Below are 144179 nucleotides of genomic sequence, written 5' to 3' on the forward strand. Positions count from 1 at the left end.
TGAGGTTTGTAATATGCCTTGATATACTAAAATGCACTTTTATAACGGTTAGTATACTATAAGGGCGTAAGAAGCTTATAAAAACTTGAAAAATATTATCCTCCCTAAAGAACTACAGGAAAGCGCCTCAGCAAATAGCTTTTAATAGTATTACGTCTTGAGATTACAAACTTGCAGCTCAGCACTGCTAGCTCCTGAGTATCTGACGCCTTGTAACAGGAGAGCAGAGCTCTCCTGGTCGCCCACGCTGCCCCTTTTGAGCAGTCCCAGCATCCCTAATCTGGCTTGTTAACATTTTCTTTCAAAGTTAGCCAAGGATATGTTGAGCTTTCCAAAAAGAATTACATGTTAAGTAGAACAATGCTCTCTGCAGGGAATCATTTACAATCCTGTGGTTTCCAACAGGATTTTAAATTAGAAGTGCTGATTTAAATCCCTCTGTACTCTATTGTATAATATATATCCAGTTTGTTTTTCCTATCGCGTGTCCTTCTAAACTCAAACGGGAGGCAATAAGGACGTACAGTGCCTTGCATAAGTATTCACCCCCCTTGGACTTTTCCACATTCTGTAGTGTTACAACCTGGAATTAAAATGGATTTAATTAGGATTTTTTTGTCACTGATCTACACTAAATAGTCCATAATGTCGAAGTGGGGAAAAAAATCTACATATTTTTCAAAAGTATTTACAAATAAAAAACTGAAAAGTCTTGATTGCATAAGTATTCACCCCCTTTGCTGTGACACCCCTAAATAAACTCTGGTGCAACCAATTGCCTTCAGAAGTCACATAATTAGTTGAATGGAGTCCACCTGTGTGCAATTAAAGTGTCACATGATCTCAGATTAAATACACCTGTTTCTGGAAGGCCCCAGAGTTTGTTAGAGAGCATATCTAAACAAACAGCATCATGAAGACCAAGGAGCTATCAAAACAAGTCCCGGATAAAGTTTTGGAGAAACACCAATCAGGGTTGGGTTATAAAAAAATGTCCATACTTTGAACATCCCCCGGAGCACCGTTAAATCCATTATTAAAAAATGGAAAGAATATAGCACAACCGCGACTCTGCCTAGAGAAGGCTGTCCACCAAAACTCAGTGACCAGGTAAGGAGGGCATTAGTCAGAGAAGCAACCAAGAGGCCAATGGTAACTCTGAAGGAGCTGGAGAGATCCACTGCTGAGATGGGAGAAACCGTCCATAGGACAACTATAATCCGGACGCTCCACAAAGCTGTTCTTTATGGAAGAGTGGTGAGAAGAAAGCCATTGCTGAAAAAAACCCATATCAAATCCCGTTTGGATTTTGCCAAAAGGCATGTGGGAGACGCAGCAAACATGTGGAAAAAGGTTCTCTGGTCTGATGAGACCAAAATTGAACTTTTTGGCCTTAGCGCAAAATGCTATGTGTGGCGCAAAGCCAACACTGCTCATCACCCTGAGAACACCATCCCCACGGTGAAGCATGGTGGTGGCAGCATCATGTTATGGGGATGCTTTTCATCGGCAGAGACTGGGAAACTGGTCAGGATTGAGGGCAAGATGGATGGAGCCAAAAATACAGGGAAATTCTAGAGTAAAACCTGTTTCAGTCTACAAGAGACCTGGGACTGGGGCGGAGGTTCACCTTTCAGCAGGACAATGACCCTAAACACACAGCCAAAGCTACACTGGAGTGATTTAAAAACAAGAACCTGAATGTCCCAGTAATAGTAAGAATATATGTTTTTAGCTGTCTTACTTGGTTGACGCATTCAGATCATGTTATATCATGCACTCTAAAATTGGAAAGTGGTGTTATTTATTTTAAGTTAGTTAATTTGTCACAGACTGTTTTTAGCATCTATCCATAAAGCAAAAATTATGTTTTGTTCTAAAATGAGTAAATTGGGGATACCAATTTAACATTGGAGAGGATCTGAACCAACCGTAAAATTGTTAATGATTTTCCTATTCAAGAAACTTCAATAAATAGCTACAATACAACCACTATGTGTAGAATTTAACATCACTGTCAAGATCAGAAATAGCCACACTGTGACAACAGGGGCAAGAGATCATTCTACCCAACAGGGCAGGGTATTAGGGGGTTGTTCAGATAACAGCACTCGTAAAGTTAAAGTCTGAATATTTAAAGAGCATATAGCTTTTATTTAGATGGGTCACCCTTCCCCTGTCTGATGTGTTTCTGCTTCAATACACAGTTATTTGTGTATTGAAGCAGAAACACTGCTTCAATAATCTAATGAAGAAGTATGTGCAGATTTCTCCAGACATGCTTACAGACAGGTAAAGACTAATAGAATAATAAACAGACAGGATACAGGCAAACAAACGAATACTTGCATTTGAAGCTACTTTCTTTAAGATAATGTCAGGGTTTCCTCTATCTATACTGTTCATTCCAGGTAAGTATACATTTTTATAATTGTCTTTAACCCACAGGTTATTTTGGATTTCAAACTGACCACCCGGATCTTCCCAATGAGTGTACAGGAACCACACAAACAAGTAAAATAATGATTTATTTATTACAGGAAATTTAGACAATCAAATACAACTTATTTTGTCAGACAATTTCAACCACCTTGCACATTATCTCCATACAAAACCTATTCTAAAATATTTTAACATGTTACTTGTGACTTTAGGGGGCTTTTAGTATTACAATTATTCCACCACACAATATTATCACAACACAGTCCCGAATATAAGCAGCTGTTTGGTGAAACAATAGTTCCAGTATATTCACCTGGGCCTCGAAAGGCCTAGAAAACTCAGTTTGTAGGTCCTGTACTTAATCCAAATCACCAACCACTGTCCCGGTAGAAACGCCAACAAGGAAAGGTAAAGTTGAAGGTGACCGATCCAAGAACCTCCTAATCTGTTGGTTTGTCCCGGTGTAAGGCTTGTATTTAGCTCCCTTCAGGCTCTGTCCCCCCCTCTCCAGCACCACGACACAGGATCCTGCAATGGAAGAACAAACAGCACTTGATTGCCACACTCCCTCTGTGTACCTGGTCATTCACAACATACACCCCTATCGCGGCCCTCCCTACTTAGGTTTGGTCTTCCGACCTGGCAACTGGTCATGTAGGGCGATTCCTTGAACGGAAGCAATACAACACCTTGTCATAAACCACCATTAATAAAGTGATGTGACAGAGAGCTAATGAATCCTAGTTAACAATCTCCCTCCCGATCTGTGAGAGTGATGTATAACAGGAACAGAGTGCCTCGTATTGGATGGTCTGGCAGTTCATTCCAGGGTCAGTCGAATGCCAGCCATCCAGGAAGGGGGCGGAGTCACAATGCCCGAAGTCATCGCCCTAAAGTGGTACGCGATGTGTCAGTCATGGATTGGAGGAGACGTGATTGAACTAGCTATCGCAGGGGGCATGACTAAGGATATAATTGGGGATGTGATGATGTAATCTGTTCCTTTGATGTGGTTACTGAAAGGACCCATTTAGGAAATGGACGTAATTAATTAATGTTTTGTGTTTTGTTTGTTTGTTTGATTGTGCTAACGGTTTGTCGGTTTGTCACTGTTAGACGGCTAACACAAACCAGGAGCTGTTGCTATTAGCCAGCACCAAAACCCGGACTACACTGCACCCCTGTTTCACAAACTGTTGTATTTCACCCCACCTGCACTCGAGCACTCACTGTCTGAAGAAGTGATCGTGTCTGTGTTTGGTGTAGTTATAAAGTTTCATATTATTTTGGTACAGTAACCCTTGTTTTGCACAGAGCGATACACATGGCTATGTAGAGCCTGTGCTTATTATTTAAGTGTTGTTGACACGCAACCCAGTCAAATAAAGGGGATGTTTTATTGAACTTTCAGTGTGTTGTGTGTGTTATTCCTGAGCACTGCACCAACTACACCTGCGCATGGCAAGCCACTTTGCCACAGGTGACCATATGGCTCAGTGTTCGCTGGGACAGTTTAGGACAGTTCAGGCTTTTCAACTCACAGCCCAATGCATTCTGGTAAGCGCAACCCTGCTTCTCGTAAATGAAATAATGTTACCTGAGACAGGTAAAACGTACCAGAATGCATTGGGTTGTGAGTTGAAAAGCCTGAACTATGCCAAATTGTCCCACTGAACACGGAGCCATATGATCACCTTAACCATTGATACTGGTAATATAAATATTTCTGCCAAGTGCCTTTACTTCTGAAGCATTTGTCAAATGCCACACAGCCCTCTGCGTAATAACATTAACAGCCCTCTTGGGCTGCCATGTCTTTATCTTTCTGTATTCCCTTTAAAGTTCCAAACGATCCTTGTTGTTTACCATCCAGGTCTGTCTGTCAAAATGGCCAACTTCTTGTGTCCGCCATTCAGTTCCCCCTGGAACCACGCACTCCCCTTCCTGTACTTTTGGTTCCCTTTTTATAATGGACTGTCAATGATAGTTAATCGGTGCAAATGGAAAACACCTGGCTGCATTTGGAATTGGGGAATGGAACTAATTTCTCCTTCTATTTACCCGTGCTGTTGTACAAATAATAACACACACTTAACAAATAAATACATAACACAAAAATACAAAATAAGCAACAAAAGTCCCTCCATTTGGGGAATGAACAAAAATAAATTTGTGAAACATAACAAGTGCAAATGAAACCAAATTAAATATAATAAATACGAAAGCAAAACATAATGTGCACAACCCCAACTAATAATCACTCATGACAATAACACTGTACTATAAATATTCATGTCATTATAAAGGTTTTCCTGCAGGATACGATGGGAAAACCAAGACAAACAAGGTAATACACAATGTTGTGTTGGTAATAATACACAGAAAAGTTTGGTAAAGCAGGATAAAAGCGTATTATAAGTACAACAGACTACAAAATGACTGTATTTATTTACCACGGTACTGTAAATGTGTACTGTATATTGTTTAAGACGAACTGTAGAACAGTTCAATACTTTTAAAAATGTGCTCTCTGGTAATATGTACAACCCAGAATGGGACTTGCCATGGAAGGTCTTACAGTAGCTGTGTGATTCCAAACACTCACCTTTTTCTCTCTTCAACAATGATTCATAATGAAAGGTGTGTTTATGTCCTATTACGAATGCTAACTTGTGGTATCTATGTAGTGTAGTATTTACTTGGCAAGTGGCCACATGTTCTAGAGCATAGTAAATGAGGCATTCTTTTACACTCAAAGAGACACACAGGTTTGACGAGTTCTCCACACATACCACTCCTAGCCTGGTGAGAAAGTTGTTAAAGACACAGTCCCACATTACCCCACAAAGAGCACAGAAAGACAGAGTTGAAATAGCATACAAGATAACATTTTCCAGTTATAAGCCTGTGTCCAAGCCAAGTCCTCTTCTGTTCCTTGTGGAGCAATTCTGAACACCCTCGGGCTTGGCAGAAACTCACACAGAGCAGAGTCAGAAAGAATTTAACCCCACAGTACTGTGTAAAACATTACATTCTAGCAGTTTTTACATTTAATAAGGTGATATTTCAATATTTTTAACCCCAATGTTGCATTCCTGAAAACCGAAACAGCAAACCTGAATCAAACGAATCAACCCCCTAAAAAATATTGTCAAAAAATGAATAAATAGGGGTCCTTTTAACCTCATCTCACTGACAGATGTCAGAATCCGTAACTGCATTGCAATACATGAACACTGCCCATAACACATACAATAAGATGGTCAGCATTCACTCTGAAATAAAAATGTCTGAATGCATTAAATGATTGCCCAGTATTTATTTGGGGTACCACTATGATAAATTGCTCATTATAATCTTTGCATACAATTGGCAGTTATCTTTTCTGAGGTCTCCAATTATTTAATAAGGGGTAAAATGGGCAACAAATGCCCTAATTATTCTGCATTCCTAGCAAAGGGGTATCTTTGGGGGGTTATATGACTTGCTCATTAAAAGCTGTTTCATTAATTTCAAGAGGAGCCCATTATCTATTCAGGAATACCAAGGGGTCTGATATCTGTTCCAATGTTAGTATAATAGTATAATTCATGTATTTGTCCAGTCTCCAAAAGGATAATGACCTTTAGATGACTCACACCATGCATCTTAGGCATATCTCTGTAACCAAGCTCAAAAGTAAAGTCAACAAAACAAAAACACCCTGTATTATTTTTCCAAGTAATTTACATATTGTTCTTTATCAAAGATACATGACTAAATCATGACAAACACTGCTTACAGTCAGCATTGTGGTTTTTTTTGTATGAATAAAGGTTTTCATGAAATACACACGGGCCAGTGATTGTGGGTACCATTGCATATTATCTATCTATCTATCTATCTATCTATCTATCTATCTATCTATCTATCTATCTATCTATCTATCTATCTATCACTGTAGCTGTATGAATGGCTCTTGAGTATTCTTTCTGTTTCTTCATTGCTCATCTGGACATTTTTTTCATGATGTTTCAGGCTATTACCTCAATCCTTCCTCAACTGGAAGCTGCTTTTCTAACTGCTAGTTCCAGTCAGGTTCCCCTAATTTGCTTATGTGCTTTGTGTTTAGTGTGTGCTAAGACCTTAAAGGGTTTTTTTTTGTTGTCACTTTTGATTTAGATTTGTTTCTGTGCATTTGCATTTACATGTGCGCTAAGTGGGAATATGTATATAAGACAATGAGCTGTCATCTTTCAGATGCAAAGAGTTAAAGGACATTAGCTGACTAAATAATTCTATTAAATCTTACACAATATGTATTTTATAGCTCCCTAGCTTCCCATATAAAACATAATGGTATGTTTTATTATATTGTATTAAAACATTTGTTAAAGTGGCGACTATTAGTACCTCAGATATTCATCTTAGTAGCTGCAAGTTACAACAAAGTACTGAAAGGGTCCGGGTGTATTTTTCTTGTTTTGTGGACATTCTCTTTACAGAATAAATATACTGTGCCTGACAGGAGCTTGACAAGTCTATTTTACCAATATTACAAAACAGTTTAAAAAGTCTCTAAACAAAACTTGACCATTGAAACATTTATTAAACAGAAAACCTCTAAACCGTCAATGGCTTTTAAAAGTGGCACACATTCTTGCCCAGATCACACACCGTGGAAGAGGAAACCACATAGCACATACAGTTTGCATGCTGTTAATGAATCCAAAACTTTAAACCTGCTATCAAACTGTACATTTGCAGGTAAGTCTATAAAAAACATTCAGCGTTATTAATGCAGTGTGATCCCACAGACCTAGTCTTCAATGATTCCTTTCTATTGTTTAGGCTATATATTTATAGCAGCACAATCAAGTATCTCAAATGGGAATTGACCAGCTGATCTATCACCACTCCCCTCTTTACTGTAGATGACCTCAGAGGAGGTTTTACTGGTCAATAAGGTGCAGCTAGCAACCATCTGAACAATACCCAGCTACCTGCATCCCAATCTTAGAGTTACTGAACAGGCTGTATGGTTTAAAACACAACTCATTACTTTCCCCAACTTTCTGCTTTGTTGTACATATTCCTGCAATATCTTTTTCAACAGAATCACGATTCTTTTGATATTTTCATTAACACATGCCTGGTCATAAATCCGTTTTTAGTTGTTATTTTCGTTTTACATCGGTTTTGCATTGGGTCTTCCTGTCAAAATAACTTCTGAATTCACAATATTGTCTGTTTGAATCCAACTTGTTCAGTCAGAAATATTTTATTAGTTACTGGCTCCTCTCACAAAGCTCAGCATTTTGATTCATTTGTCCGTCATCTTTGCCAGGATCCTACCTGCTCGCTCTGGCACAGGTTCAGAGAGGTTTATGAATATGCAGCCCCATATAATGGCAATAAACAAATAAATAAATTATTTTGGTGGGTTAACGTGGAATAAGAACTGGTAATAAAATGAAAGAAAACATGATTCAAAGTGGCAGATCACTAGGCGGTATTGGCTCTTACTTCAATAAAGGCACTTTGGCTATTTATAGCAGGCCATTATAACTGAAGAACAGTTTCTGAATTCAGAGGGAAGCATCTTAAAACAGAAGGAAAACACAGCATTTGACTATAAAACCACTGAGAATGGCTGCAACATTATAAAACAGGGTAGTAAAAAATGAAATGAATACATTTTAAGCTACTTACTCTTTTATAATCTACAAGTTCTGAGTAAGATTTGGGCACTTCTAAAACTGGCCAAATACTTCTCAGTAAAGACGTTTTTTTTTTTGTTTGTTTGTTTGTTTCATAACCACACAAAAGAGCCTTTAAACAGTTCAGTCAAGTGCATCCTTTTCAGATCAGTCGCTGCCTTTGTCCGAGCAATATATTCTTGTTCATATTCATCAATTAGCAAGGCTGAATGTTGCCACGCCTTCATTTTTTATGATCTAGTCTAAGTGTATGCTGTAAAAATAACTTTAGCCCCAGGCCCTAAAAATTCAATGGCCAGGAATGCAAAACATGTGGACTGCAGCATATGAAACACACATATCTTATATTTTGCCTTATTCACTACAAACTCACAGGGACTTTTCACAGGTATTGTTTTACAATCCTAGTTCTTCCCAGTCCAGCATTTTAACCATTGCAAAAAGAACCAGGCTTTTGTACACAAGTCATATTTTATACCAGGAGTACTGGTACTCCTGCCCTATAGAGGGCCAAAAACACTCATTAAGAGATGAAGGTACAATACAGTATATCTGCTCCATATGGAAGGCAGTACATGTATGATGCTGTGTGAAAGAGATGGCTGTGTGGTGACGTCAGACCAGGGAAACAGAAACCACAACAAGGCAGTACTGGTGGGGCAAACTGAGACGCTACGGCGCTCAGTGCTTTATTAAATAATAAAATAAAACATTTAAACAAAACAAAACACTCAGACACAAAAGGGCACATTGGTCAAACAAATAAACAATAAACAATAACAAATAAGTATCGTGCTGGTGTAGACCCAGCACGCTTAGCAGTTGTCACTTCTCTTATAATTTTACCTCCTTACTCCACATTCGTTCTCCACTCTCTAACACACTCAACCCGTTGCAGCCAAAGCTGCAGGTTCTTATAGTGGTGACCGAGGAATTAGCTAGCTATTAATTATCTTGTTAACCCCTCTGTCACATTCTGCACGGGTTTACTGAAGATGCGTGACTGCCAATTCAACAATTACAAAACGATGGCGGACAGCTCGCCCTGCCAAACAATAATACAAAACAACATATATATATATATATATATATATATATATATATATATATATTGTAGCGTGCACGGGGGAAGGCTGCAGCAGGGCTGGTAAGTGATGTAATCACACACTGAGACATAAGCCCCATATACGCTCCTTGTAAAGGAGCCTGCTCTTTTGTACAGCGGTATCGGTGCTATGCTTTAGTGTGAGAGGTCCCGTGTTCGCGCCCACCCTCCGCATGTGAGTGGATTGCCTTGCCCTGTGTGATGCGCCTGCCTGTGTTAACCAAGATCGCTACATTGGTGTCAGGAAGTGGGATGCAGGTGCCCCAGCACTCACTCGTCGGACTGTAGCCTGGTGACTGTAGCCTGGTGACCAGAGGAGAGTGTAGCGTGCATGGGGGAAGGCAGCAGCAGGGCTGGTAGGTGACGTAATCACACACAAAGACATAAGCCCGATATATGCTCCTTGCAAAGGAGACGGCTCTTTTGTACAGCAGTATCGGCGCTATGCTTTAGCGCAAGAGGTCCCTGGTTCACGCCCGCCCTCCACCTGTGTGTGGATTGCCTCGCCCTGTGCGATGCGCCTGCCTGCGTTAACTGAGGTTCGCTATAAATCACAATAATAATACAAATAATAAACAAAGGGGCGGGCCACTCGACCACACGCTGAAAGCTGTCTAAATGTAAAAGACTGAACACAGCTCTTCTATGTTTCTGCTATCACAGCACACATGTTATTTATGTAATGCAAAATATATTTCTAATTAAATGGAGATATATTTTGACATGTACTGTGATATACTGTTACAAAATAAAAGTATTTTTAAGCATGCATTCTAATTTGAATATACAGTATTGTGATAACATTCAGGAATATATTTTGTAAATACATTGTATGCTTGAAGGAATACATACATATAATGAAAGGATGCACGCTGTAATATAATACAATATATTGCTCTTATCTGAACTCTCTCCTGCAATGGTCATTTCCATTTCCGGTATCAGGTCCATTTTTTAAAGTGCATCTAAAAGTAAATCCAGATTTATTTCAGATACAATATAATCCGTTACCACATTTTGTTACCTGTCTGAAAAAAGGAATCATTACAGTTACAAGTTACTGAAAAATGTAATCAGATTACAGTAACGCCTCACATGTAAAGCGTTACTCTCCAACACTGTTCACCAGGGCACTGTAGTGTACAATGCCTACCTTTATTTATACTTCACACTTTTTACTGTGTAACAAAGTGTGCAGCAGTCTGGCCCTGGGTGAAATATAAAAGTGGCTCTTTGGATTTGGGGTTTGATTTGCAATATCTCTACAAGCAATATGGTGCCCCTCCCACAGTCCCCCCCCCCCCCCCCCCCCAAAAAAAAAGATACACAACTTTTAAATTAAAATTTTTTGACATTCAAATAAGGTGTCTAGCTATAAAAAAAAAAATAAAAAAGTTCACTCATTAAGCAGAATATTTCACCTGACAGGTGTTAAGCGATGTATTTGCAGGACACTTAACATAGCATTTTAATGGGTTACTGTGCGGTTTACCTACAAGGCAAACACCATTATACTGACTAAATTGTCACATGACTGGCCCAGCCTTTGTTAGCAGTGTTGGCAGGCAGTTGTAGATGCTATTGGAGTCACTGTTTACCGGTATGCAAAACGTCCTTGTGGGGAATTATAAACAGAGCTCTGTGACACGATAAGATTTGGTAATGCTTTACTTTGCGTGCCATAAATAAGTATAAAATAGCAATTAGTCGTTGATTAAAGTTACACAAACAATAAATATATGCAATATAGGGAGATTTAACAGATAGCAGTATTATAAGACATCATTATTTTTTTAACAGTTCATCTTTGAGTTCAGGAGCTGCTCTTCAGTTCTTGTTACCTGCCATAGACATATACAATGTAGGGTATATCATCAAAAGTGTCTTTATATTATTAAGCGCCATCACCGTCATTTAGTTATTCCAGAACTTAATAACCCATGTTTTACATAGATGTCTTTTTCAGCTTTATATATTTGACGGAGCAGGAGCCTGCCAATATAAATCTTAATAAACATATTCAATAAACGCTTGTCAATCTAAAGCAAGCACCCTATTATATAACTTTTGCCTGTTTATTAACATGTAACTGAACTTCATTAAAATGGTAAATACAATTCCAATTTTATACTTATTTGTAACAAGCAGCAAAATAAAGAGTTACTAGATTATCTGTAAGAAAATGCAGTCAAAATAAAGTATGACTACAGACAGGTCTGAACAAAACAAGTTGGACTAAAGCTTTAGCAACACATTACCAGTAACTTGTATTGTTATAGCAGGACAAATTGGGGTCTTGCTTTATTTTAATGTTCTTTTAAAGTTTATTAACTTAACAGCCAGCTTGCCAACACATTCAAAATGTTGTTCTTTTTTTAACATATAAAGTAATAAATATATATATATATATATATATATATATATATATATATATATATATATATATATATAATAAAATAACACCTGGTCTCATTTGCTAAACATTACTACAGTAACCACTTTCAACGTACCTTTAGACATATGCAGCTCTTTCGATGATATAATCGAGTAGGGATATGATGTTTGCTGAACAGTTTTAGCTTGCCTTTTTTATAGTTTAACTAACCAGTAACAAAATTACATTTGTGAACATGTTAGTAAGCTAGTTGTAAGCAGTTAATACACTTAAAAATATGTGTCCGTTAAAATAAAGTGTGACAGTAATTTGCTTTTGTTTTATTTATCAGATCGTCACGGGTAGTGACTAGTGTTGATCGATAACAGGACACAGTACAGTTTCAATAAACAAACGTCACAAAGGCTCCCATTAATCCATAGCACAGACTAAGCCAACAACATCCTAGAACACCATAACCGTATTTGATACAAACAAGGCCCGTTGGGTTTCAATTCTGCTGTTCTAGAATGGCGTCGTTTTGATCAAAGCAGTGGCATAGTAGTTAGTTGTCCTATCATATATAATATAAAAATTATACGCCTTGCAATTAAGTAACAATATAAAAGCTGATTTCAATACAACGCCTCTATTTATCCTGTACATAGTTTATGCCCCATTTATGTAACAAATGCATTAATTAGCAGTTCGACAGCTGTCCAAGTTATGCATACCAAAGTCTAAAGTCTAAACTCTTCAAGTAGTATTTATCCAAGCAAGCTTTTATAAACAAAGTGTATAATAGCACGTTTGCACCAAGATTCTTTTACAGTCGGGTTACTGATCAACTTTTAAAGATCCACAATGTGACTGCCTCCAGGTTGTTTGTAGAAGGATTGTAGTATTTTCAAATCGTGCTGATAGTAAATATTTTTTAAATGCAGCATTGAAGAATTGGTTAAATTCTGATAAAAGAATTATCTGAAACCAAATCTCAATCATACAAAGTCTACCAGAAGAACCAATCCTGTAACAACTTTACAGCGTTTGCTGAACCCGTTTGGAAATACTTTTGCTGTTTTGTCCAAAGGGTGGGGGAATATGGAAAACCTCCAAGTACATTTTAATAGCTACCCCAGCTAAGGAAAGAAACGGACACAAAGAAAAGAGTAAAACTAATTTCCGTAAGTTTAATGACAAATCAAAACCAGGCCTGTCCCGGCTATCCAGCTGTACTGCCATGATAATCTAGTGTTTCTACTGTAAACAAGAATGCCACTGATGGCAGACATTCCTAGTACACTGTGATTAGTGCATGCTTATCATGCCAAAGAATCCACAGAAATGCTCTCTAGCTGTGAACCCAAAATACAGGCTTACAGTGTGGGGTAGTGGTTAGGACTCTGGACACTTGACCGGAGGGTCGTGGGTTCAATCCCAGGTGGGGGACACTGCTGCTGTACCCTTGAGCAAGGTACTTTACCTAGATTGCTTCAGTAAAAACCCAACTGTATAAATGGGTAACTGTATGTAAAAATAATGTGGTATCTTGTAACAATTGTAAGTCGCCCTGGATAAGGGTGTCTGCTAAGAAATAAATAATAATAACTTGTAACGGATACCTAAACTAAAGTGATACCCATGTTTTAACAGCTGCTAATAGTCCATAAAATAGACTTTGTATTACATCTTAAAAGAAACAAAAATACTGGAGAAGCGTCTAAAGTTAGTATTTACTATTTAGTCAAAGGTTATGGACATCTTTGCAGTAGTAGTGTAAAGAAGAACTAAGTGCACAAAGGATAACACTTGTGAAATCAACCACAATCAGGAACAAACCTCAAACCAGGGGGCAATTAAGCTAAAAAAAAAATAATAATAATTAAAAAAAAATCTGACTGTCAAGCAAAAACAGTCGCTATTTCAGTCAAGGATTCGTTTTACATTGTTGGTTTTGATGACACACCAAGGCATCAAGTTTTTTTTTTACAGAAAATAAATATATAATTTCCACATTTTCTTTCCAAAAGAGATACATTTAAGTTACAACAGTTGTTCCAAATGGTTAATTTAAGGAAGTTAAGGGATCTGAAAAGTGCTAGGTAACCCAACCTGTAGTTGGTTTTCATCACACTATTAGAGATATTTTGGAATATGAAATAAAATGCCATATTTTAAATAACAATTCAATACAAAATGAATGAATTACATGAAGTAATTTTTTTTAAGTATTATTCTAAAAGGCAGTACGTGCGAAGATGCGTTTCAATGAATGTTTTTGCAGTTGGAAAAACATTTTTTACTTCCATTTACATGGTTCTGGGATCATTCTGAGAAAAATAAAGTTATAGTTGATCATTACATCTTTGATTGGTTAAGAAGCATAAATGTTTTTCAATACAAAACTTAAAACATTAAAAGAAAACTATTTGCTACAGATAACAGACGTATCAATCTTAAAACCTGCTGATTTCACTTTAAATTAACCAGATTCGAGATAACAATGCTGCTTTTTATATAGCATGCATGATGATCAATTTAAATTCTGAAAACAAAATAACTGTTTTGTTCTATAAAGTGACAGTCCATAAGGTTTATTGAACTTGAACTGTTATTCAATATGCCAGAGTTCCAAAACAATTCCAATACATATCACTACTTATTCCAATACTTATCAGCTAACAATATTATATAAAATCACCTGCTCCAATTAAGCAACACATGGCAAACTTAATCACAGAAGATTCTAAACAGGTGATAGATGTTTAATTGAACCACTAATTTCAAAGGTAAGTCTGTTGTAGTAAACAAGAGACTTTTTAATATGTATATTTTGTATATATTCTTTATGTCAAACAGCATCTGTGTTAAAAAAAGAATAATTTTCATTTTTGTGTTATATATAATAACTCAATATATATTAATGTCAAATATTATTGATTATCGATTAATTATTGATTATGTATCACGTATTCTTTCAATTCCTATTATCATATATTATGTTTTTTTTCCAGTTGGTGTATTAAGTTCAGTGCAAATACAGTAGCTGCACACCAGCTGCCTGTATCTGGCTGGTGTGGTCATTAACTGTAACTCTGGTTGCATCTTGTAACCATACAAGATGAAAGATAAGAGGAGGAAGTCCAGCAGCCTGAAGATGCTATCATTCTGCCACAGCTGTCCTAAAAACAGGAAGTAGGCTGTAAGAAAGGCAGAAGGGGCGGGATGGCAGGAGAACACATCTTCAAGACAAGCACAGTAAACACCACAATGCGTGAGTGACTCTTTAGGGGGATCGATACTGTTGCTCTAGCAATACTGCACTATACCACTCATTTTCACACTGAACAGAATCAGATATACCTATATTGCTGTATCTGAAAAGATGGAATTTAGTGATAGAGATTTTTTATAATCTGGATCTTGGTTATTTATGTCAATAACGGTTCAGGATGGTGTTGAGAGTAATTTGAACTGGGGACCTCCTGGTTAAAAGGCCTTTTCTTTAACCAGTGGACCACATGAATATATAGTTAGTTACCAAAGCCATACACAATAAACAACCACCAAAATAATCACTTACGTATACAAAAATAAATAATTACATTAAAACTTTAGTTTACTAAAAAGCTGACTACATAGTAGCAACTACACTTAGATAATACAGCAGTAGTTTTCTGCTCTTTGGTTTAAATATTAATTCTGCTTTTGGACATTACTTGCTTTTACCAAGGTCTACACATTATCATTGCAGTCTTTTCAAACCCACTACAAATCTTGTTAAAAGGGAATACAGGAGGCTGTGTGGTCTGGAGGTTAAAGAAAAGGACTTGTAACCAGGAGGTCCCCGGTTCAAATCCCAGCTCACTCACTGACTCACTGTGTGACCTCAAGCAAGTCACTTAACCTCCTTGTGCTCTCTCTTTTGAGTGAGATGTTGTAAGTGACTCTGCAGCTGATGCATAGTTCTCACACCCTAGTCTCATAGGGTCAATTGCAATGAACTGAAAGCAGCGTACTAACTGGGGATGATACCGTGGTTAGTACGCAGCTCCGTACTAAACTAGTACGCAAGTTAAATACCAATTGCAACGAACTTGGCGGCTGAAGTTAGTCCCCAGTTGCGTACTAAAAAAGGTCTCAATTGCAACAAACACAAAAATAACTGCTGCTGCCCTCTAGAGGATACTAAGTACGGGACTAACTTAGTCTAACTCTTGCTATGGACTAAGAATTTTAGTATCTTACTAAGTGGAGTAGTGGAAGACAAGTGAAAGTCCCAGAATGTACTGGCAGTTTATTTTTGCTGAAATAATAACGTGTGCATATAATATACAGTATATATATATATATATATATATATATATATATATATATATATATATATATATATATATATATATATCTGTCATCACTATATTTGAAGCATCTGCTGCCTGTACGGATATTGTAATAGTAAAATAAAATTACATTATGACTACAATACTGTTAACTACTAATAATGAAGGAAGATGTCTCGGCAGCATTACAGTCATGCATGTAGAGCCTGTAGTATGCGATAGTAGGTTTCACATTTGAGAGACGTATTTATTTATTTTTTGGGGGGGGGGCAGCAAGTCTTTTCATTCCCTTTAATTTGAGGGTACTCGACACTGGTGGTTCTTAGGGGCGAGCAGGGATATTGAGGAGGGATACAGTGGGTAGAATGTGAGTTAAGTGTTATTTTACGTAGTAGGACCTGGGGGCACATTGAAAAATAAAATAAACAGTGCTCTTCTCAGGGTGTTTTTAGAAGTTATCTATGATACTTCTTCAGAATACCACCCCTTCCCTGTTTGTACTTGTTGTGGTCCAATGAGAACGGTGTCGAAACAGCCCGTGTATGTTGACCACGGTTATCCTTTACCCCCTTTAAAACAGCCTGGGCCCCACCGCACGAGCTGCAACTGTCTGTATCATGTATAAAGCTAATGTTGTAATCAAAAACAGAATTCAAAATTAAACCATCTTTGCTAGTTTATTTCATGGCATTGCACTTGGTTGAGTATTGAGTGTGCCTTGATATGGAGGATTTTACCATGCATATATATCTTAAATAAAAAAAAAAAATTATTACGTGCACACATATAAATATATGTTGGAGACAAATTAATATTTATGTATAAATGTCGGCCTATTTGTAACATTGTAAAAATGATTATTAGCTCATAATATCGTAAAATACATACATTACTGTTACAAATATTTCAAATGTTCTGATTCAGAGCCATCCTGCCTTGCACCGTGTCTGGCTCCCTGTAAAAGGATGAAGAAGCGGTTCTGATAATGAATGAAAGAATGATTTAGAGCCCCCTTCAGTTCCTGTTTGGTAACAACAACAATGCTTGATCCTTAGTACCGTACTAAATCTGGGGATCAGCTAGTCTCCAACTTTGTTCCGCTTGTTTTTTCGATGCAATTGGTACTAACTTAGTACGCAGCTGGGGATGATCCCGAGATAGTACCGTACTAGCTAGTACGCAATTTAGTACGCAGCTCCGTACTAACTGTGTAAGTTTGTTGCAATTGACCCATTAAGTCCCCTTGAATAAAGGCCTCTGCTAAATATACAAATAATAATACTCTACAGACACCACACTATAACATTGCTTCACTACTCCATTGGGTTGCACAGTGATTTGGGTCATTAATCCTATCAATAATACTTTAAAACAAATCATAATACAGGAATCCAAGCTTTGATATGTCTCTATTATATTAGCATTTACACCTAACTAAGTGCAGAGGTTTTACATAAATGCAGAAGGAGAAGGTGAAAGTGAGTCTGCCTGAATGCTGAATGCAGTTGCTTAGACTGCTTTACCACTCAAATGTAGCACTATACCTTTTAATATTTAAGGGCTAATACTGTATACACAGCAATGCTTTTATTATTACTGTCTTGAATAAATAGTTACCAGGTAGTTTCTGAAAATGTGTGTTGTTAATGTTATTTGGCAGACATATACTGTGGTAAATTATTATTATTTATTTCTTAGCAGACACCCTTATCCAGGGCGACTTTTGTTACAAGATACCACATTATTTTTACATACAATTAATATAGATATATATATATATATATATATATATATATATATATATATATATATATATATATATATATATATATATATATATATATATATATATATATATTTGACACATTATTTTTACCTACAATTACACATTTATACAGTTGGGTTTTTACTGGAGCAATCTAGGTAAAGAACCTTGCGCAAGGGTACAGCAGCAGTGTCCCCCACCTGGGATTGAACCCACGACCCTCCGGTCAAGAGTCCAGAGCCCTAACCACTACTCCACATTAAAAATACACACTGTTTTCAAGAATCAATGAATGATGTTTTAGCTAACTGCCGTAGCCTTCCTTTTTCCCCCACCTCACAAAGCCAGGGCATAACCTCAAGGTCACCCACACATGTTGGCAAACACTCTTTATCTCTACTTCCTAATAATGTTGTATTGGGTCCAGCATTTTGTAACTCAAAAATACTATGCTCACATAGATTAATATTACTCACCTTCAGTGATGAAGAAGTGCTGCTTAAGATACTTGTGTTCACTGTAAATAAGCATAACTATGCATGTTACAATGTTATGACATAATTTTATCTAAGGTCCAAAGAAGCAGAGCAGTTCACACTGCTGCAATAATAATATACACGACAGAATGCTTAGAATCTTTCATACAAACAGAGTGTACCTATCACCTTCTGTATTCCATGACACATCACAGAGAAACCATTATGAAATCACAATGCCACTTTCAGTTTTTACCATGCTGCATACTCCATATTAGCAAGGTTGACGTCACCTGCTTTAAAAAAAATAATACCTAAGGCACCTCTCAGAATTCCTTCATTAAACTTTTCCCTCTCTTCAATTAAATTGAAAGTGTACTACATAAAGGTCGGTAATGATCATAAAAAAATGAGCTGAATTACTTGGGTATTTGTAATAAAGCAGTACATAATAGAGTTAATGGAAAGTGAACATCTGTGTATACGTTATATCGACACTGTGGCAATGTGCCCCGTCCCTGTGTGCATTTGTGTGTTTTGTGTTGCGTGCGTGTGTTAATGTTGGTGTATAGTCGTTGGTACACGGGATATAAACGGGTCTGTGTTTCACATGTATTTAAAAAGTGTAGATTTGTATTTAGGCACGGGATTGCACATCACGCACGTGCATTTAAAATATAATATGTGAACACGGGGTTTCACGTAATGAATTCACGTGCTGGGATTCAAGTGAATAATTAATTAGTAATTGAATCCCAGCACAAACAGTATAAATAGATGCACGTTTAGTCACTCGTGGTTGGTGTTCGGTGAGTGGAGAACGGGAGAGAGAGAAGGAGAAAAGAAAGTCTAAAGTAAAGTAATTAGTGTTATCTGCTCACCGTGTTTGTCCGTTTGTCTGTTCACTGTTTAGTCCGTTTTGTTTATATGTTTCTTTTGGCGTCAAGTGCCGTGTCCTGTTTTTTGTACTGTTAAACCCTTTTATTTGTTAAATAAACGCTGAGTGCAGCCATTGCACTCAGCTCCTCATCACCACCGTCTCTGTCTGTGTATTCCTGTCTGGTCTGACGCCACCCACTCTGGCCGTCTTTGTGACACGTGGTGTCATCGTGGGATAACAGCGCCTCCAAGCGTCAGACCAGGAGAGGGGGTTTTGTGTTTAAAAAAAAAAAAAAAAAAAAAAAAAAACCACAGGACTGGTTTCAAAAAAAAAAAAAGTGAAAATGGAAGGCTGGAGAGACGGCTGCCGGGACCTGGAGGACCTCCTCGGGGGCCTCGAGGACCAAGGCTGGTGCATGGCCTGTGGAGTCTACGGACACACGGTGGCGATCTGCCCCTTCCAAGGTGAGGAGGAGGAGGAACCGGATAAAGAGGTGAAGGACAGGGAGGAGGAGTGCCGCCTAAGGGCCAGGCATCCACGGCGATGTAACAAGCCATCGCCGGGGTGCCTCCTCTGCGACCAGGATCACCTGTTCGCCCACTGTCCCTTCCGCAGCTATGGGGAGGAGCCTGAGCGTCCACAGACCAAGCGGGAGGAGCCTGAGCGTCCACAGCCCAAATGGGAGGAGCCTGAACGTCCTACGCCTGAGTGGGAGGAGCCCGAACGTCCTACGCCTGAGTGGGAGGAGCCCGAACGTCCTACGCCTGAGTGGGAGGAGCCCGAACGTCCTACGCCTGAGTGGGAGGAGCCCGAACGTCCTACGCCTGAGTGGGGGGAGCCCGAACGTCCACAGCCCAAGAGGGGGGAGTCGGTGCGTCCACAGCCCAAAAGGGAGGAGTCGGTGCGTCCACAGCCCAAAAGGGAGGAGTCGGTGCGTCCACAGCCCAAAAGGGAGGAGTCGGTGCGTCCACAGCCCAAAGGGAGGCAAGTCGGGGCTTCCACAGCCCTGGGACCCAAGCCACCAGCAGAGGGAAAATGCCTGCTGGTTCAGCCCCAAGGGCCGGAAGGGGAGGAGTTACAGGCCCAACCCCCTGGAAATTTTTGGGGGGGAGAGGGGCAGGAGGCTGGTGTCCCCCAGCAGCCTCTATTCATGCTGCTGAAGGCAGCACGGCGCGCACCAGCCCAGCCGCCACAGCGGAGGGAGCCAGCGCCGCCAGGAGCAGAGGAGCTGCCTCTGCCTCCGCCACCTCCACCGCTTCCTCCACTAGGAGCAGAGGAGCAGGAGCTGCCTCTGCCTCCACCACCGCCAGGAGCAGAGGAGCAGGAGCTGCCTCTGCCTCCACCACTTCCAGGAGCAGAGGAGCAGGAGCTGCCTCTGCCTCCACCACCTCCAGGAGCAGAGGAGCAGGAGCTGCCTCTGCCTCCACCACCTCCAGGAGCAGAGGAGCAGGAGCTGCCTCTGCCTCCACCACCTCCAGGAGCAGAGGAGCTGGAGCTGCCTCTGCCTCCACCACCGCCAGGAGCAGAGGAGCTGGAGCTGCCTCTGCCTCCACCACCGCCAGGAGCAGAGGAGCTGGAGCTGCCTCTGCCTCCACCACCTCCAGGAGCAGAGGAGCTGGAGCTGCCTCTGCCTCCGCCACCGCCCGGAGCAGAGGAGCAGGAGCTGCCTCTGCTGCCCGTACCTCCGCAGGGAGTACGGTGGCCGGAGCCCCAGAAAGGGGAGCTGCCGGCCACGAAGAAGGGGGACGAGGTCTGGAGACCACTTTCCCCAGCAGCAGTTTCGCTGCAGGAGTTCTTGTGGCCGGAGCCCCACAGGAGGGAGCTGCCGGCTACGAAGAAGGGGGAGGTCGGGGGACCACCTGCCCCCGCAGCTTTTTCGCTGCAGGATGGGACCAACAGGCTGTCAGCCGTGCCACTACCGGCAGGGGTGCTGACAGCATTGCCAGCCAAGGGCCCACTGAAGCCTCCCTTCCCAGCCCGAGACTTTGTCCTGGACTGCTGGATTTTTAAGGGGGGAGGTGGCCGTTGAGGCCATGTGTGCTGCGCACAAGGGGGGGTATATGTGGCAATGTGCCCCGTCCCTGTGTGCATTTGTGTGTTTTGTGTTGCGTGCGTGTGTTAATGTTGGTGTATAGTCGTTGGTACACGGGATATAAACGGGTCTGTGTTTCACATGTATTTAAAAAGTGTAGATTTGTATTTAGGCACGGGATTGCACATCACGCACGTGCATTTAAAATATAATATGTGAACACGGGGTTTCACGTAATGAATTCACGTGCTGGGATTCAAGTGAATAATTAATTAGTAATTGAATCCCAGCACAAACAGTATAAATAGATGCACGTTTAGTCACTCGTGGTTGGTGTTCGGTGAGTGGAGAACGGGAGAGAGAGAAGGAGAAAAGAAAGTCTAAAGTAAAGTAATTAGTGTTATCTGCTCACCGTGTTTGTCCGTTTGTCTGTTCACTGTTTAGTCCGTTTTGTTTATATGTTTCTTTTGGCGTCAAGTGCCGTGTCCTGTTTTTTGTACTGTTAAACCCTTTTATTTGTTAAATAAACGCTGAGTGCAGCCATTGCACTCAGCTCCTCATCACCACCGTCTCTGTCTGTGTATTCCTGTCTGGTCTGACGCCACCCACTCTGGCCGTCTTTGTGACAACACTCATAGCACCTAAACCGACCTCTGCTCAGTCTGTTCACTTCAGATACACTTGAGAATTTTCTTTAGAATATATATATATATATATATATATATATATATATATATATATATATATATATATATATATATATATATACACACACAGTGGCTCTCAAAAGTATCCACCCCCCTTGGACTTTTCCACATTTTATTGTGTTACAGTTTTTGCCACTGGTCCATAATGTCAAAGTAAAAAATGAAATCTACAAATTGTTCTAAATTAATTACAAATATAAAACAGAAATAATTGATTGCATAAGTATTCACCCCCTTTGCTAAGACACACCTAAATAAGCTCTGGTGCAACCAGTTGTCTTTAGAAGTCACATAATTAGTTGAATGGAGTCCACCTGTGTGCAATTAAGGTGTTTCACATGATTTCAGGTTAAATACACCTGTCTCTGGGAGGTCCCACAGTTGGTTAGTACATTTCCTAACATCATGAAGACGAAGGAACATTCAAAGCAAATCCGGAATAAGATTCTTCAAGAGCACCAATCAGGGGTAGGATATAAGAACATTTCCAAGGCATTGAATATCCCCCGGAGCACAGTAAAGTCCATGATTAAGAAATGGAGAGAATATGGCACAACTGTGAATCTGTCTAGAACAGGCCGTCCTCAAAAACTGAGTATCCGGGCAAGAAGGGCACTAGTCAGGGAGGCCACCAAGAGGCCTATAGCAACTCTAAAGGAGTTACAGTCTTCCACTGCTGAGCTGGGGGACACTTTGCATATGGCAACAATAGCCCGGGTGCTTCACAAAACTCCCCTTTATGGGAGTGGCAAAAAGAAAGCCATTGTTGAAAAAAATTCACATCAAATCTTGGCTAGAGTTTGCCAGAAGGCATGTGGGAGACTGAGACCAAGTGGAAGAAGATTCTATGGTCTGATGAGACCAAAATAGAGCTTTTTGGCCTCAACGCTAAGCGCTATGTTTGGCACAAGCCTAACACCGCACACCATCCCTACCGTGAAGCATGGTGGTGGCAGCATCATGCTATGGGGATGCTTCTCTGCGTCAGGGCCTGGAAAGCTTGTGAAGATAGAGGGCAAAATGAATGCAGCAAAGTACAGAGAAATCCTGGAGGAAAACCTGCTTAAGTCTGCAAGAGACCTGGGACTTGGGAGAAGATTCATCTTCCAGCAGGACAATGACCCCAAACATACAGCCAAAGCCAGACTGGAGTTGCTTAAAAACGAAAAGTTCAATGTCCTGGTGTGCCCCAGTCAAAGCCCAGACCTCAATCCAATTGAGAATATGTGGAAAGAGTTGAAAATTGCTGTTCACCAAAGGTCCCCATCCAACTTGACGGAGCTTGAGCAATTTTGCAAAGAAGAATGGGCAAAAATTGTAGAGACTTATTCAAATAGACTCATGGCTGTAATTGCTGCCAAAGGTGCCTCTACCAAATATTGACTCAAGGGGGTGAATAATGCAATCAATTATTTTCTGTTTTGTATTCGTAATTAATTTAGAACAATTTGTAGATTTTATTTTTCACTTTGACATTATGGACTTTTTTGTGTTGATCAGTGGCAAAAACTCCTAATTAAATCCATTTTGATTCCATGTTGTAACACAATAAAATGTGGAAAAGTCCAAGGGGGGTGAATAATTTTGAGAGCCAAATATATATATTTGTAACGTCCAGTGCTATAGAAATAATGTTGATAGTGATAAATAATGATAATTATTGTCTGTTTTGCATCACCCTATAAAATATACTCATTTGACTTCATAAAGTCAAATGAAACCTGAATGAATAATGCTACGTTAACATATTGAATTACATACTGCTTTGTAGTTTTCCACATACTTAACATAACAAAAACTGACAAAAAATGAAAAATGTGACATTTCAAAATCTAAAATGAAATACTTGTGTACTACTATTCTGGCTATTCTAGCTGTAGTATCACAATTGGATGAGCTGTTCTCTAGATACTCGTGTGACATATTTCCCCCCTCCTCCCCCTACCTCTGGAATATTAATGTGCAGGGCCCTAATCCCAAGACACTTTGTGTTGCATCCGTCAGAAGAAAGACAGAAAAACCCTGCACAACAAGACCCAACATAAACACAGAGCACAAAAGGAAGACAGTGCAAGCCGTAATGACAATGAGCCTAAAATCTTTCATTTCTTTTAAAGATGACGTAGTGGAAAGAATTTAACTGCGCAGCTTTGGTTTCTGAGACCAATCACGGTGAAAATCAGTGTCTTGAACTGGAGGTGTGTATAAAGGAAGGAAGGACAGGTACAGCAGGCTTGTACTGTATTATTAAGCAAGGCACAGCATAGGTAAACATTGTAAAAACAGGGTAAATGCTTGGGAAAAGCATGTGAAAGACCATAGTACACTTGTATAAGAGTTCGTAGGAGCTGATATATTTCTCCTGCTATAACACCTTTTGCTGGTGCTTATGGCTCATAACTTAAAACCCACAATTAAACATATTCAGTAGTGTTAGTAGTATTAAAAATACACATTTAAAAAATATCTAAATGTTTATCTTCTTGGTCAGGCACATTTCAAACTCTGTAGCGCTTTTAATGTTTTGCTGTTTGTCAATCTACAGTCCTCAACCGTGCAATACACAGAAAATTATTTTTGGCAGCTTTATTGTGCAACTAAAACCCACACAAACTGGCAATTTTCTTTGTCACTGTGGGTTTGTGTCGGATAACCCACAAAGTAAATAAGAAGTGTATTTTTTTCAAGACAAATGAAAGGGGTAGTATATTTTTCGTTTAAACTCATTTTATATATATATATATATATATATATATATATATATATATATATATATATATATGCACGGTGAGTATCTTTGGCCAATTTAGACTAATAATACAACATTTATAGAGAGCTGGTGGAGTGTCCAAGCTACATTTATCCAACGTTTAGTAATGCAGTTTGGCTGCATTCTTGACTGATGACATACATACCAAACGATAAACATACTCTGTCATTTCTGAAATGTCAGGTATAGTGAGACATCACGCTACTTATTTCCTCCCTTTTTTGAATATGGCATCAGCAAACAACAGTTATACAGTACATTTTTAGGCAATTAGCCAACCCTTTCAAAATGTTTCTTACCAGTAGTTGTGGTACGATTGGCCATTCAGTTATATTTCATTTGTTTAATTAGTATTAGTACAGTAAGTGGGCAGCAGTGTGGAGTAGTGGTTAGGGTTCTGGACTCTTGACCGGAGGGTTGTGGGTTCAATCCCAGGTGGGGGGCACTGCTGCTGTACCATTGAGCAAGGTACTAGATTGCTCCAGTAAAAAACCCAACTGTATAAATGGATAATTGTATGTAAAAATAACGTGATATCTTGTAACAATTGTAAGTCGCCCTGGATAAGGGCGTCTGCTAAGAAATAAATAATAATAAGTAAGAAGGCTATAGTCTGCTACTGCTTAATTGCATTATTTTAGTAGTACTTTTTTGTAAGGGAAGTGATATGGGTTTACTCATTTTATTTAATTGAAACACTACAGAGTGTCTTTGGATCACTTGTAAGGTAGGGAGTGGCCATTTTTAAAGTATTTTATCCCGTACAAAGTTAGCAAAAAACATACACTCATTCTGACAATACTAGAAATAAACATCACAGAAGGTTCATTTCAGTGCAACTAAGTTTTTTATTTTTGAGTTTTCTCCTTTCAGAAAATACAACTAAAATAGACCACATTGCCACATACACAATACTATTCTGTGTTAGTGAAATCCCAGGACCCACTAACTAGCTAGTAACAATGCTTTAGAGCAGCCATTGTCAGCATGTTGGTCCGCACGTATGAGTCTCCCAACGCTATTGGTGCTGGCGAGTGTCCCACTTAAAGGTAATATTTAACTCACTCAATGATTCAAGGTCACAAACTGTTCCTTTTATCTTTAATCCTTTCTCTTTTATAGACACTTATTTGGCCTGCTATTTTAAGCCACTGGACCATGTAACAAGGTCAGTATTCAGTGTCCACATGTGTGTATTTTGCTTACTTGTGTAACTACCGGTAGTAATTGTTATGTCAAAATCTGTGGAAGGAGTATGTATGTCTTATAAATATGTGCGTTTTTGTAGCCATCAGGGTAGAAACAGATCCATTATCTCTCAACGTCATGAGAAAATGAAGGCCCACCCAGCAAAAAAAAAAAAAAAAAAAACACCACATATATTAAGAAATACACACACACACACACACACACACACACACACACACACACACACAAATGCAATTTTCTGGCATGACATTTCTTTTGTAGATGATGATTCAGTCTGATTCATTGCAGTTAGAAACTAATCAGAACCACAAATGAATCCACGTTATAACACATCCACGGGACAAACAGCATAACTGGTCAATGTTTTATGTAATTTATAATGTCTACAAGAATGATACTCATTGTTCAATAAAACTGTGATTCTTTCAGCCTTGTCCATAGGATAAGAGGTCTTTTCATATTTTTACGAACTTAAGGACAATCCCATTTTATAAAACAATACCTGATCAAAGTTCAATAACAAATAACCTGAAATAGATTGTAGGAGCATTAGAAACCTGTTTGTTGAGTAAATCAGCAACAATATGTCCCTGTAGAATTGTCAATAAAGGACCAAAGAGTGTTTAAGGCATGTATCATAGCTAGACAGACAGTGTCTTATCCTTGTAAATACAGGATAATCATTCACCTTACTGAAGGATTAGTCTCTGTGTTGAAAACAGCAAGTGCTTATCACTTAGTTCCCACCCTTTTGATTAGAGAATTAGCAGCGCCCTGCTTTATTAATTTGTTTCATTTCTAAAAGCGGATCAAAACATGATGAGCAAGGAAGTGTCATTAAAGAGCAACTTGATAGGGCTCTCAAATATCAGTTATCTTAAGTAATGCATTCTTCTCCGTGTTTAGTTTCATGTTGTCATCCTCAGCTATTAAACACACATTAGTGCTAAATTTAGAAATAATAAAAGAAACTTAATTCATTTAATGACAAATGTCTGCACTGGAAGTCTTTCTCAATGTCTTCAAAAGGGCTCTGAAACATCTCTTTTCACCAAGTAGCCAGTACACCCACCCCCTGAAACACTGCCCCTAGTGGCTGTAAGAAACACATCAGTAGGAAAGACCACAAATAATAATGAAATTCAAATTACTGTATAATCTATACATAACACAGGTATTAGAGCCCGCTGTTTTTATTTATTCATTTTAAATTTGCCCAGTTCAAATTAGGACTGAAGTCCAACACGCTCTGCAAGGCAATTGTCTTATTTACTGTCTTTATTTATTTACTGAATTTATAAACCTGGAAGGGATGGTAAAAGCTTTCTTGACCTCCCGAATCTAACCAACAAATGTTACAAAGCTATCAAACTCTAGAGGCAAGGGCCCAATCTGGGAAATATCTGCGAATGTGAGTATCATGAATATTACAACTACAGCCTCCCACCTAGGGTGTACTTCTAGCACTACTGCAAAGACTTTTTAAATAGGGGTAATTATCCTGAACCACTAAATACAATATGTCTATACTTGGAGATAGCTTGGTTACTCAAACTTTAACTTATATCTCAGAGGAACCAGTGAAATTGTGGGAAATAATACACCACTAACTCTATCTTTAGCAAGCATAAGTTGTAACATGAAGTCCAACCCTGAAATTGGTTTGTTCGCAGCTTCTTATCAATGCTTCTTTTGTTTTATTGTATTGCTGGCTGCCAGAAATGCTTATTCAGTAAGGACAACTCTTGCAATTTAAAACTGCATTTTGATAAGAGAATAAAAACAGCTGAGAGGAGAATGTATCACAGTATTATGACTTGGTCTTTGCACTCTGCCTCTCCCTTAAAATTTTGATGGATATCACACAGCAGGCATTTTGACTCAAAGTCGTAAATGAGGTTGGGGATTGGGGAAGAGGAGGTAAACTCAAAGCATGCCACTAACTGGAAAGAGAGCTAGGTTTACATGTACCTGGATTGATTACTATCGGTAGAGAAGACGGTTTGAGGGTTGACATAAAGCTCTTACAAGTAAAACTTTTTACTCACTTGCATAACACTCATCTCAAATCCCTCGTCATATTTTTGTAATAAGGTCATGCATATTTATCCATGTACCACACTATCCATTCAGTTCATGTGTAGCATGAATTGGTTCAGTGAGTGTAAGCCCTGTTGGGGTCCAGATACCTGCTGCACAGTGAATCTATAGTGTAGTGGATACATTGACTCATTGATGTTGCCAATAGAAACATCTACAAAATCCCATAGCAACTCTGTTTTGGTTTTTTAAACCATAAAATGAATATCTGGACTGAATAAATGAATGGGATTATTCCCAAACTCAGGAGTTATTTAAAGCTTTTTTTTCTCATTTGATGGTTTAAAGACTGTTGTTGGTTTGTTTTACAACAACTCAGAACATATTATTCACGGATACCAAACCTTTTTCATAACAGTCTCAACTCAAGAGTTAAAGCTGTGTGAAAGGGGCACAACTTTTGTAATGCCATGAGCACATTGTTAATAACGGGAAACTATACAAGTGAATAGGTTTCTCAGAACACAACTGTAAACAGTCATTTAATGGCAAGCCAGTCACATACACATTGTTTGGAGGTGACAAGAGTAGCAGCTTCAGACACAGGTGTTTCTCCTAACAAGCTTTACACAATCACTGTTCTTATCTCTTCTATCTCGCAAAGTCAATAACAAAACGGAATACCTTCCCGTTAGGAAACCGGCATGTACAGTTTCTGTTCTTTTAATTTATTTCTTATAAGTGCCAATATTGGACTAACCTGAGTTCACACAAAACAGAGTGCTATTTATATATTGCATCTTCAGTGTGAGACTACATCTGTCTATTGTTATGTGTGGAATGTCAGTCTAGCTGTGAGAGAACAATAATTATTAAAAAAAAATGTTAAGCCTTAGAAATGGCACTGAGACAATACCCCATCCAAATATTTCTGTTATCTAATTTTCTAATATGCATCACTTCTCCCAAAAAAATTTAATTCTCCCCCTCAGCTGTAGTGCTTGGCGTTTAGTTCAGCATCCTCTGCCTTCACCCTCCAATCTAGTCAGACTGGAGCCATGTTGGTTCAACACACCATTCAATTGCTTCAAAGGACAAGGGTCTGTAAGATGGGAATGTTAACAGTCAAAAATACAATACAATACAATACAATACAATACCACTCACATTTCTATAGCACCTGTCATCACAAGGATCCCAAAGCACTTCACACAAAAAATGAACAATTAAACAATTCACTTCAAAGCAGTCTAATACAAAATTGAATACAATTGAAATTTACAAGAAAAGGCCTTTCCTCCCATGTTTTTTTTTTTTAATAACCCTGGAATAACACCCTAGAAACATTTACTGTGGAAGGTATTTCACCTTTAGTGGAACTACCATTTGCAGAAATGAACTTGTCTAGTGTCTCATTCTCATTTTTGTCCATGTGTATCCTATGTAAGTAACTCTTCCATCTTAAAACAACTTTAATCCTCAGTATCTTATAAAGCATAATGTTTTAAATATTAAAAATGATATTGTTTAAAGATAGCGCTTTAAAAGGGAAAAATTACCTTAAAATGAGGACCTTTTTACAAGTCTGCCTACTGAACTGGATTGGGTACAGTTAAACAAAACAAATATTACAATTTATTAATTTCTGCAAATATACCCTGATGGCTGTTCCATTAAAGGTGAACAACTTATATAATACATAAAAATTACTGAAAAGAAAGGCCAGCATTTCAGACCTGAGTAAGTTTCTCAGAGCTGATAGAGGTCTGTGGGTAGTTAGTGGTTCTTTAAATGTAGGCAGAAAAGTTCCATGAGCATTGAGTGTTCAGGTTACTCACCCACTGTAGGCATGTGAAAATCCCTAACTAGTTTCTGATAATTGGGAAGGGTAGTTTTTAAAACCTGATATAGTGTAGGCTCTTTATGGTGTATTTTTTTAAAAAGGCTTGACTTAAAGTTTCATTAAAGGACAAGTGGTTCTGTAGATATCTGCAAAACTGTGTGGATGTGAATACCGGTATACATCTCTAGCAGGGGATAATAAGTAAGAAAAGTAAAACAATGGGCTATTTTCTCAAAGCTATTTACTCCAAATTATCATTAGCGCAATTGTTTCAGAAAACTAAAACACTCCCAATAAAGGTACATTACTAGGAATACTGACACTGTCTCTTAATCTTTTTAAAACACCCAAAACACCAAATAAAATTCTAAAAAGAACAAGAGTCAGTGTCAGACTAGGTCCCTAAATGAAATGTAGGGGCATAGTCTGACATTGTCTCTTATTCATTTCAGAATTTTAATTTGTGTTTTTTCCTCTCAGAAAGCAGTTGGTTTTGACTAAATATCTATCAGAATCTAGCCACATGTATTTTAAAGCACTGGTTATCGATTCTTTAACTCATAAAAGAAAATAATTAAAAAACTAAAGTGAGTAAAATCGTAGTATTTTGACAAGGTTGGTGTGGCATCTCTTTGTGCACACCGGAGATAGTGTGTCCACTGTGTAAGGAACTGCTGGAAAGCTATAGAGTCTTTAATACAGTTTCAAAGGTACTGCTGTGACCGATGATTGAACCAATGTGATGCTGCCGCGCGTCACAAGAGACATGCTGCATTTGTTGAGCAGACAGACATGACTTTCTAAACTAACAGCTGCAGCATCACCATTTTTAAACATTTTTCCACAACATGCACTTATTGCAGTCTAATCTATTTATCTATCAACAGTGACAGATATAAATACCACTGGCATTTAAACCATTAAAGTAATAACCTTCCTGGCACTTTCCTTCTTACAAATACACTGTATTGTAAGAAGTTTGATTGTCATATTCTTGGTACACACAAATCCCTGTTTAATTATCAACACAGTGGTGAGGGGATCCAACACATTTTAGATTGATTGAATAGACCGTTCTATTTTCTGCTGAAACCTAGTTTATTGAATCGGACTTCTTCAGGAAAGGAATAATTTAGGGATAAGAGTACCGCCACAATTTGAGAAAACGCACGACACACTATTGTTTAATTGTGGATAGGATTAGATGCTGGCAGCTGATAACAAACAGGATATAAGAACCAAATAGAATATTTTTAAGTACAGGATCTAACTTCTAAAGGAAGTCTGGCAGCATTCATTCTAGCTGGAATTAGTTATCTATCTTGATATATTTCTCTGTCATTCGCCAAGATTGACAATAAGAGTGTGTAAGTGTTGAGTCTTAACTTTCAATTTATTTCTATTATACTTGTGTTATTACAAATAAATACCATTTACTAAGTATTTCAATATTTTGAACATAAACAAAACATGTACACTATGTAAAATCTCATAATAAGATTTACCAATGAAAAGTTTTACTACAAGTAAAACAGATAAGGTATAGTATGTGTTAAAAGAAATGGTACCCAAGGTTTTAAAATACATTTTATTAACACTATCAATGTATCAGTTGTGGCAATGTATTTTGTTTTGAAAATCAACACATAATACTTCATGCAAGTGTCTTCAACACCGGAGAGCGTCCTAACTTAATGATTAAAATGATGGTGGTGTTTAGAAACTGCTGGCGTTTACTGTAGATCAATTTAATTGACCCCAATATTAAAAAAGCAGCAAAGAAAAAAATATATATTGTTATTTATCGAAAAGAAACTAGATTATGTTACAACCACATAACAAACGCACACTATTTATTCTTGCCTGACCCCCGGTTGTCTCACTTAGTTTCTCCCACCACTTCCCCCTTCTTTACCTCACAGGAGGTTTCATCTCTCAGAGGGGTTATTTACACAAATTAAATTAACACTATCACTAATCAATAAAGAATAGCCATATATTTAAAAAACCTCACTAACAGGAGTAACTAAGAGTCTATTCTGAAATAAGTAAGTTGTTATGAATCACTTATTTGTAATCAGTGCTAATAAGCGGTATGGTAATTTTTTTGATGCCTTCGTTAATTCACCTTTGACAAGCTTGTCATTACACTTTGAAAATCCAGTTTGTAAGTGAAAAAGCAAGGGTAAGCTCAATGTACCTTGCCTGCTAACAAGTCTTTCCAAATCAATTTACCAAGCAACCCTCAAGTCTTTATTTTTAGAATGTTTCAGTGCAGACTGCCCCTGCTTTGTTTTGTGTGCTCTCACTTCCTCCTTTCTTTGACAGCACTAACAAGTAAAATTTATATGGTTCCCTTTGAATGCCAAATATTGCCACTTTCTAGGATTTAATTATTCTTATCATCTCAAGTAACTGGATCTGGAAAACCTTGATTGTAGTAGCAAACTGAACCTTTGTTCTTGATATTATAATTAAGTAAACACATAGGATAGTTTAGGAAGTTAAACTGTTTCAGTCAATAAGCCTGAAAAGCTTTCATTTCTGCTTTAGTTCGGTAATTTTGCACCTATTTTAAGCATTGCATATACCATATTGAAAAATAAATATATCTGAAATAAACCACAAACGATATAGTCTGCTATATATGAAATATACATTACTGTATGTGAATAACATATCTTTACAACGTGCAGGTTACAAGAAGGTCAACATGGACGTTAATCCTGTCAGTGTCACATTTGGTCACAAGGGGCACCACCGGTGTGGTGTTTCCCTAGTGTTGGGGTGAATTTCTCATACGGTCAAAGGCATTATAATATTTCTTCTTCAGACCATAATGTTAACAGATGAAAAGTGTAATTTAACAGCAAATCCACCTTAAATCACTGTTTACAAAAGAATAACTTTTTTGTATGGTTTTGCAGACCCTGATAAGCACTAATCTTGTACTGCCTAATGTTACCTTAAGTAAGTTAGTCCATGATTATGGCTAACCAGGGTCTTTGAAACCAGCCATTTCAGCACGAAATGACAGAAAGAATATCCTATGATAAATGCCAGTTTTAGTGTCTTAGACTGAAAAATGAAATAACAAAGATGTTCTGCAGAGTTCAGCTGAATGCCTGTTTTAGTTGAATTACTTTTTTCAAATTCAGCAACTTTATGTGTTTGCAAACTTAATATAAATGCATATTTACATTCAAATATGTTTCTTAACTGTAATATCTAAACAAACAAATTACTGCTTTCACCTTTTTACCATAGTCTTTTCCCCCCTACCATTTCAAGAAAATATACTGGATATGTCTTCAATGAAGCTAGCTTAAAAATAAAAACCTATGACTGATACATAAGAGACAAGTGTGTTTTGTTTAAACTGTCTTTATACTTTGGATTAGAACATTGGACTGATGGGACTTTCAAACAAGCATCATTTAGAACAAAGGCTTTCTGAACACATTTTTGGACTCATGTAACCCAACTAGTGTGACCAAGCCCATATATAAGAGAAGACAAATGCCCCATCCTCCCCTAGTGATTCAAGCATTGTACATCTGTCCCAATACATGAGCATATTTGGTTCTTGGAACTCAGTTGTAAATACAGTATTCCAGAACACCACAGAGACATTGTCAAACATGCTGCGGCTTGCTGCAAAAACATACGCAAACTTCTAGTTGAAACATGAGGATTATTCGTTTGGCCAATAAGATGCAATAATTACAGGGTTTTATGTTATTGTGGTATAAACAAAATATGTAATGGTCTGTTGTAGAGAAGTCCAGTAACCATCTCATAACAACAGAGATCATCAGTCTAATTTGATCCTTCTAACCCCTTTGGATAAACTTCTGAAAGACTGGCATATTCGGGAGTGTGTACAGCTATGGCCAAACATTTTGCATCCACCTATAGATTTAACAAATTTTGCTTCATAAAGTCAAATGAAACCTGCTGAATAATGTTAAGTTAGCATATTGGATTACATACCGCTTTGTAGTTTTCCATATACTTAACAAAAAACTGATAAAACAATTAACAAGTTGTACTACTGTACTACTATTATGGCTTCTGGTAGACTTTTGCGATATCATTTTGTACTTTCTTTGATAACATGATGTTAAATAAAAGATCAAAATTATGTTCATATGTATATGGGCAGCTGGCTCTTTGAGCTAATATATATACAGACGTGCTCAAATTTGTTGGTACCCTTGCAGCTCATTGAAATAATGCTTCATTCCTCCTGAAAAGTGATGAAATTAAAAGCTATTTTATCATGTATACTTGCATGCCTTTGGTATGTCATAGAATAAAGCAAAGAAGCTGTGAAAAGAGATGAATTATTGCTTATTCTACAAAGATATTCTAAAATGGCCTGGACACATTTGTTGGTACCCCTTAGAAAAGATAATAGATAATTGGATTATAGTGATATTTCAAACTAATTAGTTTCTTTAATTAGTATCACACATGTCTCCAATCTTGTAATCAGTTATTCAGCCTATTTAAATGGAGAAAAGTAGTCACTGTGCTGTTTGGTATCATTGTGTGCACCAAACTGAACATGGACCAGAGAAAGCAAAGGAGAGAGTTGTCTGGGGGGGACACAGCATGAAACACAAAAGACAGAAACAAAAAAAGCAAACCTTAAGAAATAACTGTTGTTAACAGTTGCATCCCTTAAACAAATACAGTACAGTAAAACCACAGAAAAGCATAGTGAAGCACTGTGACGCTTAGGCAATCATTGAACACTTGGTGAAGCATAGTAATAACTTATAGCAAATGCATTCAAAACTTTCGAAATACTGCAAGTTTACCTTCATTTTAATAAGGCAAAATACATTTTGGTGAAGGGTGTATATTATTATAAACATGCAACGTTTTGGAAACTCAAACTGTGCGAAATTACAACTGTTATCATGGTAAAATAAGCCATACACACAATGTATTAACTCATTATCAAAGAACTTGCTATTTAACATAAAAAGTGTTGTGTTTTTCTTTGCGTGTGAGCATATTCTATGCACGGGATCTGTATACAGAGGTACTGTATTGAAATTTGAGTCCATATTGTGACTGGTTGTGATTAAACGTGATGTATAATTTATTGTTAGAAGATCATTTTCTTAATGTATTTATCTACAGTATAAATTTGACATACATTGTAATGATCCAGCAAACAAAGTAAAAGGAAGGTTTATGAAAGAACAGGTTCATATATTTTATGGCAACTGTATTTGGATTTGCCACTGGTTAGATTAGATGTAGGCAAAGTTGTTACTTCCAGTCAAGTCTTTGTTCTGACTGTCTCCTCAATTAATAAACTGAATCAATTAAACCCCTGGCCAAGCACGTAATCATTTCATCATTAATATGAAACCTGTAATGGAGGGTTTTTGGGGTTTTTTTTTTTGGACACAAGCACATTTCCTCTTGTGACTTTTTTTTTTTTTTTTTTTTTTTTAATTTAGTCGTCGCCAAATATTTTTACCCCGGTTTTCACCCCAATTTAGCATGCCCAATTATTATCTGTTTCCCCGGCTCACCGCTCGCAACCCCCCCGCCGACTCAGGAAACGGAGGCTGAAACACGCGTCCTCCGAAACGTGCTCCTTCCAAGCCGTCATTTTTCGCACTGCAGATCCACAGCAATGCTGCCAGACCTATAGTGCCGGAGGACAACACAGATCTGGCGGCTCCGCTGCAGAGCCACAGGCGCCCTATCGGCCACAGGGGTCGCTGATGCGCGGTGAGCCGTGGATTCCCCTGCCGACCTAAGCCCTCCCTACCCGGGCAGCGCTCAGCCAATTGTGCGCCGCCCCCTAGGAACTCTCGGTCACGGTCAGCTGTGACATAGCCTGGATTCGAACCAGCGATCTCCAGGCTATAGGGCACATCCTGCGAGGAGCGCCTTTACTGGATGCGCCACTCGGGAGCCCACCTCCTCTTGTGACATTTAACTAACTTCTTATTCCAAAATGTAAGATACAATTACATTACAATTCAGAGTTATCAATAGACATAAGAGACTCTGAGAGCAGTATGTAAAAGGTTATTCTATTATTTTCTCCCAGACTGTCATTGACTTTCTTTCTGTCATGTAACAGACCAATTGGTTCAACCTGAACAAAATGAAAACTTTCTACCTAGTTTCGAAAGTAGTATATGGAAAACCAGCTGCAGTTTAAATCTGGGTAATACTGCTAAATCGTGGTGGTAGAGCATACATCACAAAAAAAGAAAAGCTGCTGGAGATTCCTATTCTTTAAGGATAAGATTAGCAGATGTGAAGCGAGATAATCAGGTGGACATGGTGGTGGGCTCTGTTATTTAACCCCGGCTACTTCTAATTAAGTAACGAGATAAGGGGCGACAGGAGTGGGTTTCATAATAAATTGTCATTTTTGTTTCCTCTTGTCACAGGCTTGTGTTTTGTTTTGCTGATAGGTACAAAACGACCACAGAGCCGCGGCTAACCATTTGTTTCTACTGCAGATCTGGCCACAGGAAACTTAGGGCTTGGGGATCGAGCAAGATAAACAGACACAACTTCCTCTTTTTTTGTGAAATCACCTTCCAGCAGCACGTTGTAGGAAAATAGTCTTCCCATCTTACATAACGCTCCTGCAGCTACAGCACAGCGGTGGCAAAGTGGTTTGGTCCTGAAGCTTTCTGGGCAGGTTACAAACTCTGAGAGCGCTCCTGAGCAAAGCATCAGTTACTTAGCATAACAGGAAAGATGAGACAGGTGATATTTCCTTACTCATCTGCTGCTCAAAAAAAGCCAACTAGCTTTAACTTCTCCATTGCATGTTTGTTGTTCAACATTCACACTTTCAATTTGTGCCTGCAGTGAAGACCCTCTTTAGCTGGTGGCTGCTTTCTTTGGCACTCAACTGCAAATCTGTGTTACAGGAATCACTACATACTGTTACACAGCAGTAATACACGTTTCAATGTTTGTTTTGAATCTGCTCTCACTGTGTTAGCATTGGGCTTTTTTTATATACTGTAATACTATTATATTAGGTATATTGAAAACAAACATGGGCCAACATGCTTTTGCAACCCATGCCTTTGTGTTTGTATTTAATTTATATATATATATATATATATATATATATATATATATATATATATATATATATATATATATATATATACACTGAACAAAAATATAAATGCAACATGCAACAATTTCAAAGATTTTACTGAGTTACAGTTCATATTAGGAAATCAGTCAATTGAAATAAATTCATTAGGCCCTAATCTATGGATTTCACATGACTGGGAATACAGATATGCATCTGTTGGTCACAGATATCTTAAAAACGACACCGAACTGCAGTCAGGTCAAGACCCTGGTGAGGACGACGAGCACGCAGATGAGCTTCCCTGAGACGGTTTCTGACAGTTTGTGCAGAAATTCTTCGGTTGTGCAAACCCACATCAGCTGTCCGAGTGGCTGGTCTCAGACGATCCCGCAGGTGAAGAAGCCGGATGTGGAGGTCCTGGGCTGGCGTGGTTACACGTGGTCTGCGGTTGTGAGGCCGGTTTGACGTCCTGCCAAATTCTCTAAAACGACATTGGCGGCGGCTTATGGTAGAGAAATGAACATTCAATTCTCTGGCAACAGCTCTGGTGGACATTCCTGCAGTCAGCATGCCAATTGCACGCTCCCTCAAAACTTATAAAATTATGAAAATAGGAGACCTGATAAAAGCGGAGGAGCAGTCAACTGCTGCACAAAAAGAGGCCAACCGGGAAATGAGACAAGAGTTGGTGTTGCCAGAACCAGAAATACCAGAACTTGAGTTGGTGTTGGTGAGAATGGAGTGGCCTGCACCACAGCAAGAATTGCGTGCACCGGAGCAAGAGTTGCTGTCGTTGGATCAAGAACTGCAGCTACTGTCTCCACCACAGCCTCAACCACCAACCCTGAGCACCAGTCTGGTGCCGGTGGGTGTGGTCCCTTGCTCCTAGACACCCTGCCGCAGTGTCTGGACCTCCAGCCGCTGGGCATAGATCCCAGTTTGATGCACCACCAGGCACAGTTGTTCACCTGGTCCTCTACTCCGCTCCCCTGAAACCCCAGACGTTAATACACGGTCAGCAGACATCACTGGCGTTCCCCCTGCCTTTTACTTTGTTCCTGCTGGAGGATCAGAAGATCAGAAGTCGCTGCGCCGGCTCCTGGGCTCTCATCTCTACCAGCTGTTGCAGCCTCCTGGTCATCGTCCTGTGCTCTAGTCGCCCCTCCACCCCATTTGGGTCCCCCATCGCCAGTTCTCATCTCTTCCTGGAGGCGCTGGAAGATGGATCGTCCCACCTGCAAGCCCACCCACAACAACGGGTGAAAGTGGACAATGTAGGACTTGAGGGAGGGTTGTTGAATTTTAAAGGTGGGGGAAGCAGTGGCCATGGAATGGCTGGTGTTCTGCACACAAGGGGGAGGATATGTGGCAGGGCAAAATCCCTGCCTGGAAAAAATGTGTTGGTGGTTGGCAGGGATAGGGTTAATTTCTGTCCCTGCCAGGTAATTGTGGGTGTGGCTGTGTTTGCACAGCCACAGGTGTAATTATTTGATTTAATTTAATTGATGTCACCTGCCTGTAATCAGCAGGCAGGTATTTAAACAGTAACCACATTTTTGTACTGGGCAGTCTGTGTGAAGGTAAGAGGCTGTCAGTAAAAGTACAAGATACTGTGTAAATCTTTGTGTGTGCTGTAACGTGTAAAAAAGTGTTTAGTATAGGCTTCGTCTTCCAATATAGTGACTAATAAAAGTGCACAACCGCGTTAAACTTTAATTTCTGTGTCTGGGTCTGCTTAAAAGGGTCAAACGAACCTGAAAACAAGTGAGAAACACTCCCTTCACTTGCCAACACACTTTAAAAGGTTTGTTGCCCATTTAAAACACTGACCAGACACAAGGAATGAAAGTTCAGCGCTGCCGCACACTTTTATTTTACAAAAATAAACAAAACGAAAAACAAAACCTAGCTCTATTCAAGCACTAACTAAAACACACAGGAACACCCTTCCTAGCATGGGACGGATATGCCATTTACCCATTAGAAACAAAACACACGGTTTACAAAAACAAACACAGCACAGTACTTACAAATGCGACTACTCGGACACAGGGTACCACTTTCTGTCTCCTTCTACTCAGCAGTCCTGCGTAGACTGACTGCTGCCTTTTTATTTCTGTCAGCTGGCTTCAATTTACAATAATTGGCAGTTGAAATTAATTAACAGCTAATAAAACAATTAACAAATTTAGCAGGGAGGATTTTTAACCCCATCCCTGCTGTGCTACAGTATATATATAACAGATACATTATTTCTTGATAAATGTTTTTTTTTTTTCAAACTGTGTGGGTTTGTGGGTCTTTTTTTCTTCATCCATTCAAACATTAAAAATAAACAATTTCAATCATTTTTGGAAGTCTAGTTAATGCACAACATTGCCCACTATTATTGTTGTTCAGATTGTCTACTACTTGTGTTTTCTGTAAATTGTTAATGATACTGTAACTGATTTCTTTACTGCCTACAAATGGTAATCTTATCTGAGTTGATTGCTTCAGCTGCTTGCTCTTTTTTAACTAATCTTTAAATACATCTGCCACCATCATGCCACCATCATGCCACCCCATTGCAACTAAGATGCCTATCACAAAGCCCCTTACTAATTATACAAATTCAAATTTAAAAATACATGAAGGTAAATAAACAAGGGAACTACATGAATAAATGGGTTGAATTAATGGAAGCTGGTTCAGGGTCAATACAATAAAACAAGGAAAGATTATAGTAAACCAAATGTGGTGATTCCTCCCCTTACATTCACAGTGTAACCACACATTATTCTAGCATTAAAGATCTGCTTTAAAAAGAGCAACACTAACTGCTATTAGGATGATATCTGCACATAGTTAGATTTGCTTCACAATTGCACAGGATGGACTTTTAAGGTGGTGCAAGGTTCCTAATTAAACAAAATTGAAAATGCGTGAGTAGTTGCTATCATGCCTCCTTAAAAATCTTGATGTTATTCCCAGCATGTGCAGCAGTTTTAAAACAGTGGGGCGAGACTGTGCTCTCTTATTCTGGTCAATTGTTAAAGCTGTAAATGCACTTGGGGTATTTTTGCACAACTTTGGCCATTTGATGGTTGCACAACCATCACAAACATCATTAACGTACTTGGATTGAGTTGTATGAAGCAGGAGTAACCACATTACAAAACCCAGTTGTGTAAAAGTTTAGGGGTCTTGCACCCCACTCCAACAAATTCATGCATCTCCACAACTGCTATGTGAGAATTACTGCACACTGCAATGAAATGCCATGCGTTTCACTCTACGATTGCAATTGATGTTAAAATGTCAAATGTTATCAGGGGCCGTTCATATAAAAGAAAAATGTCTCTGTTACAAAATGTAACCAGTTATTATAAAATTGCCTGTGCGTTTCCTTTCCCAAAAGGTCTTTACAATGTTTTTTGTGAATGGAAAATAGAACTTTGTTACTAGTTTAACATAACAGTTAAGTTTCCTTTGACAAAAAAATGATGTAAGCCAATGAAATGACCATAATTGTACCACAAAGTCTTGCGATTAAACAAATATGTAATATAGATGTATGACAGGATGTCGCAAGTGAAGTGCATTTCATAAATCGTGCTTGTTTTCACTTACAAATATGCATAAAATAAACAATATTGTAGAAAAGATCATTTCTGTAATGTGTTAACGTCAAGTTATCCTTCTGCAGTTTTTAACTGCCGGTTTATTTCTGTTGAATTAGTCTTATCATAACACTATGTTCATACAATAAAATGTACTTTCCAGTCCAGGTTGTACTTGTTGATCAGAATATACTTGTTTGGGATTTTTCGAGCAACCTCACTAAGAGGTCATGGGGCACTACAGGTAGCCAAGGAAATACACTAGAACATGGGGAAGTGAAGAGAAAATAGGAGTTCAGGCAACTTCAATAAGTTGCTGGGCTTTTGAAAACAGTTCAAAGCACTTTCCCATACATATTTTAGAAACAACAATCAGATACAATGCCAAACGATGGCAAATATAATAAAAAGGCAGGGGGGGGGGGGGGGGGGGGGGGGGGGACAATGTTAATAATGTAATTTTCAGGATGGAGAATCTGCAATGTTGATGATTTAAATTGCAATTGAACAGACGATTTAATAACTGATGATGAATTTGGCCAGAGACCTTGTCCATGGGTGCTGACAGCTATCCACAATGCTAGCCGACTAGCGAATACACGATGACATCATGTAGTCTAGTGCCACAGATAGGAAGTGACTTGTAGGGCCACCTCCCCCCAAAAGACAAAGCCGCCAAACCATGACTGGATAAAATGAAGATGATGAATGGTTAATGCAATAACTGCAGTGGCGCAATGCCACCTACCCCCAAAAAATAGAAAAATAATGAATGAAAAGTAAGCAGATGAAACACAGGCCTCTCCAGCCTGCCACGCACCCTGCAAAAACTAAATACGAACCGCTCGGGACTCAGGTAAGGAAAAAAACCCTACTCGCTGGTAGGAAGAAACTTAAAGAGAATCCATGGCTGAGAGTAGCCCTCCCTCCAGGCTCTAAAGATGACCGTCTCCCTGTTTGGCCTCGCAGCATGTGACTGAGAGGCCAAACAAAAAAAGTGACATTAATGAAAGCAATACAACGTTGGATATGACGTGTTGATTAGTGGACGGATTCTCCTTACAGAAATACAGCTCCAGTTTTCCATGAAGCTACTTTTTAAATATTTGTAGTGTTCTCCTGTGCTCCTCAATGGTTTTGTTGCTTTTTAGTGAGAACCACTGATTTCTAACAAGAGTGATGCTGAAGGAACACTTGGCCAACTATACATTCCCCAATGGTCCCCCCTCCCTTGAAAAAAAATCAACATTTTGATTCTCCTTACCTGTACGATGTTTCACTGTATACTGGAAGGGTTGCCATGCAGAAAGAACATCCCAACAAGTAATAGCGAAGAGCATGAGTAGCTCATTTGATGGCTGAACACTCCTTCTCAATGACGGAGTAGTTAATCTCCCTAGGAGCCATTTGTTTTGCTCAGGTAAATGACAGGGTGTTCTACTCCATCAACCTGTTGAGACAGGACCGCCCCCGAGACCAATTTGGGAGGCATCAGTCTGGAGGATGAACCCTTACCTAAAATCTGGTTAAATCAGAGCGGGAGCTTGACAGAGGCACTTCTTAATCATATCAAATGCCCCCTGCCACTTAGCATGACTCCGAAGTAGGAAGTAGCAACAGTACCTTATCTCCTGGCTGAAAAGTCAGAATCCATGGTTGTTTATTGTACTGCTGCTCCTGGCAATCCTGATCTAGTTTTAAATTCTCAATTTCAATTACCAATTACAGGCGGTCTCTCAACATGATTGACTATGTTTTTGGAATTCTTTGTTTGCTCCTCCCACCCTTCTTTCACAAGATTAAAGAATTCCTCGGGTTTGCCTCCCCTACAGCAGCTCAAAGGGAGAGAACCCAGTCGAGCTCTGAGGCACCTCTCTCACTGTAAACATCAGGTAGGGGAGGAGTTTAGCCCAATGTTTCTGTTCTTGGTTGACAAACCGCTTTGGCATCTGTTTTAAAGTCTGATTAAAACGTTTCACCAAACCGTCCGTCTGCGGATGATAAACAGAGGTTTGAATGGACTTAATATGCAATAATTTATACAACTCCAAATATTGTGTGTGGCAAAGTGCCCCGCCCCTGTGTGCATTTGTGTGTTCTGTGTTGTATGTTGCGTGCGTGTGTGTGTTAATGTTGGTGTATAGATTGGTACACGGGATATAAACGGGTCTGTGTTTCACGTGTGTTTAAAGTGTATAATTATATTTAGGCACGAGGATGGCACATCACTTCACGTGCAGATAAAATGTGTATAATGTGTGGCACGGGGTTGCACGTAATGAATTCACGTGCTGGGATTCAAGTGAGTAATTAATTAGTAATTGAATCCCAGCACAACAGTATATATAGATGCACAGTTTCACTCAGTCGTGGTTGGGTGTTCGGAAGAGGAGAACGGGTGAGAGAGAGAGGAGAGTTAAAAGAAGTAAAGATCATAAATATAAGTGTTTGTTCTCACCGTGTTTGTTTGTCTGTCCGTGCACCGTTTGTTTAGTGTTAGTCCGTTTTGTATGTCTGTTTATTTTGGCGTCAAGTGCCGTGTCCTGTGTTTTTGTTGTTTCAAACCTTTTATTTTCTGTCTGTTTATTAAATGCTGAGCGCGATCACGCGCTCAGCCTAACCAAAATCCAAGCCTCTGTGTTTGTATTCCTTCCTGCTTCTGGTCTGACGCCACCCACTCTGGCCGTCTTTGTGACACGTGGTGTCTTCGTGGGATAGCCGCGCCTCCAAGCGTCAGACCAGGAGGGGTATGGATTAAAAAAAAAAAAAAAAAAAAAAAAAATAATTACAAATATTGTTTTGGGGGAAAAAAACAAAACAAAACAAAAAATCAATGGCAGAAGACGCCATCAAACTGCGGGGCTGGTTCCTGGAGAATGCTGGGCTGGAGGCCCAGTCTCTGCCCATGGTCGTCCGGGCCCTGTGGATGATGGACAGTGAGAGATGGGAGGCCTTTCAGGAGGAACACACCCCAAACACCTTGGAGGAAGGTGTGGAGTTTGTCCTCAGCTACCTGGAGGCAACCATCAACGGAACAGCAGCCCAGGTAGCAGGACCACCAGCAGAGGGTGAGTACCTGCTGTCCCCATCTCCACCAGCAGAGGGTGAGTACCTGCTGTCCCCATCTCCACCAGCAGAGGGTGAATGTCTGCTGGTTTTGCCTCCACAGCCCAAGTGGGAGGAGCCTGAGCGTCCACAGCCCAAGCGGGAGGAGCCCGAACGTCCTACGCCTGAGTGGGAGGAGCCCGAACGTCCTACGCCTGAGTGGGAGGAGCCCGAACGTCCTACGCCTGAGTGGGAGGAGCCCGAACGTCCTACGCCTGAGTGGGAGGAGCCCGAACGTCCTACGCCTGAGTGGGAGGAGCCCGAACGTCCTACGCCTGAGTGGGAGGAGCCCGAACGTCCTACGCCTGAGTGGGAGGAGCCCGAACGTCCACAGCCCAACAGGGAGGAGTCGGGGCGTCCACAGCCCAACAGGGAGGAGTCGGGGCGTCCACAGCCCAACATGGAGGAGTCGGGGCGTCCACAGCCCAAAAGGGAGGAGTCGGTGCGTCCACAGCCCAAAGGGAGGCAAGTCGGGGCTTCCACAGCCCTGGGACCCAAGCCACCAGCAGAGGGAAAATGCCTGCTGGTTCAGTCCCAAGAGCCAGAAGGGGAGGAGTTACAGGCTCAACCCCCTGAAAATTTTTGGGGGGGAGAAGGGCAGGATGCTGGTGTCCCCCAGCAGCCTCTCGCTATGCTGCTGAAGGCAGCACGGCGCGCACATGCCCAGCCGCCACAGCAGAGGGAGCCAGCACCGCCAGGAGCAGAGGAGCAGGAGCTGCCTCTGCCTCCGCCACCACCACCGCAAGGAGCAGAGGAGCAGGAGCTGCCTCTGCCTCCGCCACCACCACCGCAAGGAGCAGAGGAGCAGGAGCTGCCTCTGCCTCCGCCACCACCACCGCAAGGAGCAGAGGAGCAGGAGCTGCCTCTGCCTCCGCCACCACCACCGCAAGGAGCAGAGGAGCTGGAGCTGCCTCTGCCTCCACCACCGCCAGGAGCAGAGGAGCTGGAGCTGCCTCTGCCTCCACCACCGCCAGGAGCAGAGGAGCTGGAGCTGCCTCTGCTGCCCGTACCTCCGCAGGGAGTACGGTGGCCGGAGCCCCAGAAAGGGGAGCTGCCGGCCACGAAGAAGGGGGATGAGGTCTGGAGACCACTTTCCCCAGCAGCAGTTTCGCTGCAGGAGTTCTTGTGGCCGGAGCCCCACAGGAGGGAGCTGCCGGCTATGAAGAAGGGGGAGGTCGGGGGACCACCTGCCCCCGCAGCTTTTTCGCTGCAGGACGGGACCAGCATGCTGTCAGCCGTGCCACTACCGGCAGGGGAGCTGACAGCATGTCCAGCCATGGGCCCACTAAAGCCTCCCTTCCCAGCCCGAGACTTTGGCCTGGACTGCTGGGTATTTAAGGGGGGAGGTGGCCGTTGAGGCCATGTGTGCTGCGCACAAGGGGGGGTATATGTGGCAAAGTGCCCCGCCCCTGTGTGCATTTGTGTGTTCTGTGTTGTATGTTGCGTGCGTGTGTGTGTTAATGTTGGTGTATAGATTGGTACACGGGATATAAACGGGTCTGTGTTTCACGTGTGTTTAAAGTGTATAATTATATTTAGGCACGAGGATGGCACATCACTTCACGTGCAGATAAAATGTGTATAATGTGTGGCACGGGGTTGCACGTAATGAATTCACGTGCTGGGATTCAAGTGAGTAATTAATTAGTAATTGAATCCCAGCACAACAGTATATATAGATGCACAGTTTCACTCAGTCGTGGTTGGGTGTTCGGAAGAGGAGAACGGGTGAGAGAGAGAGGAGAGTTAAAAGAAGTAAAGATCATAAATATAAGTGTTTGTTCTCACCGTGTTTGTTTGTCTGTCCGTGCACCGTTTGTTTAGTGTTAGTCCGTTTTGTATGTCTGTTTATTTTGGCGTCAAGTGCCGTGTCCTGTTTTTGTACTGTTTACAACCCTTTTATTTGTTATTAAACGCTGAGTGCAGCCATTGCACTCAGCTCATCACAACCACTGTCTCTGTATTCTTTCCTGCTTCCGGTCTGACGCCACCCACTCTGGCCGTCTTTGTGACATGTGACACAAAGTTCGTTCCATGATCAGTTAGAATTTATTTTGGAATCACTACTCTCGCTATAATCTGTACTAACTCTCGAGCAATTGCTGCGGCACTAGTGGATCTCAATGGTACTGTATCTGGATATCTGGTCGCGTAGTCCACCACTACCAAAATGTGCATATATCCAGAGTCAGACTGGCTCAATGGACCCACTATAGCAATGCTTTCAAAGGGAACTGAGATCAGGGGCAGTGGGACCAGCGGGGCCGGGCGGACCCGCAGGTGCTACTTGCTGGCATTCCGGACACTCCGCTACATATCTTGTCACCTCACTACAAACTCCCATCCAATAAAATCAAGCCAATATTCGTTCCCGAGTCTTGTCGTTCCTTAAATGGCCCGAACATGTGACATTGTGAGCCAACCGCATGATCTCACGCCGAAAAGAATGTGGAACGAGTAATTGTGTTACAATCTGACTTGTGCTCATGGCTTGGGATACTCTATACAGTAAGTGCCCGACAATAATGTGATGAGGATATGCAAGCAGCCAACTGCCCTCTACTTCCTTCCCCTCGATAGACCGAACCTGCCCCCAGATGTGTGCCAGCGAAGGATCATTCTTTTGTTCCAACACTAGGTCCACATTTCGGTCCCAGAATTTCGTGATATCGAGTGGAGCTAATGTAACCGCCCCCACAGGTCACACTGGGTCCTGATCCCCTTCCCTTGCATTTGATAGACTGAGAAGATTCCCCCAACAAACCCCAGCCTTGTTTCGCTGACATTCCTTCCCATTTTTCAGCCCTTCACTCTCTTTTTGTTTTTTCCGGGCAAAATCTGGAAAGAAACAAATCAGCATGCAGCGGAATTTTTTTTCCTATAGTTTCCCCCAGTGTTCGCAAAGCTGGAGACTGGCTTTACCGTTTAGTTAATCATTGTGTCAAAATGAGGCCAGTCTCAACCTAAAATAACTGGAAAGGGCAGCTTTGCAGCCACCGCCACGATTACGCAGCGGGTATGACATCCAACAGTCAACAGAGCTTCTTCAATCAAAGTCTGACCCCACATCCTGAGTCCACTAATGCATGGGTGCTCACCTCACCAACCCATACATCAACAATGCAAGGCCCCTCCCAATCATTACCCTGAGACTCACCTGGTGCTGATGACAAGTAGTGGGAGGCCGCACCACACTCCATTGCTGCGGGGCAATTCCTAGCAAGATGGCCGACCTCGTGGCACTGGAAGCATGCCGGGGCCAAGGGCGCCCACGGAGCCTGCGTGTCCCACTGCCGGTCAGGTGGCAGGGAGGGGTCCCCTGATCTCACCCAGTGAGGGTTGGGCCTCGGTCTCCATGGTTGAGGAGGGAGGCCACCCCTTGGGTGTGAAGGGGCTGCCGATCCGTGAGGGGAGGGGGTGTAGAGCAGCATCCAGAGTGGTGGGTCAGTGTCGGGTGACCTTAGACCCAGCTTTGTGTGCCCGCCTCCAGCACCTGCACAAATCGCTCGATTGCAATTAACCCTGTAATTTCCTCTGCAGTGTGGGTGCCAGGGCAGAGCCACTGGGTCACCTGATCCACCAGGTGTTGCGCTACCATGCAGGGCCATACTCCTGCGGGTCTCTGGTATTCCCAGAACTGGTGGCAATGTGTTTCCTCTGTAATGCTGAGTCGCTGGAGGATGGCCCGCTTCACGATGTTGTAATCTAACGCTTCTTCATGCGTTAGGGCCTGGTAGGCTGCCTGGGCCTCCCCGATGAGTTTGGGGCCGAACTGAGTAGCCTGGGGATCATCCTCCCACGACATTTTCACTACCCTCACCTTGGGTAGGGACACTGCTGGTTCGGCTGCCGGTTCCCTCCTCGGATTGGCTACCAAGAACATTGCGTGCATCTCTTCCATTATCGTTGCCATCCCCTCCTGATGTTGGTGCTCCTGCTTCTGCAATATTGCTTTTAATGCGGCCTGGTCCATTTTTAAATCCCTCTGTGACAGGATGAGCAAAGTGGTGTAATAATACAAGGTCCTGACCAAAGGTTTCGCTCCCAAAAACTGTTCATGTTTATTACATTTACAACAAAAAGAATGTTTAAAAAAGAATGCAGGTCGCCCCTATACCAGCAATGGTATAGGGGAAGCAAAAACACGGCTGGTTTCAGTGCCAAACAAAAACAAATGAAACAAACAAGACACTCCTTTATCCACAATTCCTCCGTGCATGAGACTGTGCTCTTTCCTGTGCGAGTGTCTGTGAACTGGCTGGTGGTTTGCTGTGCAGTGGAATGGTGATGCAGGTGAATGCTGGCTCAGTGGCTGCAGCTTTGATCACCAGCGTACTCCTCTGCTACTGCAACACACAAAAACAAAACAAACGCAGGCTCTGGCTCTGGCTGCATAGTAAAACATTCAGTGTAAGGGGATGTACTAATGTAGCTGCGTCCCCTTTGTACTATCTAACTCCTCCCTGCAATCAGCCCGGCGCCCCAGTGTAACCAATCACTGCCTGGCCCACAGCTGATCACATGGGAATCGTTTCAAGTACACGCAACTACGCACCTCCTCCGAGATGGCAAACATCCTGCTTCCGCCTACTGTCGAGTCGACCCGTCTACGAGGAAGTGTACTACCAACCTCACACGGCAACCTTTCTGGTTGGGAGGGAGATTTACAGCATTGATTCTTTCTCTCCTAATCACAGGCAGTCATTTATAAGTAGGGTTTCTGATTTTCAGTTTTAACTGATAAAACCCGATAAAACACCCCCGATACACAAAAAATGAAATCGATGGACAGCCAATAAACACCTGAAAACACTGGAAAAACTGTGCAAATGGTTAATCAATTCACTTTGACTTTACCATTTTCCCATTCAAAAATAAAACCTACCACAAAAATAATAATAAATACATTTCCCAGTGCTGCTGGGCAATGTCCCGCCTTCCTGACTTGTATCTATCATTGATTCATTCTGAATTATTGAAACCCGCCCCAACTACTGAGTGACAGCACATACATACATTTCTAATGGAGACTCCGCTTGCGAGATTTAAAATGAGATTACAATCAGGAATGGAGGCTTGTTAGCGGGATTTAAAACTGTATTACAGTTAAGATACAGAGGATTTAAAACAGAATTGTGGCGAAATGTAAAAAAATGCCTACACACAAAAACCCCAGAAGAATGTGCCCATGACCATAGGGAATTCGTTGTGGAAGACAAAGCAAAAGAAAAAAGGTACAACTTAAATGTGCAAGTACTGCCGAGTTACTATACATATTTTAACAGAAAAAAAACGCTCAAGCATTTTGGAAAGTAACCGAAAACAGTATATCAAAAACGAAAGCCCCCCCCAAAAAAACGATTTACATAAAACTCGAAAATAGCTAAAAAAAAAAAAAAAAAAAAGCACCAAAAAATACAATTAATAAAAACCAAAAAACAGAAGCCCTATTTATAAGGTAGTTTACTTTAACTTGAAGTACAAACAAATGATTTGTTTTTATGTACAAATGATGGATCAGGAGTCCATCCAGTACTATTTTCTGCTTTTTGATTACTGCCTCCTAATAATAATGTTGAGGAAACTTAAAACTAAAATAAACTTACTTAATTCAATTGAAGACATTGAGAAGGACTTCTAGTCTAAATGTTTGCCATTGAATTTGTTACATTTCTTTTAGTAATTCTAAATTCAGCACTACTGAGTGTTTAATAGATATTAGTGACCTGCAGACGAATGTACAGAGAGACACCTCCATATATTCCACAGTATCATACTCACATGCTACATAATGCTAATATCAAGTTCAATACATTTATTAAGCAGTTTTCTAGACATATGAAAAGTTTTACATATCTGTGTTCGGCCACATATATATATATATCAGTCGAGGGCAATTTCAATTCCTGTGAGATACGTATGTGTGTAAACACAGACAGACAAGAACCCAGTTATAGAGATTTTGATAGTCTCAATAACTGGTGCTAAAAAATGTCCAAAGCAAGTTTCATCACAAGTTCTCTAGATATATGTATAACTATTGACACCCCCACTATATTCCTGTCATTTTCATGGATAATATATTATTGATTCGTTCATTTAACTTACATTCTGCTCATGGTGCTGTGAAGTGTGGTCTAGACACTACTGTATAGACATTGGTTTTCAAACTGCAGGGAATCTGATTCTGGTCGTCGTTCTATTAACTGATGATATTGCATAAGACTGTGTCTCTCTGTACTAGTGTAGACAGCAGATAAGTAATATGAAGTAGTAAAGCAAATAAAAACATCGGGGTGTCAGAGCCCCCACCCCCACCCCCAAGTTTTAAAGGGTTATTGATAGCATGGTGTGACAGAGAGTGAATGAATCCGTCAACAATCTCCCTCCCAATCTGTGAGGGTGCTGTATAACAGGAACAGAGTATTGCCTCGTACTGGATGGTCTGGCAGTTCATTCCAGGGTCAGTCGGAAGCCAGCCATCCAGGAAGGGGGCGGAGTCACAATGCCCAAAGTCATCGCCCTTATGCGGTATGCAATGTGTCAGTCATGGATTGGAGGAGATGTGATTGAACCAGCTATCGCAGGGAGTGTGACTAAGGGTACAATAGGGGATGTGTCAATGTAATCTGTTCCTTTGTTATGGTTACTGAAAGGACCCGTTTGGGAAACTGAAGTAATTAATTACTGTGAGTGTTAAGTGTTTTGTTTGTTGCTAACTGTCTGTGCTTGTCATTATAGAAGGCTAACCTCCTGGAGCTGTAGCAAACCCACCAGCAATTAAACCCAGACTACACTTCATCATTGCACACGAATAAACCTGTAAATCACCACTTTCACTAAGAGCACAACTAGACTTGTTGTGTTTGCGTGTGCAATACACACCGTTGTGTAAATCCAGGTATTATTATTTGTCAGCAAATAAGAGCTGCTTTTTCACCGTGAACTGTCTTGTGTCTATCATTCCTGAGCACCACATCACCACTGCATCTGTGCACTACAAACCACTTTGCCACACATGGTGTGATGTTTAAAACATGTGTGACTTGTGTACAGCATAACACACTATAAGGAAACAAACAAATTACGTTTTTTATAAATCATGAACTTGCTCAATGTCAACCAAACTGACAGTGATTGATAGGTACAAAACCCCTCACAAACACTAAAAGTTAAAGAGGCTTATCTGGCTTTTTAAGATTCATTATAAATGTATAACATACCCACTTGCTGTGCATGCCTTTACTTGTTATAGTTACCCACATGCTCTTACATTGCAAAACCTGTACGACAGCTAGAGCTGTGACCAAGCCAATGTGTTTTATCTAATTTAGTTCTCATGGATTCAGATGGTGTCAAACCCAGAATCACATTTTTTAAATGGTTCTGCAGCTATGTGGGGATCCAATGCCATTATAGCCTATGGCATGAGCTCGATTTGAACATCTCACTACTGCGGGGCTCTAAAACAGCAATAATTAATTAGAGCCATATGTGTACACAAGCTGAAAATGCCAAGGGTGTACTAAGACAGCAAAAAGTCTACAATTCAGGTAAGATAAATACAATTCACAGGAGAATCCTAGACAGTTGTAAGGATGAAGCTTTTGACATTCAATGTATTGTTCTCCAGTTCAAGAGTTGCTAATAGCTTATGCAAGAGTGTATCTGTTTAATACCACAGTTGATAAATGACCTAGGGTTTGTGGAAAGTAAATATCAAATGTGTTCAGTAATGCTTTAAGAGAATGGCATTTGTAGCTGTTCTTGTTTTTAATTTCCAAAAGATTTTTCATATGTCAGTATTTAAATGTACACTATCCCAGAGGGACAATGCAACATGTTTTTTGAGTTGATTTCCTAATATCCTAATACAATACTGAGTGTTGCTGTCTCTCTTTATTCAACTGGTTCCTCTTCGAGTTGTTCCAGTCTTTGAAAACATCTGCCTAGAGGTATGAATCAGTTTTATATCACGATTGAGAAATCTCACTGTTTAAAAAAAAGTTGTATACATTTCTGTATTTCTATCCAAAAATTATAATCCAAAACAAGGTTTCAACATAAAAATGTTTGTGGAACTGGGTTAACTGATCTTGAACTGCTGTTGCCTGGTAGTGAATGAATCCTGCTTACAAATAAGTCAAGAGCAGAAAATCCCATTGGAACAATCTACTTGTTATACAGTATGTAAAAGCATGGCTTTGTATAAAGAAGTCTACATCTGTTACACAAAGATTGCGGAACTCTTAGACAAAACAGTCAGGCCTACTATACATGATTGGTTGGAAATGTATTATTATTATTATTATTATTATTATTATTATTACTACGGTGATGATTATTATTGTTAGCAGTAGTTGAATCTGTATAATTATTGGTAATTAATGTATGATATACACTGCCTGGTTGCTTTATTAGGACCTGTCTACCAGTTGGATTTGGCTGAATTAGAGATGCAAATCATGTTGATCATGTAATGTAGTTTACTAAAGCATCGTAGTGGATCAAGTCCCTCCAACTATTATGCACTTGTTCCACGATGGCAATGGCTATCAATAATGCATCCATCCACTGTGCCAGAATTGTGTGTGACTGGTTGGAGGAGCGTGATGGGCATCTTCCACAATTGCCTCTCTGCAACATCTCCAGGAAATATTAATGATTAATATTAATATTAATTAATATTGAATCTTTAATATTAATATTAAAGATTAAAATCCCTTGAGACACCGTCCAGCACCTTGTAGTCTATGCCAAGTCATGTCAGGGCAAACAGTGGCCCAACCCAGTATTAGGTACAGATCCTAATAAAATTGCCTGGCAATGTAGATGTATCTAATACACAATGGCCTTCTGATTCTCTATGTTAATTACACTGTATTATAACCTAATATTGTTCCAAATGCATAATGTGTAATAAGTGTTTCTTGTCATCCTTGTCAGACAATTCTACAGTACATTGTGCAATTCTATTCTTATTGAGTCTTTTATGGGTGACCAACTGTCCCTTGAATTCAGTCCTGGGATGTTAAAACTCCACAAGCTTTTGGACATCTATTGAAGGCAGGATAACCAACCTCAGTTCTTGGTATTGAATTACTCGTTTTGTAACATTAACAGTTTGAATATTCTGTAACACTCTAATTAGTATGATAAGCACCTGTAATTACAATGTAATTACATATGAACAAGTGTATGTTTTACAATTAAATGGACCCTATTTGCAAAACGTTAAGGACTGTTTTGTTGAGGACAAGTTATCAGTCATTGAAACCTTTTTTTGCAACTGTTTAGAGGTTTTATTGGTTTATTGTTGTAAAAAAAGTAAGAGAATGTTTGTAAACACTTCAATAAACAGTTCTTAACAATTTACATGTCTTAAAACTTTACATGAACATTAATTAATTATGAAATACCACCAATAAGAGAAAAGAATAGTAATATATATATATATATATATATATATATATATATATATATATATATATATATATATATATAGAAAAAAATTAAATTCAGAAGGACCTTAGACAAATGTAGTTCATGTAGGTCCATTATCAACCATTAATTAACCCAGAGCTATTTCAAATGTGTGTTACATAGGTCAGTGGAGTTCAATCAAATTCACCTCTGTGATTTAATATAGCTGATCCTTTGCTAAGAATAGCACAGTTAGATGAAACAGCATTCACAAATTGAGCCTCAGCAGGGTCATCTGTTACCCATAGCAGAATACATTATCCTAGCTGTGAATTGGTTTTGATGTGTCACATTTTTCATGCCATGAATTTGGCTCTGTGGAAGGGTTTGTGCAAGCCTGACCATTCCAAGGGAATATCTGTGCCCCTTTTGTGTGTTTGTTTATATCTTTAGTAACTAAGTGCTTAATCTGTCTGACCCCAAGCTTGGCTTGTATTCTTCGTTCACTTTACAAGGCTGTTACTTTGTGCAATCAGATTAGTAACGGACCTGCACTTTGACACACTTTATGATCCCAAACTGAAGTAATCTCCATCCCAATATTCTCAATCTAGTTGCAAAATGACTGACTATTTAATTTTATTTTTTAAACGTATCTAGAGGTAAGCCTGAACAAAAAAACCTTAAAGGAGTGCTTTCTTTTTACAAAGCAATATTATCTCTGCCCTGCCCGTTCTTGTGCTTAAGATATGTAATATCTTTCCTTTCTTTGACATAAATACAAATAAAGTCAAACATGCTAGTAGAAATGAAGCAAAGCGGTGGTTCAGGCAGGGAACTCACTTTTAATCAGTCAATCAAATCAAGCTTATTAAGTGTCAATAACCAGACAATTGTCAAATCGAAATAGCAGTACCTTATCGCTAACAACGTAATTACTTGTGTAATGATTGTAAAGGAAAGGATTCAAATCTTATCCTCCCTGTTGCAAGTTAGTTAAGTTTGAGTGTATGAGTGATTTATAAATAATAGATTAGGAGGGTAGAAATCTGGACCTCATCAATTCCTGTGTTAGTTTGGCAGTCCTACGCAGGTGATCCAGCTGCAATCAGACCACATGACATACAAAAAAACACACAAAAAACAAGAATAAACTGAAATATCTTTGCAACTACATTGGTGTACATGCACATAAGAAGTAAATAGAGTATGCTGATTACAAAGCCTTGGTTAAACAAATGCCTGGTCCCTCTGGTGACTGGTTAATTCATTTTTCACAATCTGTCATATCAGATTGAAACCATTCAAATAAATACCATTAGCAGAGTTTATTTTTCACATACAACTCTGTCTCTCTTGGGAGCCAACCATTTCTATTTGTTTTTTTTATTCACATTTTTTTCATGAAAAGTAAGGACAAGGGCACTGGCTACAGTAAATTGTTGAAAACATTTAAAAAAGTCTCCCCTGTACTCCCCCTTCAAAATATTAAAATGTATTTTAAATAAATCTACATAAATCTACCGTTGGAAATTATGTTTTGAAAAATTCATCTTCCCTCTCTTAAAATGTTTCTTTCCCTTGACGTAGAGCAGGTTACTAGGAAGACAGCAAATAATTAATCACCTTGCCTATTCCAACAAAATACCCCGCCCCCAAAACAAATATTCCCACAACCTGACAAGGGTACAGCAGCGGTGTTCCCCCACCTGGGATTGAATTCACGACCCACTAGTCAAGAGTCCCGAGAGCTAACCACTACTCCACACTGCTGCCCTATTAAAATGTATCACCAAATATCACAAACAAACCCACAAAAAAAGCCTACTTAAAAATCATAAATCTAAAGACAATTTCATTATCCTAAAAAAGAAAATATCCTAAAAAGACCATATTTTATAAAAAAACCCACATTAGAAAGGGGGGTATTTAGTGTGGGAGGGGAATTTATTTTAAGGGGAAATTTCATAAACAATTTGTATTTTGTAACATCAGCTCCTCACTGCACATGCAACTCAATGACCCGAGGAACTCCATGCCATTCACTCCCCCAAGTTAGAGACTGCTGACTGTGCCAGAGTGTCTGGTGGCTTTGTGATGTATACTGCGCACCAATCTGAGACTCCCTTTCTCTTTTGCTCTGAGCCAGATTCAGTCTTTGGTACCTGTTAGAAGAACGGATATTGGTTGAAATGGGGACCAACTATAGCCTTATAATTGGAAGAGTAGCCTTATAGTGAACAGTATTGTGTCTACAGAGAGCAGGTAACACAAGTAAGACTTTTCTGTGCTTCTAGATTATGGACTGGTATGCTGATAAACCTTATCTGGTTTACAGAAACAAACGCAGGCCAGTCAGGTTGCGTAATAATAATGTTTTGTATAAGTGCTTTAGTTATGTGAAATTAAACCTGTTGTCAGTTTATTGATACCTATAATATTATGATACAATTATGACATTTTGCAAATTGCCACACTGTAAATAAATTACCTCATTCAAACACAAGTCTCATTGGAGGATAACCAAAAACATCCTTAACTTTAAACACATAAATTCTGAAGTAAAGCTATATTATACAACAGTAGAACCGACCGATCAATTTTCAAAAAACCAACACAGAAAAAGGCAACTTGTCAAAAAATGGATCTACTTCTTTAATCCAAACCAAACAACACACAAAATGTGTGTCACTAACACGTCCGCACAACAATTTGATACAAGGAAACACAAAATAACATCGGCCACAACACAACAAACGAGCTAACACCATTTTTTTCTTTTTTTGTTTTTTTTACTGCGCACTTGGCACAAATAAATGAAGAAGATAATAAGAGAAGTGGCAGACTCTTATCTCCTCGATCTGAAGCGTGTCTCTGGAAGCAGGACTCTACAGGGCCTGTGACTGATAATCGCACACTGGGATCAGCTGCACCTGTTCGGCAGCAGCATCCGTCCCTGTGGTCAGCCGGATGTCAGGGTGTTGAGAGATAGTCAGTGTTTGGCCCTGACAAATCAACGCTCTCTGTCCCACATAGCAGAAGTGGTAGCAACAGCGGTTTCGATTTGATCACCAAAATAACAACATTTGGGAACAAGGCTCTTGCTCTCAGAGTAAATGCTGCCAGCGTTTTTTGATTTTTATTTTTTAACATTTTAGCCAGTCCAAAAAAATCTAAAGATGTATTACTGTATACAGTCTCATTGGTGGTCTCCCTCCTGATCTGTAAAACGCACATAATGGTGGAAAATGAAAAAGAAAAAAAGACTGGACTGATTATTGCAATATACAGCGCAATAAATAAAAAGCTGGATTAAAAAGAAAGGCTTGTAGTTTTTACACAATTATTGCTACAAATTCATTGGTACATTTCCTTTTAATTTTTTACTATTACTATTTTATGGTGCTTGCAATCATTCTCAGTGGGTTTCGGTTATATTGCTCCAATATTGAGTTACTATAATTCCTCTCTAAATCTGCCTGTACCTGGCTTGGAGGTGCTTTGAGGTTGTCTGGAGAACCCTTGTGGCAATCGCCACACAATGTGGTGCAAGAAGCGCAGCACCTGCACATTCTTAAATGAATGCCAGTAAGCCGCCAGGCAATCTAGTTCACTGTCAATGCATCTTTTTTAGCTCAATATACTTTCTGTTGTTGCCTAGTTTTTTAAAACTCCTTTGGCATCTGGTATAATTCATTTCTTGGAACCCTTTTATATTAGGGTTATTGTGGTAATTTTCTGACTATGCACGGGTGTATGTGGCCCCGTCTGCTATCCGTAGTTGGGGGCGGAGCTTCCTTTGTTTTGGGAGCTTGTTACTGGTAAGGTATAAAAGCACAAAAAAGCCAGGTATGATGACTGGCTGTTCCTTCTATGGGTGAAGAACGAAAACGTAGTTAGTTTCCAAAACCTTATAAAAGTGTTTGCATGAAGCTAGTTTTTTGTTTAGTCAGACGCATTTACTTTTGTTCCCTACCGGTTTCAGTATGTGTTGGGACTAAGAATAGCGCTACTAACATAGAGGTTATACTAACACGCAGCACTTTTGTTTTTGAAAAGTTTCACATGCAGTTCTAACAATTCATCAGTTTGATTGATTTATTTTGCTACTTTGGATCACTGTTAAATTGCTACGGACCAAGAATAAGTTTCAACCTTACGAGATTTCCAGCGGGATATGAACTGGAGGAGCTACACAGCGGATTCACTATGACCAGGTGAGATCAATCTTTTTTTATTTATTTTTTTATTTCTGCTGGATAGTGGTTGTCAAATATATATTTTTGAATGGTCATTCAGTTTTTGTTGAAGAGCGTTTTTTTTTTTGTTTGTTTGTTTTATTGGATCTCTGTTATTTTTTTGGGAACTGTATTGAATAGATTTTTTTTTTTGTAGTTTTGTTATGGTTGCTATGAGATCGGGACTGAAACATTCTTGTGCAAATATTGCTATAGATGTAATGTGCAGCCATTTAGACCTTTGAATAAGCAGTCTAATTATTTAGAGGCATATCTTTTTAGTTTGTTTCCTTTTCTCTTTTTAAATTTATTCAGCAATGTTATGTAGTAATGGTTTGCAATTAATGGTCCTTCTAAACAGTATTATGCATGTAGCTATTAAAACGCACGATATATAAATTTCTCTTTTCTACCAGCTGCAATGGTTGGTTTATTAACATTGAAAGGGTGGTTTGTACTTGAAAGTTTTCTGACACTGTTTAAGTCCTACTACACTGATTTCTCCATGTACACCCATTTCATTACTACTATATTTGCTAATGGTAGTATATAATAAACAGATCCTGTTAAAGTTTACTCTCTTGGTTCCCATGAAATCCTTGTTTTATGCTGTCTGATTTACTTGCTGGGGCTGCAGTACTTGATGTTTTATTCTTGGTGTCAGTATACACACCTATGACCTAGGTGTTTAGTTATTTTATACTAGGTAAGTTTGTTACACCCTAAACCATGATGCAAGAACAGTGACGTAACCAGGGAGGGGTTTAGCATGGGCATTGGTACTGGCTTAACACCTGTGACAACCATAGTCAATCTAGAGGAGATTCAACAAGAGACTCAGATTGCTGCTGGGACAGTCCTCATCACTTCAATAGCCCTGCTCAACAATTCTATTAACCAGGGCTGGGTTTTCTCAGGAATGATTGCACCTGATATTCCATATTTTGTCTGTGCTGTACTAAACATTGCTATGCTATGCTATTACAATGTTATACCATGGTTAGAAGGTTTGAGGGAGATTCTGTCATGATGCCAAGAAGAATAATTTCTATTGTAGTTTGGAGCCCTGGGGCCCGATCTTCCACTGCGGGCAAATTGGCCATTTTATACATTTCTATAGAATGGGTAATTTGCCTGCAAGTTGCCCATAGTGGAAAATACAGGGCTTAATGTTTACTAGCACTTACAACATGCAACATTAATAATATGCATTGACACACAAGGGCACAATAATGCTTAAAATTATCTGTATTATTCAGAGAAGTGTGTTTGTAGTACAGTTGTGTGGGGAAAAAAATACAAAATTTATTTTTAACCTTTTGGATCCTACTCAATGCCTTTGTAGATTGTAGAATGTAGATTCCTGGAATGTATAACAGTTAAATACACATCATGGGGCCCCTGCAAAGGCAGAAAGGAATGGAGTGCTTGTGGGACTTGGGCGAGTGTTAATGACAAAGTCAAACAGACAGGACAGGTACCCTACTGCTTGGAGGTCCGCTAGCTGCTTGAGCGGTTGTGGAGAATAGGGGACAAGTGGTCTCCGCTATGGTTGGAGACTGAAAACATGGATAGAGGAAATCTCCCCCCCCCCCCCCCCCCCCCCCGTGGGGGACCCGTCCCGGCAGCTTGCCTGGTGGTAGGGAGACCCGGCTACCTAGGGGGAACAGAAAGGTACCCGGACCTGGAAAAGGAAAGATCTAGACAGGTCCCGTCCGTAGAACCACCGACCTCCATCAGGCGTGAGCCCCGAAGTGAGGGCCAGGCACCCGCTGGATGCCCGCGGGACCTGGAGGAAAGGGGAAGAGAGTTAAGATAAGAAAAGGCGTATAGATTAGCCTCGCTGAGGCTAAAGCGCACGAGCTGCGAAAGAACAGGTGTGGCCGGGGGTCCCCCATGACCTACGAGGAACCTGGGCGGCGAAGCCAGGCCCGGTGGAGGGAGTGAGACTCGCATCCCCCTCAAAGGATGGACCCCCGGCTCCCCGCAGAAATGCACCCGTGGGACAGGAAAAAGAAAAAACCACACGCCACACACATAAACGCAAGCTGGAAAACAAAAAGGACATGGAGAGGTTAGTAGGGACAGGCTATGGATTGACAGCCTGTTGAGAGGAACCGCCCCCCCCCCCTAGCGGGAGGAAACTTCTGGTGGAGAGGACGCCCCCACTCCGGGCATGCTAACCAAGGATTGTTGGGAAGCTGCAATGTCCAGTGAAGAAGATCTGATGTAGGTCTCTACAGCAGAAGAAGACCAATGACCCAGGGATTTAATAGCATGTTGATCAACCCCTGCTCGAGCAGCTGAGGTGGCAGCTCCAATCTGGAAGGAATGAGAAGAATAGGACTGAGAAGGAAGTCCAGCTCTTGACAGGAGAGGTGGGAAGAGAACCAGTATCTGGAGACAATAGTCCCTGAGTGGTCCGAAAAGAGAGGATCTGAGGGAAGAAGAAAGCTCTTGGCAGTGAGCTATCTGGTTAAAGCTGAGCTGGGGCTGGGGAATCTTTGACAGCTAGATGAACTGACCTCTATGGAATTGATCTGTCTTGGAGGACCTCAGGAGAAGGACGAAGTGACCACCGGGAAGCTGGGATAGATTCGAGAGTCGCAAGCCAAACACTGGAAAGCTTGTTGGAGAAGGAACAGAGAACTCAGAACAGCGGAGGAACCCGAAGAAAGCACATAGGCACAGTACCTCCATTGTGAGGTCATCCGACGGCTTGAAGCAGCCGTTCCTGAGCGTGGAGATCAGAAGTCGAAGGATGTCCGAGAATATTGGTAGCCTGGAAAGCGCTGCTGCAGGGAGAGCTCATCTCATGCCGCGGAGATTCAGGTGGATAGCCGGGACGGACAGGAGCTGTGGTGCAGGGGTAGACAGAAGACAGAACTGATGTTGAATGCCGGAGACATAGAATGTGATAGATGAAGGAAGGAGGTTCAAGGAGACCCGCAGGTAGGTAATGAATGCAAGGAAGTGGTCCAAGTTGAAGAATGAATATGAGATCTGGTTCTGGATGCAGAATAGGAGGAATGTTGGAGGAGACCGGAGAGAGTAGGGTTCAGACGAACGTCAGGTCCTTGAAGGAGGGGACTGGGTGGGGAAAGGAGTCCGTGTTGGGAACCAGGCTCCAGAACTTGAAGACCTGCAGGTGGGGGAGAGAATCAGCGGCATTATTGAACATACCTGGAATATGACGAGCTTGAATCAGGAAGTCGAAAGAGACAGAAATCCAAAGTAGGTGGCTGAGCAACTGCATAACTATAGGAGAAGAGGAACGTCCTTTGTTGATAATTTGGACCGTAGCTGTATTATTGCAGATGAACAAGATAGACTTCCTGGGCCACAGATGACCCCACAGAGAAGCGGCTACTACAACAGGGTACAGCTCGAGGAGAGGAGAGGACTTTTGTTGGGCAGGTAGGGACTGGATTTTCTGAGGCCAAGTGTCAAAGAACCAATGAGAACCGAAGAGGCCGCCGAAGCCCAGGTGGGAGGCGTCCGTGAACAAAAGGAGGTCGGGAGCAGAGATGGTGTCATCGTAGAATAAGGAGAGCCCATTACTATGTTGAAGTAAAGTAATCCACATTTTTATATCCTTTCTGGCCTCCTTGGGAATGGGTATCGAGGAGTTCAGGCTCTTGACTGAAGAGGAAAGGGCAAGAAGGTGGGAGATGAAAGAGCGGCATTGAGGAATGATCCAGATGGCATAGTTAAGATGGCCCAGCAGGGAGAGGAGGTTGCGCTTGGAAATGGACTGTGATTCCTGAAAGGAGGACAGCAGCTGGTGAATGCAGTTGAGATTGAGGGGTGGAAGACTTGAGTGAATCCAGCGTCATCCTGAGAAATTCGATGCAGGTGGAAGGGCCGCTGGTTTTCACATCAGACAGTGGAACTCCCAAGGAGAGAAATAGAGATCGAAGCTGAGATATGGCCTGGGCTGGAGGGTGCGAAGCAGGAGAAACTAGGAGGAAATCATTGAGGAGGTGAAGCAGAAACGGGACGTGATGAGTGTTGAGCAGAATCCAGCACAGAGCCTCAGAGAGAGTATCAAATATCTTCGGGCTGCTGCAGCAGCCAAACGTCAATTGTGTTGCAAAATAAAAAGAGTCTTGCCAGGAGATGCCAAACAGGTGGCGGAGGGAAGGGTGGATAGGCATCACCTTAAAGGCATCGGAGATGTCCGTTTTGGAAAGCCAGGCCCCATGTCCTGCTTTCTTGATGTAGGTGATGGCGTCCGAGAGGGTGAGGTAATGTAAAGAAAACTTGATGCTGCTGGTGCTGCTTTCTCGAGTAGCCGATGGGGTTGATGCGGAATTGGAGGGGGGGGGGGGGGCGGGGGCAGGGATGGGTCCAGCCATGAATCCCTTGTTGACCTCGGCCTTGATAACAGAAGAGACCGTATGAGGGTCTGATGTGGCGGAGCGGAGATTGCTGCATATGAAGGAGGAAGCCGGGAGGCAGGAGAGGCCGGTGGAGAAGCCGTGCTGGAGGCCGTCCAGGAGACGGTTGACGAAGTGCCGAACCGGATGAAGGTGGAGAGCATCGGTAATGGCGTGGATGTTAATGGGAGTGAACGTTGAAAGAGCAGATTGTCATTTCTTTTTGCGTTGCAAGGGACAAATGGATTTTGAGTGTGAGTCCCCACAGAAAGAACAGACATGGAGAAAACGGCAGGGGCCGGAGCAAACCAGCAGATGCGCAAATTCTGCATGAGTGGGCACAAAGGCCGCCGAAGGTCCAGTTACACAGGTCTTGATCTGGAGTAGCCCATTTGACTAGAAGGTTCTCTGGCTAGCAGTGCAGCCGCCTTAGCGTAAAAACTATTGTGGTACTCAAAGAACATAGTTCCCCCGTACCTCACTGCGAGCTCCACGACGTAGGACAGACAGTGGTCCAGCTCTTCATGGCGATGGGAAAAGGCAGAGCAGAGGATATCACGATAGGATATCACGAGAATGCAAGGACGAATTCACCCAAAGTAAGGCTCTTCAGTAACCGTGGGTCACTGGACTTTAGGGTGACCAGAACATCCCACAACTGATAGTGCGGTGGTCTACAATGTCGGAAGCAGAAATCAAGACAGAGATCAGACTGACATCCTTACCGTCAATTATTTGATGTCGGAGTTGCGGTGATATGGCCAGGCGTCGGGAGGTGGTGCTTGGTTGTGAACCTGCAGGTACTGAGGAAAGCAGATTGTAAGTAGTAACAGGTTCAGGATCCGAAGGAAGCACCGAAGCAGCTGTTGTGCAGACAAGGGGGAGAGATGAGTTGCTACAGCAGGCCTCCAGGGCGCCAACTCAGGAACTCAGAGCAGCTACAGAGTCAGAGACTGGCTGGAAAAGAAGCTTAATGTCCTGCAGGAGCCCTTGATGGATTGCTTTGGGATTGTTGGTGGAAGGAGCAGGAGACAGAGGAGGAGGGGAGGCAGGGTAGAGTGAGACGAGCCTGGTGAGGAGGAGACAGAGGCAGCTGCCTTAGGCTGGGAAAACAGGAGCGGGAAAGCCTCAGTAGAAGAAGGCTGAGCAGGAGGAGAGACCGGACGAGAGGCCGTAGCAAAGACCGACTTGTTTGAAGTGCGGGGGCGCTTAGGAGAAGGGAAGCAGGCCTCTGCAGACACAGAGTTGCAATAGATGGAAGAGAGCCGCTCGATCCGCCTCCCTAGGAATTTGTATGCCTGCATCAAACATGGCCTTAAGAAGAGACCAGTCCTTATAATGGAGAACCTTGGCTCAATGGCGCTTGGAGCTAGCTGGAGCAGGAGTGTAGGAAGGGCGTCCGCTGGAGTAGAGGTGGTGGGCCCCCGAGCTGCCCTGCGCAACAACTGACCGGGCAGGAAATCAGCATTGTCCTCAGAAGAAAGACTACAGTTGAACTACAGTTTTCCTTTTTTTTAACATTTATTCTTTAAAACAATCCTTTTCCTTTTCCTTTTTTTTTTAACCCTTTGCGGTCCATTTATTAATCGCACGTCAGGTCTAATTAATTTTCACACGCGCAGTTAATTTTAGACGTGCTGTTTAAAAGTATTTTTTTCCACAGTCAAACGGGTTTAAATGGCCCTGCATATCAACAAAGCACTCACTAGGCATCTCCAGCCCCGCCCCACCCTTTCGTTTGCTATAGCGTTCACCTATGTAAGAAATAAATAATAATAATAATAATAATAGTCATACATACCGATCGATCATCTCCGGATCACTCGTTTTACCACCAAACTCCTCAGTAATGCGATCCAAGTCATTATTTTATTACTATAACATCTCAAAAAAGCTCTGCAAATGTCCGTGTTTTCTGTGCGCTGATTCAGTCAGCCAACTTGTTTACTTACGACCCGCCCCGTTATCTGATACCAGATACCATGTATGACTATTCATGAGATATGGGTTTTTTTTTTGTTTTTTTTTCGACTTGTCTCGGCTCTTGTCGCTCCCACTCGGCAATTGAATGGTTTTCTCGGCTTTTTCCGGAGAAAAAACGACTAGAAACCCGTTTTTTGCGTTGCTATAATGATGTCGGACCCAGTCCGACAAAGGACCTGTGAGGAATAATTGCAATGTCGGACCCAGTCCGACAATGGACCGGAAAGGGTTAAACGTTAAATGCAGCAAACAAACACACACGAGTCTGTAGATCATTTGTACAAACAAACAAAAGACAAGAGCAGGAAGTAGTGCACAGCTTAAATAGAGAAGAGAGAGATTTACAGATGGAACAGCCAGAGGGGATCCCCGGCTTGCGCAAACCCTGCCCAGAAACCGGCGAGGCGTGCAAAACGACAGCTATAGGGAGCAGCTCGGATGACAGAGCTGCTGAGTCATCCCCCACCCGGAAGAGGATATTAAAATGCGGCCGCTTCCTTCCCCGGCCGAATGCAACCAGAAAAGACAGGATGGCACGGTTTCAGGATAACTGGCTGAGAAAGATAGAGAGGACAGCAGGGGAGTGCCTTCTACGGCGCCCCGAACTACGCCATAAGGCTACATTTAACAAATAAAACAGAACTGAAAGGTACATACAATAATATTCATACTGTAGCTTTTGTAGTATAAAATATATAGTCAACCTCGTGCTTATACTATAATAGTAAGAGATGTTTTTTGAGTTACACAAAACCAGCATTAAAGAGTTACTGCTATTATGCAAAAATGTGCTTTCAATATAAAAAGTAAATTTTGTTGATGTGATTTATGTCGATGTAAAACGCCAAGGATTTTTCTTTCCCCTAACAAGCGTAGCTCAATGTCAAATCTTTTATTTTTTATTATTATTATTATTATTATTATTATTATTATTATTATTTGAAACGTATATAGAGACCTATGTGCAGATGTTTAATCAAAATGGTAGAAAGTAAATTCAAAAGTACATGTCAGTTTCATTCAGTGGCACCAGGCTAGGCTGAGGTTTAAAAAATAAAGCCTTTATAATGTTGGGTTTATTGCAGGATATATTCTGTCTATCATAGGAAGTGGGGCAGTCAATTCCACTGTTGTATAATTCAACACAGTGCTGTTAATTCATTTAAATGACTGTTTTTTTTCTGAATATAGCAGTGTTGAGGAGTAATGCCTTCCTTCCTTTTTCAGACAGGTAATGTGGTAACATAATGTATGTGTGAAGCATACTTGCTTTTAGTTACATTTAAAAAACAAGGACTATGACTACTGCAATGCAGAAGGTGATTTCCATTACATGAGAGTAGGTGTTAAAACTGATATTGGTGCTGATATTGGACTTGGGTCTCGCCAAGATAAGCACCAGCTAAGATATAGCTGCTTTTACTGTAAACTAATGTGATTCATCATAGTTTCCTTCCATCTCATGTAGATATATTTGCCTGGTGTTGATGGCTGAAGTGTAATGCTGGCTCCAGGGATCAGCCTATTTTGCCTCCCTGGCGCATCAGCACACACAGTGGCTACAATGCTGGCTCCAGGGATCAACCACAGTGCGGCCTCCCTAGCGCATCAGCATAACAACCGTCTGGAATGAGCTGAGTAGGGTACTTCTCTGGGATCTTCAAGTGGGCAATTTCCATCATTGGTGCTTCGTTGACTGGCCCACACCTTAAGAGGGCTCGACAGTGATTCTCGTGTCCCAGCATCACCCCCCTCCTCCGTCTCCCACTCAGCTAAGCCCAGCTTACTTACCTTCCTTTCCACCAACGTTGCTTTCTTTCTACTGTGTCTGAGGTCCCCAATCAGAATCTTTTCGTCTCAACAAGAGCCAGTTGCTGCTCTCCTCTGCTGCTTCAGATAAGTTCTTCACTATGCGTCGCAAATCAAAAAAGGAAAACTTTACATGACAAAACGTGAAAATCAGCAAGGCAAACTTTACATGTCACATGAATGCACTTTTTTTCATATCACCTTGCTAGAAAATGGCATCAGAGGAGGGAACAACTGGGTTTGACAGCTGGATCTTCAAAGAATATTTTCAGATGCAGCCTGACTAAACAGAAAAGATATAATAATCTATTTGTAACTGTAACTATAGTTACAATTTTGTTCAAGTTTCTTGTACTGTAGCTGTAACGGATTACTTTTAAAAAGTAACTTCCCCTCCCTTATAAAGTTTACCATAGTACAAGCATACTGTAGCAAAGTGAAGTAAAGTATAGTGAAAGCATGGTAAAGCATAGGTAAGCATTGTAAAGAATAGTGAGGTATGGTACAGCAAATAAGGCAAACTATGGTAAATACACAGTATAAACATGGGAAAAGCCTGGTAAAACTGCAAAAATACCATGCACAAATACTGTGGTAAAATGTAAAAGGGCTACACTGCTATTCAGTAACTACTTTTACAATTGTACCCATTTAGACATCAGATATCTTGAACTATATTTTTTCTTTTGTTCAAAATGTTTTTATATTTGGTTTAAAATGAAAATACTGGCTTATATCCAATTGTGACAGGATGGCATGGTGGGTGATGTCAGACCAGGAAATACAGAGGCGAAGTGCTACACAGTGAGTCGCCAATGCACTCGTATTTATTAAATCAAACAAAACACAAAACAAAAGGCACATTGGCCAAAACAAATATCAACCGGAATGCAGCCAGCCGGATACCAATTGTTTTTTAACTTACTTTGTTCTCTCTTTCTTTCTCTCTCTCTCTCTGAACAACCAACCCTATCAGCAAAAGCAATACAGTGCCGAGAAAAAGTTTGTGAACCCCAAGGATAATTATGGAAATTCCAGTTTTTTCTTCAATATCCAATAGGGTTTATATTAACCAATTCCATGTCTCTTGAAACAAAATGATGTATGAATTAGACAAACAATGAGTAATTAAGATTCAGGGTATGTGAAAAAGTAAGTGAACCCCTGGTTTTATCAGCTCAATTAAGGGGATAATTAGAATTAGGTGTTTAAATAATTAGGTAGATCTTCAGGGGTGAGTTTGGGAGGCCCCACCCTATATAAAGATCAGAAACTTTGTGAGTTTGGTCTTCACCATACAGGTGTGTGGAAACACGTCATGCCACAATCAAAATAAATCTCTGAGGACCTCGGAACAACAGTTATTGATGCTCATTAGTCTTGAAAGGGTTACAAAACCATTTCTAAGGATTTGGGGCTCCACCAATCCACTGTCAGACAGATAGTCTGCAAATGGAGAAAGTTCAAGACCACAGTCACTCTACCCAGGTGCGGTCATCCTACCAAAATCTCTCCAAGAACAAACCGGAAAATCATCAAGGAAGTCACAAAGAACCCCAGAATAACATCCAAGGATCTGCAGGCCACTCTCGCCTTGGCTAATGTGAGTGTTCATGACTCAACTATCCAAAAAAGACTGAACAAGAATGGTGTTCATGGAAGGATAGCCAGGAGGAAACCACTGCTCTCTAAAAAGACTATTGCTGCCTGTCTGAAGATCACCAAAGAGCACATAGATGATCCACAAGACTTCTGGAACAATGTTCTCCTGACAGACGAGTCAAAGGTAGAACTTTTTGGCCTCAATGAGAAACGTTATGTTTGGCGAAAACCAAACACTGCGTTCGAACAGAAGAACCTCATCCCAACCGTCAAGCATGGTGGTGGGAGTGTGATGGTTTGGGGCTGCTTTGCTGCCTCAGGACCTGGACGGCTTGCCATCATTGACACAACCATGAATTCTGCATTGTATCAGAAGATTCTAGAGGAGAATGTCAGGCCATCCGTCCGTGAGCTGAAGCTGAACCGAAAGTGGGTCATGCAGCAAGACAATGATCCTAAACATACAAGCAGATCTACAAAAGAATGGCTAGTCAAAGTCCCAACCTAAACCCCATCGAAATGTTGTGGCAGGAACTGAAGCAACCTGTCCATGCAAGTAAACTCTCCAATGTCACCGAGTTGAAGCAGTTCTGTAAGGAGGAATGGGCCAAAATTCCTCAAAACTGATGTGAGAGACCGACCAACAGTTACAGGAAACGCTTAGTTGAAGTCATTGCTGCTCAAGTGGGTGCCACCAGTTACTGAATCTAAAGGTTCACATACTTTTTCACACATGGATATTGAATGTTGAATCATTTGTGGATGAATAAATGTTGAAAAAGTATCATGTTTTTGTGTCATTTGTTTAATCAGGTTATCTTTATCTATTATTAGGACTTAGATTAACCCTTAGCGGTCCATTTATTCAGCGTGTCAGGTCCAATTTATTTTCACACGCGCAGTTTATTTTAGACGCGCTGTTTAAGTATTTTATTTCACAGTAAAACAGGTTTAAAAGGCACTGCATACCAACAGGACACTCACTGCATCTCCAGCTCCGCCCCACCCTTTGTTCGCTGTTTTTCACATACCTCTACATAGTAGTGCATAAATCATCTCCTGATCACTCGTTTTATCACCAAACTCCTCAATAATGTGATCCAAGTCATTATTTTATTACTATAACATTTAAAAAAAGCTCTGCAAATGTCTGTGATATTCTTTGAGTGCTGGATGCAGAAGCAGCTATCTTGTTTGTTTATGTCCGTGTTACCTACGTGATGCCGGGGCTATCTGTATTCATGAGAGACGCCCTTTTTTTTCGGCTCGTATCGGTCTCACTCGGCCATTGAATTGTTTTCTCTGCCTTTTCCGGCGAAAAAACGACTAGAGACTTTTTGATGATGTCGGAAAGCGAAAATTGCAATGTTGGACCAGGTCTGACATAGGACCACAAAGGGTAAGGATCTAATAAAATTTTAGGTTTGAAATATGTGAAATATATGAAAATCCTAAGGGGTTCACAAACGTTTTCTCGGCACTGTATAGCGGTTGAGGGATTAACTGGTTGTCAATTACCTAGTTTTTCCTTCAACCACATTCCGCACAGGTTTTCTAATGAGTGTGGTCGACACCCAATTCGTCAATAAATTATTAGCTGCAGACCATGCATTCTCACAGGATGTTTTTGGCAGAGACGAGAGGCAACCATCGTCCCTGCCAACTACATTTAACTTCAGTCAAGCGCCGCTTTATCGGGATACCTCGGGAGAGGAAAGATATCCAGAATAAGTGTCTGTTCCAATTAAACGAGAGGCAGTTGAGACTACCTTAGTCACACACTTTTTAGTTTATTAATGAAAAGAAAAAGAATGAAATCACATCACATTGATTTAAATGTTAAATACATATTTTAAAAAACAAGCCAATTTTTTTATTTTTTATTCTTAAACAAAATTAAATCGCTGTTTTTCATTTCTACATGAATCACATCTTATCATAAGGCGAGGCAACTGTGATGTTGACACGCCAACTTTCTTTGCAACAGCAGTCTGAGAAACCACAGGAGACCACCTCCTTCAAGAGTTCAACGTGGTTTACGCAAGTTACAGCGGAATCACCTACTCACTTCACTGCACTACGCGACCTGTCTTGCTCTGAAAAGCGATCTCTGTTCATCATTTGAAAATACTGTATCCCAATTAAACAAAGTGACATCCCAGTTAAATGACATAAATAGCATTGGAAATAATTGTCTCCCACAGCTGTATCCCATTGAAGCAGAAATCCAGATTAGTATCCTGAGGCAGTGCCGACTGTAATAACGAAACACAATTTACTTTGAATAACCAAAATAATAACACAAATATTTAATAAACAATAATAATATTACAACAATAATACAAATAAACATAGGGCCGGGCATACCCCATCACACCAATAAACACCAGAAAAACACTGGAAATGGTTACTCAATTCACGTTGACTTGACCCCTTTCCCTGTGAAAACAATAACCTGCAAAAAAATAAAAAATGTTGTGCAGTGCATTTGGGCAATACTTATACCCACCCCAACTACTGAGTGGCAGCAAATTCCTATATTTCTATTGCAGGATTGTAACACGCTTGCGAGATTTAAAACCATGATTACAAGAAACGGAGGTTGTTTTTGCTTGCAAGATTTAAAGCTACACTCCAGTTCGATAGGGAGTATTTACACACTCGTGGAATTTAAAACAAAATTGCAAATGGTGGCAAAATGTATAAGGATTCTGTTGAGGAAGACAGCTAAGGAAATAAGGTACAATTGAGAAAGTGTGCAAGTACTGTCACGTTACTTTATTATAATTATTATTATTTATTTCTTAGCAGACGCCCTTATCCAGGGCGACTTACAATTGTTACAAGATATCACATTATTTTTACATACAATTACCCATATATACAGTTGGGTTTTTACTGGAGCAATCTAGGTAAAGTACCTTGCTCAAGGGTACAGAGGCAGTGTCCCCCACCTGGGATTGAACCCACAACTCTGTGGTCAAGAGTCCAGAGCCCTAACCACTACTCCACACTGCTAAACATATTGTGACAGAAAAAAAGCCAAAAGTAACCAAAAACAATATTTTAATACAGTATATAAAAAAATGTATAACTCAAATATCTAAAAATAAGTACCGAAAAAAGTAAATGAATAAAAACTGCGAAACAGAAGCCCTACTTGTACTACACAAATGAGAGATGACAGAAATGGTGACAATTACATAAAACCTGAATGTATCTGTGACAGACAGCGAATTAATCCTAGTTAACAATCTCCCTCCCGATCTGTGAGGGTGCTGTATAACAGGAACAGAGTGCCTCGTACTGGATGGTCTGGCAGTTCATTCCAGGGTCAGTCAAAAGCCAGCCATCCAGGAAGGGGGCGGAGTCACAATGCCCGAAATCATCGCCCTAATGTGGTACGCAATGTGTCAGTCATGGATTGGAGGAGACGTGATTGAACTAGCTATCGCAGGGGGCATGACTAAGGGTATAACAGGGGGTGTGACAATGTAATCTGTTCCTTCGTTATGGTTACTGAGAGTACCCGTTTTACTTAAGTAATTAATTATCATGAGTGTTTCGTGTTTTGTTTGTGCTAACTGTTTGTCTTTTGTCACTGTTAGACGGCTAGCACAAACTGCGAGCTGTCGCTATTAGTCAGCACCAAAGCTCGGACTACATTGCACCATTGTTTCATGAACTGTTGTCTTTCACCCCACATGCACTCAAGCACTCACTGTCTGGAGAAGTGACTGTGTCTGTGTTTGGTGTTGTTATAAAGTGTTGTTACACACTGCAAGCCACTTTATTATTATTATTATTATTATTATTATTATTATTATTATTATTATTATTATTAGTCATTTAGCAGACTGTTTTATCCAAAGAGACTTACAGAGAAAACTCTAATAACTGAATCCAGGTCCTTACTTTGTCAATTTATCTTGTGGTGCTTGGAATGAAGACTGTGTTATTACAAATAACAATCAAGTTAGTTTCCTTAGTTATCTTTCATGTGGATCATTTGATGTTCTTGATAGCATCATTAAACTCTCAAACATAACACCTGAGAAATACAAAGGAACCATTTAAGAAGACAGCTTGTCAAATGTTTGTCTATGAAAAGATTTGCATTATGCTGTCTAGATTTGGCAAGGGAATGATTTGTCCTGAGATATGTGTCCAAGCCCCCATAAGTCCTGGGACACCAGCACTTGAATTTAAAAAATCTTTAACATTAAAAATGTACTGTGTACCAACCACACACTCCCTATTGAGCAACTAACAAAAGTACTGTTGCATCTTAGTAAAGGAAGTGTGCATTAAACAAATACAATTTTTTTTTTTTTGTTGTTTGTTGCACTAATCAGCATTTAACAGATGCACCGGAATGATCATCCACTCCAAACCAGCAGTACATTGTGGTCACAGGCTCTGTCACCTACACATGCGCAACTTCCCAGCAGAACAGAGGCTCCTGGTGCAGCATTTCTGGTAAATTTCCTCTTTAGCTTGTCAATCAAACAGGACAAGCAATCACAAACCAGGGACTGGCTGGGCTCTTTGTCACTTAGCATCTGCTGCAACTTTTGTCAGTTTTACCTAACTAACCACAGTGACATAAGAGCAGGGAAGAGTACAATCTGTCCTAGGGTGATGCAGTTCAAGATATTTCGGCTTAACCTCACCACAAAACTCTTGATTCACACTTGTATCCAGTAAATGTAATTGGTGCCTACACCAATGTAAAAGCTGAAATGTAATTTTACCCTTCTAGATAGGATTTAGTGTATGTATTCTGTAATGCATTCTTTACACATACATGTATCCCTCATATTTAGGCCATCATTTATGTTTAAGTGTTTTACTTTGGAAAACTTTCAGTAATTGCTACTATCTCCCTAGTTAGTTTTTTCCTGTCTAATTTCACTTGTTACCTTAATAAATTAAAGTTAAACTGTTGTCAGTCCAACAGTAGCGCAGGGGACTGAATTAAAGTCATTTTCTTTTATTAGCATATCTTTTATTATTACCATTTAGGAAATGTGGCTATGTATTTGCGGCAGTGGTTTATTGTGTACAGGTGCAGTAGTGCTGCGGTGCGTAATCAACAGCCAGAGAGGTTCATAATCCAGTTGGAAAACTTTTTTTTTTGTTTAATCCAGGTCTTGTGACCAAATAATAATTCCCAGCAACACACAACAATGTGTATTGCACGGGTTAGATAATAACGGGATTACAGTCCCAAATAATAAACAGCGTATCTGTCCCCACAATGCCAGTCCTAGGTGCGTGCAGTAGTGCTTGTGGTGGGTGATACAAGTTTAATTGTGACAATAGTGCAGTCTTGTTCCGGGTGTTGTGCTGGCCCCGACAGCTCTGGAACGTGTTTAGCCATCTACTAACAATAACAATTAGTGACAAAAACAAACACTCATGATACGTTATCACAGGTTATCTCGCACGTCCTTCCGGGTTCTATTCGTAAACCGAAGCGAAGGAACAGATTGCGTCTCTCCGTCCTCTTTTATGCCATCACACATAACCCCTTGGTAAACGAGTACAGCCTCCCCTCCAGCCAATTTTTTTTTTTCTTTTTTTTTTTTCTCCCCAATTTAATAGTGTCCAATTATTTTTGTTTCGCTCAGCTCACTGCTACCACCCTGGTGCTGACTCGGGAGTGGCAAAGACAAGCACACGCTGTCCTCCGAAGCGTGTGCCGTTTGCTGACCGCTTTTTTTCACACAGCAGACTCACCATGCAGCCACCCAGAGCTACAGCGTAGGACAACGCAGCTCTTGGCATTTAATAATGCCAAGAACAAATTGGTAAATTATGAAACCAAACATGAAAAATGAAAAATATATATATATATTTCAGATTGGAAAATAATTCCATTATACCTTATAAAAAAAATACTGCATACAGAAAGGAATGAGTAGTTACTTTTTTATTATATGTATATCCTCATTTACTAACTTCTAATGATAGCAATCACTGAACTGGAGAATTGTGCAGTGAAAATATAGGAAGCACCACATGTAAAAAAGGGAAGCTATTTCATGTGTACAGCACAATAGCTGATAAATAATGCGCAGCCATTTTATTTGTCTGTACTTTCACTCTTTGGAAATAATCATTTTCATCACAGAGATTCAAAGGCTAAATTGAGACTCGTACATATTGTAATTTTAAAAGGTACATTCCCACTTCTGTTCCTGAAACGAAAAGGTTTGCCTTCTTCCAGTAATATCTGGTAAAGCCAGGGTGACTCATGTCAGATAGTACACAGTGTGCCTGTAGAAGCTGCGCACCAGCAACAGGACGGATCCGTGTCTCCTGGTAAAGACTATAAAAGAGGAAATGAAAATGGCTGACAGCAGAGAGATGCTTCTCACTGTTCTTCCTGTTCATATTTAAATAAAAAGTTATCACGCATTGTTAGTCAAATTTATGAGCTCTGGTCTTTTTAGAAATACGATTCTCACGCCATAAAAAGCACATTTATTCTTGGTTAAAACCATGCATTAGGCAAGTCAAATATATTATTGAGTGCTTCCTCTAGTCAGCATTGCTCCAGCACTCATTTGCTGTGCATTTCTTTACAGCCAATGCAAACTGTTAGAAGTGGAACACAACAATTGAAATTGCATAAAGCTAGCAAGAAACAGTTTAGTTGAAGGAAGGAGCAGTTCTGAGTAGTTTCTTGCTAGTTTTATACCATTAAAATTGTCATCTTTAGTTTTGTCCAACCATTCTAGCTAAAAAAGCCATACCAATTCTTACAGATATATATATATATATATATATATATATATATATATATATATATATATATATATATATATATATATATATATAATGTAAAAAAGTAACAGAACATGTTACTTTATTAAAACTAAAAAGCTGAGATATTGAAAAAGGGATACAGTGTTTGTATGCTCATTAATATGTTGCATGTTTAATTCTAACAAACTCATCCTCTTTCAGGGTATGCATTTTCAATACAAGAAACCCATCTTTCATATTTCAAAAGCATCCTACTTTCTCCAATCAAGAAATGTTTTGCTTGCTCCGTATATACTTTGGTATTATAGCAATTACATGAAGAAGATTATTTAAATTGGTCAGAAGTTCAAACATGCAGTACCTCTGATTCACATTCTGTATTATTATTGCTACACAGATGAGCTTTTAGAAAATGTTACATCATGCAAGTGCTGAATTATCATAGTTGTATTGCATACATTAATAAAAAAAATTACACACAGGGTGACCACCAGTCCTGCTTTGAACAGGCCCGTCCTGAAATTGCAGGTCAAGGTCCCTGTCTCCGACCCCACATGTAGTGCTACAGTAGTTTATACACTATCTACAATGATAAATGGCTTGAAAGTTCCTTCCTGTGTTTCATATTCTAATGTTACGTTTATAATTGTAACAGTGTCTCTGGTAATGTATTTGAGAACAAGCAACAGGGGTAAATGGGCACAGATATATGAAACAACTTGGAACTGTACACAATATTCCTGAATAAAATTAAAGGTAAAAACTTTTAATACAGGTTATTGAGGGTAATGCTGCTAAAATATTTTGATTTGCCACTATTTGTGTTCTTACTATTTGTTTTATTTTACTGAGTTTCTTTGAAATAGTCACTATTAGCGTTTGCAAGATTCAGATCAATTTAGATTGACCGAGATATTAATTCCACAGGCATTTCTACATTTTAGTTACTGGTCTAAACCAAAAACTATTAAAGTTATAAGTTACTGATGCATTACATGTAAAACATTATTCCCCAACACTGTATTGCTTAACTTATGTACCTACCATGTCTGCAAAATGATAAGTATACAGTCATTGTTGTTGTGTAACTACTTTTACATTTCTTTTTTTATTACTACAATTTTACCAGTCTCAGATTTATCTTTAATTGTTGTGTCCAGTACTTTTGGACAAATATAGTTAATCACATATAATCTCACATATACATTAGTGGTGAGAGAAAAGCCTTGTGTTATTCACAGACCATATGTTGTACATAAACATCTGCTTGAATTTGGGGTTTTTCTCTGACTTTATTATACAAAAGTGGTCTTTAATTCTTGTGGTGAGTGACAGGCTTCAGGAAACTTACAGATTTAATTTATACTTAAACAGTTACAGTCACTGCAGTAAAGTTTACCTTTCTTTATTTGCAATTTGCCTTTCCTCAGTTTTCTGTTTTTCAAATGTGGACCCCCAAAACAAAACTAACAACGTCTGCAATGTTAAAACTGTGCAGTATAAAAACTGTAATGACGTAATGACTGATTTTAAACTTGAAAATGCAGATTTATAAATGTACAGCATATGTTTATAAATGCAGCTTTTTAAAATAGAGCGACCTTTGAATACCACTAATTTACTACACCCACTCTTAAATGTATATACATTTTTAAGTTCAGTAAACATGCTATTTTATTTGCCAGTGTTTTGCTAAATTCACTTCTGGCAGAAAGTTTCACCTATCAGAATACATACAACAATAAAAAAAATTAAAAAATTTACAGCAATATCAGATTGCTATTTTAAGATGGAAAAAATACCAGTTGATTCTGAAGTAGTTGATTGTATTTGTGTAACCCATGCTGGATTGTCATGCATTCGGTTTATCTTGGTCAAAAATCAATACCTAGTTTGATCTGATCTGGCCCTATTTCAAGGGGTATGCCCGGTTACATTATCCCTACTTTACCGCCTCGTCCGATAACTGCCGCTAACAGGAAAAAATGTATCAGTTCCTGTAGTGTGTGTGTGTGTGTGTGTGTGTGTTTTTCTAACTTAAGTGAGTATGTTGTGTTGTTGTTTTTAACTAAGGGAAGTTACTATTCTTAATATCTAAATCTGAGAAGCGCTGGAGGAAAAAAGAGATTCCACTTGTGATAATAAAAACACCAGTCAGCTCTAAATAAATATGTTACTGTAAATGGTAAATGCTGAATTAAGGTATTCTGTGTGCTCCTTAACAATAAGCACTGAAAATGAATAACCTTATTTATAGGTTACTTGTTTATTGAAAGAGGGTGTACTGGAGTGCTAGCTACGGTTTTAGAATACATCTGTTTTCATTACCTTGATTAAAATATAAATAGGGCAGCAGTGTGGAGTAGTGGTTAGGGCTCTGGACTCTTGACCGGAGAGTCGTGGGTTCAGTCCCAGGTGGGGGACAATGCTGCTGTACCCTTGAGAAAGGTACTTTACCTAGATTGCTCCAGTAAAAACCCAACTGTATAAATGGGTAATTGTATGTAAAAATAATGTGTAAAAAATAATGTCATTTTATGTAAAAATAATGTGATATCTTGTAACAATTGTAAGTCGCCCTGGATAAGGGTGTCTGCTAAGAAATAAATAATAATAATAATAATAATAAATGTGTAAATAATGATCCTCTTGATTGAAATAGCAGCATTATCATTGGGGAGGAGGTGGTAATTCAACTGAGTTTGCAAAATAGGTTTATATACCTATAGGTTAATTGGAACTTGCTGGTAATAGGCTTATAGATTAACCAATGAATGTACCAGGCACTTGTACTATAGATGTCCTGATTGAAAACCTCACAGCTTTATAATCATGGCGCCTCCATAGAGTTGATTTAATCTAGGCCCTGGTACCTGATCAATTCTGATGTAGCCCAGTTTCACTCTGATGGTCTCAATCAGTATGTGATGCACAACAAAAATTGATTTTAAAGCCTCATTCCTTTTAAATGTGTATTTTTAAATCTCCGTTTCGTCTCTGCAATGGCATGCAGTCTAAATGTGGAATCAAAACTGGGGTCTAAAACAAATGTGCCGGATCATACATATATTATATATAATACAGTATTACCCTATATTTAGGTTTTAAACGATTCTATAAAAGCTATATTAAAACAAGGCTTTAGTAACTCCTTCCTCAATGTATTTTTGTGCAGCCACAATATTGAAACATCTCCTTATCAATTTATACTATTTGAGTTATATTTTGCCTTATTTTAGTGTTATGCATCTCTCAGGAAATTGATTCACGCATACATTAAAAATGTGGGAGGTCAAAGTGGTTATTATTTAATTTAAAGTTAAACTCCCTTAGAAATGACTTGCTTTTAAATAAAACTGTTCCACTTTTTACTCCTATTATAAGCAAAAATACTTTTAAAAATGTTTGTTTGGGAGAACAAAACCCACATTGGTCTTTTACTCTGTTAAAAGTTATGTACTGAACAAACTTTATTGACAAAATAGCGATTACAAAAGAGCAATGACTACTTTATTAAACATTTATACAAAAGCTTTGGCAACTAGAAGAGATTTCAAAAGGAATACAGAAATTTTTATTTAAAAAATAATATCTGGGTCTTTATCTTTAAACTAACCTTTGCATTGGCCTACAGTATTCATTAAAATAGACCCCAGTTTAGGCCCAAGGACTGTAGTAGCCCACATTACAGAAGCTACTGTGTTACTTTTTAAAATTAGGCAAACAAGTTGAGTCTGACTATTGGGGGAAAACAGTAGTATACGTCACATTTAGTAGTAAGTGGTACATTAAAAAATAATTCAGTAATAATATAAAGCTTGTGAGGTTTTCAGGCAGAAAATCTATATTATCATTAATACAACTGACTAGTACATTCATTGGTCAATCTATAAGCCAATCACCGACAAGTTCCCATCAACCTACAAGGTATATAAACCTACTTCGCAAACTCAGTCTTGCCGTACTTTCGAATTACCACCTCCTCCCCAGCCACCACCACCTCACTCCTAGCCTTGTCCGGAGGTGGGGAGTATATGATGCTACTGTGCCTAATATTTTTTTCACCGGGATGAACACGTCGCATGGATTCATTATTTTATTGTTTGTTTTTTAGCAGGTGGTAGCGGGATGCTCTGAAGGATGATGCTGTGCTCCAACTTTTTTACTCTACTTGTTTTTCTTCAACCATTGTTTGGATTCAATGTTTTGGAAATCCTATAAGATTGTGTATTGTAAATAAGGTGGTAACTTAATGCAAGATTGTACTGACTGAAAAAGTTAAAAGCTAAACCAGTTAAGGAAGTTTGCATAGGGTTGCCATCTCTAAGTTAAAAGCAATGGGACATCCAAACAGAAGGGGGTTGTTAAGTTTAAACCCTCTTTAGAAATCCTATAGTCATCCAAAATCTACAGAAATCCTATATTCATCCATAATATTACTACAATACTATTGACAACCAATTAATGCTGTGCGTTTATTACAGTAATATTGCATATGTATCTAACCTGTGCTCCACGTACAGGACTGGCATTGTGGTATTGCTGTAGTTATCTACATGGATGTAAAGCACAAGCTTAAACAACATGATCTTTTAGTATCCTGGGAAGGCATATTGAAATCCAGGGGCACCTTCCTCAAAACTGTGATGACCCATGGAAAACAGGGATAGGTGGAAACCCTAATATAACCCAATGTTAAACACACACCAACAGCATCTTTCCCTTTCATCAATACTTCCTAACAGCAGAATGAGGCCGTCCTGGAAAAGGTAAATTTCACAAGCAAATTAATGTTGACAAGTATATCTGTCTTCAATACATTATACAGTATTGGTTGCAGTTTCTTAAGAGACTTGCATGGTACGAAAAGGTGAAGACAAGTAGAGACAATCTTTGTGCGAAACAAAACAAGGATGTTTATCAATGGATCGGAATGTCACTGAGTTAGTGTACAATCGCAATGCAAAAACAAACCAGAGATAAACAATACAGACCAGTCGGCTTCTCAATGCTAATTTATAGGGGTTTTTTTTAATTTATTTTGTAAATGTTTAGTTTACTATTAATAAACAGTGTGGCAGGCTTAAAAATTGTATATAAAAACTTCAAGCCATCTTTTGAATCGCTTGTTCGAAAACTTTATATTCATCAAAGCTGTTTACTCATTTTGCATTTTTGTGAAAGGAAAACACACTAGAAAATTAACCAAGCAAAAACATGCAGTAGCAAACACCAGCCCCAGACACCAAGTAAGCAATGTCTATAGGCCCTACTGTATAAAACTGGCAAGTTACTTCTCAGAACAATTATTTATTTACCCCATTCTGCAAGTTGTTACTAGGTTTATATCATTATTTGTTCTATTCCTCTCAGAAAATCGTCTTTTGCTGTTGGACTTCAGAACAGGGCTCTGCTAGGGTTACCATATGACTCCAGGTACACTGGGACAGTTTGGGACAGTTCAGGCTTTTCAACTCACGTCGCAATGCATTCTGGTAAGTTTGACCTGTGCCGGGTACCTTTCACAGCAGGACTGCACTTGTCTGAACGGATTGCGGTGTGAACTGATCCACTGTCCTAGTGTACACGGAGTCATATGGTAATCCTAATTCTGCTAGGCTTCCAAGTACTTGTGTCACATACAGTCACCAACACAAATTACATTTTGCATTATATTGGGTACCACAACATTTAAACACAACCCATTCCTTTCAGGTGAACAATTGCTCATGAGATTATTGCCAGTTTAGTGATACAATTTCAGTCAACCACATTGTGGAAATGTTCACAGGATACCTATTTACAGAGATTAACCTGGAGTGAATGCCCTTGTTAAAGGAAGCCATGTGGTGAAGCCAGCTAGTGGCTGGAATAGCAGATGTAAGAGGAGACTGCAGTTCAGCACATCTTGTGCTCTTTTTTTTATTCCAATTAAAGAAACAAAAGTTTTAAACAAACAATCAAAAATCAAATACATTCCTAAACTAACCACTGCCACACAACAAAGGCTGGCTTCTCTTTTATACCATGTGGCAGGGTCTAATTGGCAAGCAATCAATTAGAACCTTGCCACATTCTGCACATGAATTTCGCAGGGGTGTAATTTTAACCCCACCCTTTAATTCAAATACAAAAACACATAGACACTATCTACAAAATCACATGTGCAGGGCCTCAGTCTCGCCACTGCCTCCTATTTCACAAAGCTGCAAATGGACAGCATATCAGCTGGTGACAGTCCATTGATTCTGTTCCAGTGGCTTTTGCTAAGCTGTGTAAACAACACAGGACTATATTTACTTGGCCTTTACAATCTGCCCCCTTGTGCATCAAGCCAATAAGCTGACGCAAGTAAAGTCTGTCTACTTGTCTTTGTAGTTTTATCTCCATATTTATGATCAATTGTACTGTATTTATTTTATCCTCTGATAAGGCCTTCTCTAGTTACGTTTTATTGCACGCACTAATGAATTAACTTGGTTTGGATCTCTTAATGTTTAAAAGGGCTCCAATATCTTTAAAGCTTTATTATGATCATACAGATTGGATGATATTCCTTTGTAGGTTGTTCTTAGATGCAAAACATATATTTTGGTGTTCAGTTGCATATGGAAAGGTTAACCTGCTGATACACACTCAGCAAAGCTTCTTTAATTCTTAAGAATCTCGTTGTGACTGTAACTGATTTTTGCAGCTGTCATTATTTTGTATATCCTACTGTCATGCAATTTTGAAGTGCTAACTTTCCTTTGACCTACTAACTTTTCCATTTTAGATGGCATTTCCCCTCTATCATATATATAATATTCATGCATGCTTATACAGTATGCTTCTGAGATCTGTACATTTTTAAAGCTATTCTCTGACTAATTTGTAATGGTTTCTATGTTTGCATTCAGCCCAGTTTAATAACAGGCTTATCATGCAAATGAATGTATGCTGTACAAAACATAGTCTACTAAAGTTTGAATTACATTTGTAATATTTCATGTTTTTCTAAGTTTTATGGATCAGTTAGAATTCTAAAGGTAAAATGTATAAGAAACTAAGTCAAGTAATCAATCGTTTTAGCAAGTGCCTTATTCAGTACACTGAAGAAGGCACGAACTGAAATATTTGTCTACTTAGTTTGATATAAGTTTCTTTAGTACTATAACATTTTACAGTTTGTTACCCCTTTTTAAATCCATAAATTGAAACGTTTAATTGAAAACAGAACATTTAATTGAAACAGCCCTAAAAAGTAAATACAACAGCAAAAAATAATGAATCTACTAAGAGGAACAAGTGATCTGTATTTAGTGTACAGCAGCATTTTGAAGCTTTAAAACAAAAAGAGCACACCACACTGTTGATTTTTAATTTGTATGTTTCTGAATTCATATCAAAGCACGAAGCCTGGAAAATTCCACATTAATAATTAACCAGGATATGAGCTCTTGAATATGAATTGCTTGCACATTGCTTTTCCTGAACTAGTGCAGAGGGTTTTATGAGGGTGACCACTGCTTGATGCGGCTTTAACGGTTTTCCAGTTGCTTAAGTTGGAGATGAACACTGTGATACTACACTTCTTTATTTGTTCAAACACTGATTACAATTTAAAATTTAAATTGGAGGTTTATAGAGAAACACACCAACCACTTACGTCAATTATGTAGCAACATAATGCTCAGTTTGATTATTTTTGTTATTTGAATTATACTGTCCTTTTAATCATAAGAAATTTCTATATGTACTGTATTTATTGCTGCATTTATATGACTGATGTACATTGTAAAACTTTGTGGGGCATATGCACAAAGCACTAACCATTTTGCACCATTTTTATGTGAAACGAAAGCTGGTAATGCTACTGAACTTGCAAGAAACAAATACTGTGACTATAGGAGCTCTTAAACTAACCTGAGATATTTATTAGAAGCTTTTTAACATTTTTCTCTTTCGTAAAACCTTCACAGTGATAAATGCTTCCTGAATATGGTCCTGTGTTTTTTAGGCCTAAATGTCATAAATATTGTGAAACATATGTTTTTTTAGTTTTATCTAAAATTTGTGAACAGTATGGTTTTTTTTTTAATTTTGTTTTATTGATTTAGATTTCTCCACAGAATCTGAGCTAGTTCAGCTAACCCCCAAACTAACTGATCCTACCCCTGAAGGTGCTTTCACACTACCAAATAAGTTATTCAACAAAAATAAAAAGTAGTTTGCAAGGTAAGCTTGTTTGTTTGTCAGATGCATGCTTATATGGCATCTTCCACTGGGTAGTGTGTGCCATGCTAAAGCACGGTGAGATACTGTTTATTTTCAAAGTTACTACACTATTATACATTTTATATATTTCTTAAATAGTTAACAGCTGTGGTAAAACCAGTATTGGAGTCCTCAATGCCTGCTTGAAGACATTTACTCTGGTCTTGGCCTTAACCTATGCCTTATAGGACCCAATGGACAGGGCTTTTCTAGACACGTTTATTTCTCATGCTTTAGGCATTTTTTTTTTGTTTTTTTTAATTTGCACTTAGTTTCCAACTCTGATGGACTACATTGTTTACATGTCTTTTTGGCTGCTCCTTTAAGAGACAGTTTGCAAGTGTTTGGGTTTTATGAAAACTATACCCACTTGTTTATACGTCTCTTGTTGTTTTATGCATTATGTTCTATGCATGGGGAGACATCTATTCACGGATGAGGATAAGATGTACTACTGTACAAGTTAGGGGAATCTTTAATGGTTGATTTTCAATACATGATTTATAATAAATACCCTAATAAATAATAACAACATGTTGGACTTTATCTTATATACCGTCTCCAATTGTCATGTTTATTTCTTGAAGAAACAACACAAACAAGACAATAAAACAGACAAGAGAATTCTGTAATTAACAGTTATGTAATTCTTGCGATATGCACTACTACTACATACAATCAAGCAATCAAGGCTTGAGGAAATCATTCAAGACAGCTTATAAATAACTGTGTTTACCTCCATTACAATGTTTTGGTCATCTTTTGTATTATGCAAACAATAGGCTTGAGTTTCTTATAAACACAGGCACTGCTCCATGTTTGTGAATAATAAAATGCATCTGTCCACAACAGTTACTAAAGGCTTAAATCATCTGTGGTGTTACTATATACACACACACATATATATATATATATATATATATATATATATATATATATATATATACATACACAGTACTGTGCAAAAGTTTTAGGCAGGTGTGAAAAAATGCTGTAAAGTAAGAATGCTTTCAAAAATAGACATGTTAATAGATTATATTTATCAATTAACTAAATGCAAAGTGAGTGAACAGAAGAAAAATCTAAATCAAATCCATATTTGGTGTGACCACCCTTTGCCTTCAAAACAGCATCAATTCTTCTAGGTACACTTGCACAAAGTCAGGGATTTTGTAGGCATATAGTCAGGTGTATGATTAAACAATTATACCAAACAGGTGCTAATGATCATCAATTCAATATGTAGGTTGAAACACAATCATTAACTGAAACAGAAACAGCTGTGTAGGAGGAATAAAACTGGGTGAGGAACAGCCAAACTCAGCTAACAAGGTGAGGTTGCTGAAGACAGTTTACTGTCAAAAGTCATACACCATGGCAAGACTGAGCACAGCAACAAGACACAAGGTATTTATACTGCATCAGCAAGGTCTCTCCCAGGCAGAAATTTCAAGGCAGACAGGGGTTTCCAGATGTGCTGTCCAAGCTCTTTTGAAGAAGCACAAAGAAACGGGCAACGTTGAGGACCGTAGACGCAGTGGTCGGCCAAGGAAACTTACTGCAGCAGATGAAAGACACATCATGCTTACTTCCCTTCGCAATCGGAAGATGTCCAGCACTGCCATCAGCTCAGAATTGGCAGAAAACAGTGGGACCCTGGTACACCCATCTACTGTCCGGAGAAGTCTGGTCAGAAGTGGCTTTCATGGAAGACTTGCGGCCAAAAAGCCATACCTCCGACGTGGAAACAAGGCCAAGCGACTCAACTATGCACGAAAACACAGGAACTGGGGTGCAGAAAAATGGCAGCAGGTGCTCTGGACTGATGAGTCAAAATTTGAAATATTTGGCTGTAGCAGAAGGCAGTTTGTTCGCCGAAGGGCTGGTGAGCGGTACACGAATGAGTGTCTGCATGCAACAGTGAAGCATGGTGGAGGTTCCTTGCAAGTTTGGGGCTGCATTTCTGCAAATGGAGTTGGGGATTTGGTCAGAATTAATGGTCTCCTCAATGCTGAGAAGTACAGGCAGATACTTATCCATCATGCAATACCATCAGGGAGACATCTGATTGGGCCCAAATTTATTCTGCAGCATGACAACGACCCCAAACCCCAGCGAAAGTCATTAAGAACTATCTTCAGCGTAAAGAAGAACAAGGAGTCCTGGAAGTGATGGTACGGCCCCCACAGAGCCCTGATCTCAACATCATCGAGTCTGTCTGGGATTACATGAAGAGAGAGAAGCAACTGAGGCTGCCTAAATCCACAGAAGAACTGTGGTTAGTTCTCCAAGATGTTTGGGCCAACCTACCTGCCGAGTTCCTTCAAAAACTGTGTGCATGTGTACCTGGAAGAATTGATGCTGTTTTGAAGGCAAAGGGTGGTCACACCAAATATTGATTTGATGTAGATTTTTCTTCTGTTCACTCACTTTGCATTTTGTTAATTGATAAATATAAACTATTAACATGTCTATTTTTGAAAGCATTCTTACTTTACAGCATTTTTTCACACCTGCCTAAAACTTTTGCACAGTACTGTATATATATATATATATATATATATATATATAGAGAGAGAGAGAGAGAGAGAGAGAGAGAGAGAGAGAGAGAGAGAGAGAGAGAGAGAGAGATAGATATAACTATATAGACATTTATATAGTGATATTTTGTATTTTGATATAGTTATTTATATTGTGACTAATTTCACTAATAGGTTGTCTTTTACTTTATAATAAATTATTTATTTATTTATTTTTCCTGATTGTGTGCGCTTTGATTTGGTTTGACAATTTTGTTATGAACACAATGGGGCAGTTTACAAACTGAAAAGCGTGACAACAGATCTTTCGCTCTTTTATGGTCATGACAGTTCTGCTTCTACATTTCAATGAGAGTTTATTTTAGAGAGAGAATTTAGTCGTCCAAATGCAAACAACCTCATTAATAATAAAATAATGGGAGGGTTTATTTAAATATCACCAAACGCGCTGAAAAGAGATGCTGCGCGATAAAGGATATCATTCAAATAATGCATAGGGGTTTACATGAGGCTTTACGCGCTAGGCAGAGATGAAGAGAAGGTTACCCCCCATCTGTCTAGAATGCAAAAGGCTTGCAGTTAAAACGGTTCATGCTGCCAAGAAGAAGAAAATAATAATAGTTATTACTATTATTGTTTAGAATTAGTTGTTCTAGAAATGTTAGAAGTAGCATGTGTACAAAAACCGACAGCACTCACCAATTCCCATTACTGCTTTTCTTATGCCTTTTAGGCTACTGATGCCCTTTCACACACCCATATATATTAGTCTTAGCCAACTGCGTAACTGTTAATGTGCTAAACAAAAGGATTATGCATTCAATAATAACACATATGCGTTAATGTGGAACAAAATTATTAAAAACAACTCATGATGTATTGGTTTCAAACACAGGTACTTTGTTGAAATATTAAAATTTATTATGCAGAAAATGTGGAAACTTACACAAACGCTGTTAATATAATAAATACATAATTTGTGTGTATTTGCTAATTAGTTGTAAGGGTATGTAAAATCATAGGCCTACTTACAACGTAGTTGCGACAAAAATGGATGGATGGAGAAGACGCAGACAAACACTGGCTAGATTAAACACTGGCTAGATTAAACACTGGCTAGATTAAGATTGTATGGGAAGAACTCCTTCAGTCCCATGCAATGGGTTTGCAGGAAAGGAATCGTATTGTGTGCAGAAATTCGGCGTGCAACGCAACCACCTCTTGGAGCTGTTGAGCAGATGGTGCTCCTGGATGAGCAGCTATTGGTCTCCTTTAAATTAAAGTTGGTTTGAGCACTCTAGCTTCTGTGGTTGGCGAGATACAGCCATTTTCATTCATGTCGGGTTAGCTTGAGTCGAATATCAAACGTCAAGCTTTATTTTATCATATTTTAGTTTAGAAAAGTAAATGATGGCTGGCGCAGTTACCATATTGTATTGAAGGGGCTGGTATTTCACAGGACGTCTGGAATGATGAGGATTCCAGCAAATGGTCCAATGCCACTGCTACTGACCGGTCACCCATTAACCGGTGCATTTCCGAAATTGGGACCTCGAGCTTTGACCGCAGGACTGCAGGCGTTTTCTCTCCTGCAGGTACAGATATTTCAGTTTCTTGAATTTATCTCATACCTGCAGGAGCGTTCTATTTATACCAAGTTCAACCAGAGCACCGGTAATACTGGTGAAAATGGTGCCATTTATTTGGCGAGGTCGATCCAGTTCATCCATAACCCCCAGGTCCACAGTAATTTGGAGGGGGGAATGAGTTTCCTCATCAGTCCAGCGGACCTGGTGTTGCGTGCTGTCAGAAGGGGTGGAAGCTTGAAACATCCTGCGGGAAAAAAAGCTACATTATTCGTAGTATTATTATTATTATGATAATAATGCTGGTCATGCTTTGTTCATAATACACTGAAATGAATAAATAATGGTATAAATCAACATCTCTATATGCAATTTATATAATCATTTAGCCGCGACCCTCTTCAGGAGAAGCGGATTGATAATAATGGATGAATGGATATTTAACTGATTTGTATTAGTAAGACTGGGATAAGGAAAATCTTACTTACGCTACAGAGGAGGACAGAAAGACTGTTCCCAGAGAAGAGCGTTCTTTTACATAGGGGAGGTGGAGGCGGTATCGTGTTATTTCATGAAAGTCTATCGTTAAGTATTTTGCACGACTGTGGAGTTTGTTGCTATGGGACTAATTAGACAAATTAGCACGCACTTTACCGTGCTTTACCAAAGTGTAATGACACTTAAGTCACACACTTTTTTTGCTGTGCACTTTTGGAACGAGCACAATCATGCGTCATTTGCGCGTGACACGTCATGAATGCACTATAGTAGCGCGATTAAAACTTACATGTCAACACCGCCAATGTTTAAGATTTTTTTTAGTTTATTTGTTTCTGACGATTTGTTATGATTTTATTACGAAGCATGTTTTTTTGGTTAATAGTTACTTAGTTGCATATGTTGCATTCCACATACCCTAGAAAAGAGCTGACACCTATCGGGTACTACTTGTTGCATACCTTTTGCTGTTTAACTAATTGACATTTCCAGCTTTATAAAATCAGCGGCCAAGCAGAAATTGTAAATTCGCTGTGTGAACACCAGCTGCTTTTTTTTTTTTTTTTGGGGGGGGGGGTTGTCTTATTTGACACGGGCAGTGTTATGAATAGACCCTGGAGATGGCTGGCCACGTATCCATCTTAGGGAGGAGAGTTGGGCAAGAGGTAGGGAGCCTGCTGTTAGAGAACGTTTAAATGGGGACTGAGGTGTGCTGTTTTTAAATTATTTTATTTTTCCCCCTAAGATTTAGTCAACTCACCTTGTTGCAGTGGAGCTCCTGGACAAGAGTTTGCAGATCAGCTCTGCCTAGCGTCAAGCCAGCAGGGCACGCGGTGACGTTGCCCCCTCCTGGAGAACTTTGATATTGGCTTTCTTTTTTGGTGGGAATACACGTGTGGTTTTTAAACAGTAATTGTTTTAGCTACAAAAGTAATCTGTGTAGGGGGAATACATAGTGTAGAGCTCTGGGGTTACTGAGGAAAACTAAATTGTGTGAATTTAAATTGTATACATTTTGATAATAAAAATATATGAATATATTTACTTGGTCTGGTTACTTCTGTCCTTCCATGTTGGTCTCAGTGTGGTGGCTGGATGGAAAGAAAAGAAAGAAACAGTGTTGGTTGGTGGTACGATTACCAGTGTTATACACTGTCTCAATCTTGTTACGGTCACAATTTTACCAAAGGATCGTTATTGGCGGGTGTCAAGTATGGGCCACTTTGTAAGGAACAAATAACTCAAGCAAGTAGGCTGGACTAAAAACATATAATTGAGGAGCAGTGTTTACCAATCAATACAATGCTTCACTGGAGGCCAATGTAGTGACCTTAAAACTGGAGATATGTGACATGCTGATCTGCCTTCTCTTATAGAACAGTGTTGGGGAAGCAGCCAGAACCTTGCTTGTAACCTGTGATCTGGATACATGCTGAATGACACTGATGTAACATTGACGTAACACTGTTTTACCGTTTCTTTACATTTCATATAGATGGCATGTTGCAGGCCAGCTACTACAGATACTTATTTACTGCTTGAAATCCAGCATTACAACTTTCTAACCAAAAAGATCACTCTGTTGATGTAGATTATGTTATGATACACTCTTGCTTTTTCAGATGTGTATGAAATGGAACTCTGAGGCGATCATTCTAAATTCAGAATGTTAATCTCCTACACTACACTTAAAAATCAAGTTAGCGCTTAATGTAGAAATTAATTGACTCTGAAAAATGGTATGTGCATTTCAAGAATTGGTAAATAAATCAATAATGCAATTATAGGTAACTACATGCATAAAAGATCAGTCTGCAAAGTTATGTTTTTTTGGTAATCTGTCTGGCTAATGATTGACTTATTAGTCTGAGTGTGTTTGCCAAAGAACCGGGAAATGTTATCAATAACCTTCAACCAGGGTCACTGCACCACAAAGTTAGCTACAGGGCAATGGTTAACTCCTGTAGTAACTCATGTTTGAAGCAAGCTCATTATTCATATTTAGATATTTTTACAAGTAAATACATTATATTAAAATAAAGGGATCAGTAATGTAAAAAAAATTAGCTAACTTGGCCCTGACTTTTTTATTGAAACATGAGCTACTAGTAATGTGAATAAACAGAGGGAACAAGTTGGCCTATTTTGTAGATATCACATCTTTAAATAGCAGATCCCTCTAGCATGACTCTTGTTTTTGGTCAGATAGATACTGCATATAAAAAAAAAAGATACCAAGATATTTAGTAAGCAATGACAATTTGGGTAAAACACACACTTACAAACAAGCAAAGGTTTTTTTTGGTTTTTTTTGCTAGACTAAATGTAACAGAGAGGAGATTGGGTGCAAACCTGTGAACCCGCACAGCCCAAGCAAGTATCTTAATCACTATGCAAAAGAGCCGGGCTCATCTGCATTCGTGGTTATAGAGCTTTTATCCTCAGCTCACGGACAGGAGACAGAATCCATAACAGCAGTGGATCACACAACTGCCAGTATCTATTAGAACTGTTCATATATTATTCCAGCTTGTATTAAGTAATGCAACAGTCATCGAATGTCATAAAACTTGATTCAGTAATGCAGAGGTAAAAAGTGTGTGCAGGGTTGGCTATTTCCGATGAAGAATTTTGACTCAGCGTTCTATTGTGGTTACTGACCTGAAAGCTGGCTTCCTTCTCCACCCACCCTCTTTGTAACCAGTGTGCATGGCACTGAAGAACAGTGTGGTTTGAAAACATTGTTCACACAAGATTTAGAGTGTGGTAAACAGAGCCCTTATCAAAGTACCATAACAATCACAAAACAGTGGTACCAAGATAAACATATATCTTAAGGATGGAAGGCACACCCCCCTAGTGGAAGCACTGACAATGTGGAGAACATCATGTGGCAGCTCTACCTAGCAAATGTCAGTGCTGTCAGAGGAAGGTAATTCTCTGTTTGTCAGCATTAACAGGACATTCATGTATTCAGAATTCCTCAGAGTGGAGAACAGGGTTGTTTTGCATTCTGAGAAACAGAGAATTTGGTTTCACACTGAACTGAAAGTGATAGATGACCCAGCGTTGCTTTTTAAGGAAAAGCTTATTTATTACAAATATACTTCTGAACATTTCTATGCACAGGCTTTTCATCTAATACAACCATATCTGCTTATGGTAACTTCTAATGGGGACAGCTAAAATGGTCTTTATATAATTTAACATGGGCAATATATCATAGTCAGAAGTACCAAACATATGAGAAATTCATAATATTTTGGGCACGCCTCAAAAATAAAATCAGAGCCCCTTTGTATGGGTGTGCCATTAGATTTTCTAATTTGTAGGTGTTTTAAGATAACTGGTATTAATTAAAATATACAGTATGGTGATTCATTTCTTGGTTCTATCCACTCATACAATACATTTTAATGATGCTAATGAACAATGGGATTATTATCTATTATCTTGTTACATGCTGACACAAATCATTGACATTTAGTAGTACTGTATTTTTTTTAATTATCAAACTGTGTAACCTTTGTACACAAAATATATGAATTGGGTCTAATTTACTGACGAAACCTAAGATAACGTGGAAACGTATTTTAAACAGTATAGTCATTCATCCCATACATATCATGATGATATCATGTGTAGCCTGTTAATAAAAGCACCTGGAGGCTCAGGGCTGGGGAATATTCCCTGTGACTTTTTATCCTGATGTTTAATTTGAACTATTAACTAGATCAAACTCCCAAGATCTGAACAGTAAAATGCATTTAAAACACATATTGTATAAAAACAAGTCTGCACTACAATAAAACAAATTTTAAATTATCTGACTTTTCTCCTTATAAATACAGTGTCAGCCAGGTACTGACTAGTAATGTAGTTAAGATCAGACACACATTTTTAAAGTAATCTTTATGTGGCAAAATCAATTACCGGTACAGTAGGTTACTTGTTTGAACTAGAAGGAAGTCACGCTGTGAATCTTTCTGTCAAAAACAGTCTGAGCCTCTTCCTCAGAATAACTATTTTAACCAATTCCTCCTGCAACATTGTTCTGCATCTTTTCTTGTTTGATTGTTTCTCCCCAGAATCACTCACCTTCTCAACAAATTTCTCCAGACACTTCTCCATTTCAAGTGTCTATTTCTAAGTAAGCATTTAACTACGGAGTACAGTAATAATAGGCAACAAAATGCTAAAGAGGCAAAGAATTTAATTTTTAGTTTCAGTAATGCACTCAATTTTATCTTAATTTTACCTTTGGATAATTGCGCTTTCATGCTTGAATTCACTGTGTTTTCAATAATAATCTGTCTGCATTTTAACATGTTTTCTACCATGCATCCCAGACTCTCAAGGGATCAGTATACTGCTGTACAACAAGGACATCAACATGAAATAATGACACCCTGACAAACAGCAGCATGTGGATGTTGGCAGCTTTCCATGGCTAGAATTGCAATGTTTCACTGCCCCATATTTTGTGTTTGTATTCTGTGTAGACTCTTGTTCTGCTTGTTATAAAGCTCTGGGTACCACTCTGTTGCTTGGATCAGAGGTTCACTCATCTGCAAAGAAGTGATGGACAGTAATTAAATATTTACTATGGAACTACCATAGGTTGTATTTGCAGAAATGAATTGGACCAAGTATCTAGATAATAAGGGAGTATCACATGGAGCCATCCGACAGTTCCTCAAATGACAGAAAAACAATGCGGTTGATACATATCTTGGTTGCTTTGTGTTATCTAGTTTTTAGCACAGCTTCCCTGCACTGTTCTTTAGAAGCAGCCACTTCTTCAAACACACACCCCTCCTCAACGTAACAGCCCCCTCAGCTCACACACACATCCAAGGAGTGCACTATGTCCTCCCTGGGCTTATCAGGGGAATGCATTTTTTTTCCCCAAGGCTAAAGGTTCTCTCACAAAAAAAGTTTACCATGGTACAGTTGTTTTTACCATGCTTACACAGTGAAATGCATTCGATTTGATCCCTTTTTTATACAGTAGAACCTTAAACAATAAGCACAACTAACTGAACATGTATCTTCATATTATTATTATTATTATTATTATTATTATTATTATTATTATTATTGGTAGTAGTAGCAGTCGTATTTTCTTTCTATATTTCTTTTACGATGTCCCAGGAACAAAAGATCTCCACCTTTTCTTCCACTGCACAGAACTGAAATGAATTGTTAGCATCAATATGCATATTGTGCAATAAGTAATGGATAACAAACAACATAAATGTACTGTATCGCTTTAAATAAAGCCTTTTGTTTGGATGTTTATAATATTACAAGACATCCACGTTTCATTATAATGTGTGTGTGTGTGTGTGTTAAGCAGATTCTGCGCCTAGCACTTCTACCGCAGTTGCAGACCAGCAGTCACTGGCTTCTCGGAGCACAGGCAGGGTATAGGGACCGGCCGATGTGTACAGCAACATTAGGATGCTCAGCCTGGTACTCCACCTTTTAGAACTGCCAGTGCATGAAGCTGCTCAGGCAACCTTTTCAGCCAATGATGTATTTTTACATATCCCCCTGTTCTCAATCTTATATTCATATAGGCCAAAGGAACATACCGTTTTTTATTGTATTGTAGTGTAACCCCCCGTGTTCCCACATTTTACACATACATTTATAGACTACTTTAATTAAATACAACATTTAGATGTTACGCATATCTATTTTTTAAGTAGTAAAACTTGTACTTAGTAGAAGTTTTATTTTATATACTTGTATATGTGTGTGTGTGTTGGAAAGGTAACGAGACACAAACAAAATGCTTAATAATTTGGAATGTGCGCGACAACAAATTAATTATTTTCTCTTGCTAATTTTTTTTAATCTTCATGCTCCTCATGATATTCAGTCGTTCTTTTCCAATTACTAGGCAGACACGGACATTTAAATGTCCTCTCCCCTAAATGATTATGAATTGAGTAATCTGCATTGGTACGACCGTTTCCTCAATCAGAACATAGCAACGCATTTCCTGAAAAGTACGTCAAAAACATTTAAAGGAAAACTGTCATGACTTGTCCATGTAAACACCGTCAAGTTGTTTGCATTTTTATATACCCGGACAGTGGCATAAAAAGGACACCCGATGCCCATTCAGATGCTCCGAATATACAGTCCCATCCCTTTCCAGCTTCCCTTCTCTCGGCATCTGTTCCAACGACATCTCCTTAGTTTCAGATTCTCATTTCCTAATTATACTCCACATCTTTATACAGCTGTCGAAGATTAATTCTCCATTATGTCCCTACACCACCATGTCTAGATACATCTACAGCAAGAAGCCTTTCCTCATGACGGATTCACTGTTCACTAGCTCCTCCCATGCAGTAAGACATTGGTTCTCAACTCAACTTGCCTCTCTCATTTCCAAAGTAGGCCTTTCTCCTCAGTTCTACACTTCTCACTCCTTTAGAATTGGAGCAGCCACCTCAGCAGCAAAATCCAACATCAAACAGCATCTAATTAAGAGATTAGGGCGCTGGTCCACCTCAGCAGTAGAATCATACATATGCACATCTGTTTCCGATATAGCTGCAGTTCACCAAAACATTGTTAGCATGCCTGGAGTGGGGGCTACCTGATCCGCCGGGTCCACCAGAGGTTTTCCCCTCTTAATAGGTTGGGTTTTTTTTTTTCCTCTCCACGGTGCAGCAGGTAAACACATAATTTCACTCTACCCATTCTTTTGTCCAAACAAAACAAAACCAAAAAAAAAAAAACTAATCCATCTTCTTTGTCTTTTTTCCTCCTTTCTTAATGTTATGCATTGGCACATGAACTATTGTTTGTCCCACAGGTGTGGGGTTTTGTGGGGAGCTGGGGGTCCCTGACCTCTATGGCCACCGCCATCCGCTCCTCCGCCGAGGGGGGGTTCTCACCGCATGAGTCAGAGGGGACCCCTGGCCACACACTCTATGCTTTAGCAGCTCCTGCTCTTTATCCTCCTCAAATTGAGACTGGGCTCTATTTACAGCTTCCTATGCTATCATTCCTTTTCCAGGTTCTTCAGCGCAAGAGCCTAATCCTCCTACATGACTGCTGCTCCGCAGAGCCTGTCGTGGGCTCCGCTGAGCCAATCTAACTGATGTGTTTTCAGGTTCCCAAGGCTGCTGTACAGCCTGCCTTCGAGGCCGCTCTCTCTCCAGTGGCCAAGAAGGCTCCCGCCGGTCGGGAACCTCTTTCCTTTCCTATCCTATCCCCTGAGGCCACTCCTCAAACTACCTCTCCAAGTAACAACCTTTCACTCGAGCCCCGGCTCTCGCCCCGTGAACTAGTTTTACTTCATAAAGTCGAATGATACCTGCTGAATGATGTTACATTAACATATTGAATTACATACTGAGATATATATATATATATATATATATATATATATATATATATATATATATAAAAACAAAAAAAACTATTGGAAACTAAAACAATAAATTAGCACAGTTTGCATAGAAAATTAAAATAAATAACATCTTAAAAAAACGTGGACAAATGTTTTGACTGTGCTACTTCTGTAGGAAGGTCACATTTTGTTTATTTCCATATCGTTTGTCTCTTCTTGTAAGTCAGGTTAAAGTTTCTACTGTACCTCAATAAAGCAGTGGTTTTCAGTCTTGGGTTGATTGCGGTACATTTCTTGAAGACATTTATGGAGCAGCCAGACACAACATTATATTGCTCAACTAAAGCTCAAATAAAAAACGCAATATCATATCAACACTGTACAGTATTCAATAGCTCCAAAGGGATTTCTGACAAAGTGTCAACCGAGGTTGGGTAATGGACCATGAAAGTGATAACCCTGTAGCAGCAGACTGAGCTGGGGTATTCAGTTATTAAATACAGACCACAGCACAGTAAGTGGGCTGCAGGGAAGACATACTCTTATTATAGAGATTAAGTTAATTGGGAAACTAGTACAAACTACTACCATAGATCAAAAACTTCGGCAGTGGCATTGTACACCATCATGAGAACTCCCTTACACAGCTGTGCAAGCCTCTTTGTATCACAAGTTTTAAAAGGGGCGGGGCAAAAAGAGTCTAGACCGGATTCTGTAGATTGTTTTTCACTTTCCAGTAATGAGATCTGAATCCTTCCTGGGCAGCAGAACAAGACTCTCCCCTGCAGGCCAATCTGTTAGTTTAAAGCTGTTCAGCTCTACTTAACCCATTACCATATTCCTTAAAAGGGCTTCCTTTCTGATCTTCGTATAAAACCGTATTCACCTGTGTGACAGGCTGTACACACGCCGAACAATGAATTCCTCATTAAAGCTGTATTTTATAAATGGCTTTCAAAAAGAAGTGCTTTTTATCCCTCTTGACAGTTCTCATAGTTTTCAATAAATAAAAAATAAGCATTTTTATTGTACAAAATTCCTTTTTTTATTCCCTTTAGAGTAACAGAATAAAAAAAGAAATCACGCTTTATATTAAATACCTCTTGTATTAACTTTTTTTTTTTTATTTTTTATAACAAGTGTATTTCTTATTTTGATTAATCCACTCTTTCGAAAAACAGTTTTCACCTCTCTTGTCGTTCTGTTGTGGGAAAACTATTTAAAAAAAAGTGAAGGGTACTTCATATTTAAATTTTAAGCAGTGAGCTAATGCATAGACGGCTAACGTCTCTCAACTTAGTGCAATTTGTCCACACAATGTGGCACAATTGGCAGTCTCTGCTTGAAACTGACTAGCAAAACTGGCAACTTTTTCAGCCAATGACTGGATGGCATTGAGACTTAAATGCTCCCTTATCCACTCAGAGGATGGTCATTCCGGCACAGGCTTCAGGCATGATCAGAGAATGTTGGTAAGCTTGCACTGTCACTGTTTGTGCTACCCTATGTCCTGTGGATATGCAATGAGGACTTCAGTCTCCAACACATAACATCTGTCATCAGCTTATTTAAGAGTGAGCATCTTCAAATTGCTGCTGTCAAACATTTCTGTAGAAAGATGCTGATTTCTTCCTTCTTTCTTGAAGACCTTGAATTTTTTTAACCTTTTTTATCATTAAATGCAAACTGCTTAAGTTGCACGTAAACTCAGACTACTTATTAATGTCTGCAACAAAAATATCAGAAAAAATGAGAAGCAGAACTCGAACAAAACAGAAAAGATGTCAACAGAAACCTGGTGATTCATTTAAATGTGATCAAGTTGTTCCTTGTGGCTTCAAAAAAGTCACTATTTATAGCCAACAGTTACCAGCACTCCACAGCCATGGGATTTAATCACCAGCTGAAAAGGGCATGACAAGTTCTTGACCTTCTGCAGCTGGTTTACAAGGCATTATTCCAATGAGCATGTATATAAACTTGCCTTGTCATTAAAAAGCTGACAAACTTACATTCTAATAACATCCACCCATGAAGAACCAACATTGTTACATTAATTCTGCTGTATTTTATATATTTCATATCTGTTGCAAATTGTAGGTCCAATGCCTCAGACCTGCTAGTTAACCCACTCTACTGTACTCCTGATATACCCAAAGCACCACTACACGCTCTCTGCAATCTTCATAAATGAGAGCTATTCAACAGTGTACAACCGAAGGTTGTGCTAAAAAAACTAGCAACATTACTTAAAAGGGAACTAGTAACTCATTAGGATAATTTACAAGTAACATTCACATAAGAACTAGTAAAGCAAAAGCATGATCTTACTGCACTGTGACATTAGGTAGGCTGGTTACAAAGTATCGTCAAAGACTTTATTTAGGATTGGGCCCAAATGATTTCATTTGTAGAACATACCACAAAATCAAACACCAGTGTGTATCCATAGAATGACAAATGTACAGATTGTCTATTCAATCAATACAAACATAATCCAAACATTGAACCAAGATATTCAGCAAGATGTATTGACCAAGGGGGTTTTCCCAAAAACTGCTTCATCCTAACAAAGAATGTGACTTTTTCTCTATGTGTCACCAGATGCTGTTGATCTTCGACTTGGGTTCAAAGGTGTGTGGTTTGAGCTGTCCTTGGAGGATTAGAATACACTGAAACAGAAAACTGTACATGCTTTACAAAGAACATTGGATTCTTTAATTCCAAAGAATACCTGTGAGCGTCACATGGGATTTGGGGAAACACATCAAGATAAACTGGGCACAGCTGCACTCAAAAGAATAATCTTGAAGTCAAAGTAATACAAATAAAATACAAATACACCCTGCATAGGAAGTGTGAAGGAGGAATTTGGGGGAGGAAGTGTTCTATCAGTTTTTACAACTTTTCTTCATTGGGGCTACTTTGCAGAAGTCAATGGTCAACGTTGTGCTTTTGCGTTGTGCGTTCTACATCTAATTTAATGCATTTTTGATTTAGACTACAAATGGTAGTATACAAATAAAAAAATAATTAGTTTTAATTTCTCTTTCCTCTTTCTCATATTAGCCCTCAACCACAAAGCAACCACAAATGACTACAGAATGTAGCCACACTGGCCCTATTCATCTGTGCACATATATTTGTCTTTAGACCTCTTCAGTTTGTGTATATTCCAAAAAGTAGTTTCAGCTTTAGGGGCACAAGCTTCCACCCCACCTTTGAAACTTGCTTGACATTTCGCCTCATATCACTACACAAAACAGTCAAAGGCTAAATTACCTAAACTCTGTTATAGTTCATAAAATAAAACAGAAACTATAAAAGATAATGTTTTTCTTATTGCTTTTTTTTCTAAAGGATCCATCTTTAGATACTGTATTTTTGACATACTGTGGGATTAAAACTTACCAAGCAGCATAAATATGTAAATATAAATAACATTGTATATTTGTATCTCTGTTTAAAAATGCAAAGGAAAAACTAAAAATCTACTACCATAGTGCACCTTTCATCATTATTTGAGAAACCAAAGTTTTGAAATGTTCAGGGTCTTCTAGCTGGTAATCTTGAGTTGGCATTTAAATGGGTAGAAATTTGAGTAAACAAAGCAAAGCAGTATTTGCTAAATTCTTGGAATTCTGGCTGCCAAACTCAACTCAAATGCTGGCATGCAATGTTTAACTTTGGTATAATGAATAGCCTACATAGGGAGAATATTAAATAATAAAAAAGCTGAATCACAAATGTATTTAAATAAATATGCTCACAAATGTTTGGAATGCTCCAGTCTTTGGCTGGTAACTGTCCTTCGTATATGATGTTAAACCATAGTCATGATGACAACTCTGGTGACACTGAAGATCTCACTGACATCTTTCAAATAAGTGCAGGGGTTTGCACCCCGTGTCATGGATCAATTCCAATACTGGTCTGTATCAGCTAAATTCCTCCTTCCTATTCCACAAATGTCCACATTACCTGAGGAGCATGCATAACATGATGATGAAACATGGAACACGTAAAAAGTATTTAGAACCACAGATCAACACACATTTCAATTAAAAGAAAAACATATGCATCTGACATACAGATGGACACAACCCCTATATCCCCAGAATCTGATACAGTAGTCTCTGCATATAGGAATTCCACAAGTGCACCTCATCACTACAAAATGGCATGCAAACAAACGTCAAAATGTGCCGCTGTTTCTCTTTCTACAAAAAAGTTGGAAATTGTTCGAGCTCTTGAAAAAAACCTGAATCAGACACAAGTCGCCGAGCAATTTGATGTTTCCTGTTCTGGTGAGTTGCTTCACCATTCTGTTAAATAATGTGCATGTCCTGTATATTGCTGCTGCATTTTTTAACGTGTGTAGGGGTGCTGTGTTAATTTAGTTTGACAGTTGGTTTATTAACGTTAGTTTGTTACTTTATTATAGTTTATTAACATACACTTGCCTATTGTTTGTTTTTACTTATTCAGTTAATTTCATGTTGATGCATGTGCGTCATGACAAGTAAAAGTAACTCCATCTTAGAGAACACTTCGTCTATAAGAACAATTCGCTTGCTTCCCGAGAGGTGTTCTGTTAGCCAGAGACTACTGTATAATCAAAAAAGTATACTGAATAATGTTAATGACAAGCGGTTTTCCAGATATGTGGAGAAATCTATGAAGTATGACATACATGGGTATGGACGTCCTTACGTATGACCACCCCCACTCTATGTCCGAAGGCAGGGGATTTCAATGGAAACAGTTGACCAGTGGAGGCCTCAGTCATCCAGGAGCACAACTGAATCCGACTCAGGAGTAGTTCTCATCTGAGTGCTACTTAGCTAATAATTAAATAGGACGGTTAAAATAATTTAACTAAAAACATAAAGTTATGGGGTACAGCTGACAGCACTTTGCCAGCACAGGGGAAAAAAAATCAAATAAGTAACTGAAACAAAGACTTCTCTTTAAAGAGCTTCAAATCCTCCCTTTCATGTTCATGAAATTCATTCCTGATAAACCAAAAAAAAAAAGAATGAAGAATGCAAGCTCCCTAAAACTCAATTGCATTTAATGTTTACTTTATGTTGCCAACCATATCGGTTCAAGACAGTCTGTAAGTCTCCTTTGTTAGACATGAGATTGTGCTGAGTCTGGATTTCCAACAAACAAGCACCACTCACCACAAACACAGTCTAATTGGCCTGGGATTGCCAGACTCTCACAAGAATCAAATCGCAGTTGCTAATGGAGAGTCTCATTTAAAATAAAGGCTTATTCAGTTCACTGTATCATTTTCCATTATAGGCTTAGGGGTAGATTAAAACAAGTTCGTACCATTTCTGGACATACCTGAGGCTCAAAATCAACATACGGTGTATTCAATACGTTTTGACACATATGTTAACATACCACTTTCTAGAGAGAGAGAGAGATCATTACATTAAATGGCTCCAATGAGTACCAGAGATGAAATGTTCATCAGCTCACGCTGTTTTTCAAATATAGTCCATTTCAATTAACTTTCTCCTGCACCTGCCCCTTCCTTCTTCCCACATGGACATCATGTGCAACAGACTTCAGGGCTATTAATACCCAGGTGCATGCTGCTACCAATTGTTCAATTGACTCAAATATAACTACTCAATGGAGGTAACATTGTGCAGGTGTTTTGAAGTTAATTAAGATTTCAGCAATATGTGATTCTGCAATCAGGACAATGGCCCTCAGTCAATATCTATATCTAAATTTTACTTCTGTCAAAACATATATCCATCCCATTGAAACCACGTGTTTGCCATACACAATCACATTTTCAACGAGTGATGATTTAGGTACTGTGAATTGATTATAAGAGATTACCTTTGTACTCAGGTTTCATGGTTTCTAGTCATGTACTCAAAGGGAATTACTCATATCAATTTTGTGGCAACATCCCAAAAAAAATAATCCATGTTTAATATGTGGAACAAAACAGACAACTACAGCTACAAGCGATTAAGAGTTGAAGGAACTGAATCTATTTAGCCTAGAATAAAGAATTAGGTGGACTTGATTGAAGTTTTTGTTATCTTAAAAAGAGTTGCCAAAGTTAATACTAGCCAATACTTTAAACTCAGCACAGAAACCATGCCCAGTGGACACAGTTGAAAATGAAATGTAGACAGACGTAGCACTTCTTTACCCAGAAAGGCGAGGATATGCTAAGAGTTACCTAGACAAATCATTGGGATCCTTTATGATCCAACTTGACTAGATTTTGATATCAACCAGCAACTAGGAACCAGGCTAGCACTAATGGAGCCATTGGCTTCCTGTCATTAGTAAATTGAGTTATTGAGTTCTTAATAGCAGTACGTATATTTTCTTACGTTCTTAATAGCATTACTTTTGCAGCACGCATGCTGTATGTTTTGCACATTCAAATTCAGAATTCCTTTCTTTTTTGTACAGAAAAACAAAAATCATGAATCGGCTACAGTCCTTAGCAGTGCCAGCAATCTGAATATTCACGTCTACCTCCAGTCTAGGACTTACCCCTTGCATTTGAGGCACTGCGGGGGCAGTGCCCGGGGGTGTGATTACTGAGGATTACTGCACAGTACAGAATAAAGTGGGCTGGGCTTGATGGATCAAGCAGCCCGCAGCCTGTAGAGCTTAGACAGGGGAAAAGGTGGGGTTGCTGGGTGTCTCACTCAGTGAAAGCATAGCCGAGCGGTGTGCAGGGTGAGTCATACAGTCAGGAGAGTGTAGGTTCATGTTCTGGCTACAGCAGACCCTACTGACTAGGCACCTGGTGAGCTCAAGTAGACACCTGAAGGGCTGGCATTAATCCTCCAAATGCTGGCAATTGGCTTGGTTGTGGGTAATTGCTGTAGTTAGGGAAGGTAATCGACTATTCTAAATTGGGGAGAAAATTAGGGTTATAACAATTGGCCACTGTAAAAAAAAACATAAACAAAAAAAAAACGATCTTGGTATTTCCTTGGATGTTGTATATCTTGACAGTCACCATTGCAAAATGTCATTTTTGCGGAAGAACAAAATGCATTGGTAGTACTGTAAATGGGGATAATTTAGGGTACACTGCACAGCTTGCTCATTACAATCTGTTGCATGTTTTGAAGAGGAATCGTTTTCCAGGTATACCCAGATATCTGGTAAGCAGGGGTCCAAACCTGGTTAAATGTTCAGCAAATGCTCCATTTATGCTGCAAGTATTCATCTCACAATACTGTTGGATAATAGCGTACTACAGTATGCATGTATGTCCATATATAAAATAAAAAGGCACCGAATCAATTTCAAGAAAACACAGCTCAATCGACATCTACTGAATAGTAATAATGCTTAATGTACTGCACTGTTTAACTGAGGATGGCTGTTACGGATTGGAAAACCCCACCTCCATTCTTGACCCTCAATTGACATTATTGATTAAAATATTGTCATCAGTAATCCATGATTCCTTACCATATGGAGCAAAAACACTGACACTAGTCAACGGTAAGACATGCATTTCTAAAATTCTCAAGCCATTACCACACTTTCATGATGCTTCCTTGTGGGATACTGAACTAAGGTTAGTTGAATTGGTCTTCAGCAGCTAGGCTTGTAGGCTATGAACCATGCTGAGCGTTAACTTTTAATAATACGTTTCAATGAAAAACAGATATAGCACAAGAACTGGTAACCAAATAACTTAAATGACACATGGGTAAGAGAATAAATGTAAAAAACAAAAGCTCAGGGATGAAAACCAGTTTCACTAGTTTCACTAGTTTTTACTATGAGCTTCATTAGACACAGTGTATAGGTACTGTAACAAGCTCAGCTCAAACTGCTATGCAATGGGAGTCTTATCTCCATCCCTGGACCCTTTTCATTCTACCTTCAGTGGGTACTAATCATACTCAATTCAAATCCTACCAACAAAGTTTTCATTGCACAAGAAAGGAAACTATACAAAAATAGGGTTTTGTCAAAATAACTTACACTGCCAATGTGTATCAGAGATTAAAATTGCAAATCAAAATGATCAACTACAAAATGTCAATAAGCGTTGGTAAAACTTACATTGGCATAACAGACACAATGGATATGAAACTGAGTTATACCATTTAACACTAACATGGCAACTGGTAACTAACATTTATTGATTCATAACATTAGCTGCCTTTGTGCTACCATTGTCCATTAATACAGAATCACTGTGTTGTCAACTCTTGGTAAGAATTGTTCTAGGTGAGAACTAAGAAAACAACATGCAACAGTAACGTAATACCAGAAAAATATGCACTTCAGGTGTTTAGCGCTTTATAAATGACAAGAACATTAATTTGCCTAGTAAGAACCTAAACAGAAATCCAGTTAAATCTATAGCCAATTCAAATGACTTGTGTCTTTTTCAGTGTTTAAGATTTTGAAAGAACACATTTTGCAAAGGAAGGCTAATGTTGAGTGACAGCAATGATAATATAGTTTATTTTCTTTTTCACATGACCTGGTGTCTGCCAAAAAATGGTAAACACTGCAAGTCTAATGTTCCCAAGACATGTTACATTTCTACACCTACGCTTGTGTCTTCTTTCTCACATAACAGAGGTGTTTGGCAGTTACTCACATTTTTGTCTTTTCCTCCTTCTGATAAACAGAATTAAATTACTTCTAATCCCTAACTCAGTGACTTCATTTTTAACCCTTCACAAGGATACAAAACAACTGCAGACTGAAACCAAGGAACGTGGGTGCATTGCATGCACCCACTAATACAGAGGTAATTCTCTATAGAAATGAAACAGTGGACTCCAATGTATAAGGTGACCAGACGTCCCGTTTTGGACAGGACAGTTCCACTTTTGGAACACTGGTCCCAGTGTCCCCAGAAACTTTCTTGGGACGCTCATTTCGTCCTGTTTTTTCCCAGAGCATCGTCCCGCTGGTAACAGAAATTACATCATTTTGTATTTTCATGCAGGCTGCTGTGTTTCTACCATATCTAACTTATTACAGTACAACACCTGATGTGACTAAAGAAGGTTGAACGACCAGTAGCGTTAAAAATCAGTACAGCGCCGTGCAAATCTGGAGAATTACTGAACAGTCAACTTTCATATTTGCAACCAATCACAGAGAATTGTGGGCAGATTTATCCACTAACTGCTGCTAAAATGAACTGGTGGCTATCCTTGTCTAAATCATCACTCTCGCTGGCCGAAGAGGTTAGACTACTGTAGTCTAACAGTAACGACTCATACAAGTGCTATTGTATTGTGGTGGAATTATTCTCTTCATCCAACATAAGAACATAAGAAAGTTTACAAACGAGAGGAGGCCATTCGGCCTATCTTGCTCGTTTGGTTGTTAGTAGCATATTGATCCCAGAATCTCATCAAGCAACTTCTTGAAGGAGGGTGTCAGCTTCAACAGCATTACTGGAGAGTTGGTTCCAGACTCCCACAATTCTCTGTAAAAAAGTGCTTCCTATTTTCTGTTCTGAATGCTCCTTTATCTAATCTCCATTTGTAACGCCTGGTCCTTGTTTCTTTTTTCAGGTCGAAAAAGTCCTTTGAGTCAACATTGTCAATACCTTTTAGAATGTTGACTGCTTGAATCAGATCACCGAGTAGTCTTCTTTGTTCAAGACTGAATAGATTAAATTCTTTAAGCCTGTCTGCATATGACATGCCTTTTAAACCCAGAATAATTCTGGTCGCTCTTCTTTGTACTCTTTCTAGAGCTGCAATATCCTTGTTGTAGCGGGATGACCAGAACTGAACACAGTATTCTAGATGAGGTCTTACTAATGCATTGTAAAGTTTTAACATTACTTCCCTTGATTTAAATTCAACACTTTTCACTATATATCCAAGCATCTTGTTGGCCTTTTTTTTTATAGATTCCCCACATTGTCTAGATGAAGACATTTCTGAGTCAACATAAACTCCTAAGTCTTTTCATAGATTCCTTCTTCAATTTCAGTATCTCCCAAATGATATTTATAATCAGGGCTCTACACGAACTTATTTGTCCAGTGTCCCAGCAGGGCAACCAGAAAAAAATCCAGGTTGCCCAGAGTGAAATTTAGGTCGCCTGAAAAAAAATAAAAATAAAACATTGCTATTTCCTTCTGGTGTGAGATCTCAAACCAACCGCATTTTTTCTCGACTGTAATCGCACCAGAGAATGTGTTTGTTTTCACACTGCAAAGTGAATCTGATCGTCTGGATTTGTGCATGTGACCAAAATGATATCTTCTGTCTGTTAATGCCCAGAGGGATGGAGGGTTCTGCCCGTGCAAGGCTTGCAATATTAGTACTATGTACGTACATTTTGTTTATTCAACATCTGCTAATAGAATGTCAGCATGAAAGCCGGATTATAAATATTGTTGAGCAACAGCGACGTCTTCGTGCTGCTTTATGTGCAACGAGGAGACATTTTCAAAGGCGACAAATGAGGATGTACGCTTTATTTTTTCAATTTTTGTCGGCTGTTGCATTGTCATTGGCATTATCCCAACATCGGTGAGTTATTTATTTATTTATTTGTTTATTTAGCAGACGCCTTTATCCAAGGCGACTTACAGAGACTAGGGTGTGTGAACTATGCATCAGTTGCAGAGTCACTTACAATTACATCTCACCCGAAAGACGGAGCACAAGGAGGTTAAGTGACTTGCTCAGGGTCACACAGTGGCTGAGGTAGGATTTGAACCGGGGACCTTCTGGTTGCAAGCCGGTTTCTTTAACCACTGGACCACACAGCCTCCTATAAGTTGTAAGCAGTCCCTATCAATCTCTGTTTATCAGTCTTTCCTGTCTTAATATGATTGTTTTGTAATGACACATAAACGTAGAAAAAGTGCGTCAAGACAGGAAGGCCAATTTTGCGAGAGACCAAGCTATTTATATATGTAACGTAAAAATAATAATGTAAAAATAATAATTATAAATTATAATATATACAGTGGGTTATGCATTACATCACTACCAGTCGGTTTGGTTTCTGTTGCATTGTGAATTCTAATGCGATTGCTTTCACACGGGCCGACTTTCAGGGTGCAACGCATTACAGTTCCCTCAATCCCCAGGTGAATCCTAGTCCTCTTCATTGGTGCGCACTCTGATGCGAAACTAATATTTTTGATGTTTCACACCTGCACAAACAAACCGAACTTAGGTGTTAACTGAACTCTATTGCGAATTATCCTCTCCAAATTAACTAGGTGTGAAAGACCCCTCAGTTTCTGTTTCATACGTTCAGTTTGCCTTTCTAAAATTGTAAACCTTAATAATTATATTCGTCTCCATCACTCTCGGATAACCACGTTTCTGTAACACCTATCAAATCGTAGTTACTTGTTAGTGCAGTAGCTTCAAGTTCTAACATTTTGTTTCTGAGACGTCTAGCATTTAGACAAATACATAATGTCTGTCTTACCTGAGTTGTTGCCCTTGTTTTGATGTAGTTTCCCTTCTGTTTTTTGTTGATTTCTCCCCCTTTCCATATGTGTATATCTGCGTGCAAACAAATTTGCTTCGTGTGTAGCTATAGGCGACACTTGTACGGTGTCCATTTTAAGACATCCTCAGTCGTCACCCCTCCTCGAGTCAATCCTCACCCCTCCTTGAGTCAATCGTCAGAAAACAATTTAAATTACACGTGTACTATGGGGTACATGGGAGCTTGCTTTTGCTTCACAAAGACACAAATGTCTACTGTCTAATGCTTTTCTTCAAAAATGGTAGATTGTTTTCTGTTACACAAAAAACAACAAACAGTTATGTCTGATGCCGTATGCTAAGAAGATTCGCCTTACAATTTAAATCCAAACAAATTCAAATAATGAAATTGCACATCATAACTTTTAAAGTATTTTTTAAAACGCTTACAGTATACATATTAAATGTTGAAGAAAGGTAAAAACGCATGCACCAATCATCAGCTACACTGACATCTGTTTCATCCAATGGAAGCACCGAAAGTTGTTTTGCTCTTGTTTGATTGGGTGATTCGGATGACTCCGTCCAACCCCTCACTCTCCCCGAAAAAAAAAACAAAAAAAAACCTCGAGGACTGATGTCTGACGATGGACTCGAAGAGGGGTGAGGATTGATTTGAGGAGAGGTGAGGATGGACTCAAGGAAGGGTGACGACTGAGGATGTCCTAAAATGGACATCGTACAATTGCGAAAATAAATGCACATTACCTTGACGTGTTTACACCACAGTGCACTAAAGCTCATCATGGTTTGAACACTTTGGGGTAGATGTACTAAAGTGTTGCGTCTGTCAAAATCGTTGGAAACAACATGCAAACCAGTCAGAAGTGTAGCGTGAAATGTACTAAAAAAAAAACGCAACGCCATTTGCATTGTTTTTTAACGAATACTTTGCAGCCGCAGTTCTTAGCCTTAAATGAATATGTAATTCTGGGCGTTCCTGCAAAAATTCGCAAAAACAGGGTGGCGATAGTGCAAATGAGGGATCAAAAATATTGTAATGAGATGTACTAAAGCTGTGGGCAATTGCAACACTTACAGTTGCATCAATTTGTTAAGAATTTTTGAAAGCATGTTTTAAACAGTCGCAATTGTTGCTGGCATTTCCCAGTTTGCTTTTTCTCGTGTGTTGCCAGTTGTGCTCAGTGTATTTTTGAGACGAACACCCAAGTACCTAATTTTAACTAAAGTCAGGGTGTACTTACAAGCCTTGAAAACAAATTTCTATGACATTTCTGCTTTTCCCAGCGTGTTGGGAGCAATAGACTGCACACATGTGCCACTAACCCCTCCAGCTCATTCTGAGCATCTGTATAGGACCATGATCTATTGTGCGTTAATTGTCTAGGCTACTGAGTAGACCAAGTTGTAATAAAAATAATTAAAATTAATAATAATTAAAAAAAAACCTAAAAACCATTTAGTTTCAATTTAAAATAATCTTTTATTCGCATTGTACATCAATGCAAATAAAAGGTCTTGGAATAAACTTCAGGAAGAACTGAAACCTAGTATTTTGATAACTTTAAAGGGGTTTACAGAAAATTGTTGTAGGCAAGACATGTTTTTTTCAGGAATTTGATTCACTTGTTTGTATTGTTTGTGTTCATTTAAAACATTGCAGTTTATTTTGTTCTCTGGATATTTAAATCAATAGGCATTAGTTGCTCAAGATCTCATTTTGATTGGAATTAGTGAGATCCTGATTGACAGTGTTGTGTATTATCTTCAACTTTGGTAAGTTGCACTTATAGAAGAAACAGGCAATGTTACAGCAAGTTCATTTGTACGATTCATTTTTTTTTTTACTTCACTTACTGAGGTACATTGGCAAAGCAGTGCAATATAGCATTGATAATATGTGTGTGCTTTTCCCTGCTGCTGGTAAGACAAACATTTAGGATTTAATGAACAACTGTTATTTTTTGTCAAGCCAGGATCACTCCAAGCTAACAGCAGTTAATGGGATTACTTTTTGCCATAAGAACTGTATGTTCCCGGAGAATCCAAGATGAATAGTTTGCTGTTTACCGATATATCAATTGTTGTGTTTGTTCTGTGGCTGCTATTAGCTCCTGTACGTGACTGGGCTCCTGTAAGAGTCCTTAGATTGTTTGTTCTACAAACTGAATTCAGCAGACAGAGACACATGCCAAAGAGAGGCTTAAAGCAAGTACCTGGGACCAGCGTTTCGTTAAACAGGTGGTCCTGAATGAACAATGTGAGTGATAATGTTAAGCTTAATCGGGCAAAATGGGACAAGTCAGCCAGTGTGCTGTATTCACTAGGATAAAGAAAAGCACAATCATTCATTTATACAAAAATCACACTTGGACACTATCAAAGCCTATTACTCCAAAGTGTGCTACCAAATCAGTAAGTAACATCTTAATACTTAAAAAGTAGAGGTGTTCCAAAAATATATAGCATTATACGTCCACGTGATGCTACAACTGTTTAAATAATGTACCTGTAATTTCTCTTCTCATTGTTAACATCCTGACTTCACACTTATATAACTTTAAAGTCTGTTTCATGATCTAAACAGTGTGCAGATCTTGAGTAACCCAATAAAGCTGGTGTTTTACATAACTTGTTTGACTATTTTTTGTCTTCAGGGATGTTAGAGGTCAAACACTAGATACCTTGAAAGAAATGCGTGTGTATATATCTGGTAGCTGATTTTTAATGTACAGCTTTTGTATTGTAATAGGCAAACCTGCTTAACATTACCCTTCACCGATTAGGACTTAATGGGAAAAACTCCAGATAATCTCTTTTCATTTTTTTGTTATACTCCAGTTAATATATAGGTTAATGTCGGGGGTTATGTTTGCGTGACTTTAAAAGGGAAGTATTTGTAATTACCTTCCCTTCTATACCCCACAGGTTGTTTGGATCTCAGACTGACCACCGCAGGAGCGCACAGGAACCACAGACAGATAAGTAAAATGGTTGTTTATTATGTCAAAAAAAAAAATAATAATTCTCACAAAGAAATGTCAACCCCCTAAAACAATGGTTTTCCCCATGGATGCTGTTTAGAAGATAGATTAATTATGGCCACAATACCAGTCCCCAGTGTCACCTGACCTTCAATGGGCTCAGAGTGTTTTGTTCCCCAAAGGACAAAAAGCAATCTTCTCCAAAGTTGTCTTCATAATGCAGGCACTTTAATTTGTCCACGAAAGTCCAGCTGGCTCCTTGCCAATACTTTGCATCCAAATCCCACACCCACCTCCAGGGGGTACTTCCTCCCTGTGTGACATCAGTCCTGGAGAAACAATGAAAACAATCCGTCCTCAGTATTCATTCTCCCCTCCCCATCTCACTCTCTGAGCAGGGATAATTTATACACCCCGCATTAGTCTTCCGACCCAGCCACTGATACTTAACTTTAGTAGACGAGAGCCTCGCTTATATCGGTGTGTCTCCAGGTAGTACAGCAGTCTGTCTTCTCTGCAATCCTTCTTCTGGAACACAGAGAGAGAGAGAGAGAGAGAGAGAGAGAGAGAGAGAGAGAGAGAGAGAGAGAGAGAGAGAGAGAGAGAGAGAGAGAGAGAGAGAGAGAGAGAGAGAGAGAGAGAGAGAGAGAGAGAGAGAGAGAGAGAGAGAGAGAGAGAGAAGGTAAGCCCTGCAGACAGACACAACTACAATGCATCAGCACTCATAATACAATAAAGATATCTTCCAGTCCAACAGTATACTTATTCCATTCAGTCCCCATGTACTGGAGTCACGTAACAGTTACCTATAACTAGAACACCAGCATCCATCAAACGGGACGCTTACTTCAACACCACGAGTTATGCTCGCAGTTCGTTGTGAAACAGTATTCTCTTAATCTCAACGATGCAAAGAGTACTTAACTTTCTTTTCTGTGACGTAGAGTCTTCACTGCATTTAGTTGTGCCATTTTGTTTCCTTCTACTTCTCTTCAATGTATTTGTTGCTCAGGCTCCAGTGCTGCTTCTCTTCCTTCCATGTCCAAAATGGCCACAGTCCAGTTCCAGTGTGTTCTCCCCCATGTTCTCCTTTCGTGTTCTTTTGGTTCCAGTTATATAAGGAAACTAATCAAGTGGTGCTGTTGACTTGCACCTGACTACAATTAAGGACCCAATCAATATAGTAGCATTTCAAAAATTTTAGGCAGATGATATACAAGGCAATGGTTAAGCAATAAAGGGACAAGGGCAGCTGCTGTACGTGGAATGAGCCATTGATCAGACGGTGCCACAGTGGGGATTAGTATCTTCAACAGTATTACGGCACTATACTATATCAGTATAAAGGTCACAGTGTTTGTGAGGTTTGCTGTACATAAAAGATCATAATCTTTTATAATCTTTTTCAATGAGATAAATGCTAAAGAAAATAGATGGACTTTTATGATCTTGCATGGATCATTTGCAACAGCAGTTAATGGTGAAATATTACAAGTTACTCTTTAAAGCTTTAAATGCACTCAAAGTTGCTAAAACAAAAATAAACCGAGACATTTAATTTAGGGGCTTGTATTATTTAGTCTTATAAAGCAACTTGGTATGTGTATGATGAGGCTGTATAATGCACTGGTGAGATCGCACTTTGAGTACTGTGTCCAATTCTGGACACCACAGCACCAAAGGGACAGTGTGGCACTGGAGAGAGTCCAACGAAGAGCTACCAGATTAATCCTGTCTTCAAGGAATGAACTATAGGCTAAAAGAACAAATCTATTGATCCTAAAACAAAAAAGAATTGGGGTGGCGAGGGTGTGGGCATGATTGAAGTCTTTAAAATCTTAACGCTTTCAGTCATTATCTTAGTGCCATATGTTAACACATGCTGTCAGAAATCACATTAGGGCCTCCTAGATCCCAGTCTGAGGTAGCATATAAATAAATGTAAAAAAACAAAAAAAAAATGGTCCTGTTCGCATGTATACTCAATAAAGGAGTGTATTCAGAACTGAAAGGGTAAAATGGGGATGACATTGGGGGGGTTTCCATGCAAGTTTTCTCGAGACATTGTGCTCGATAAATAAATAATGACCCTATACATTTTGGGTTTCCGTTGGCTCAGTTTATTTTACTCGAGAAGACCCTCTTTTCACCAGACGTCATGCAAATGAAGGGGAAAGGAGGAGGTTGATATGCAAATTAGCCATGTGTACCATTCTCGTGTTGTTTTCTCAGACATTGCGGGAAAATGTACAGGAGAGAATCTCACCTGGAAATCCATGGTTGTCAGGTGACATCTTGTTTGAGTGAAACTTTGAAGCACAGTGTTAAGCTCATGTAATAAAGCTGTGATTTGTAAATGCCTCATGCCTGGTTGTTATTTTCATCCACAAAACTGATCCTCTCGAGCGGTTCTCCCAAACGTGCACGCGCATCGCCATCACGTGTAAATAACCACACATGGAAACTCCCCCATTGTTAACCCTAACCAGGACCAGAGGACACATTTAGAAATTAAGAGGAGACAGAGGGAAGGAGAGACTTGTTCACACAGAGAGTGGTGAGGGTATGGAATGGGTTACCTAGTCATGTTGTTGAGGCAGAATCACTTGGATCCTTTAAGACCCAACTTGACAAAGTTTTGAGATCAATATAGCTACTAGGAACCGGACAAGTTTAGATGGGCCAAATGGCCTCCTCTCATTCATAAATGTTCTTATTTTCTAGTGAACTATCAAAGTTATCCTAACTAATGTATTGTTCTTTTTTATATTCACTTTGTATAATTTTCTGTTTAAGTTTAGGCCCCAGTAGAGCTTGCAGAATCATGTCTAACCTCCTCTACCTGTAACCATTAATTTAGATCTTAAACCTCTATGTTGGTTAAAATGATTTCAGACCATACCAAGTTGTTATTTAAGTGATTTCATATTAAATTGTAATTTATGTTTTTCTCTTTAAAAAGTATACTGTATATATACATTTGTAGTAAAAAGCTTTGGGAATCATGCCTGTTTTCATGGTGTAAAGTTGGATATTTTTGAATGCAGTGCAAACTGTATTTAATCCCTCAAGCAGAATTTGAATAACTCATGAGTTTAAGCTTTGTGAATAGGGATTAATGTGTGCTTATGAACCACATTTGAGACCACTATTAAACACTTTGTAAGGCATACGAACAAATGGATTTGAGTTCTTAATAATCTAATAATTCTTAGCAACAACGTACTGTAATACCAAAGTGAGGGAGCTCAAGGGGGGGTTGCTTTTTGGATTAGGCAACTCAGGTGACACTCCAGATGGTTCAAGGTTGTTTTTTATACAGTATGATGTCATACTGGATTCAGATTTGTCCTTCAACCTTCATCAAACTTCTGCATTTTCAAACTTTCTTGACTTGCAGCCCCCATGCCATAGGCATCCTCCACACAGTGCATGTTCTAAAATAGTATATTCTTTTAGCACGGCATTGGAAATTCAAATGATACATTTATGACATCACAAAGGTAACTGTTACTACTGTACCATCCTCACAACAGTGTTAAATTCCAAATTAGAACCATCTGTATGATGACCATAACAATAAAATGTTTATTCATGTGATTTAGGCGATTCTCCAGATACTGTATACGCAAGTGTAACAGAGACGGATGCATGAATGGACAGACAGATACCTCCATACAGTATATCCTCAGAATCCGATACTCTCAATAACGTTAATACCAAGTTTTGATCATTAGGATAAGTGTTTCTCTAGATATATGCAAAAATGTGTGAAGTGTGACATAAGTAGATAAGTATGACTGCCGCCACAGCGAGGGATAACAAGCCTAAGCAGCTACCGTAATAGTAGTAGTGTTCATTATTACTATTTATTTCTTAGCAGACACCCTTATCCAGGGCGACTTACAATTGTTACAAGATATCACATTATTTTTACATACAATTACATTATTTTTTACACATTACATACAATTACCCATTTATACAGTTTTTACTGGAGCAATCTAGGTAAAGTACCTTGCTCAAGGGTACAGCAGCAGTGTCCCCCACCTGGGATTGAACCCACAACCCTCCAGTCAAGAGTCCAGAGCCCTAACCACTACTCCACACTGCTGCCCTTTGCTTTTTCAGGTATATATAATATGTACTGTATATATAAAGAAACAAAAATATTGTTTTTAAACACTGTATGGCCTTATATGTTAATCTCCAATGATGAGATGAAATAACATGTCTATGCAGTTATGTATTATCCTGATTAAACTTGTTAGGAACAAAATAACTCATGAAACCCATAATGAATGATATGATATTATTTAACTTTGTTCTAATGCACAGAGTAAATAAGCTACACTATTATTTTTGGCTACTGATGGTCATACCAAAGTTATGACTAAGTCTGTATGCAGTAGTTTTGGTTTTTAGTCAGCGAGGTATGGTTTTCATTTGATGCAAATGTGTGGTGAGGTTAATAACAGGAAAAGACGCCTTCCTTTGTCTACTGTTTCAGTTTGCATGAATGAAATAATTTAAAATAATTTAAATCTTACAGCGTCCAACATTCATGTTTAACCTTTTATTCTGGATACCACCGCTGTACCTGTAGCTCTTTTATAGCAAACAGGATTTCAGAGTGGTAAAATCATGGGGGGGGGGGTTAATGTATCTAAACAGTAAAGGACTTAAATACCACCGTGTGGCAGTCTGGCTCGCAGTGGTGAGGTGTGGTGACGTCACGGACCAGGAAGTAACTGAAATAAAACAGTGGATGGACGGGTGAAGCTGAGTGCAATAGCACACAGCGTGTTTAATAAACAAACAAAACAAAAGATTTAAACAATGAACAAAACACAAAACAAAAAGGCGCGATGGCCAAACAAATAGAAACAAGTATATTTGTTTAAATATAGCAATTGTTAATTTTATATGTTCTCGCGCTCTCTCTCTCCGCTCTCCCGTACTCTCCTCTCTACACTCAACCCCCGAGTGCAGAGAGCTGCAGGTTTATATACTCTGGCCGAGGGATTAACTAGTTGTTAATTATCTTATTACCCCTCGGCCAGAGTCTGCACACGTTTGGTAAGGATGCATGACTGTCAGCTAGTTAAATAATCAGTAGCTGATCAGCCTTGCATCCTCACAGGGTTTTTAAATATAATAATAAAAGACGCAGCGCTTTTATCCGCGCCGCAAACAAAAATACAAATAATAATAAATAGGGGCGGGACACTCCGCCACACACCGCCATTCATTTTATGTTGTAACAGAAAGAAATGCACTAAACAAGTTCATCTGCCCTGTAAGTTGCTGTGACGAGGTGCGTCGGCAAGGAGTCTCAGAGACCAGAAACGCTGTAGTTACGCGCTTACGTGCATTTATTTACAATACATTTTCAAAACAACAAACACAATAGAGTCAGCACCGTTTCTTCACCAACACTACCTGCAACACCCGTGATCACCCCATTTATACACCTGTAGCTGGAGCCTTAATTAATCATTTAATAATGTATTAAATTGATGGCTCCAGCCACAATCCCCACTTGTTTTTGCAGGCAGGAATTTAAACCCCTCCCTACCACCCAATACCCCCCCCCCACACACACACACACACCCTGCCTGCTGCCATTTTTTAATTGTTTTGCTGTTTTCACTGTTCTTATATATGTTTTATGTACTAGAGGTTTATTACTATTTTTGCAGTTTTTGTGGCAACTGCAGTATGTTAATAAAAAATGATGGAGTAATGTTGGAATGATTTGCACATCCAAGGGGTTAATGTAGGCAGGGGCCACGTCTATAATAAATCCTGGAAGCGGTGAGATTTTATTAAGCCAGAGCACACGGCAGAGTTGCTGTGGTCATTCCAGGCATGTCTAGCTGGTTTAAGAGCATCATGTGCTCAATAAGATATTGTGGTAAGGATTTGAGGAAAAATAATGTCTTATCTAAAAGTACTGCTTGATTTGGTTCCTGTGTTATAGGGCTCTACTTAGTTTCCTATACAGCATACAACAATCAAGCACAAGGGGAATGGCATTACAGGTGCAATGGAAGCCATGACCTTACCCACTTATAACTAAGTTTTGCAGTAATTTGTTTTTATGAGAGTAAATCTGCATATAAGTATAACAAATGTATCAACAGAAAATGAAGGTGTGCCAACTTAGAATTCACATTAACCCTTTGGAAACAGACTGCAGCAAGACAGATAGCTAAAAGTGTAATAGAGTCAATTATGGCAATATTGCATGAGATATACGCAAACAGGTGCATGTGCGTTTATTTACGGAGGGGGGAAAGTCCCAAATGCAAGACCATGTGCTTCTCTTCCATATACATGCACTTCCATTACATAAGCGCATGCACCTATTTGCGTGATTATACAGTACTGTTGTAAAATTAAATATCAAATCACACCCTCCAATAATGTAACCAATGAGAATGTGTTTATGCCAATGTTTAAATGCTTTCTAAAGTCTTGGTTATCTCCTAAAGTCCTGAAAACGTAAAGTTCCCTGTGTATTATACAGTAGACTGTAGGTTTAGCAGTGATCTGACCTTTGGTTGCATTTAGGGGCTTTACTTTTCTGTAGGCTTCATTTGAACAAACAAACAACTGGGGATTATCAGATTTACCTTCCAAACTAAACTAAAGTGTTTGATTGCGAAGAGCTTAGCAGCATTGTTGGTGTACTACAGCTCTATACAATGAAACCTGAACTATCCAGCAGTCACCAAAGAAACTGAACATCTGGGGTTGATTAAAGATTAACTATATTTTCTATTTAAATCACAGCTGTAGCCACTATATTACTCTGACCTCAAGTACACATGGGACACCAGGGGGACAGGTTAACAGTTACACCGTGGTGTACCAGATGTACTTGATTCTGAGAGGTTCGGAGAAGCTTTGTACAGTGACAGACCATTGGAGGTTTCTTGAACACGGTAAGATTTATGCATACAAAGCTGTATTTAATTTAGACATAAAAGAAACCTTAAATAGCTCAATCTTTGTAAATAGGTCTTAATGTGTGCTTGCAAACTGCAGTTGAGATTGTTATTAAACACTTTGTAAAGCTTAACAACAAATGGATTTCCATAATTGTTAATGATCTAATAATTGCCATCAATTAAATCAGATTGGCATCTATGGCCAAAAGCAACAGGAGCACAAAAAAAAAGCTATCACATTTTAACCACAGCGCTGTCTTAGTAGTTTTTATTGGTAACCTTTATTGCTTTTTAATCTGTTTTGAAAATTAATAAAACACATTTTGATAGCAATTATGCAGTCTGAGTGTTGCTCCATTGCAGTTGGTATTTGAGTTGCTCCCTACCAAAGACTAAAAAGGTATCTGACAATTTACAATAGAGTTGCTTAACCTGTTTAAAACTTTAAGCTGGCGTAGGTCACGACTACATATTAATAATTTGGTTTGTATGAAGAGTTAGAGTGCATCATGTATGTACAGACAAAGTATAAAGTAATGCTGTTTGATCTGTTGGAGACACATAGACTTATTTGGCAGCTGGCTTACGTTATTAGCATTCATATATCACTGTATTTTGACAGTATAATTACTAGGAGTTGCGCATTAGCTTAACTGAAATATGCTTATTGGTGCTTTTTTGTGTGGGAGTGAGAAGAGTGGTTTTCTGGAAGCATTTCAGTAACATGGAAGATAGCAAATCAGATAAGATTGTTTTCAGGTTGGGTTTTAAAGGGGACAGCAGTTCAATGTTGCTGGATTAGGAAGCGTGTCACTTTGACCTGAAATTATACTTTTTCATTCAACTCATGCAGCACAAAAATGCAGGGATTACAAGCTTTGCCAAGCACCCCACAGTAAAATTATACAAAAATGACCCCATATAAGTTGAACAGGTCACGATATCCGCAAGCCTCCGTGTAATTCTGTAAAAGTAAAAAAAAGCTTACCTTATGCCATGCTGTCCAAGGTCTACTGTATTGCTTGCTATTGGCTGATGTAGCCTCAGAATGGGTGTCTGTCATGTTTTCCTGTATTTGTATTGGCTACACGATGCAAGCTTGCGGCTAGCATCTACCACTCATAATTAGACTTAATTTTGACGTGTCAGTTGACAGGCAGGTTTTGGGTCACATGTGGCTACTCTCTTAAGTTTTGATTTTCATGCAGTACATTGTAGAGTTTTTTAATTGATACACCATTTTCCTCTCTTTCAATTGAGGAAAAAATAAGAAAAAAAATAACAATAAAGGTTGACCAAAGCCTAAATTGGACCTTCTTCAACAGGGAGGACCAAAACAAAATTGCCTTTTTAATTGCTCATTGTACGAAAAAAACAAAATGGTTGCATATTCGAAGTTTGGTTTTTCAAACCGGCTCTTCATCTTCCAAATATTTTTTCTACAAATGACATCACTTAGGATTCATCAATCAAGCAAGTCCACAATGTTTTTGTTACATTCAGTTGCTTGCCTCATGTGCAGCATATATTATTACTGTATTACATTTCTTATTAATTTACAAAGTACCTTTTGAAACATGCAATGTTTTAGTGCATATAATAAAAAGTATATATATACAGCTCTGGAAAAAATTAAGAGACCACTGCAAAATTATCAGTTTCTCTGGTTTTACTATTTATAGGTATGTGTCTGGGTAAAATGAACATTTTTGTTTTATTCTATAAACTACTGACAACATTTCTCCCAAATTCCAAATAAAAATATTGTCATTTAGAGCATTTATTTGCAGAAAATGACAACTGGTCAAAATAACAAAAAAGATGCAGTGTTGTCAGACCTCGAATAATGCAAAGAATATAAGTTCATATTCATTTTTAAACAACACAATACTAATGTTTTAACTTAGGAAGAGTTCAGAAATCAATATTTGGTGGAATAACCCTGATTTTCAAGCACAGCTTTCATGCATCTTGGCATGCTCTCCACCAGTCTTTCACATTGATGTTGGGTGACTTTATGCCACTCCTGGCATAAAAATTCAAGCAGCTCGGATTTGTTTGATGGCTTGTGACCATCCATCTTCCTCTTGATCACATTCCAGAGGTTTTCAATGGGGTTCAGGTCTGGAGATTGGGCTGGCCATGACAGGGTCTTGATCTGGTGGTCCTCCATCCACACCTTGATTGACCTGGCTGTGTGGCATGGAGCATTGTCCTGCTGGAAAAACCAATCCTCAGAGTTGGGGAACATTGTCAGAGCAGAAGGAAGCAAGTTTTCTTCCAGGACAACCTTGTACTTGGCTTGATTCATGCCAAAGCTGCCCGATTCCAGCCTTGCTGAAGCACCCCCAGATCATCACCGATCCTCCACCACATTTCACAGTGGGTGTGAGACACTGTGGCTTGTAGGCCTCTCCAGGTCTCCGTCTAACCATTAGACGACCAGATGTTGGGCAAAGCTGAAAATTTGACTCATCTGGGGGTGCTTCAGCAAGGCTGGAATTGGGCAGATTTGTCTTTGTGAAGGACGCATGAATCAAGCCAAGTACAAGGTTGTCCTGGAAAAAAACTTGCTTCCTTCTGCTCTGACAATGTTCCCCAACTCTGAGGATTGGTTTTTCCAGCAGGACAATGCTCCATGCCACACAGCCAGGTCAATCAAGGTGTAGATGGAGGACCACCAGATCAAGACCCTGTCATGGCCAGCCCAATCTCCAGACCTGAACCCCATTGAAAACCTCTGGAATGTGATCAAGAGGAAGATGGATGGTCACAAGCCATCAAACAAAGCCGAGCTGCTTGAATTTTTGCGCCAGGAGTGGCATAAAGTCACCCAACATCAATGTGAAAGACTGGTGGGGAGCATGCCAAGACGCATGAAAGCTGTGCTTGAAAATCAGGGTTATTCCACCAAATATTGATTTCTGAACTCTTCCTAAGTTAAAACATTAGTATTGTGTTGTTTAAAAATGAATATGAACTTATTTTCTTTGCATTATTCGAGGTCTGACAACACTGCATCTTTTTTGTTATTTTGACCAGTTGTCATTTTCTGCAAAATATTTTTATTTGGAATTTGGGAGAAATGTTGTCAGTAGTTTATAGAATAAAACAAAAATGTTCATTTTACCCAAACACATACCTATAAATAGTAAAACCAGAGAAACTGATAATTTTGCAGTGGTCTCTTAATTTTTTCCAGAGCTGTATATATATATATATATATATATATATATATATATATATATATATATATATATACACCGGTATATAGTGATAATGCTTGAGGTAGACTGATCAATGGGAGATATGTGAGGGCGGACATTTTGTTAGGATTGTGCCCTCATACAAAATGGCAGACGATTACACAAAATGGACAACCAGTTCACAAAATGGTCGATGTGGAAATCTGCCCAGTGACAGGTGTCTTGGGAAGCGTGTAAATGGGTTGTGATGACCTGTTAGGCAATTAAACTCCAACCACCTGTATATTTAGGGAAGGAATAGCCACAAAGAGTGAGTGTTTTGGAGGAGAAAGTTGTTTTGCTGTATCTGTGTTTGGGCAATTATTGATCACGTGTGTTGACTTGGAACGTTCGGACTACGTTGCCGGCTGTAAGACCCTGTTGTTTATATGAAAACATGTATTGTGTACCGAACTCAAACTGACGATCCCTCTGCTTGGGAACCGGGAGAGAATAAAGAACCAGGCCTTGCCCTGATTGAACTGAGATATCAGTGTGTGTTATCGTTATTCTCATACCAATTGGTATACAAGTTTGCCGTTGTGGGCCCTGCTTTGCTACAATATAGTACTAATGGACATCATAAAATAGTGTTTTTTTCATTGGATGATTGATGTAGAAGCAATAATTCTCACTTAATTGTGTAGTTGGTTTTAAAAGAATACACAAAGCACATTAAATATAAGTAAAGGATACAGCTTTAAGGAATGGCAGATCAATTCTGAAGAATGTTCTCAGTGGTCAAGTGGGAAGGGGACGACAGCGCTGGGAGCTGAAAAGGAGAGACCAGGCTGCCAAACGAGAGTGTAGTGTGTGTTAACCGAGAGTAGCGTGTGTTAACAGGGCATAGTGTGTGTTAACCGAGAGTGTGTGTGTTAAGAGAGCCCAGTTCACTTAGAGTGTGTACACTGTGGATCGCGTGGTAATGGCGATGTAGGTTACCAGGACATATGTTTGTGAAGAAGCTTGCAGCATTGAAACTGGATTAGTGGAATTCTGAGTTATGAACTGTGTTTTAATTTAAAGAAAACAAAGTTTAATTTGAAAGTCTTTTATTTTTATTTTGTGGTTGTCCAAAACCAAACGTGGTGTTTTTCAGTTAGCCATTGGAGCTTGCTGGCCATATTGTTTTTCCTCTTTGAATGGACACACTGAGAGTACTTTAGCTGCATTGCCCACGGAACTTACCTGAAGGGGGCACCCTTACCTACCTGTGAATCCTGGAAAGAAAGAAAGAGAAATTAGTGTGCAACCGTCACCAGGAACACTACAACCACTAAGACTAGGAAAGAGACAGCTGGGAGTCCTACTAGTGGTCAGTGGTGGAATTACAATCTAGGAATACCTGGAATTAACCCTTTGTGGTCCTATTACAATTTTCCCTTTCCGGTCCGATGTCGGACCCTGTCCGACATCATCAAAAAGACGTCAAGCACAGGTCTCTAGTCATTTTTTCTCCGGAAAAAGCAGAGAAAACCTTTCAATGGTCGAGTGAAACCCATAGGAGCAGAGAGAAGCCGGGAAAAAAAAGGGAGCGGATCTGAGCAATACACATAGTCCCCTGCACCACAGACCTAACATGGACATAAACAAACAAGATAGCTGCTTCCGCATCCAGTGCTCAAAGAATATCACAGACATTTGCCAAGCTTTTTGAGATGTTACAGTATAATACAAAATAATGACTTGGATCACATTATTGAGGAGTTTGGTGATAAAACAAGTGATCAGGAGATGATTTATCAGTATGTACTACTATGAAGAGGTATGTGATAAATACAGCGAACAAGGGGGGTGGGGCGGGGCTGGAGATGCAGTACTGAGTGTCCTGTTGATATGCAGTGCTTTTTTAAACCTGTTTTACTGTGAATAAAATTACTTTTAAACAGCGTGTGTAAAATAAACAGTGCATGTGAAAATAAATTGGACCTGACACGCTTGACAGTGAACAGTAATTCACTTACCTATTTCAATTTTGTTTCTGCCAGCGAAAGACAGGAAAGACACCCGGAAAGACGGCATAATGATTGAAAGAAGGAGATGAAGGACTGGCAAAAATACTGTGACGTATTTTCACAGATTGTATTAAGCAAAAGAAAGTGCCAAACGACTAGAACAACACATCGGATATGTTTTTACATAAGAAAGGAGACATAAGAAAGCAGACCTCAAGAACTACAAACCTATGAGCTTACTTCCTATAATCTACAAAATTTTACAAAGATACTCACCAACAGACTTCAAGATAAATTCGACTTGGCACAATCAAATGAGCAAGCAGGATTCAGGAGTGGATTTAGCACAATGGATCATCTTCAAGTTGTACAGCAAGTGATTCAGACCAGCAATGAGTACAAACTGTCACTTTGCTTGGGATTCATCGACTAGGAAAAAGCCTTTGACTCTGTTTACACAAGATCTGTATTAAGCTCTCTGAAAAAACAAAGAATTGAGAAAACGTGCAGAGACTTGATCAGCACCATATACAAGAATGCAATATCCATAGTAAGACTCAATAAAAACAGTGACAAAATCAAGATTGAAAAAGGAGTTCGTCAAGGAGATACAATTTTCCCAAAGCTCTTAAAGGCCACCCTAGAAAACATTTTCAAAACACTGGATTGGGAAAATAAGGGACTGAAGATCAATGGTGCCTACTTGAATCACCTACGATTTGCTGATGACATCCTCATATTTACAACGTGCCCAGAAGAATTACAAACAAGAATACAAGAACTACATGAGGCTAGCATCAAAACAGGTTTGAAAAGGAACCTGAAGAAGACTCAAGTCATGTTCAATAAATATACCACTCCACAGGCAATTTAAATCAATGGGATCAAGCTTGAGGAAGTCAGTAACAGAGAACCACATGTGCAAAATCAACAGAAGAGCAAACATGGGCCTTTGGAAGATTAAGCATGGTTCTGAAAGCGAAACTACCCTTATCCTTCAAGAGGAAAGTCTTCTACCAATGTGTGCTGCCAGTGCTAACTTACGGATGCGAAACCTGGACCCTCAATGCCAGAATGACTCAAAAATTACAAATGACTCAATGGAGTATGGAAAGATGCATGCTGGGAATAACAAGGAGACAGGAAAAGGAAGGAATGGATAAGAGAGCAAACAAAAGTATGTAATGTTATTATAAGAGTGAAAAAACTGAAATGGCAGTGGGCCAGACATGTTGCAAGAAGAACAGACCATCGCTGGACCAAGGAGATACTAGACTGGATCCCAAGACATATAAAGCGACCAAATAGAAGACCTCCAGGAAGATGGCATGAGGAAATTAGGAAACACGCTGGAGCAACGTGGATGAGGGACGCAGCAGACAGGCTTCTGTGGAAGAATGTTGGGGAGGCCTTCATCCAGCAGTGGACTGAAAAAGGCTGAAGATGATGATATATAGCCACTACTGGTGCTCACCTAGTACGGTGTGTATAGCAATGTCTAGAAAACTAGATCTACACTACAGCAACTAAGGAGAACAATGTTGTCTTTTTGCACACCACTGTGAACACTGACATTGCCAGTGGGGGTGTTAGGTGGAAATGATCCATAATCTAAATTGCTTTCTTTCAAAGCAGTAAATTATAACCTGTTAGGTGCATCTTGTATTTTGGGCCTGGCATTAATTAGTTGTAGCCTAAAGCAAGAGGTGAAGCTTTTAAGCAGCAGTTTTCATCGTTAATAAAAGCTCTATAGATCAACTATACCTGCTTGTGACTATGTATAGGTAATAGGGCAGCGGTGTGGAGTAGCGGTTAGGACTCTGGACTCTTGACCGGAGGGTCGTGGGTTCAATCCCCGGTCGGGGACACTGATGCTGTACCCTTGAGCAAGGTACTTTACCTAGATTGCTCCAGTAAAAACTGTTTAAATGGGTAATTGTATGTAAAAATAATGTGTAAAAAATAATGTAATTGAATGTAAAAATAATGTGATATCTTGTAACAATTGTAAGTCGCCCTGGATAAGGGCGTCTGCTAAGAAATAAATAATAATAATAATAGTGTACTTGGTCTCCTTCCATCTCTTAAGAACAGACTGTTCTTGGGTTGATGTAAATTGGACAGCGTCCCACAGATGGAATATTGTAATATTGTAATACTTAATATAATGCAAATTATATTTAAGGTGGATAAACAATGCTAAGTGGTCAATCAACAGGTACAAGAAACTATGGATTACTTGAACAGCAATTCCACATTTCAATGTGTTTGTCTCACTTAAAGAAAATGTATTTTAGGGCTCCCGAGTGGCGCATCCAGTAAAGGCGCACCACGTTGAGTGCAGGATGCGCTCTATAGTCTGGACGTTGCGAGTTCGAGTCCAGGCTATTCCACAGCCGACCGTGGACGTGAGCTCCCAGGGGGCGGCGCACAATTGGCTGAGCGTCGCCCGGGGGGAGGGAGGGTTAGGTCGGCCAAGGTGTACTCAGCTCACAGCGACCTCTGTAGTCTGGCCGGGCGCCTGCAGGCTTGCCTGTAAGCTGCTCGAGAGCTGCGTTGTCCTCCGACGCTGTAGCTCTTGGGTGGCTGCATGGTGAGTCCGCAGTGTGAAAAAAAGCGGTCGACTGACGGCACACGCTTCGGAGGACAGTGTGTGTTCATCTTCACCCTCCCCAGTCAGCGCAGGGGTGGTAGCGGTGAGCTGAGCTTAAAAAAAAATTGTCCGTTCTAAATTGGGAGAAAATACTCAAAATAATTGGCAACGACTAAATTTATAAAAAAAATGTATTTCAGATGAGATTCCATCAAAAACGGCAATGCCAATACCCTGCCAATTGTCAATTTCTTAGCTATTAGAACATGGTGGTATGTGACAGTCTGGCTGGCAGTGGTGAGTGTGATGACGTCACGGACCAGGAAGTTAGTGACACAAAAACAGTGGATGGGCGGGTGAAGCTGAATGCTCGTGCACTCAGCGTATTTAATAAACAAAACAAAAACAAGATTTAAACAAAACAACAAAACAAAAGGGCACGAGGGCCAAACGAATGAACAAACAAACAAGTAAGTGATGTGCTGGGTAATCCAGCACGTTTTAGCAATTGTTTTTTTAAATGTTACTCGCTCTCTCCGCTCCCCGTACTCTCCTCTGTACACCCAACCACAAGTGCAGAGAGCTGCAGGTTTATATACTCTGGCCGAGGGATTAACTAGTAGTTAATTATCTTATTATCCCTCGGCCAGAGTCTGCACGCGTTTGGTAAGGATGCATGACTGTCAGCTAGTTAAATAATCAGTAGCTGATCAGCCATGCATCCTCACAGGGTTTTTAAATATAAAATAATAAAAGACGCAGCGCTTTTACCCGCGCCGTAAACAAAAATACAAATAATAATACATAGGTGCGGGACACTCCGCCACATGGTATTAAAAATGTAGCAGACTTTCAGACAGGTAAATGAGCAATTGATTACTGTGGGTTCGCTGGCTGTGGTGCCCAGTTCTCTGTGTTTACTTAAAAGAAGTCTGTCTAGTAACACTCATCTCTTGCTAGACCACAATTACTCTGCCCTTTGTCTTAGAGCAAGAACACCATGATATTAAATCATAGCTCAGCCATCAGAGGTTTATTTATTTATTTATTTATTTTTTGCAGAAGAATCCAATTAAGAATAGTGAACTAATTATTTTAACATGGCCTCATATCTCATGAAATTAGGACCAGCCTGCTTGACCTTCTCAAGATCAATAATCTAATTTTAGTAACCAGGTGCCCAGAACTGGACACAGTATTCTGTAACTAGAGTACAGTGTCTAACTGGTATTGCTGTAAGAGATTTCCAAGTCGAAGTGGAATGTTACATGCGCAGCAGCTCTTTGCACGTGAACCCTCTCTTAAATCTTCCAACCTTTTAAGGCTCCTGCTTACTGAGTTCCAGACAGTACTCCCAGGCACAAACGATTAGAAGAAAACGCCAACTCATTGATTAAGAAAAATGTGCAAAATAATGTCACCCTGTTTAACCTTTAAAGTCAGTTGTCGCTGCTATTTTAAAAATACAAAATCAGATTAGCAAGGGAATAGAATGGTGTCAATTCCATAATTACTTCTAAAGACTCGAGATGATATTAGATAATAGCTCTACACCACCACCAATAATAATTCAGTACTTCAAATATCCATGGTTTATTCAGGTTTTGAGAGATCTAGCGTTGAATAATGTAGTCAACTTTGTTGAGTGCTTTTTTTTTTAATTCTCATTTTTTAATCTTGCATTTATTCATATCCAACAACAAAATAATTGGTCGAATTTTACTGTTTCAAATTACAATTCAAAGCTTGATCTATGGAAAGTTATTCTCTGAATTCAGCTGTTTCATTTAAGTTTAAACATACTTCATTTTTAGTGTTCCGTGTTTCTGGTTTATTCCGAATTTACCGAAAAATTACAGGATTTTTTTTTTTAACTGGACTTTGGTTTTTACTGATTTATACCTGATTTTTGTCTATTATTCAATATTATCCAGGTACTATTTTCAAGGGAATACACAATAATTTGATTAAAATGCTGTTTTATTTTGACTCTGACATTGTAATAAGCAGCCCTACACTCTATCCAAGGATACAGCAGATGTTTAGACGTCAGAGGATCAAATAACATTCAAACGTGGTTCTCTGTCACTTCACAAACACACTACCACCTGATTATGTTGGCCAATCAAAGTCTGATTATTATGGCAATTGCTGGGCATAGTAACTACTAGCTTGATCAAAAACTAAATTGAAATACTTACAAAAAAATATAATATTTTTAGTGGATGAGGAATGGGCAGAAAACGTAAATCAGTTTATGAATATTCAAAAGAAAACGATTGCAAAATAGCAGAAGTGGGTCAGATGAGGCAGAGGATGCATAGCGCTGCAAATACTGCTGCATTAAGGTACATGTTCCCGCTGACAATAAAAGAACATACTGAAAAATAAGCGACACATTAAACTAAAACAAGAAAGTGAACTGAGAGACAAGCAATCAATTTATGCAGCTTTTACACACGCTTTAATAAAAAGAGAGCACAGAATGACTGTGTTAATGAGTTTGTCAGAGCGCTGTGCTTTGCTGGACAGCCACTGTTTATTGCAGATGTATGTATCAGTGACTGAAGTTATTCACTCATTGGTATATTAATACCACCACATGCAGTTTTAACCAGTACATTGATGAAGGCAGTATTTAAAACGTTTGTCTGTGTGACTTAGCCTGCAGAAATATCATGCAAATTTACTGTGGTAAACTTTTAAAAGGGCACTTATGAAGATTTGAGTCTGATTACAAGTTTCAGAAGTTTGATTTAGTGATGTTTCTTTGTAAAACAACAAGCACAATGCTTTTCATAAGAAAAAGAATATCGCTCACATGAGATTTTAGGTACACAGTAGATAATCTATAACGGGGTGGGAGTTTGAGATAAGGTTGGGAACAAGCTGCAGGCTGTTTTGTTTGTGTTTGTATGGCTTGACAAGCTTTATCAACCTTATCGCAATCCCCCTTGCCTATTGTGGACTGTAATGGGTTATTCAGTGATGTTTTATTGTAAAACATCAAGCACAGACCCAGCGAGAGGACGGGTGGGGGGGTGCGGGGTGAGGGGGGGGGGGGGGGGGGGTGCGGGGGCGGCAGCGGGACATACCAATCCTGCCCCGGGGCCCATGACGGCTCTCGGCCCTGATCAAGTATAATGTTTTTTATATTACAAACCTTATCTTAAGTGCTGATCCTGTTTTAGCGATGGGAGATTACAATATTTAACAATGCTGGCTGTCAAGAATGTAGTACATTTATTCAGGTTCCAACACTCATCTGTTTATAAAAACTACAGTCTGTAGGTGGAATGTTTGCTCATACTTGTTATTATAATAATGCTGTTACCAGCTCACTGTAATAAGACTGATGTATGACTGACAGAGTAAATTATATATCTTCAAGCAAAAAGTTCCCATGGCAAATTATCGCACTTCAACATGTCCTGACTTCATAGTCTTAAATTAATATCCTAAACAAAAACACATTTTTGCTATTTGTCTGTGATTGTGCTGCTTAATCTGACACTAGGTCAATTCTCTTTTTACTTTTATTATTATTTATTTCTTAGCTGACGCCCTTATCCCGGGCGACTTACAATTGTTACAAGATATCACATTATTTTTACATACAATTACCCATTTATACAGTTGGGTTTTTACTGGAGCAATCTAGGTAAAGTACCTTGCTCAAGGGTACAGCAGCAGTGTCCCCACCGGGATTTGAAACCACGACCCTCCGGTCAAGAGTCCAGAGCCCTAACCACTACTCCACACTGCTGTTCTTTGGCTTCATGATATAATAGTAATGTTGAATGTGTTTTACAGAAGTCTGTAATTTATTTTTAATAGTAAACGTTTACGGTCGTTGACCGTTTAAACTATCATATACAGTACATTCCCAATAAGAATCGGACTTGCTTTTTAGAACCATCTTTATAGTTTACTTTTTGTATTTGTTTCAAATGTTACCTTGATTCTCAGATTCAGTGTTCAATTATAATGGTGGACAATGCATTAAGATACTACCAACGATAACACTTTGTGAAACTTAAAGCAATAAAATAGGTTATTGGAGGTTAAGCGTTAAGTAAAATACAATGCTGTTTAGGATTTGTATTTTCATTTATATAATTCACTAACCTAATCATAAGAATTTTACTACCCCTTTCCCTTTCTCTAAACCAATGCCAGATACAATCATAATATAAAAAATGTCTTCAGCCCTTGCTGTGTCAACACTGTGACCATTTGTGACAGGGAACCGGGTCGCTGGTTCCTGCGCAAGTGTGTGCCTGTGGAAAATCAGCTGCGACGCGCAGTTGGAGACGCGTTGCTAAGCAACCAGTTGAGTGGCAGACTCGCCTTGAGCTAAAATGATCGGGAGGTCAGGAGACCAGCTCCCCCCGCAGCAGTTTCGCTGCCGGAAATTGGGTGGCCGGAGCCCCACGGAGGGGAACTGCCGGCCATGAAGAAGGGGGGGAAGGTCAGGAGACCAGCTCCCCCAGCCTCACTTTCGCGGCAGGAGACAGTGTGGCTGAAGCCCCAGAGAAGTGGGGGGTGGGGAGTGGAGGACATTCCACCATGGCCACCCCCAGAAACACCTTGCTTCCCCCTCTTCCGGGACTTTGAGTCTGAGGGGGGAGGTGGCCAGTGGAGCCAAGTGTGCTTTGCACAAGGGGGGGGATATGTAGCAGGGCGGTAGAAGGCCCTGCTGTTTAAATGTATTAGTTTATTTTTAGAATGGGGTTTCCCCCTCCGCCCCCGTGTTATTTTGTATTTGTAGTATTATTATTATTATTATTATTGTCATTATGATTTAGTTGTATTTATATGACGGCAAAGCGCCGGGTGTTTTGTTGTTTTATTTATTTAGAAAGGTATTTAAATGACGGCGTAGCCGCATTGTTTGTATTTGTTTAGTGGCGTGGGGTAGCCCCATCCACAGTAATTTAGAAAACACGTGCAGATTGTGGCCGAGGGGTAATAGAATAATTGGCAGCTAGTTAAACCCCTCGGCCACGATATATAAACCTGCAGCTCTCTGCACTTGTGGTGGGTGTATGAGGAGCGAGAGTGGAGAGAGCGAAGAGAGAAAAACGAAACTAAAAAAAGATACAGGAACAGTGAAGGCTACAGCCCAGCCTGACCTCTATTATTTATTATTCAGTGTTCAAGATTTTTTTCTGTTTGAACCTTTTATTTTGCTCTGTGAGCACAGTTTCTTTTTGTTTAAACCTTTGATTTATTTTTGTATTTAAATAAAATGACGACCAGCCACGTCTTTCTTTTGCAACTGCAGTACTTGGTGTTAGAAGTGGGATGCAGGTGCTCCGGCACGCACTCGTCGGACTGTAGCCTGGTTAGCAAGTCCGGGGCGGACTTGAGGCTGGCAGGGGAGAGTGTAGCGTGCACGGGGGAAGGCAGCAGCAGGGCTGGTAGGTGACGTAATCACACACAAAGACATAAGCCCGATATATGCTCCTTGCAAGAGAGCCAGCTCTGTTGCAAGGAGCTTTGCAATTTAGCTTTTTAGAAATTTAAGATTTAGTTAACTATTTAAGATCACAAAAAACAGATTTATTTGCAAACAGCTAAATCTTGATTCTCAAAATCAATATTTAATAAGAATATATATTTCTTTTTTTAAAATAAAGATTTAGAATTGAAATGTTGAAAACCTGCTAAATATTTTAAGATTTATAAATTATATCTGAATGTACACATTTAAAAAAATGATTTATTTATTTTCACAACATTTATAAATCTGGGGAAAAAATATAAGATTTAAGTTAAATCTGAGAAAAAATACAAAATTTATGTTAAATCTGGAAAAAAATACTTTTTTTACACAAGGCACCCCATAATGTACAGCGTCTGCTAAGAAATAAATAATAAATAATAATCAAGAGTGAGAATAAGGCCCAAAACACTTTTCTAAGTATAGAAATGTTTTGTTATGATTATAAACCTGCACATTATATATACAGTAGACCTAATGTTTGTTGTTTAATATATATATATATATATATATATATATATATATATATATATATATATATATATATATATATATATATTACTATTCTTTTTTTTTTTCAACTGGCTCCTCTGTAGTGAAAAGGGATACACTTGAGTAATGTGCCAGCAGTTATGTTTTCCAATAAGGCCCTTTTTGTGAATTTGGCTCTATGACAAATGAAGAGCAACAGCACTGGCTGCAGTCAAGCACCATAAGAGCATCCCCTCAACTGAATCCTGCCATTCCGAGCTCTCTAAAGCAAAGACTGACAGTGTGGTGGATTTGTGATGTAGTCCTCTGGTTGAGTCTATTCACTTGTGATCTTAAATTAATCTGCTGCGCCACCTATCCTCCAAAAATCTGTACATTTATTTATACAATTTCTATGCCACAGAATTAATTACTGTATGTTACTATTATTTGAAAGCCTTTTGTAGCGCTTGTGCACAGTAAATAATCAACCACCGCATGTACCATATATAAAATCCTTAAAAGTAGATATTTTTTCCAGTGGTATCTTTAGTCATAGATGAAACGACTGTAAACAGGAATAAATAAGATTACTGTATGTGCAATAAATCAAATCTGCTGTATAAATTGTAAATGCAGTGTTGTAAACGGGTATTTGTTTAATTCTGACTAATGACACAACTTCATTTCATTTCTTACGGTTTAAATTGTTCCAGATTGCAACCATTATTTTACTCCAAGTTGATGTTTATACATATTCATCATACATGCATTAGTAACATAACCAACCAAAATAACTAGGCACAGTATCCCCTGGCATTACAGGAATTACATAATGGCATAGAGATAAACGCATATATACTACAGTATGCCAGTCATATTACGTCACAATTGTATTTGCACCAAAATCAATTTGCAGTTTTTTTTGTAAAAAAAAAAAGAAATCTTCCAGGTTGTCTGTTTTCAGTTTTCTTTCTTTTACTTTCACATAAAATGGTGCAAATTGAATAGGTACAGCTGGCACATTAGCTATTGATCTGTCTTGTTGCTCACATCTCAAACCAAGGTTTTCACAGCGTATGTCTCACAGAAAGCCTGATCTATGCATGATGGCATTTTTTTAAAATTAGGGTTAAACGCGATATTTGATAACATAGAACCCACCTGACCATTTGAGATACAGACTTCTTAGTGCTTGGGCAAAATCTAATGGCTATAATCAAAACCATGCAATTTGACTTTTTAATGTCAATAATAGGTACTCCCCATGTAATATGGAAATGCACAGTTCAACACATATTTATGGTTTTCCCCAGGCGTTACAATACTGTACTTTACCATGCTTTCACAATGCCTTACTAGGCTTTGTCTAGGGTTTACCACAGTAAACTGTTCATAAGAAATAATAACATGCAAATGCCCTAGTATCTCTCATAAATAAAAGTGTTACAGGAACTGGATTGAGAGAGGAAATAACACATGTTTATTTCCATTGCGATTTAATGGGCAGTGTGCTTTTTTATAGTACTGTACTGTATAAGATCAGTCTTAGTTGCTGGGCTTGCTGCCATATTAAAAATCTAAATATATTTAACTGTGGTATCTGGTAAATTCTTGATGGAAAACTTTAGTAGCAAAAACACAATGCACAGATGTGAATCAGCAAAATAGTTCTGGTTATATTAGGAAGTGGCCGAAGCTTCCTCTTTCAGGTTTCATAGAAAATTGTCTTGTGATTTGCACTTGTAAGTAACAGTTGCACTGTAGTGTATAATGGGAGGCTTTATATCAGAAACTTGAAGTTTGTTAGATTTAGACCTGCCATGAAATTCTTATATGTCAATTATTAACTACTACAATTAAAAAAAAAAATAATGAAAATACACCAGCTTTTGCTGCTGCTTTATGAACATAGACCTTGTCCTTGTCTGTCCACAATCCAAAAACAATAAGAGCTGGTTATGCTAGCTCAATGAACAATTCAAAGTCAAAGTTAAGTATTAGTGATTGTAGCTAACAAAATAGCTACATAGCTCTCAAATGTGCAGTATTGAAAGAAACACATGTTATAGCAAACATGGATTTTAATTTTAAAACACGATTTCTGGTACCATAAGGTTAAAGGAAGTTTCCACACCGTACTCTCAGGAAATCGGTTACACTTCCTAGGTCGTTAAACCTCAGCAATTTCTTCTGGGTCCCAACATGTAACGGACTAAAAACATGACAGTCAACAGGGTAAGCAGCTGGTTGGTTAATAAAAGGAAAAAAGCTGCTAAAGGGGTGGGGAAATGACCAAGGAACTGCAACGGTATCTGAAACCATGGTTTGCAAATAGAGATTTCCTTAACCTAGTGTATTACTAGATAACATGTTTTAAAATTAAAATATGTATGTACAGTATGTATAACTGAACCTTTGAGACATATATAACAAATTAAAGTACACAACAGGTAAGATGTATTGAGTTATTTTGTTAGGTACAGTAACTGATAAATGTGAATCTAACTGCTAAACATGTGTTATATTAAGAAATCAGTAAGTGCACGTTCTAATTCTCAATCTTGCTGGTCGCCAGTGGGCACTGATTCACTAGAGTGAAGCAAGTCTGCAAGCTATTAAATTAATCTTGAATTCATCTTTCCAATTTTTCTTTGTATTCATGTTTAATAAGTCAAATATACAGTTCAGTCAGGAAGCTAGAGAGAATATCTATTAAAGCTTAGACTAGACAAGATTACTCGCTTCTGAGGTACCCCTGCCCATAAATTAACTGACAGATAAGTGGAGAGACTGTAGGGAAGCACTGGGTAAGGGGGCAGGTTAGCTGCCCTCCCCCTTAGACAAAGCCGAAAAGCAGGTAGAGGCTGGGGGGGCGGGGGGGGGGAGGAGGTGAATGACCCACAGCAGGGACATAATGGGTTGAGATATAATCTATTTCTTGCCAATCATTGAACATATTGTTTATTGAAAGATACATAAGATACTAGCTATATTACTGGCAATTTGTTCAGGTATTGGAAGAGCCTAAAATATGCTTGATGATTATGCAATTTGATCTAAGGTTAAAAGCGAGTTGCCTGCCTGTACCACTGCTTTGCTCAACTACCATACATTTTGAAGCAATTCTGCATGGCTGCCATTTGGCATAGCTGGTTTAGGTACCTGCCTCCAGAAGTAGATTGAAATCTCTAATACAATAATGCATTCGTTCTATTATCCAATTGTATGCCCAGCCTGTTATTTGATCATTCTCTCCATCATATGCCAAGAGACCAGAGAAAGGCTGCATTATCTATTTGCTTCTTCAGAATAAAGTACCTTGCTGGCAGAATGTTTACTCAGAGGATCTGGAGAGGGGTTTCATTGTATTTACCAATGGATCAAACATATTCAGAACTTGAAGGCCAGGTTTCTTGGAATTTACTATATGAATTGAATAGATACTCTGTCTGCATGAAGAACTAAAAAGCATCTTATTACTTTAATGGGCACTGCCAGGAGCTAATCGATCACACACACACACACCTCTCCAAGTAATGCAAAAGTACAGCCCACAAGGCAATTCTTTTCCTTCAGTCAGAAGGCTTCCATGTGAAATTAAAACATGACATTTGAAGTTTGGAATGCTTGGTTTTATTATTAAAAAGTCAGAGTGGTAACTTTTAATATGGTAACCGGTAATAAGTGCCCTTTTAGCAACTCTCCAGAAAGATATAGATAAACCGGCACTATTGGAGAGCCTTGTTCTGGATCTTGCATTCTCCCTTGTGCAGTTTCAATATGCAAATGGTAATTTGGCATACAGGGTCAGCAGTGATGTTTGACATTTTGAGTTTTAAAAAGCCACCAAGATATGATGGCAGAAACTGATACAATGAAGCAGTTTTTAAAATCTTTTTTAAAGGTAAATAAAAAAAAAAACACCTTTACAGTCTGAGAATGAGAAATACCCAATTTACTTAAATTAATTGTTCTCCTTTTGAACCTAATTTAAAAAAAAGCCCAATGTGATTCTAAACAACAACAATAGATAAGATTACTCTGATATTTCATACACATACCAAGTTTTTCTTTAAAATATGTAGCGTCGGTTTGACGTTTGTGGGAGAAAGTCGATGTGCCATTGTGGCAGGGCGACTGGTGGTCTGACGTCAGGCAGAAGCAGGAAGGAAACTGACACCGAGGAGTTCTGCAGGTAAGGTGGCGTTCGCCGTTTTTATTACGCAAATCACAAAAATAAATCAAAAGTTTAAACAAAATAAGTAGTTTAAACAAAAACAAATCTCGAACACAGAAATAAATAATAATACAACACAGGTCAGGCTGGGCAGATTGCCTTCACTGTTCCTATGTTATTTAAGTTTCGTTTCTCTTTTCAATCGCCGTCTCTCTGCTCGCTCTCTCTTCTCTAACACCCACCCTCAGTGCCGAGAGCTGCAGGCTTTTTATATCATGGCCGAGGGGTTTAACTAATTGGTAATCATCCAATTACCCCTCGTCCACAATCTGCACAGGTTTATTAATTGTGTTGTGGATGGGGCTACCCTAAACAGGTACCACGCTAAACAAAACAATCGGCTACGGCGTCCTAATGCAAAACAATAACATACAGTGCTTCGCCGACATAAAATAAACAAACCAATAACAAATACAAAAACACACTGCACAGGGCCGGAGGGGGAGACCCCGATTATTATTTATTTTTTTAGCAGACGCCCTTATCCAGGGCGACTTACAATTGTCACAAGATATCACATTATGTTTTACATACAATTACCCATTTATACAGTTGGGTTTTTACTGGAGCAATCTAGGTAAAGTACCTTGCTCAAGGGTACAGCAGCAGTGTACCCTACCAGGGATTGAACCCACGACCCTCCGGTCAAGAGTCCAGAGCCCTAACCACTACTCCACACTGCTGATCTAAAAATAAATAAACAAAATGTACAGGGCACCTCGCCCTGTTACAGCCATTAATCAAAAATGTACAGCAAGTGCAACCAATGTTTCCCTTAAAATGGCAGTCAGTAATGAATCAGAGCTTTCCCTGCCTTCTTCCTAATGAAAGAGTTTTCACTTAATAGAATGTAGTTTAGAAAAGAAGTAACATCATGTCCTGATGAAATGGAAATACAATCTGGAAAGAAAACATAGTTCCTCACGTGGGGTCAGTGTCAGTCTTTTTAAGGTACTGACGCAATCATATCAAATGCCACAGCTTCTGCTCAGCTTGGTTGTAAGAGGGAGTAATTTGCAGTTTTCCCATGATTTTCAAATGGATATACTTTGCACTTCCCTTACTTTACCATTGTTTGCCCTGTTTTTTTTTAATATACTTTACCATGCCTCTGGGCTTCACAATGCTCTCCCATGCTTCACCATTCTTTCACTATGTTTTATTACACTTTGCTGTGCTTTTACTAAGTTCAACTTTTACCAGGGTTGTTACTATATAGAGAATCATTTCTGTGGTGTTTTTTTGCTTTCAGGAATAGCTTTGTCATTCACTGGAATACCCTGTTCAGCTAATTAAGCCCTTTTACTGTTACTGTGGAGATTAAAACAATGAGTTATTGTTCTGCTGCAGTGACAGTGTGTTAGTATTTGTGGCAAAGTGGTTTGCAGTGTGCAGGTGTAGAGGTGATGCAGTGTTCACTAATAACAATACAACAACAGTGCAATATTGAAAAATGAAGCTTTATTATTTGCTTAAATAATAATACACAGTGATGTGTAAAGCCAGTCAAAACCACGGGGTTCAGTCCCGAAATAATAACAGTAATAACACGAACAAGACACACACAAACACGGTCACAAGTCCAGAGTGAGTTCTATTAGTGTAAGTGATGAATTATAAGTTTAAACGTGCACAATGGTGAAGTGTAGTCCAGGTTTGTTTGCTGGCTGTTTAGCTACAGCTCCCGGAGTTTAGCCTTCTATAAGTGGCAAAAGTTTAATAGAGAGACAAAACAAAACACAAAAACTCACGGTTTCGTTTTACAGCAGTACGTCCTTTACAGGTCTTTCCGTAACCATAACAAAGGAACAGATTGCTTGGCCACATCCCCTGATATACCTTCAGTCAGAGTTGTAATGACTTAAGTCAATGACTCAACTCGACTTGGAATCGTCGCAATTTTTCGTGACTCAACTTGAGTCATTGCCATCAAATGACTCGACTCTACTCAACTCCCTGCTCAAAAGACGTGACTCGACTCGAGTCACGCAAAAAGTGACTCAAGTCTTTGTCTTTATGATAAAATCAATAACAAACTTATTTCATTTTCATACATGCAGCCCCTCTAACACACGCAGTCATCTTGTCATTTTGCACATAAACAGGTTCCTGCCATGGTTGTTAAGACCATTGCTAAGGAAATAGAAAACACCTTTCTAGCCTATAGCACTGTTCTGTGATTATAACGTCACAAGCAGCAGGGAGCCCCAGAATCAAAATGTGTTGGCGGGAAGCAAGACAGATTTCTGATCACTGATCACAGAAAATCCTAAGGAAAATAGTGATTTTTGAGTTTTGTCACAGACACGAAAAAAACAAAACAACAGCAGCATGGAGAGTACACTAAAAGTACCTGCGGTGGTGGAGTTCGCTTTTAATAATTATACAGTCGACTTGGAGAGAAACAAGCAGGCTGCATCCTGCTATTACTTTAAAACGACGATATGAATAAACTACATTCAAAACATAGCACCGGTAACTGGCACTAATTTATACCGGTAGGTTTTTAGTTTTTTTCAACGGCTAAATTGAAAATCTGAATTAATTAAAAACTCAAGCACAATGCAACAGCAGGATTTTTACAAAATGAGTAGATAGTCGATATTCTATATCTAAAAAAATTAAAAAAATAATGCCAGGGCAAATTAAACAACATGGTAGAAAAAGCACTGATTAGGAGTTATTTTTTAGGTTTTGTTAGCACCCAAATAAAGGTAATGAATGCACCTAAAACATTTCTAATAGGTACATTTTGGGGAGCAGTGTGGAGTAGTGGTTAGGGTTCTGGACTCTTGACCGGAGGGTCGTGGGTTCAATCCCAGGTGGGGGACACTGTTGTTGTACCCTTGAGCAAGGTACTTTACCTAAATTGCTCCAGTAAAAACCCAACTGTATAAATGGGTAATTGTAAGTAAAAATAATGTGATCTCTGTATAATGCGATATCTTGTAACAATTGTAAGTCGCCCTGGATAAGGGCGTCTGCTAAGAAATAAATAATAATAATAAAAATAATTTTGCCTAGTGAAAGCTTGAAAAGTAAATCATTTGGGAAATATTTAGTGCTCACTATACTCTTTATTTAATATATGTATGTGTGTACGGTTGTATGTATTTTATCTATTTATTTATGGACACCATATCTCTTAATGGAGTTGGTGCTTTGTAGCAATTTTTAAATTTCCCTTTAAATCCGATTATGAATAAAACATTGTTTACAGTACATATTTGTTGAGCTAATGCAAACAAATAAAAACTACAATCATTTGGAAGTTTACCTAAACTAATATTAGGTAGTCCAGGGTCAGTGCTAATCAGGGTCTGTGAAACTACAGGTTTATGTTTAAAGTCTTAGTTAAAGACTTTAAGGCTTAAAACGTTTTTCTTTTCTTTCTTTCTTTAACTTAAAGTGCTTTGTATATATATATATATTAAGTATAAGACATGACCAGAGAGAAAGTTTAAAAGATGCATTTGTTTTTGTACTTTTTCAGTACAGTATTATGTTTTGTTATGCCATTAGGACTCCAACAGACACCTTTTTATTATGTTTTGTGCTTTTGTGAAACAGTATATGTTACTTAAAAATGTCTAGTTGACATTTAATGGAAAAAGACACTCCATAGCTCAGCTTAAACTAAGAGGAGAGATGTAGTACAGATTCTGTGTTACCTGTGAATTATATAAAATTGTGTTTCTTTACCTCAGTTTCTTTATCTTTCTATTTGTCTCCTATGTGTTAAAACCTCTCTGTGTTAAAAAATATCCAAATTTCCTTTCATTTGGTTAATGTATCGGAAACATAACTATAAGGGGGAGTGTCAGTATTGAGAAGTGAGAAAATATTAGATACAGACATGCTCAAATTTGTTGGTACCCCTCCACAAAAAACGAAGAATGCACAATTTTCTCTGAAATAACTTGAAACTGACAAAAGTAATTGGCATCCACCATTGTTTATTCCATATTTAATAGAAATCAGACTTTGCTTTTGATTTTTTATTCAACATAATATTGTAAATAATAAAACAAATGAAAATGGCATGGACAAAAATGATGGGACCGCTAACCTAATATTTTGTTGCACAACCTTTAGAGGCAATCACTGCAATCAAACATTTTCTGTAGCTCTCAATGAGACTTCTGCACCTGTTAACAGGTAGTTTGGCCCACTCTTCCTGAGCAAACTGCTCCAGCTGTCTCAGGTTTGATGGGTGCCTTCTCCAGACTGCAAGTCTCAGCTCTTTCCATAGATGTTCGATAGAATTCAGATCAGGACTCATAGAAGGCCATTTCAGAATAGTCCAATGTTTTGTTCTTATCCATTCTTGGGTGCTTTTAGCTGTGTGTTTTGGGTCATTATCCTGTTGGAGGACCCATGACCTGCGACTGAGACAGAGCTTTCTGACACTGGGCAGTACGTTTCGCTCCAGAATGCCTTGATAGTCTTGAGATTTCATTGTGCCCTGCACAGATTCAAGGCACCCTGTGCCAGGCGCAGCAAAGCAGCTCCAAAACATAACCAAGCCTCCTCCATGTTTCACTGTAGGTATGGTGTTCTTTTCTTTGAAAGCTTCATTTTTTTGTCTGTGAACATAGAGCTGATGTGACTTGCCAAAAAGCTCCAGTTTTGACTCATCTGTCCAAAGGACATTCTCCCAGAAGGATTGTGGCTTGTCAATATGCATTTTAGCAAATTCCAGTCTGGCTTTTTTATGTTTTTCTTTCAAAAGTGGAGTCCTCCTGGGTCTTCTTCCATGGAGCCCACTTTCGCTCAAAAAGCGACGGATGGTGCAATCAGAAACTGACGTACCTTCACCTTGGAGTTCAGCTTGTATCTCTTTGGCAGTTATCCTTGGTTCTTTTTCTACCATTCGCACTATCCTTCTGTTCAATCTGGGGCCGATTTTCCTCTTACGGCCGCGCCCAGGGAGGTTGGCTATAGTTCCATGGACCTTAAACTTCTTAATAACAGTTGCAACTGTTGTCACAGGAACATCAAGCTGCTTGGAGATGGTCTTGTAGCCTTTACCTTTACCATGCTTGTCTATTATTTTCTTTCTGATCTCCTCAGACAACTCTCTCCTTTGCTTTCTCTGGTCCATGTTCAGTGTGGTGCACACAATGATACCAAACAGCACAGTGACTACTTTTCTCCATTTAAATAGGCTGAATGACTGCTTACAAGATTGGAGACATGTGTGATACTAATTAAAGAAACTAATTAGTTTGAAAAATCACTATAATCCAATTATTTATTATCTTTTCTAAGGGGTACCAACAAATGTGTCCAGGCCATTTTAGAATATCTTTGTAGAATAAGCAATAATTCATCTCTTTTCACAGCTTCTTTGCTTTATTCTATGACATACCAAAGGCATGCAAGTATACATGATAAAATAGCTTTTAATTTCATCACTTTTCAGGAGGAATGAAGCATTATTTCAATGAGCTGTAAGGGTACCAACAAATTTGAGCACATCTGTATGTTCTTTGTTTTGTTGTATCATTCATTACTAAACATCCGACCCAATTGAGCACAGAGAAAGGGGTCTTTATACAGTGGCAAAATGTGCTTATAAATAGATCAAGGAATCAAATTCACTAAAATGGAAAGAAAGAAACAAAGCAGGGGCAAGTATGACCACATTATTGTGCATTCTAATTTTGTATTTAACAGATTTTTTTATGTATACAGTGCTAATCTCCTGTAAAACTAATCTGATTAAATCAAGATATCTTGAACTGTCAACTAATGACTCGAAGTGACTCGAGCCAGATTGGTGACTCGACTCAAGCAGTTTAGTGACTCGACTCGAGTTTGCCATGTCAAAGCCTCGACTCGAGTCTTTACTCCCCAGTGACTCGACTTGACTCGAGTCCCTATTTTCGTGACTCATTACAACTCTGCCTTCAGTCACTCCCCCTTCGGTAGCGAGTGCAATCACGTATCCTCCAATCCATGACTGACACATCGTCTACCGCATTAAGGCGGTGACTTCTGGTATTGTGACTCCGCCCCCTTTCTGGATGGCCGACTTCCGACTGACCCTGTAATGAACTGCCAACCCATCCAGTCCGGAGCACACAGTCCGGGGTTATACAGCGCCCTCACAGGTCAGGAGGGAGATTGTTGACTAGGATTCATTCACCCTCTGTCACAGTATTATATAACACTTCTCAGAAAGGAACATTAACAAGAATCTATCTTAAATTTGGTCAGTCCTGTCAGCAAACTGCTTATTAACACGCATTAACTCTCTGGGAGAAGAATGGAGACCCACACCGTGCTGTTTATAAGGCATCAGCTGGCACCCAAACTAATACTAATAAAAAAGCTTTATTTTATGTAACTGAGTATGAATAGGAAATATCACAGCTAATTTAACAGATGTACAGCTATGGCCAAAATTTTTGCATCACATAGAATTTTAGGATTGATATATAAAAAATAAAAAAAAATAAAAAAAATAAATAAATAAATAAAAACTATATGAACATAATTTAAATATTTTATTTAATCATGATTTGTGAAATTTCTTTTTACATTACTGTGACGGAAATCGAGTCCTGGTTGTAAATCTCCCTCTCGACCTGTGAGGATACGAAATAGCGAAAGGGAAAGGCTTTGGACAGGTTGTCCAGACAGTTAATTCCCTGGGTCGGGAAGTCAATCAGCCTGGAAAAAGACGAGACTCCAGTGCAAGAATGTATTGACCTGGAAGGTAAACGAGGTAGCAGCTGCAGGCAATAGAATCAGCTGCAATCGTTTACCAAGGGGTCATGCATAATCGCATAAAAGGGGCTGGAGAATTGTAAATCTTTTCCTTCGCTTGGGTTTTTGCTACGAGTAAACTGGAAGGACCGGGAGATTGCCCAAAATAATTAACGAAAGGAGTTTGTGAGTGTTTTGTTTGTTTGTCTGTTTAGTAATTGTCTGTGTTTGTTATCACCAGACGGCTAAACACAGATCCGGAGCTGTCGCCAAGGGCCAGCACGAAACCGGATCACCACTGCACTACCGTCACGAATAAACATTGTTATCAGCACTTGTTTCACTAATAGCATGTATTATATTGTATTTCACCACAAGCACTGAGAGCACTCACTTTGAAACAGTGATCGTGTGTCTAATTGTGTGTGTTTTGTACCGTGTCTATTATTTGAGGGACTGCAACCCTTTGTTTCATTACTGTGCAATACACATTGTTGTGTATTGCCAGCTCTTTATTATTTACTGGTGGGTCATCAGACCATTGGATTATATACCATTAAATCAATCATTTTCACCCGTACTTTGTTGTCTGTGTGTTCTTGGAATTACTGTATCCGCACTGCACCTGCTATACACCTGATACCACTTACCACTTTGCCACAATTACATATACTCTTAATATGCTTATGTATATATAGTTCTCTTTGTTTTTTTGTGTTTGTACAGCGCTTTGAGATGCGTGCATTTAGGCGCTTTATAAAATAGATTATTATTATTATTATTATTATTATTATTATAACATCATGTAATCAAATAAACAACAAAATGATATAGCAAAAGTCTACTGGAAGCCATAATAGTAGTACAGTTTTTCATGTTACATTTAGAAATGTCACATTTTTCAAGTTTTACAGTTTTTCATTAAGTACAGTAAATGGAAAACTACAAAGCAGTATGTAATTATATATATTAACGTAACATTATTCGGCAGATTTCATTCGACTTTATGAAGCAAAAGTAGTTGTTTCAATAGGGTGATGCAAAACATTTGGCCATAGCTGTATGCCGCTTCATGTTTAAAATCACTTTGTATATAATTTTCTGTTTCATCACCTCCTGGACACTTTGAAGTTTGAAGCACCCCTGTTGCCTTAAAATGGCCCTCCACCATGTCTTTGATTCAGTTCAGCTGGTACACCAGATTGCAACCTGTTCCTCACTGCAACATACAGAACAAATGAGGTGTTTCTTACAACCACCGGAGTGTTGCGTGGGACACATGCACTGGTGTAGCAGATGAACTTAGAGAAGACTTGTCTGAGGATCAAATCCTGCTCTCCAGGTTCAGAGACCTGTGTAGGCTTTATTACTAATACTGACCGTAGAACACATCACTACAATTTATTGTTAGTTGGTGGGTTGTGTGTAGGGTGCCTCTTAAAATCATCATTTCTTAAAGACAGAAATGCTTCACCTTGCTGCAATCCTGTCACTCAAATTGCACAATACAATAAGGGACACCCTACATGCAACCTATTAACTAACAATACAGTGCAGTGATGTGTTAAAAGGTCAGTATTATTATTACATCTGCACAGCCTGGTTGTGCCACTTGCCAGCTATGTAATTACAGTATATTGGCAATTATTTAGCACAGCAGACTCTCTATAGTGTGGAAAGGTGATGTACACCCAGCAGTCCCTCACAGTAAGTCACTATGATTTTCAAAGGTCTGATTTCATTGTTTCCTGGCATGCATTTGGGTATGCAGTTTGAATTCAGTTTTGAATTTGACAATTAAAATCATCTTGAATTAGCGCTTCCAAAATGTTTAATATTGTTCTTTGGCCATGGTGGTATTTAAAGGTCACTGCTATGTGGGGTTTATTAATGCACATTTCCCATGTAGAAACAATTCTATTTTTACCTCTTAAAGGTCAGCAAAGCTAAAAAGATAAGTCTAGATGAAAATTATATAATTTGTCTGCATTCAACATACTAAATTTGGAACAACCACATTTGTGTAGGCGAATAGCAATGATTCAGGATTGATTTTTTGCATTGGCACTGTGCTGTATCAGTATATATTCAACTAAACTAAATAAGGGCACACACGTATGGAGGGCACTCATTATTGCATATTGTAATTTGTTTAAAATTGGAGTATACCCAAATACACTTCCAGCCACAAAAAATCAGGCAATTTAACATTAATTTCAATATATAGTTCTAGATATTTCAGTTCATTTCAGTTATGTAGAAGTTGAGCAACAGATACCCTGCCAGGTTAAACACAGATGGATGTATTTATAGCACTGGCAAATTGGATTGCATCACCAAACTATTTTAGGGGTAATCTAAATAATAAAATCCAGGGGTGATTAATCCCCCAGCAGAGTACATGCTGAGGAAATTGATTTGTATGTATCTAAATCTAAGTACAGTATTAAAAATGTCTAGATTGAAGATCATAAATCAAATTAATAAATAAATACAATGTACACAACATTACCTAAAATTTCTTATCACAGTTTAGATGGAATACCTGTTTAAAAAAAAAAAAAGCTCCAATTAAAGTGTCAGTTGAATCAACTGCCAAGCTATTTGTAAGACAGGGATGAATATTGTAAAAAAAATAAAATAAATAAATAATATTTAATGCAACATTAAGACAAACACATCATATCCAAGTGTCATAAAAATTCTGTGTGGCTTGCATTCATGTCGTTTCTTTTTGTTTGGCCTTTCAGTCACTCGTGGCAAGGCCAAACAGGGAGAAGGACGTCTTTAGAGCCTGGAGGAAGGGCTACCCTCAGCCATGGATTCCCTAAGGTTTCCTCCTACCAGCGAGTACCCCACCCCCCAAGAAAATGGTTATTGAAAATTATTTTATTAAGTATGAGTGAGGTTAACAGGTAACAAGCAAAGACAGAGACAGATAAAAAGACAAGGAAGAAAACACTTCTCTATTAACATATTTATTTAAATGGCTATCAAATGATAGCTTCAAGTTCATATAAGGCTGTTTCTTGCTAGGTTTGTATCATTAACAGTTTTTTTTTTCTTGTTTAAATGGATGCAAACTTTCCACTGGAGCAAAAGCTCGCAGATCCTGGCTCCGCTTCTCTCAGAGAGCATTCTGATTCGATAGTAAGAAGGTGGGGGTCTCTCCTCGCCTACATCAGCTCATACGTACAACAAAACATTGAACCTCTCCAAGCCGCTCAGCAATTCAGAGTATATATACTGCCTTGGGGTCAAGGGATATTAAAACTGCTTTGTCAGATATAAAATGCTGTTTATTCTAGTCCAAAGGCCAAGTCAGCTTTGAGCTAGGGATTCGTTCCAGCTGAGCGGCTGCCAGAAATCTGAATGGTACATGCCATTACTCTGGAGGTATTCCCAGAGTGTTTTGCGATAGGCGCTCTCACTGTCGATTGTCAGAACCAATGGTAGATTAGAGCAAGTCGTAAACCTGGGTCAGAGGGGGCTGTTGCTCTTGGATTCTCTCCTAATGAAACCCTCATTTGGATTTAATGTGATAACAATGCTACTCTGCCAGAGTCCAATCTGTGGGACAAGTCGAATGGTATTTATATTATCTGCAGATACTCTTCAGCACAGGGACCGGTCCTCAGATGATCTGTACAGTACATTTTTGAAAGGTCAGACCAGTCAACTGTTTCTACTTCTTTGTTCAACCCCGAGTAGGAAATTTGCAGTTTTGAAAGAAACACATGTATTAGCAAAGGTGTATTTTTTTATTTTAAAACATGATATCAGGTATTACACAAGGTTAAAGAAATCTGTTTGCGTGCCATGCTTTTAGACTGTCTAGATTGTACTGAAGTTGGGCACCCATTCCGATTATTTCATTCCATAGCTGTCTGACTCCATCATTGCCAAAATCCTAGAAAGACCTGGCATGGCAATGGATTCTATCTTCCATGCCAATTTAAATACCTTATCTGTATTTCACTCTGGCTTTCAAACTGCCTTACTCCTATTACTGTCATTACCAAGGACATTACGGTAGCGTTTGTGCTCCTGATAATGATGTGCTTACAGGTGCCATTCCAGTTGACCTGCCCAA

Source organism: Acipenser ruthenus, chromosome 19, assembly GCF_902713425.1.
Source record: "Acipenser ruthenus chromosome 19, fAciRut3.2 maternal haplotype, whole genome shotgun sequence".
NCBI classification, from domain to species: domain Eukaryota; kingdom Metazoa; phylum Chordata; class Actinopteri; order Acipenseriformes; family Acipenseridae; genus Acipenser; species Acipenser ruthenus.